Below are 144179 nucleotides of genomic sequence, written 5' to 3'. Positions count from 1 at the left end.
AATAATTATAATTGCTTATCCTAACTGTGCGACATTTTATTTTTTAAAAATATCTCGAATAAAAATGCTAAATTAAACAACTTATAAAAATTATTGAACTTATAAACAACTTATTACCAAGATTTACTCAGAAAGGAGACTAATACGAAGAAAAAGAAGACATTGAGTAACAAGACCACCGTGTAAATAAAGAGAAGTATAATTACGAAACTCACTTCCACATTGTAAAAACATTAAGTTTCAAATTTACATTATGTTTCAAATTTTAGGTGATATAGATTCAATGTTTTTGAAATATTTATCATAAAATATGAAGGAATGAATCTAGACTGTGAAATTGTAAAAATGAAAAGGAGAATAATAAATGTTATATATAAATATTGAATTGTTATTAAATTTTAAAAATATAGTTTTAAGAGTTTAAATTATTCTTTAAAAAATTTATAAACATATTTTGATTGAAAGATTAAAAAAATAATGTTTTTATTTAATATGTAAGATTTTAGGTTGATTATTCAAATTAGTGAATTATGATGAATCAACTTATTTTTCTTGACACACGAATTACAGCCTAAATATTAAAAACATAATTATTAAGTTTTTTAAAATACATTTAGACTAATTTAAATAAATCTTTAAAAAATTGATAAATACATTATCTTTTATTAAATATATAGGTTGATTATTCGAGTTTATTGTTAAATTATGATCAATAAACTGAATTTTCTTGACGCGTTAAAAACAGAAAAAATACTAAATACACTGAATTGTTAAAAATTATAAAATAATATAAATTATTCTTTAAAAATGGAAAAAATACATTATACTAAATATGTTGTTTTGGCTATTTAATTTTAATATTAAATTCTGCTCAACAAACTGCTTTTTCCTCACATATTAAATTATAGAGTAAAATATTAAATGTATATTAAAATACTGAGTTGTTAAAAAGTTTAAAGTATGTTTAATGATTTCAATTATTTTTAAATATTACTAAATATATTATTTTTATTGAATATAAGAATTTATATTTACTATTCAAATATTATATTAAAATATAGAGTAAAATATTAAATGTATATTAAAATACTGAGTTGTTAAAAAATTTAAAGTATGTTTAATAATTTCAATTATTTTTAAAATTAATAAATATATTATTTATATTGAATATAAGAATTTAGATTGACTATTCAAATTTTATATTAAATTATTACCGACACACTCTCTTTTAACACATTATAATGACAGAACCAATACTAAGGACATACTAAAATATAATTCAAAACATAATTAGAATAATTGAAATTATTCTTCAAAAATTGCACAAAGATGTTATTTTTAAGAAATATAAGATTTTAGATTAACTTTTTAAATTTAATATAAAATTTTGGGATCAAGAAGCCGAAGAATAAAATACATCAACCCTAGAAAGTTATTATAGGGGTAGCTTTTAAAATATTTTACTAAAAAATAAGAAGGAAAGGAATATAAAAAAACAACTTTTGATAAAATGTCAAAGAAAAGGTATTTTTCTAAGCACCAAGCTAACTAGACAATTAATATTAATTTATATTAAAATATTTAGACAAAACTTTTAAAATATAACTATTAATAATTAAAATATGTTGACTTTATTAAATATTTTAGACTAACTACTTAAAACTGAAATCTCAAAGAAAACATAAAGCATTTAAACTTATTGAAATCTAATTAATGTTTGGTCTCAACTGATATTAAACTGTTGAGAAAAACACTTGAAGTATCAACTTTACTATTTAAACATTGTTTTGTAGTTACTTAAACATCATCCAAGGAGATGGAATCTTCAAAAGTTTACTTGGTTTGTGTAGTATCTTTTTTATTCGTTTCTTTTGTCATGGGTGGTCGTTTCATAAACAATGAAATTAAGAGCTTTGTTTCTATAGGTCCAAACCCTACTAAATTTCTTGATCCAATCTCAACATCAGTTGTTTCAATTGTTGATCCTATTAAATATCTTTATCCAACGTCACTTGTTTCAACGGTTTTCAATGACATAAGTTTTCAAGGTGATATTAAGAGGCTTGTTCCCACATGTCCAAATTCCGCTCAATCTCCTGATCCTCCAATCAAAAGACTTGTTCCCACAGGTCCAAATCCCGCTGAGTCACCTGACCCAACACCAATCAAAAGACTTGTTCCCACAAGTCCAAATCCTACTAAATTTCTTGATCCAATCTCAACATCAGTTGTTTCAGTTGTTGATCCTACTAAATCTCTTGATCCAAGATCACTTGTTTCAATTGTTTCCAATGACGTAAGTTTTCAAGGTGATATTAAGAGACTTGTTCCCACAGGTCCAAATTCCGCTCAATCTCCTGATCCTCCAATCAAAAGACTTGTTCCCACAGGTCCAAATCTCGTTGAGTCACCTAACCCAACACCAATCAAAAGACTTGTTCCCACAGGTCCAAATCCTACTAAATTTCTTGATCCAATCTCAACATCAGTTGTTTCAATTGTTGATCCTACTAAATCTCTTGATCCAAGATCACTTGTTTCAATTGTTTCCAATGGCGTAAGTTTTCAAGGTGATATTAAGAGACTTGTTCCCACAGGTCCAAATTCTGCTCAATCTCCTGATCCTCCAATCAAAAGACTTGTTCCCACAGGTCCAAATCCCGCTGAGTCACCTGATCCAACACCATTTGTTTCCGGATCCATAAGTCGCCAAGTGGATATTAATTAAAATACTTGTTCCTATGATCACACTCAATCCCGCAACCCAACTCCAAAGTCAATTGATACTTACAACATATATTTTCGAAGATGATAATGCACTTAGCTTGGTTTGTATTTTGTGATGATTATTTTTGTTTTGTCTTGTGGAACTTTGTGTGACTAGTGTTCTTTAATATTTTTGTTTGAGGTGTTGTTCATGTTTTTGTTTCAAGTGGATGTTCTTGACGAACCTTAATAAACCAGCCATATATGTAAGAATTGGCTTTTGAGTAATATCATCACATAATTAATTACTTGAAACAAAAAAAATAACTATTATTTCCATTTTGTTTAATAATTTTTGTTACTTCAGTTTCCATAACAAACATTTAATCGGAACCATATAACTGAAAATCTATTTAAAGAATCTCAATCTAATAACTTTTGCTCGTATTTAATTTTTTTATTATATAAATTTAATTTTATTAATAAAAAATAATATTATAATCACTAAAAACTTATAACAGAATTGGTGAAAATCGAACATGCAATTTTTTTCAAAAAAAATAATTATATATATATATATTCACATTTAAGTATTGATATTAAGTAATATTATATTAAAATTATAACTAATAACAAATTATGGTAAATTGTAAAATACTGAAAATAACATTATTATATAAAAATGTTCACATCATTTGTACTTTTTAATGAAGTAACCAATTAATTAAATATATGGTCTAATAAATTGTTTAGGCTAGTATTACTAACTTTATCTTTTGTTGTTTGGAGGGACGAAAACACGAGTCACATCATGGAAGGAAAGTATAGATAATATTTATTTTGTACAAATGATTAACCTAAAGGAGGCTAAAAATAAACTATGAGTTAAAGAGCATAGATAGGAAACAATGTAATATGTATAATAGGAGCTTTATGTATTTTTTGTTGGGGTGTTGTTAAGGGATGAGCTCCTTTATGATATTTATTTTGCTGTTTAATATTGGCTTGGAGTATAGGAATTTGGTAAATGATTTTTTTTAATGTAAAAAGGTTAAGACACTGTGTCTTAATTATTTAATTTATTCATTATTGAGAAAAAAAAACTTTTAATAATTTTATTCATTAGTCATAACAAAAAAACTACAATTATTTTTAGAATAATTCTCTAAATTTATATTTATTGATAACATATTATTTTATAAATTAAATAAAAGATTAATTTAGTTTGTAAAAATTATTTAAAAACAACACCTGCATCCGCAAAGCAAACTATGAAAATTAAACAAAACAAGAAAAAACTCATTTCCTTCTGAAACCCTACTTGAAGGATGAATTTGCATGTTCTGTAGTATATTAGCTTCACCTAATCTTCAAAAACAAAGAACTTTTAAGAGATTCAAAAGGTCGCCTTTGTCATTTACCATAATCCAACTGAAGGAGGAGGAATTCATCTATCTAACCTGAAACCTCACTCTTCTCTTCATCTTTTATGTATCGTTTACATCTAAATTTGCATCCTCTTATCTTTCGTAGTTATAATAACTTTGATTTTCTTGAAATTACTTAAGTCTTGTAGTTTTATCAAAATCGAGGTTCCGTTATCAAATCCCTTTTGGTGTTATATATAATGCAGCAAAAATAAAAGGTGAAAGACTCCAAAATCACTCATGTGAAGTAATGTATAGTCTTCATAGTGAACCCTGGAAGGTTTTGGTTAGAGCAATAGCAAGAAGAACAGCACATGATTCTGATTTCATAAGGGTCATCGTGTTCTTTCACCATGCTAAAAGGGTTGCACGGAATATTGATGAAAAGTTAGATGAAGTGTCAAAATTGGCACTTTCTAAAATTTTGACGAGAAGCAATCGATGATACATGTATCTTTCAGGTTTAGAGTTTAAAGTTTAGGATGATATTAAAAAAATTAACTCTATTGGAGTGCTCCCATATAAGGTTATGAATGGTGCTGTATCATTTGTTACTGATGTTCATGGTAACGTGGTTAGTGGTCCCTTGATGGGAGTAGAGTACACACATCCTTAGTTCATGTACAACCAACTTTCCGAAGATGTTTATGACATTAGTGACATTGTTGTTATTACGAAAGACCCGGAACTATTACAAGTTGTTTCTGCTATGTTCGATGAATTTAATAAAGCTGGTGCACTTAAGGTATGTGGTTATAGGTTGACGTGTGTCTTAAGAAACTCTAGGCAAAACCAGTTATAAAAGATAGAAATCGTGTTCTTATGATCAAGAATTTGTTTGACATGCAAGGAGAAAACAAAGTTGGAGATAAACGAAAACAAAGGTGAAAGAAGAAAAGAGATTATTATTGAACTTGTGGGTTATGACTCACTTTTAACCGTTTTCTTGGCATAATTGAGAGGGTACTTGCTACAATTAATTGCAATCAAAGGGAGGTTACTTACCACAATTAATTGTAATTAAAGGGAGGTTACTTACCATTAATTATTTTTATTATTGTTGTCTCCTAGAACCAATATATATATAATAATTTCCTTCAAGCAATGTAACACACAACAAACAGCAACTCACACTTGTTTCCTCTCTCGTTTCATATACTCTCTATTTCTTCTCTTGGGTGTAAGTGTTTAACCCATATAGAGAGAATTTGTTTTAGGGCTATTTATCTATTCGTCAGAGAGGAATTCATTGTACTCCCAGTACCATTATAGTGGAAGTTTTGGCTCTCTCGCCAGTGGTTTTTTTACCTCTATTTAAAGGGGTTTTCCACCTAAAAATTCGGGTATCATTCTCATTTTTCCGGTTACTTTAATTTCTCATAATCTTTGGTTGAAAGTATCACACTTCCACACACGATATCCCTACAAAGCTGATGCTTGAAAAAACATGTCCAAAGAAACCAAAAGGACTGTTATTTATAACATAAAAAATGAAAAAACAGAAAAATGCACTCGAGCCAGAGGAGTAAGTTGCAGCAAGACGAAGAAACGACCTTTTCGCTGAGTGGAAGGACAAAGTGCTAAGCGAATCGTGAAGATAATCGAGTTCTTGATTTTCTTCTAAATTTTTAAGAGTCCGCTCAACTAGCATTAAATATTAATTGTTTTCAGGTTGGGACTAAGAGAACTATTACTTTCATCCCCAGTCGGTCTGTCCATTTTCGTCTCTTCTTTACTTCACTGAACGACTTCCTTCTCTCCTTTCATTGGCCTCCTCTCCTTTGCAAACTCTAGGTTTGGATGGTACATATTACAATCGGTGATGTGGTTGATACTCGGCCTTTGATGAGGTTTCAATCTGGAAACGCAAGGAATCAAGAGAAAGCTAGAGAAGAACCCTTATCAAAAGCGCAAGAGAACAATGGCAGGAGCGAGAGAGAGATTAAGAATCTGAGATGAAAGTAAAAAGGAATGAAAATATATTTCATTTGTGTCAGTAAGCAATTACAGTGGTGCATTTATATGAAAGAAACTTTGCCTAAACATATGGCAAAAACAGAAAAGATATAATGGGCTTATACGGGGCCAACTACCTAAGCAGAAAAGAATAACTAAAATAAATTATTTTAACAGTATCTGCAAAAGGTACTCGACGCTCAAGTGAGATATCAATATTCAGTACCCAGTGCAATAAATACGTGATGATAACGTATCTTTTTCTCAAAATTCGTAACTATTTATATTGTTATTGTGGGTCTTCTGTTATTGGGCCATAATAGGGTTTTAAATAATAATTAAGAGCGTATTACCTAATCTTTAATCATTGTTTAGTCCTGTTAACCTTTTGTTCGAGCTTAATGATGTTCTTCATCTCGGTCGGTTCAACCCGGATGTCGAGACCTTCGATGGTCGTCCGGTTCCAGCTAGTACACTTGCTCCCAGGGTTGAGAGGTGTCAACATGAAGAGTCATAAATGTGACGGTTGCACTTACCGATGCTGGATGTGACATTAGCGGAGCCGAGCTTTTGACAAGACGTTTGTCATTATTACCTTGAATTTTTTGGCGCCAATCAACGGGGACTATTAGATCAAAAGAGATCTAATGGTTGGAATGAAATAAACATTTACTATTCTTCTCTCCTCAGAACCTATAAATAGTGGTCCCCCTTCTCTCGTCCATTACCTTCTTTCTCTGACTCCCGAATCCTTACTCATCCCGGCGAGGTGTTTTCCCTTCATTCTGAGAGGTTAGTCATGTTTTCCTCTAACTCTTCTTCTTCTACTTTGTTTCCTTCTTCCTCTGGTTCGTCCCTGACCGAAACCTTGTAGGTCGATGCGCTTCAAAAGTTGCCTCCTATGACTCATGAAGCAGTGTCTCCTGTTGTGGATTCAGTAAGGGTTTACGACCCGGGTGTTGCTGCCGATCGGTCGAACCCTGCTAGGGAGTCATCCCATTATTTGAGATTTGACTGGGTTGACCCTAAAGTTACCAGGTTCTCCTCCCTGTTCAAGGATTCTTCTTTTATTTCGTCTTTTGTTCATAAAGTATGCCTTATGAAGCCTGATGCAGTTGATGGCATTCTCGCTGTTGACTTGTGTCATCCGGCCGATACTATTTGCATCAGTCGGTCACCTACCGAAACAACTTTCTTCTTTGCTTATTCTTGCCTCTTTTATGACTTGCATTTAGCTCTTCCTTTTGATGATTTCACTATGGGTGTCCTCCGGGAACTTAACATATCTCCTTCTCAACTTTACCCCAATTCTTGGGCCTCCTTGTAGGTCTTTCGATTTGTATGTGATATGTTTTGTCTTCGTCCTTCTCCTTCGAATTTTCTTCATTAATTGTGGCCTTGTTCGACCTCGAGCGCTAAAGAGTTGGAGGTGTATTATGTTTTTGATAACCTACCGAGAAGGCTCCTTACCCAAAAGTTTTTAACTATATATAAATTGTCCCAACGATGGAGCGATTTTCATGGTATGTTCACGTTGTTCTTCATCTCGGTCGATTTATATCTTTTGACTAACTTGTTTTCATTTGATACAGGTATAGGTGACCCCTCAATCTGCTAACATGTTGGTCGAGCTTCGCGCCAAGGGCAAAGGTAGTCTTGAAACAGTTGCTACGGGCAACCGTTATGTTGTCGGCATACCTAAACCTGGACTTCCTTCTGCTAAAGGGAGTAGGAAAAAGAAGAGGAAGATGACTACCTCCACCACTTCGTCACCTCACAGGACTCCGATACATCCTCCTCCCGCCTCTCCTATCCGGCTAGGATCCCTCTCTCTCTAACTGATACTGTTGCTGAGCCCCTTCCACTGCATAAGGGGATGCCCAATTCTCAAAAGGGCGTTCAGATCAGTTTGACATCGACCGAGGAGAACATGATAAGGGTCATCCCTCAACAATACTTGTTTTCAGCCGCAGTTGAGATGTAGGCCCATGCTTTGGTATTGACCAGGCTCGCCCTTGATGAGGGCAATCAACGGTCGGCAAAAGAAATTTCTCGCTTAAAGAATGAATTAGTCGAGGCATCCAGCTCTTTGACGTCGACCTTGGAAGCGGTGTTGTCCTTCGAAGGCTAGAAACACAACCTTGGAGGCCAAGAAGGCCTCGGTTGAAGCCGAGCTTGAAAATTTCCAAGAAAAAATATCTTGGGCATGTGCAGTGAGAACTTCGACCAAGTCGTTCGACAAGCCCACCTATTGTAGAATTGGCCACCTACTGGTGGTGAGTTTGATGTTAACAAAACAGTGATGGAAAGTCGGATGGTTGCCTTTGACGAGTTAGGTGTCTCCAAGGACTCGGAGCCGAGGGCCAATTGTCGTAACTTTGAATTAATGCCTTTTGTTCCCTCAAGGTCAGGGTGTGGCCTCCTCCTTTTATATCAATGAAAAGTTCAATATTTTGCATATCCTTGTTTTCACAATAAAAATAACTAAGTAATAGTAATGGAAATATGTCAACAGTATAATACAAGTCTTCGGTTGATCATAATTGCTTTTGACAAGTTTCTTTGCTTAATTGTCTTAGGTCTTTGGAGGGATTACCGGTTAAGGTAAGCATCCTTAACTGAGCCGAGTCATTAGGTCTCAGGAGGGATTATCGGTTAAGGTAAGTGTCCTTAGCTGATTCTTTAGGTCACGGGAGGGATTACCAATTAACGTAAGCATCCTTAGCAGAGGCGAGTCTCTGTTATTTATCCTATGGTTCATCATTAACTTATATTGGAGAAAAGAATAGTACTAATGAAATTCCCCCTTAGGGATAAAATGGCGGGGCGAGGAAAGAGTGCATGAATTTATTTATTTAAATGTAATAAAACCTAAGGTTTGCGACATTCAATGTCCTTGGTATAATTTTTCCTAACATTGTAGATAATATGTCCCCCCGACCACTATGTCTTGGATCCGAAAGGGGCTTTTTCAGTTGGATGAGAATTTTCCTTCGGTCTTCCTTACTTCGCTACGCATTCTCCATACAAAATCTCTTTTTTGAAAACTCCTTGGTCGAAATGCAGAGTTGTATCTAATAGCAGCTCGGAACTTGCATCCAGCTTCTCGGATTTTGCTTTTATCTCGGAGTTCATTTATATGGTCATGGACGACCGATAGGCTTTCTTGATTAAGGCTTGGATCAATACTTGTCCTTCTTAGGGATTGTTCCCCTACCTCGACTGGGATCATGGCCTCGATCCCATAGGTCAAGCTATACGGTGTCTCTTGGGTTGAGGTTTGGGGTTGCAACGATACGCCCATAAGACCTCTATTAACTCCTTTGTTCACCTCCCTTTTTCCGTGCCAGGTCGTTTCTTCAACTTGTTTAGGATGATCTTGTTCGTCGCTTTAGCTTGCCCATTAATTTAAAGGTGTCCAACCGAGCTTGTTACGTATTTGATATCGAGCCATTCGTAGAAGGTTTCTAGCCCTCAATCGATGATTTTTCGTTCATTGTCAATTATGATTGTGTGCGGGATGCTGAATCTACACACGATGCTCCTCCATACAAAGTTTTGAACTTTTTTGCCGAGAAGTTATGATTGTGAGCTTAGCTGAGAAGTCGGTCATACATTGAGATTTTATTGTGCCTCGTGGTTCATACTGGATGTCGAACTGGGATAGCTCTATCGACCACCCAATCATTCGTCTTGCAATCCGGTTTAGAAAGAATTTTAATGATAGTAGTCGGTTCTTACCACTATGGCATGATTTTGGAAGTAGGGTCTCATTCACCTTGTTGTTAGGACTAAGGTGAACATAACCTTCTCTACCATCTCCCTTTGTAAAGACATTAGTAATGTCATCTTCTCAGCTTCCGACATCCTCTTGTTTGCCATGTTCCTAGTTTACGCCATTTGATTGTCTCTTCCTTCAAATTCCCTCGGCCCTAGAGTGGGCACCAATTATTCTCGTAGGGGTTGGAACTGAGAGAACTATTACCTTCCTCCTTGGTCGGTCGGTCCACTTCCGCCACTTCTTTACTTCACTTACTGAATCAGAGATTGACTCCTCATCCTTCATCATGAAGCACAGATTGTTTTCCTCATCTTCTGTTGAAGAGCTGTTGGTTGAAGATACTTCATTTTCCTCCCATGAGATGTAAGCTCTTCTTCCCTTGTTCCTTTCAAATTTCTTGCTGGCAGATTTGTCCTTTGTTTGATTGTCTGGACAATCTGTTTTCATATGCCCTGTTTTGCCACAACCAAAGCAAGTATATTTAGAGGAATTTGAATCATTGGGTTTAGGATACCTTCTTTTCTGCTGGTTCCTATTTCTGCTTTTCTTCCTCAGGAATTTGCAGAATCTTTTTGTAAGAAGGCTGATTGTGTCATCATCTTCAGCATCTTCTTTTTCCACCTTGATCTCATCCAGTTCAGTTGCTTTCAGTGCAAGACCTTTGGGTTTTCTCTCTGTTGTTTCCTGCTCTTTGAGTCTTTTGAGCTCTAGCTCATGCTCCATTAGCTTTCCAAACAGTGCAGCAGTTCCCAGCTTTGACAGATCACGGCTTTCAGATATGGCAGTCACCTTTGGTTGCCAGCTTCTGTCGAGGCACTTCAATATCTTTATGTTGAGTTCCTCTCTGTCAAATTCTTTTCCCAAACCAGTGAGGTGATTCACAATATGGGTGAACCTTTTCTGCACATCAGCAATGCTCTCCTCGGGTTGCATTCTGAACAGTTCATATTCTTGGATGAGAGCATGTTTTCTTGAACTCTTCACATCTTTAGTACCCTCATGAGTGACTTCTAAGACTTCCCACATCTCCTTAGCTGACTTACATTGGGATATCCTGAAGAACTCATCCATTGTCAATGCAGAGGTTATGATGTTCTTGGCCACAAGATCATGTTGAGCCTTCCTCCTTTCGGTCTCATTCCATTCTGATCTTGGCTTTACCACTTCTTCATCCTTGACAACCTGCATTGGCACATAAGGTCCATGGACCACAGCTTCCGAAATTAATGCATCAATAGATTCCATGAAAATTCTCATTCTAACTTTCCAAAATGCATAATTCATTCCATTGAACATAGGTGGTCTATTAACAGCAGATCCTTCAGCAAAAAGCACATTAAACTCAGACATTATTACAAACAAACTTGATTAAAATACAAGTCCTAGCTCTTGATACCAATTGTTGGGTTTAATAGTGCCAAAGTTCAAGAGGGGGGGGGGGGGGGGGGGGGTGAATTGACCTTTTAAATCTTTCTCGCAGAAACAGTGTTTAGCACAGTTTACAGAAAATAAATCGATTTATGTGAAAATGAACAGATTTATTTTGGCACTGTTTGTGTTTGAAAAGCGTTTTATACAGCAAGGTTAATCACAAGATTATGAAGATAGATTTTCCAGATGCACACACACTGATATTAGATTTGAAAAACAGTGAAACACAAAACAGCAAACTTCAATTTCAAGCAAGTGATTAAGGTTCGATTGATAGCATGCCAATTAATTGAATAACCTTTACAATCAACCTGTTCCAGTGGCTTTTAACAAATTATAAGTGTTCTTCTTGAAATCAAACAGTTTTCCATAAATTAAGAACAGTGAATCACAGAACAGCAAGCTTCAATTTTAAGCAATTGATTAAGGTTCAATTAATAGCTTTGACAATTTCTTGAGCAACCTATCACAATCAATCTGTTCCAGTGGCTTTCAACAAATTTTATATGTTCTTATCAAAAACAAACAACTTTTCCAGAAATTAAGAACAGCATGAAACGAGCCCAGAAAAAACAGATTTATTAATGTTTGAACAGATTTATTTCTTTGTTGTTTCAAAAGTTATGCAGAAACTTAAGTGCAGAGATTAAGAGAGAATGAACACAAGGCAGTTATACTGGTTCACTCAACTGAGCTACATCCAGTCTTCACCTAAAACCAAGGTGAAATTCACTAAATCACAGTACAAACAACCACAATTCCCACTGTTCTTGAAACCTACAAGAACTTAGGTACTCTTGCTGAAAAAACCTATTTCAGCTCACACACACTCTTCAAGAAAACCTATCAAGAAGAGTGTTCAACCAAACTATTACAAGAAATGAGAAGTGAAACGACTACACCTAATTGAGGATACAAAGATCTACCTTAAACCAGTAGGCAAGATTGCTAGAACAGTAGCAGCACCTCACACCAAGCTTTTGGAACCAAACCAAGAACAAGCACTTTGTGATTTTCGAAATCTTTGAAGAACAAATGCTAATCCTTTGTAAACTCTTAATTCTCTGTTGTAAAACTTGTTTTTACAAATGTATGAACGATGTTTAAACTCATAAACAAGTTTTCATTTTATAGAAAACCAACTTATAACAGAATTTTGAAAAACAGTTAAAGTTGTTATAAAATGAACAGATTGAAAATAAAATGAACAGATTTATTTTCAAAAGCAGTTAGAGAATTTGTTAAGTGAGGAGACTTAGTCAACCATTCTGGTGCAGAGATAAAACTGAAAAACGTTTAAGCTAGATATGGCACCAGAGACAAAAAGAATCTATTCATTTACAGATGAACAGATTTATTTTTCAAAACAAAAACAGAAAAACTTAACTATTTGAAACACGGTCGTTTTGAAAGATAGAAGACTTAGTCAAAATACATGATGCACAAAATCTAATTTTCACAAGACTTAGCCAAGGCATCAGTGTAAAAATGAATCTGTTTATTTAGAAAAGAACAGATTTATTTTTATGCAGTAAACGTGTTTTTTGTAAAACATGTGAAAAACAGTTTAAGAAATCTTATGCTTGTTCTTATCACATGGCCAGTGGTTATGAGGTGAGTTACTCAGCAAAAAGCCCACTCTTAGACAACCTCTAAGCACTACCTAAGACACACTTAAAGCAAAGCAAAATACACATGAAAGTACATAGAAGTCTTCATCAAACACAATCTTGAAGGGGCAGCAACCATCTTCAACACATATGACGCCAAAGGAATGGAGTAGTTTTTAAAAAGGGTAAGTGATGACTTTTTTACGGCAAGTGCACCGCGTTGTCAGAAGTAATAATTTGTCTTTAAGGACGGATATCAAACCCACAAGGAACAATTTAATATTCAAGTAAAAGATTCGCTAAATATAAAACATCATAATAAAAGTTTGTTGGAATTTGTTGTGATGACAATGATTGATAAGAAAACCAATCATTAAGAGTTTGAACATATTACTCTTAATAGGTCTGCCTTCAAACTTTGTTGCATAATTAATTCCATATTAATTACAATTATTATATATGTTATTACCAAAGAAGCTTCAACCACTACACCAGACAAATATTTTTGTCATATTATGATTTTTATTATACTTATTATTATTATTATTAATATAATTTATATAATTACAATTATTAATATTATTAACTATTGTTAATATTGTTAATATTATAAATAATATAAATATTAATATTATTAATATCATATTATTAATATTAATAAATAATATTAATATTATTAAATACTGTGAATATTATTAATATTATAAACATTATAAATTTATTACTATTAAAAATATTATTAATATTTTAAATATTATTACTATTATTAATATTATTATTATTACTAATAATATTATTAAATTATTAATATTAATATTATCACTAATATCAATATTATTATTATTATTATAATTATTAAAAGTATTTAATACAAATATGTATGTAATGTTAACTTTACATACGGATCTAGATCCGTATATAAAAATTTGTATGTAACGTTGAGTTTACATACGGATCCAAATATGTATGTAATGCTAACTTTACATACGGATCCAGATTCGTATGTAAAATTTGTATGTAATGCTGATTTTACATACAGATATGTAAAAATCTGTATGTAACGTCACTTTACATACGTATGTAAAATCCGTATGTAATGTTCAATTTACATGTGGATTTGAATCTGTATGTAATAATCGACATGTAAATAGCAAATTTCTTGTAGTGTAGCCCTAAAGTGTCACTTTTAATTCATTTATTCTTTACTAATAAAAAAAAAAGTCATTGAACTTCACAAGTGGTGGCAGCCAACACTTTATACTAAGGTAGCTTCATCTTATAATGTTTGACAAACATGGACATAGAAATGCATTAAATATGCTCTATGTAGCATTAAATATCAATATCTTCTTATAATAACATCTCGATAATTAAAAATAGTTTTCACCTATTAGGTTAAAGAACTTTTTACTCAAAACAAAATAAAATCAAACAACTATAGAAGATAGATAATAAGATTAATAATTGGTCAAACTTTAATTTTCACTTCTCTAATCAGACACGAAAGTTAAACATGTAGACAAACGATTTCTTTAAATGTAATTTCAATACTTAACTTTTTTTCTATTAATAAACCTTTTAATTCAAAAAATAAAACATTCATACCTTCATCCATTTAAATCACGTTTACTCTTAAACAATTAACTAGATTCTTACAACCTTTCATTTAAATTAAAAATTTATTCTAAATAAAAAAGGATCTGCAATATATATTTATTATTTGTTTTTTTTAAATCGAATCTTAAATTCAGAATTTCATGGAAAACATACCCTTTCCTTTTTATTTTAATATACATTTACTGTTAATACACTTTCTTTCACTCATCGTAGCTAATTTTTTTCTTTCCATATTAATTATATTAAGAAAGTAATTAGAAAAAAATACGTTATCTTAAAATTTAAAAAATGATATATAAAAATAAATAAAATGTTATTAAAAAAGAAAATGATAAAAGAACAAAAGAAAAAATATTTTCGAATTATTTTAATAATTATAATTGCTTATCCTAACTGTGCGACATTTTATTTTTTAAAAATATCTCGAATAAAAATGCTAAATTAAACAACTTATAAAAATTATTGAACTTATAAACAACTTATTACCAAGATTTACTCAGAAAGGAGACTAATACGAAGAAAAAGAAGACATTGAGTAACAAGACCACCGTGTAAATAAAGAGAAGTATAATTACGAAACTCACTTCCACATTGTAAAAACATTAAGTTTCAAATTTACATTATGTTTCAAATTTTAGGTGATATAGATTCAATGTTTTTGAAATATTTATCATAAAATATGAAGGAATGAATCTAGACTGTGAAATTGTAAAAATGAAAAGGAGAATAATAAATGTTATATATAAATATTGAATTGTTATTAAATTTTAAAAATATAGTTTTAAGAGTTTAAATTATTCTTTAAAAAATTTATAAACATATTTTGATTGAAAGATTAAAAAAATAATGTTTTTATTTAATATGTAAGATTTTAGGTTGATTATTCAAATTAGTGAATTATGATGAATCAACTTATTTTTCTTGACACACGAATTACAGCCTAAATATTAAAAACATAATTATTAAGTTTTTTAAAATACATTTAGACTAATTTAAATAAATCTTTAAAAAATTGATAAATACATTATCTTTTATTAAATATATAGGTTGATTATTCGAGTTTATTGTTAAATTATGATCAATAAACTGAATTTTCTTGACGCGTTAAAAACAGAAAAAATACTAAATACACTGAATTGTTAAAAATTATAAAATAATATAAATTATTCTTTAAAAATGGAAAAAATACATTATACTAAATATGTTGTTTTGGCTATTTAATTTTAATATTAAATTCTGCTCAACAAACTGCTTTTTCCTCACATATTAAATTATAGAGTAAAATATTAAATGTATATTAAAATACTGAGTTGTTAAAAAGTTTAAAGTATGTTTAATGATTTCAATTATTTTTAAATATTACTAAATATATTATTTTTATTGAATATAAGAATTTATATTTACTATTCAAATATTATATTAAAATATAGAGTAAAATATTAAATGTATATTAAAATACTGAGTTGTTAAAAAATTTAAAGTATGTTTAATAATTTCAATTATTTTTAAAATTAATAAATATATTATTTATATTGAATATAAGAATTTAGATTGACTATTCAAATTTTATATTAAATTATTACCGACACACTCTCTTTTAACACATTATAATGACAGAACCAATACTAAGGACATACTAAAATATAATTCAAAACATAATTAGAATAATTGAAATTATTCTTCAAAAATTGCACAAAGATGTTATTTTTAAGAAATATAAGATTTTAGATTAACTTTTTAAATTTAATATAAAATTTTGGGATCAAGAAGCCGAAGAATAAAATACATCAACCCTAGAAAGTTATTATAGGGGTAGCTTTTAAAATATTTTACTAAAAAATAAGAAGGAAAGGAATATAAAAAAACAACTTTTGATAAAATGTCAAAGAAAAGGTATTTTTCTAAGCACCAAGCTAACTAGACAATTAATATTAATTTATATTAAAATATTTAGACAAAACTTTTAAAATATAACTATTAATAATTAAAATATGTTGACTTTATTAAATATTTTAGACTAACTACTTAAAACTGAAATCTCAAAGAAAACATAAAGCATTTAAACTTATTGAAATCTAATTAATGTTTGGTCTCAACTGATATTAAACTGTTGAGAAAAACACTTGAAGTATCAACTTTACTATTTAAACATTGTTTTGTAGTTACTTAAACATCATCCAAGGAGATGGAATCTTCAAAAGTTTACTTGGTTTGTGTAGTATCTTTTTTATTCGTTTCTTTTGTCATGGGTGGTCGTTTCATAAACAATGAAATTAAGAGCTTTGTTTCTATAGGTCCAAACCCTACTAAATTTCTTGATCCAATCTCAACATCAGTTGTTTCAATTGTTGATCCTATTAAATATCTTTATCCAACGTCACTTGTTTCAACGGTTTTCAATGACATAAGTTTTCAAGGTGATATTAAGAGGCTTGTTCCCACATGTCCAAATTCCGCTCAATCTCCTGATCCTCCAATCAAAAGACTTGTTCCCACAGGTCCAAATCCCGCTGAGTCACCTGACCCAACACCAATCAAAAGACTTGTTCCCACAAGTCCAAATCCTACTAAATTTCTTGATCCAATCTCAACATCAGTTGTTTCAGTTGTTGATCCTACTAAATCTCTTGATCCAAGATCACTTGTTTCAATTGTTTCCAATGACGTAAGTTTTCAAGGTGATATTAAGAGACTTGTTCCCACAGGTCCAAATTCCGCTCAATCTCCTGATCCTCCAATCAAAAGACTTGTTCCCACAGGTCCAAATCTCGTTGAGTCACCTAACCCAACACCAATCAAAAGACTTGTTCCCACAGGTCCAAATCCTACTAAATTTCTTGATCCAATCTCAACATCAGTTGTTTCAATTGTTGATCCTACTAAATCTCTTGATCCAAGATCACTTGTTTCAATTGTTTCCAATGGCGTAAGTTTTCAAGGTGATATTAAGAGACTTGTTCCCACAGGTCCAAATTCTGCTCAATCTCCTGATCCTCCAATCAAAAGACTTGTTCCCACAGGTCCAAATCCCGCTGAGTCACCTGACCCAACACCAATCAAAAGACTTGTTCCCACAAGTCCAAATCCTACTAAATTTCTTGATCCAATCTCAACATCAGTTGTTTCAGTTGTTGATCCTACTAAATCTCTTGATCCAAGATCACTTGTTTCAATTGTTTCCAATGACGTAAGTTTTCAAGGTGATATTAAGAGACTTGTTCCCACAGGTCCAAATTCCGCTCAATCTCCTGATCCTCCAATCAAAAGACTTGTTCCCACAGGTCCAAATCTTGTTGAGTCACCTAACCCAACACCAATCAAAAGACTTGTTCCCACAGGTCCAAATCCTACTAAATTTCTTGATCCAATCTCAACATCAGTTGTTTCAATTGTTGATCCTACTAAATCTCTTGATCCAAGATCACTTGTTTCAATTGTTTCCAATGGCGTAAGTTTTCAAGGTGATATTAAGAGACTTGTTTCCACAGGTCCAAATTCTGCTCAATCTCCTGATCCTCCAATCAAAAGACTTGTTCCCACAGGTCCAAATCCCGCTGAGTCACCTGATCCAACACCATTTGTTTCCGGTCACATAAGTCGCCAAGTGGATATTAATTAAAATACTTGTTCGTATGATCACACTCAATCCCGCAACCCAACTCCAAAGTCAATTGATACTTACAACATATATTTCCGAAGATGATAATGCACTTAGCTTGGTTTGTATTTTGTGATGATTGTTTTTGTTTTGTCTTCTGGAACTTTGTGTGACTAGTGTTCTTTAATACTTTTGTTTGAGGTGTTGTTCATGTTTTTGTTTGAAGTGGATGTTCTTGACGAACATTAATAAACCAGCCATATATGTAAGATTTGGCTTTTGAGTAATATCATCACATAATTAATTACTTGAAACAAAAAAAATAACTATTATTTCCATTTTGTTTAATAAATTTTGTTACTTCAGTTGCCATAACAAACATTTAATCGGAACCATATAACTGAAAATCTCTTTAAAGAATCTCAATCTAGTAACTTTTGCTCGTATTTAATTTTTTATTATATAAATTTAATTTTATTAATAAAAAATAATATTATAATCACTAAACACTTATAACAGAATTGGTGAAAATCGAACATGCAATTTTTTTCAAAAAAAATAATTACATATATATATATATTCACATTTAAGTATTGATATTAAGTAATATTATATTAAAATTATAACTAATAACAAATTATGATAAATTGTAAAATACTGAAAATAACATCATTATATAAAAATGTTCACATCATTTGTACTTTTAATAATTTTGAGATAGTGTGTCAGGTAGGCTGAAATTTTTTGGGTGATGTTTTTTTTATAATGGTGTTCGCTTAATAGGAGCAGGAGTGGTATTCAGTGAAGTAACCAATTAATTAAGTATATGGTATAATAAACTGTTTGGACTGGTATTACTAACTTAGTAAAGATTTTTTTTTGTAATTTGCAGGGAGAAAAACACGAGTCACATGATGGAAGGAAAATATAGATAATATTGACTTAAATGTATATTTGTATTTTGTACGAATGATTAACATAAAGGAGGATAAACTGACTTAATAAACTATGAATCTAAAGACAGCATAGATAGAAAACATGTGATATGTATAATAGGGGCTTTATCAAAAAGATGTATTTTTGTTGGGTGTTGTTAAAGGATATTTATTTTGCTGTCTAATATTGGCTTGGAGTATAGAAATTTGGTAAATAACTTTTTAATGTAAAAAGGTCAAGACACCCTAAAGTGTCTCAATTATTTAATTTATTCATTATTGAGAAAAAAAAACTCACTACAAAAAAAATCAGTATTATCTACGGATTTTTACCTAGGGATCTGAGTCCGTAGGTAAATTCAGCATTACCTACGGATATTACCTACAGATTCTAATCCGTAAGTAAATTCAGCATTACCTACCAACTATTACCCACGAATTCTAAATCTGTTGGTAAATTCAGCATTACCTACCAACTATTACCTACGAATCTTATTACCTACCAACTTTTACCTACGGATCTCTATTATTTACCAACTATTATACATATTATTAATATTAATATAATAATTTAAATAATATAAATAGTATTATATTAATAATAATAATATTTAATAATATTAAACAATATTAATAATAATGATGATATTAAATATATGAAGAATGTTATTAATTTTTATTTTATTAATTATATTAATATTGATAATCATACTTATAAATATAATAATAATCATAACATGACAACAAAACTTGACTGGTGTAATGGTTAAAGCTTCTATAGGCTTCGAGTCCCACCTGCTGGCTAATGTTGAGTTCTAACATTAATTATAATTGTCATTGCATATATAATAATTATCAATAAAATTCATAAAAATTGTCAAAAAAAAAACTGCAGTTGGTGGGTAATGCTATTTTCGTTACCTACGAACATAATATCTGTAGGTAAATTACCGACGCCAACATTACATACGGATTTTTTTCTGTGGGTAATCCGTAGGTAATGTTGATTTACCTACGGATTTTGTTCGTAGATAAATTGAATTTTTCTTGTAGTGACTTTTAATAATTTTATTCATTAGTCATAACAAAAAAAACTACAATTATTTTTAGAATAATTCTCTAAATTTATATTTATTGATAACATATTATTTTATAAATTAAATAAAAGATTAATTTAGTTTGTAAAAATTAATTGAAAACAACACCTGCATCAGCAAAGAAAACTATGAAAATTAAACAAAACAAGAAAAAACTCATTTCCTTCTGAAACCCTACTTGAAGGATGAATTTGCATGTTCTGTAGTATATTAGCTTCACCTAATCTTCAAAAACAAAGAACTTTTAAGAGATTCAAAAGGTCGCCTTTGTCATTTACCATAATCCAACTGAAGGAGGAGGAATTCATCTATCTAACATGAAACCTCACTCTTCTCTTCATCTTTTGTAGTTTTATCAAAATCGAGGTTCCGTTATCAAATCCCTTTTGGTGTTATATATAATGCAGCAAAAATAAAAGGTGAAAGACTCCAAAATCACTCATGTGAAGTAATGTATAGTCTTCATAGTGAACCCGGAAGGTTTTGGTTAGAGCAAGCACTACAAGAAAACAGCCAAATAGCTTCTAAATTTTTGCGTGGGCCATTTTCGGACGCTACTATCGTCGGTCAAAATGGCGAGAAATCCACGCAAAAATGGCAATGGACGCAAAACGGACGCACTTATGGATTTAATGTTTTTTCTTAAAACATTCCAGTTTGCGTCGGCTCAGGCCCATGCATATGAGTCCGTTACAACCCACGCAAAGCCCACGCATCTTTATATTTTAGGATTTTAAAATTATTAATTTAAATTTATTTAATGTATAACAAATATTTTAATATTTAATTCTTTATTGTATTTATTTTAAAATTATTTCTTTAATATTATAATAAATTATTTAATTTATCAAAATTTAATATAAATTAGTTAAATTAAAATTATTAAATTAATTAAGTGTTTGATTTAAAATTAATTTAGTAAAAGAAAAGATCTATTTAAATTATTTAAATGTTATATAAAATATTTTATTATTTTAAAAATTATTTATTTTAAATTTATTTTATTTATATATTGTCATAAATTCTTTTTTTTAAAATTATGATATAAATTAGTTAAATTAAATTTATTAAATTGAGGAAGTGTTTAATTTTGAAATTATTTAAATGAAGTTATCTTAAAATGTTTATAAAGATTTGAAAACATGTAGAAAAATAATAATTAATTAAAAAATAGTAAAAGAAAAGTACTCCAGTTAAGCACGAAGACGAGAAGTACCCCAGTCAAGCACCTAACAACCTTGCCCGACCGAGGGACGAAGACGAAAACTTTCAATAGTTCTCTAGGTCCTATCTAAGCAAGCTATTGATGGGAACAACAAGTACCTGTTAGTAGCAATGTCAAAACCCACATCACCACAACCAAGTAATAAGGTAGGGTGTGTTGCATATTTTTGCAAGATGCCTAGACCTTCAAACTTTGCTGAATAATTCTGCAGGAAGCTTAGGCATTCAAAAACATTGGTCTTGTTTGTTTTTAGTGTAAGATTGTAATGTTTCTAGATTTGTAAGCAATAAGGTAAAATTGTAGGTATTTGTATAAGGGTTAAGACACCCCTGAAATGTTCTTTTTAATTCATTTATTCTTTGCTTAAAAAATCATTGAATTTAACAGGTGGTGACAGCTAACACTCTATACTCAAGTAGCTAGCTTCATCTTATAATGTTTGACAAGCATGGACATAGAGATGCATTAAATATGCTCTATGTAGCATTAAATGTCAATATCTTCTTACAATAACATTTTGATAGTTAAGAATACTTTTTCCCCATTAAATTAAAAAACTTTTTACTCAAAATAAAATAAAAAACAAACACAACTATATAAAACAGATAATTAGACGGATTAAGATTTGTTTTTGTCAAACTTAAGTTTTCACTTCTCTAATTACACAAGAAAGTTAAACATGTACACAAACGACAATGATTTTTTTTAAATAAAATTTGATTACTTACTTTTTCTATTAATAAACTTTTTACTTAAAAAATAAAACATTTATACCTTCATCCATTTAAATCACGTTTACTCTTAAACAATTAACTAGATTCTTACATCCTTTTATTTAAATTAAAAAATTATTCTAAATAAAAAAGGATCTGCAATATATATTTATTTATTTTTTTAAAATCGAATCTTAAATTCAGAATTTCATGGAAAACATACCCTTTCCTTTTTATTCTAATATACATTTACATGTTATTACACTTTCTTTCACTCATCGTAGCTAATTTTTTTCTTTCCATATTAATTATATTAAGAAAGTAATTAGAAAAGAATACGTTATCTTAAAATTTTAAAAATGATATATTAAAATAAATAAAATGTTATTAAAAAAGAAAATGATAAAAGAACAAAAGAAAAAGTATTTTCGAATTATTTTAATAATTATAATTGATTATCCTAACTGTGCGACAGTTTATTTTTAAAAAATATCTCAAATAAAAATGCTAAATTAAACAACTTATAAAAATAACGTTTATTGAACTTATAAATAATGTAACCCCACCTTTTCAGATACATTCTAGAAAGGTTTTTACTAACTAATAAGGACAAGTTGGGGTCACCTGCTTTTGTTTCGTTGAGAATTGTTCGTTTCTAACACAATTATTGCATTTTAACCAATAAGAGCTTTTTATAGATTCACACTTATCAATAACCCAAAAAATTAGATGTAGAGTCACGCAATATAAAAAAAAAATGATGATTTTGGGTTTTGGATTTTGAATATTGAAACCCATTTAATCCCCTTAATTATAAAATACCTTTTATTTTATTTTTTTATATTAAGAAGGTTTTCTTTTAAATGTTAGGTTATTATATTTATTTTTTCATTTTCTTCTTCATTACTCTACCTCGCGTGAGTGAGTGTGTTGAAGATAAGAACATTTAATAATATATAAGTCAGTTTTATAAAGTTAAGTTATGTCTAGAGTTGAAATAAATATGTAGTTTCACATCTGAGTTGAAGGACCTGTGAGAAGAGATGTGTTGGAAATCCCACATCGAATATAATATATGTAAGTGCAGACCTCGTCTTTAAGTTAGTTTTACGCCTATAATAAAAACTTGATGATTTTTTTTATGAATGGATGGAATGAAACTTAAACCTAATCTCTAAACCCTATATCAAGATCATAATGACAGTTAGTTTGAAAAATGTTAGAAATTAAAGAGAAATGTAATCACATCTAACCATAATTAGATAGTGATGTAAAAATGAATAGGTTTCCTTTTTGGGTGCTTTCAACATCTATGTGGAATATAGAAATGATTGGTGTGAAGTTGTGGTGAGAGTGGTTGCAAGGTAGTGGGATGAAAGATGCAACCTAATGAGAAGAGTGCAATGGGAGAGTGTTTTAGTGAGTAGTGATGGGTGAAAGAAGAGTGAAGTGGTTGGATTGGTTTTGTTTTCTTATGGAATATTACAAATATTAGGAATCGGTTGGGTTTTGATTGCATGTCTTTTTGTTGGATGTTGATATTGCATCTCTCATATAACCATTTCTTTAATCACCACTTCAAATCATTTAAAACATTATGCTATAATATGCATTTATCTCGTTTCCAATAAAAAAAAAACTTCATAAAAAAACAATTTTACGTGGAAGATTTGGACTCTTTATATGTGGAAGGGAAAACACGAATTCTAAGTGTTTGGATTTATCAATTTTCTGTGATTTGAATGGGAGATGAATTAAAATTTAATTATTTTTACACCAATCTAAATATTGTAAGGTCGAATTGCCTAAAACATAATTGGACAATGCTTAAATTTTTTATCTAACCATTTATAAATTAAATAAACAAATTAGTTTAGTTTAATAATTAGTTATGAAGTGTTTTATAGTAACTTTTCTCGTTTTTATATAATAAGAAAATCATATTTAAATTAATTAGAAGTGAAGTAAAATAAATATGTAATTATTATTTATTATAAGAAATAATTGATATTTTCTTAAACTTAAAAAAGTAATAAATAAATAAATAACTAATCATATATTTAAATCTTATGAAAATGTGTCAAATATACAAGAATTGTGTATTTAAGATTTTTTAAAAAATATTTTTTGAAAAACATTTTTTTTAAATAATGTGTAATATACTTAAAGAGAGATTAGATGTGTAATATACTTAAGCGAGATAAATACCCTCTTTAAAAAACTTTGCTCCTTAATATAGTTACAAATAAATAACATAAAATATAAAAAGATAATAGTTTAGAGAGATTTAACAAGTTATTTTTATTGGTTCATTTAATAAACTCAAACCATATTTAGTTTTTTAACGATTTATTTAATAACTCAAATCATGTCAATTTTTTATCAACACAATTAAGGTTCCATTAGTATAAACTAACATTACAAGTTACAAGACAAATATTATTTGGACTCATCCATTTTTCGTAAACTATAAGTATTGTTTGGATATAAACACTTGTTGCTAAACTACAAGTACTGTTTGGATACAACAATTTCTAGCTAAACACAAGTATTAATTAATTAGAACACAACTACTTCTAGCTAAGCACGAGTATTGTTCAGTCAAGCACTCATGGCTAAAAGACTTTGTTTGCATTAAGGTTGTGAACTAAACATTCATAGGTTTCACTCACTAAAAGATAAATGCCTACTGATAAAGACTCTTTTTTAGATAAATATGAAAATAAACAATTTTCTTTCTCATAAATAGAAGGTTAAAGATTGGTTAAGATTGCAAGAACTTGTTCTCATATTCATCAGAAGAGTTTCTTCAATCTTTCTTCTTCACAGAGATCTTCTTTATATAAAATTGAGAAGAAAATAGTTGTTGCAAATCCTTCAAGAACCATTGTGAGGTTATATGTATTTCATCTTAAATACCGCATAAATATCTCTTCACATAAATGCTCTGATACACGACATTACTTATCAGACCTAGGGTAGGTAACTTATTTCCTCTTTAGTGTGTAAAGCATAGGGCTCATCAAAGCTTGTTGACTTTCGCAAAATTATCATTTTGCCTTTTTAAAAAACTTGTTTGCGTACAACATCTTTAAGCACATTCTTCAAAAAGATCTTATATCAACACTTCAAAGTGAGATCCTCCTACTAGAAACAAATAGAATAACATTTCTGTTGGTTATTAATTCATATTTTATTATTATTAATTCTGATTTTATTACCCTTAAACTATTTTACTGTTATTATTGCATTAATGATCACTTTACAAGCCTGTTAGTATTTTTATTTTATAGCTTAATTTTATTATATATACTATTGAAGTAAATCAAAATGTATGAGATCACCTCAACAATTTTGCAATCTTGTGCACTTACCTTTCATTAGTTTCTACAACCTTTTGTCTTTTTTTATTTTCTTCAATTAGTTCCTACAACATGCACACACAAAGTAAACATTTATAAGTCTTCGACGTGTACCAATGAATGTTGACCGTGTATCAACTTCATATAACCCAACAAAAGTTGATTAGATGAAGTATATAAGCAAAATGCTTGCGTCTGTTCGATGAAATTTGAGCCTATTTTATTTCTTGTGTGATTTACTTATATTTATAGATATTCTAGAAGAGAACTTGATTTTTTTACACTACTTGTTCTTACATATTATTGATATGATTTAGGTCTTTTGAACTATTTAATCAAATTGACCAACCCTTCCAATAATTCTAATTTGTACAACCTTTTCCATTTTATTAACCCTTTCTTAATTATTTTAGCTCATTACAAGGGTTGAAGGTGAAAATCATGAAAAGTAAATACTCATATTTTATATTTTTCAATTAAAAAATTATTGTTCCATACCCAAAAGTTATAGGAATTCAAGAAAGAAAATTATTTATACATAATTTTCTCTTTCAACTCACCTAAAGATTCCTAAAAGAATCGTGATAGAAGAACCGAACTCTATAAATATATAAATAATGCTACATTATTTGTTTATGAATAAATTTTAAACAGAACAACTCTATTTTTAAAACATTAAATAGAAAAAAAAAATTACTTATCCTAACGTGACAATACATTTTTTTTTTCTTCCTAACTAGAATAAGTTGCATTATTTTAAAGCACAAATTTAAATGATATATAACTTCCCAAAGGAGAAGTCTCCGCTTAATTGGTATTTATGTAGCACCACCAATCATGCTTTAATTTAATTCATCAAACAAATTAATCAACACATTCCATCCGTTGACTCATCGGTCTCTAAAATTTAACACTTCATAAATATAACTGAAAATAAATTTAAAAATTAAATATCAGTGTTTTTTTTAGGTTTTTTAAATTTATTATTAGTTTAAATGGCTTTCTTAATAAAGGAGAAAGAAAAAAAAAATCGTCGCCTGAGAGATTCGAACTCTCGCGGGGAAACCCCATGTACTTAGCAGGCACACGCCTTAACCACTCGGCCAAAGCGACGTCGTTGTTGATGAATCAATCAAGTTTTATTTAAAGGAAATTTGTTTATGGTGAAAGGTTGCATTAGGGAAGGTACCAAATGGAAGGAAACAAAAAAAGGGGAAAAGCGATAGAGAAACGAAGCACTAGAGTCGGTGGGGGTCCCACTTTTTTTCTCTCTCTAAATTCCTCACCCAACTCAACACCTCACACTCATTATTATTATTATTTTTACTGATTCTCTCCTCATTCATTCCCGCGGCCACCGCCACCACCCACCTCCTCCTCCTCCGATGGCGACGGCGGCGGAGCCCGAAGCGAAGACCTACTGGTGCCACGAATGCGACATGAGCGTGTCCCTCACGCTCCCTCCCTCGCCTCTCCTCTGCCCGCACTGCCACACCCACTTCCTCGAACTCATGGACTCTCCCTTCTCCCAAAACGACGCCGAATCACCGCTCTTCGACGTTCTCTTCCAGGACGCGCTCTTGCTGCTCTCCCCCAAGCCCCTTCCTACCAAACCCCGCCCTCTCCCCTCCGTCCACGTCACCCCGTCGCTCCTCTCCGCGCTCGACCCCAACGGCGTCGTTTTCTGCGCCGTCTGCAAAGACCAAATTGCCCTCGACGCCGAGGCCAAACAGTTACCCTGCAAACACCTCTACCACGCCGACTGCATCACGCCCTGGCTCGAGCTCCACGCCTCCTGCCCGCTGTGCAGGCTCCGCCTGGAGGAAGAAGCGGCGGCGGAGGAGGAGGAAGAGGAGGGTGACGGCGTGGTGACGGAGATCCGGCGGGAGCTGATCGCGAGGCTGTCGGAGTTGACGGAGGAGGATTTCTACGGGCTGAGGACCACGCTCAGCCACATTGCCTCGCGCCACGCGCTCATCGAAGAGAACGAGAACCGCCCGCAAATTGGCGAACCTCGAGGTACCCAAGCGCCTTTGCTTTAAGGTGCTCTGTCTTTTCTTTTCGTTGCCTTAGATGCATCGCATTTTTAATGCTAAAATTACACTACAATTCTGCTCTGTAATCAACTCTAGATGGGAAAAATGGGAAGAAACTTAAAAATAAAAATATAAAGAAATTCAATTTTTCTTCCTATTCTTCTCCAGTATAATTGCTTATGGAGAATGTCTCCAAACAGATCCTCTGTGTAAACTTATATTGTGATAATTGTGAATTTGATTGAAGCTCCAATTTTGGTTGGAGATGACCATTTGAGAGGGTATAGAATTTTGGTTAGGTTAATGTGTGTGTTGTTGTAAGTGTTGAAGAGCCTTATTGATGGTCAATCCTAATTGCGTGTTTCAACTGGGATCTTGAAATTTGAAGGTTGATTTTGTTGAAAGAGGGAATACGTTATGATTACTGAGTGGATATTACATAGTTCAAGATTGCTGAAACTGGAAATTTTTGGTGGTTTGTTTTGCCTAGAAGTTGTTATGAATTTCATGTTTGTAGTTGACTTGAAGTTGGTTTTTCCCCCTTCAGTTGGGCTGGGGAAGGGGAGGAGTGTCAGTAGACTATAGTCGATTCTATCTTTATATGCCAGAATGGGATTGGATCTAAGCATTTTAATTAAGAGCTTAATGAATAAATGTTTGTTATGTAAGTCTTATATATAAGCTTTTGTTTAGTTGAAAAATTGTTTGAATAAACTTCTCGTTAAGTATATGTTTAGAGACCTTGAATATGATCATGTTTAGATAAGTTTTTCCGTAAGTATTTATAGTAAAAAATTAGAATGAAAAAGAAAGCTATTATACGATACAATTTACTTAAGAATTAGTTAAAATAAACCTTTTAGAAAAAGTTAAAATCATTTAACTTCTCCTTAGTGTTGATTTTAACTTTTAGATAAGCTAATTTTAGATTATGGGATAAACTTATTTCACTTTTGCTATTTTTTTTTCTTCTAATAAGACTTCTGGAGAAATTTATTCAAACAAGTTCTAGATACGTTTAAATACTATCTTAGAAGTTACAATTAGTTTTTTGGTAAGCTATCTTGTAAAGGTTGAAATATAAGCTAAGAACAGCTTACCGAGAAATCCAAGTTAGTTTCATAAACTCTCACAAATACTTGCAAAAATGCTTACATTAAAAGACAAGTTTAAATCAGCTCAAAATAAGCATAGCAACTAATAAGTACTAATAATGCCTTGTGGGATAATTAGCTTACTCTAATGTCTTCGTCACTCAATTTTCTTGATCATACATCTTCTACTGTGAAAGAGACTCAATTGTTGCTTATAAACTAATGGTGCTGCTGTTATGATATATGATTGCAGGTATATAGTGTATTAAAATAATGTTGAAGTTGTATCACCACAGATCGTCTTATCAAGTGTAAATCTGCACCGACGATTATGTTGCTTCTTTTCTTTCCCTCCTTTTTTGGGAATCTCCAATTAGCTAGTTGTAGTGTTATAGCCAAAAATACAATAAATTGATGGAGTGCACCAGTAATGTGCACTTCTCTTCCTGTCTTCCACTATCTATGTTGGTCTTAGGAACTGAGTTTCCTTAGCCAAATTTCCCCTCCATTTTAGGCAATAAAATATCGTGTAAAATTTAGCTTTCATTTGTGTTATGTATGAATTGCTCAAGTGGATGGATCCTTCCCACTGAATATCTTCTGCTTTGGCCTTACAGTAGATGATATTTTTGCTGCCAATATTTCTGTAGTTAAGGTAAGAGATTATTGAGGGATTGAATTATTTGAGTGTGGCTGTGTTCCATGGAAAGAAAAGCCTTAAAATGCAAGTTTTGTTGTTGTGTGTAAGTTGTGTTCTGATCTATAATTAGTGAACGAATGCAGCTGGTTAATTATATCATCACCACTTAACTAAACAATTTGGTGCTTCAGATAACGGGTAAAACGGTTTTTTTTTTTAATCATAAGCAGTGAGCATAGAAAATAAGCAGTTTCAAGTATAATATCACAAACGTGAACAATACAAAAAAACTTTGGAATCTTAATTATCTTTATCAAACTACATTATGGTTGGTTTAGTTTTTATTTTTAATTTAAAAACTGAAATAATGTGATTTTTTCATAAAATGTAATTAAGATTATGCTTAAAATTACAAAATAAAATAGTTATATTACTTTACGTAATAAAAAGACTAAACAATAATAATTTAATAAAAAATATAATTTTTTTAAATACTTAACATAGACTAAGTATTGTTTGGGATGATTCAAAGGTATGTATAATTTTTACATGTCTTTATATATTTTTCTTCGAGTGAAATACTTATTTTATATACAAGTGCAAAAAGTTGATTTGGTATGTTTGGAACTTATGGGTCAACTTGTTAATGGATTTTTAAGACTTCATAAATTCAAACTATTTATTCATTGAACTTTGTTTTAAGTCTTACGTCTTCTATTGTATGGTAATCTTCTAAAAGATTATCATCTAAGAATAGTAAAAGAGAAAAAAAAATCTCACAAGTTAACTAAATTTAAACTTAAGTTTTCTTATGAAATAGTGGTTTCGTAATATTTTTCTAACAAACGGATATAAAATAAAAGAATTAATATATTAAATTAGACATTATTTATTATAACTAAAACTAAAATACCAAACATATTGAAATTAATTTTTAAAATTCAAAACTTATGCAAAAATAAATTTAGCCCATATGAATTACAGGATAAGAATATATTTTGGACAAACTTTTTTTCTTAAAACTATAAAAAAAATAGAATAAGTTTGTTTACAAATTAGAGTTAATTTATTTATAAGTTAAAATTAGTTTATACATTATTTCACATAATTTCTATAAATTCTTATGTTTTAATTTACGGAAAAAGTTATGTTATTGGATATTTGAAATTTGTTAGTAAGAAGTTTGTTAGTTGTTGAGGTGGGGGCAGGCATTGAGTGATTGAGGGAAGAATTGAGAGAGAAATTTTTTGATGAATTGCGTTTTGTGAAGAACCTATGTGTCCCACATCTAAGGATCACCCAAACACACTTCATTTCAGAACCCTTTAAAGGGTTTTCAACTTTATGATGGTAAGGCAGAGACGTACAGATTTTGCTTTTGTTGTTCCAATTTAAACGCAAGCAGATGTATAATATTTTACATTTGTCGTCAACTCGAAACGAATCTATTAATTGAAATTAGAATAATAATACTCTAATTATTTTTCAAAATTAAACTTAAAAAAAAAAACTCATTGATCATAATAGTTAATAATATTATTATTATTAGTAATAGAATATATAGAATAAACATATAAATAATTTATTTTTTAAACTGTCTCAAAGACATCTGTATTTTAAATTTATCTGCAATTATTACAAAAGATGGGTGAGAGAAAACTCACATTTTTTCCTCCAAAAAAAAAACTATAAAAAGAAAAACATACAAATAAATTTAAAAAGAGAATAGTCATACATTTGATTTTTACTGTGGGTAAAAATCTGTTAGATTAATAATTGTGATAGCATTAGCATTGAGATTTAACAATATGATTCAATGAAATAGAAAAAACATATTAAAGAAATAACAACATGAGATGGTGTCCCACAAGAACAAAGAGTAAAATCTATGTCGTCACCGATGGCTAAAGAAGCAAGGTGAGAAATTTCGTTCACTTGTAAGACAAACCAATTAAACAATTATTAACTTGTAAGAACATTGTTTAGATAGAAGCGATGAATCAGCACCTGCCATCAGAAACACCAAATTGACCAAATTTAATATATTTCTTCACAAAACGTGCTCAACTTCTCCTAATAGGTCAACATGCAAAACTCCTCATTCATTGGGGTGTTTTTTCCTTCAAATATCATACTTTTATATGGCCACTACACTCTCAACACGTTTTCTCACACGTCAATTTTCTAGATGACAACAAAAGTTCCAACGTCAAACACTTGGTCAAAACTGCATGGTGTGTTCCATACTTTTCCAAATGGTTTTTCCAACTCATTACACGCATTAAACTCTATAAAAGGACGCATCTCATTTCTCTCCATAACTCATTCATCATCAATCCCTTCATTCTTCATTCTTCACTTCAAATCAACTCATATCATATTTGGTTGCATTCAACTTCAAAAGATGGAGAGCAGCTTAGGAGACATGCTGATTAAGGTTGGTGTGTTCGTACTGGTTCAAGCTTTGGTGTACCTTATCCTTTCCAATTCATCAAACATCTTCTCCAAGAACATCAAGAGATCCAACAGCTTCAGACCTGCAAGATCTGTCAGTATTCGTAGGATGCTGGCTTTGATCTCTGATTTTCCATCTGAAGGAGAACCTTCTCCTTCTCCAAAGACTCCTAAATCACCATCTCTTCAAAGTTAAGTGATTGTCAATAGTAAGGTTTTAGGTTTTAAGGTTACAAATTGCAGAAGGTTGGGAAAATTAAGCTTATGGGGTGCCATGATTAAGGTTCAGAAACCCCAAAATCATGATCTCGTGATTGTGGTTAAGGACTTGTAGTTTGAAACCTTAAACTAGACCAAGTTGTGTGTAAATTGTTTCTGTTTCTTGTACTATTGCTGAAGTAGTCAAACACTCCAAAATTATTGCTTGTAGGCATTGAATTCTTTTGTTCATTCATTTTTTTATGATGAATTTTGTACAATATTTGTGATTGGAATATATTAATATTCATTTACTTTTACCTCTTGTTTCCATCTGAACCTCTAAAAGAAGAGAAACTTCTTAACAATTAGCATAAGCTGCATGGATAAAAGTGATTTAGATTTTTTTTTTCTTTTAATAAAAACTTATATGCAATGCCTCATTGTGATACTTTGACATCCCAATGAAATTAACACTTCAAGACTCAACAAGTCAACAACCATATAATAATTATGGTAATTATTATATGTTGAAAGTTTCAACATTATATATAAAATTATTAAATTACAATTAATTTTAAAAAAAAATAGCTACTATATTTACTAAGTTATATAAAATTATTAAATAATAATTAATTTTTAAAAAAAATAATTGTTATATTTACTAAGTTAAATAGTATCTTATACACTAAAAAAATATTATCTAAAATGACTTATATTATTAATAAAAACTATTTTGATACTATTATTTTTTTAGTTTATAAAATTTTATTCAATTTAATTTTTTATATCTAAAATTATTTTTTATTTAATAATATATATATATATTATATTCTTTTTCCTTGCACTGTCAAATATTATAAAAAAATAGAATTGTAACCGAGTAATGAAATTATAAAGTGAAAAAATAAATCAGATATGATAATTGAATTTAACATTAATATCTTAATGAACTTGAAGTGAAAATATTATTGGATATGAGAACAAAATGTCATATTAAAGAGTTTTCTGATATTCTTTAAGGGTCTTAAATATTGATTAGGAGTCAAAAAGTCAATAATATATCTTATATTTATCTAAATAAATAATTGTCACCTCATACTTTTTAAGGCATTAAGTACCTTAAACATCTATAAAACCATACCTAACACATAAAAATCAAATCACGAGCAAGTAATTGAATTTCAAAAGAAATAATAACTGATACCTCATACATCTTAAGGAATAAATAAAATTCTCCATATATATAGTTTTAGTAGAGAAAAATTTTAAAAAAAATGAAATGAAATTTTTAATAAAATAAAAACTATTTAAGTACAAGTAAAAAGTAAAATTTCAAAAAAATAATGAATTTTTTTTACAAATTAACTTATACATAAACTAATTTTTTATTTTATAGAAAAATTAATTCTAAATTTTTTGTTCTTTTTTCTATAAACATGTCCCTTAATTAATTTTCACACCCCTTATAGAACCCTTTATAGAAGAGAAAAAGAAAAAAGAAAAACTTCTAAACAAGTTAAAATTAATATGCATAAACTAATTGTAATTTTATTAACTTTATTATTTTTCCTAATAAAATCTTTATAGAAAAAAACTTATCAAAATGTAGCATGGCCATAAAGCTAAACCTATGGTACTCTTTGGACTAAACGTTATCTGAATAACTACCTTATCCAAAATTTGAAAGCTGTGATGATTTTATTTGAAAAGTTGAGATTGATGCGTACAAAACATGAAAAGAGGATATTCCATTCTTAACTAATTCCAAAACATTAAGATTATTCCATTTTGAGCCACACTTTGCAGAGACGCCAACGTGTTTATTCTATCATATAAAGTGTTGCAAATTATTTCTTTCAAGTAATAATAAAGTAAGTCAATTCAGAAAGCATAGGTTGTTTAGTAATTGAAATTACAAAATATTCATATTAATCTTTTAATTTGTACCTAAAAATCTATAAAAAAAAAAGTAGTACCTAAAATTACAACAAGCCAACATGATTCTTAATGTTTAGTAATTTTAGGAATTAAAAATGACCGATCAGTTAGTTTAGAAGATATTTAAAATGGTTTTTATCGTTTTAAAAAATAAATTGCTTGGTATACATAATTTGGGAGACTAATTTGGTATTATTATGTATCTTACAAGCAAGACTAAATTATTATTTTTGGGTAAATATACCTGTTTTATGTTCTTGTGTATTTTTAGTTTAGGATAAATAAAGTGAAATTTAATAAAATAATTGTATTATTGAGCTAATTAAATATTCCAAAAAGTATTTTATCTGTAAAAATTCTTCCTGTTTGGGTCGGGAATATCTTCTCTACTGGTTAAAATTGTTCTTCAATCTTCTAGGTGTTGACAGAAGTCTATGTTTGATTGTCGACTTCTAGTCAAAATTTGTGGTATTTGAAAAAGATTATCTGATATTGAAGTTAATGTTCAGTTTTTTAGTGATTGAATATGATAAATGTTAATAAATATGTACTTAGTATGAAATTGTTCAATTTATTTATAGAGATTGGTTGAAACGTCGTGTTTATAGACCTAGGTTAACACAATTTTTGTGATTAATTTCTATATTAGTCTGACACTAGGTACGACATTTTAGTTAATCTCTCACTTAGCTTATTTTTAAGGTACTGATTTGTATTTGTTCGCGTAATTAGCTGTTTAGGTGAGGTGTGCACACTATAGAAACATAAGTTAATGTCATAACTTTTTTTTAAAACATAATTCACCTAAAGTATATATGTAATGTTAATCTAAATATATAGTTCTTGTCATTTCGTTAGAAGAAGAAAAAGTTCACAATGATACAATTAGTGATGTTGCCCAAACTAACAAGGCAAAAAAGTAACCCTTTTAGATATAAAATCCTTTCAAAATTATCAGTATTTGTCACTCTGAGAAAGGAAAATTGTTAAGATTTGAAGTGTGTAATAGATATTTAGAAGCACTACATTATCTTTCACGAGAAAAGTTGTTTTGAGATATTAACAAATAAAAACAATTGAATTAAATCACTATGAATTGTAACATATGTTTTGTTTAACTGAATTACAGTTATATGCATCATAATCTTCTAAGTGTTCATATCTTACATAAAATTATCCATTACTGACGCATAATCAAAGTCTTACCATTTTTTTTCTATTTAAAAACAATATATACTTGGTACGAAAGACTTTGCTGGAATAAACTTAAATACAAACAACTAGTGTCCAACACACTAATTTATAAATAAGAAAATATGTAATTCTAGCAGCATTCAAATAATTATTTTAAGGAATTAATTGATCAGGAAATCAATCAGGAAATATAAAAACAAACATAAGCAAAGATATTCTATCTATCAAATATACTTAAGTTGCTTTCATATCTACAACTTGAGGATTTTAATAGGAAATACAACCTTTTATACTTGGATTATAATCAACAAGCAACATATGTACAAATTATGTGAATATTCACGTTATCAAACACAAAGGTTTTATATGTGAATATTATACAATAATACTTGTCTCCTTTTATAATATATAAAAGGAGAAGTTAATAGATGTTCATCATAAAGAAACACACAACATCTACAATGTTTATAACTGTTTATCTTGCATGTAATTTATATTTACACTATAAAAAAATCATTAAATAATAATCAATTTTAAGACAAAAAATAATTAATCACTATATTAACTAAATTATATACTAATTTAGAAACAAAAAAATTATTAGTATCTAATGTGATTTCTATTATTAATAAAATATTATAAAATAGTTTCTAAATTGGTATCTAAATTAGCTACCAAAGTTTTAGCTATTAATATTTTAGATTATAAATTAGTCTTTAAAATACTAATAGAGACTAATTTAGAATATAAGTAGTTAGTAGCTAAAACCTAGTAGCTAATAGTTAGATACCAATTTAGAAACTACTTTATAATTTTATTAATAATAGAAACTACTTTAAATACCAATAATTTTTTATTTTATAAAATGATCTATAATTTAATCAATATAGTAACTAATTATTTTGATCTTTAAAATTAATTTCTATTTAATAATTTTCTTGTAGTGTTATTTGGAGTGTGCTAAAATTCTTAATTTTTCACTTTGTGAAGTTATCCATATGAGAGGAAGTATTTATCATGTCCTCCGATTGAGAGTAAACATTTCTTCAACCATCTCATCTTGTTTGTATATAGGAATGAAAAGAAAGAATACTCGTGTTCTCAATATCAAGGGGAAATTAAAAGTGAAAATCACGAGTGGTTGATGTACTCATTTATAGTGAAAGTATTTTTATTAGTGAAGCCTCTTAAGTGTTATCTAAGGGAGAACTAGATGTAGTCTAAGTTGTAAGTGAACTAAAACTACAATGTTGATATCCTTTTTAAGTCTCTATCTATTAAACAATCTAACAATTCGTGAAAAAAAGTTGTGACTAAAATGGGTTTGTTAAGACACTATATTGGCTCTCGATGTTGGAAAGTCATAAAAATATACTCAGTCACGTGAAGAATGTAAAAAATATTGGAAAAGTTTTAAAAAAATTTAACTAGTGAATTATATTGAATTATTATTAATCTTCTAGTGGTTTGATTATTTATTTGACAAGAGAAATTCACTTTCATTCATCGAAATATATTGTGATTAATTATTTAACTAAATAGGTAAAAGCAATAGCAATACCATTAAAAAAAAAGTTGATCTTGTAAATAACTTATTAATAAAGAGTCAACAATTCAAGTTAATAACTAGCTTAGATAAACACAGAGAGTTGGTATTAAAATTGATAATTGAAGTTAGTAAATGATTTAGAAAAACATAATAAAATAGACACAGTTTATATTTGTTGATTTTTTTTTTCCTTACACACAATATTTTCCTCCCTCTTCAACTGGATACTTTTTCTAGTCCATCAAATATGTTTGCAACTTCAATATTCACCCATCTATTCGCGTACAATTCGATATCATCTATGCATTATTACTAATTTATATATTATTAATTTATTTATTTTTGTTATAATTTCCAAAATATTACCTACTACTCTTATTTATTTCCCAATTAGACAATATTAAGTTTTTATTTCACATTTATTATTTCTATATAAAAATATTTATATCCAAATATCAAAATGAAAAACATCATTTTTATCTTAAATAAGACTTGTGCGTTAAATTTTTTTTATCAAATAATCCAATAACTTTCCACGAGTGTAATTAAATATTACAAAATTTAGTTAAGTTCAATATTTAATTTTAATTTATTTTAAAATAAATTTAGTAATTAAATAATTAAATAAATATAACAAATAAATAGATAAAACTCGTGCAAAATAAATCATAGTGACACATTTCATTTCATGTACAAAATTTTTATAATGGTATGACTTACTCATATGAATAACTTTTAAAAAATATGTCGATTAAAACGTACATAACTGTATTGGAAAGAAAAATCTATATAAAAATTGTAGACATAAAATTGAGACAGTATATCTGATTGTTTTGAACTAGGATAAAGCTATGCCCAACAAAATCTTAAAATAAAACTAATAAAAAATATTTTTAACTTGTATATTTATAAATCACTAGTATCACAATTTTCCATTTTTACTTTTTTTTTTTCATTTCCTTCTGAAAAATTGGTAGTATTATTATTCTGATTGTGAAGAGCGAAAAGGGTGATGCATTGTTATTTTTTTTCGACAATAAAAAATAAATAAATAGGAATCATTTCAGAGGTGGTTCAACCTTTATACACGTGCCGGTCTAGAACCTTCAGACTTACAAAACAAGCCTAACTCAGGAGATTAACCTCATGCAAACCAAAGATTCTAAACACCAGTCGTCAGAAAAGGAAAATGAGGCTGACCTACAGTTAATAGAAACCCACAACCAGACCTTTACTTGTACCAAAGAAAAAACTTCAGAAGCATACCCACTCCTCTATTAAAAATAAGGTTATTCCTATGCTTCCACAACTCGCTCACCACTCCTACCCAAATTGTGGACCAGACGTTATTAACCGTTTCTGAGACATACTCAACCTGAAATTATCAAAATTACACTTTTTGACTCTGTAACAGCAATTCCACTATTATAGTATTTTTAACGAATAATAAAAAAAAGATAATAGTTGAAAAAATTGGAAAAAAGAATGAAATAGTTCCTTCATAAGATATAAGATATAGAAGACAAAATTGACATGGCTGAATATGAGACGCCACCGAAACCCAATGCATTGTACTTATTAACCGTGTCTGACAAAAGCTTGAACTAAGAGTCACGTGCATGGAAAGAGGGACCACCACTCCACCACCGTGGGTAGTCTTATCAGAGAAGGAAGGAACCCTTCTGCCACCGTATTATCTTTGTGATCTTCACTTCTGTCAGAGAAAGATACTCACTCTGCATTCCCTTTTCTTTTCTTCCCCAACTTATTATTCAACACTCATTACTCAATTCTAGTTTCTAAGAGATCTTTGGAAAATCTTTTTCTCTCACCTTCATCTTACATACAATACCAAAATTACTTTATAAAGTTCTTACTTTATTTTATAAAATGTAATTCAAGCTATATTAAACTTTGAAATAGTTAAGTATATAGCAGATGAAGTTACTCCACTTTGATTTCAAAGTTTTTCATTATAGGAATTTTCATCACCATAAGTTTAGTTTTTTTTAAGCTGTATATCTATCTCATTTATTAACGTATTGTCTTTGTATAAGACTTAGATAGTAGTTCTTACTGGTTTGAATAATTGTCTCGCATACTTCTTCAGTTGTTCTTTCTTCTTTTTCTTTTCGTACTCTCTGGTACTCAGTCGGGAGTAAACCTGCAAAAGGTTCTCCGATGATTAAGTAAGTACTCTGTATAACAATGCTTATTTATAGTGTTAATAGTGGGCTATTTCGTTTATGGGTTGTATCTTATACGTATCTTTAATAACACAACATTACCTGATTTATTGCATGTTTACCAAATTTGTAGCATATTACCTGATTTATCGTGTATCTCTTTATTTTCTATTAATGAAACCAATTTATCCGGTTGGTCGGCTACTAATATCGAGTGACGTGGCTAACTCGGCTCTGACGATACACATACAAAAAAGGATTTTTACGTTAGATATTTTAGACTAATTACATTAAGAGTCTGATGTAGATGCAAAAGACGTAATTTTATATTAGATACAATATCCAACTTAAAAAAATGTGTATTTATGTTGAATCATAAAGTGACCAACGTGAATAATAATAGGTAAGAGCAAAAAGGATCCAAAATTGATGTTTGCTAGCACATAGTTTGACATAAATTTTGGATATTTTTTAAAATTTAATTAAATTTATCTTCAAACCAAAATTTAAAATGCAAAAAAAAAAAAATACCAATCCACATTCACATACAATATAAGTTAACATTTTAAAAAAGTTATAAAAAACTTAATGTAACATAAAAATTAGTTAAATAATAAAATAAAGCTTACTACACTAACTATGTTGGAGAAAGAAGGTTGCACATTGTTCTCTTTGTTGGATGTCATCTTGGGACAATGGAATTCAACATTGAAGACCTAAAACATTTGAATGGGGTTATTATGAAATAGTTATAAAAGTAAAAGACAATTTAGCAAATGTTGAAATGTGTTAGTAATACATTTGTCCATGAGTTGGTAATACCTCCTCAAATGTTGACTATCTTTTAGTATATGATATAGTAGTCACATTCAGACGAATCAACTTGTCTATTACACTAAAATGAGAAATAAGTGACAAAAATTATTTTCATGAAACTTTTAAATAAAATAATTATTGTATGTATCGAAAGTTGTCTAACCTTAGGATAATTGAATTACAATGATCTTGTTATACTCCTTCCATTTAAAATATTTGTGTTAGTCATAACTCTAATCAGAGTAAAGACATATGTAAGTTGGAATACAATTATACTTGTTCACTATAATGAAAATTTTCAAATTTATCCTGGTAATACTTTTTTTCATTTCTTGGTAAGATTTTCTTTGAAATGAACAAAATCACACTATTATATAATCTTTAGGTATAATTATAATTCACTACCAATGTAACATACAAACAATTAGTTATATAATTATCATAACTTAAAATACAAGTTATAAAATCAACCCTTCAATGTATGGAGTTAAGTAAATATACTTATGTAAGTCAATCATCCTTGTTTGGAAGTATTGTTGTATTTTGAGATTTCTCAATGGATTAAGACTCAACAAATCCATCACTACAAAAGAACGTTTCAGCTATGACAATTTTAATATGGAGGTTATAAAAAATTGTCATAATTATCTGTATAATGCGACACATTAATAAGCGCCACACAAGGAACATTTCTCTTAAAATTTTAATGTGTAAAACTCACTAGATATTGAAATATGTGCAATGAGTTTATTCAAGAGATATAAACATTGTTTGAATAAAATGTGCTTGTAATTTAAATAAAAAGCAGAATAAATGATTTTGAGAATTTCATTGATAGAATTGGGATTGAAATTAATCTTTCTCACTCGTCTCTATTTTAGTAAATAAAATCATACAACATTCTTACTTATTTGATATTGATGCAACACAAAGAGTCACTCACATTGATTCCTCAAACATGAAATTATTAAGATTATCTCCTAAACATTGATCCCTCAATTATGTAGAAAACTTCTTATTGTTGAGAGAAGATGTTATAAAGTATTTGATATATTATAATTTATTCCTAGTATTAAAACACATAAAGTATTTAAATTTAGGTCAGATCATTAGAAATACTTCCCATACAATTTCAAAGATCTAAATCAAGAATAAAAATTCTAGCTTTAAGCATAAAATGAAAATAACAATATCAAATAAGAACAAAATATTATAGATAAATATCATCTCAATACATAGGAGTTTGAAGCGATTACATTCAATCCCAAAGGAAAGGAATTATTCACTCATAGTAGCCTTTACATGCACCAAAAGATTATTGAAAGCAAGAGAAGAAGATTTAGAATGTTTCTCCTTGACGGCTACCTCCTAAGGTTTCCTTCTTGTCTTTTCTCTTCGCCTTACACCCCTTTTTAACCTAATTGGGCTTGGATCAAGTGACATCTCTATTCATAGTATATCCCTTTGCTTCATCTCTCCTTAAATTTATGAAAAAAACCCAATGTTGGGATTAAATAGTTTTATTAATCTTATAACTCCAAAATATACGTCATAGCTTAATCAACAATTAAAATCAATAAATATCTAACTTTTTGCATGAAATTTCACTAAATAATGACACTTATCAGTAATACATATGTCCATGTTGAGACTCACATGACCAAATTTGTAAGACAAGCCAAAAATGTGCATAAAGCCTTCCCACCAATGAAATCTCTCTATTGTACAAAGGACATATTAGTATATACTTAACCAACACTAAGTTAATAAATATTAAAGATATATTACATTAGTATTAGCTTAATCGATGTTAACTTCATAAATAATAAAAAAAAATAAACTAGTATTGATCTTGTCGATACTAACTTAAATAATATATTATTAGTGTTAGTTAAGTTGATGATAACCTTATTGTTTTAAATATTTATTTTAGTTAATGAATTAAGCCAACACTAATATAACACTATATATAACAAATACTTTTACTTATTAAAAAAATATAAAATAGTTATCATCACCTTAAAATTAACTAAATAAACTTTATTAGCGTCAATTTAACGTTATAGTTAAGTCTATTGTAGTGAGAATGAACTTAACCTAACATATATATTTATATAACATAAAATAAATTTAAAAATATTTTTATACTTTTTAACTTTTAAAATATTAGTATTTTACGTTGTATTTGAGTCACTCCAGTCAATTTTAATAATATCGTATTTTGACTTACATTATTATTTGAAAGTTTATTTAATATATTTTTAGAGTTTTTAGATTTGAATTTTGTTATGGTTAAGTAAAATTTTTATTTTCTATCTAAATTATTTAGAATGTGAAAATTGTAAGTATTAAAATATGAAAGACTTTTATAAGAAATTTTTCATTAATAAAACTATTATCTTAATATATATATATATATATATATATATATATATATATGGGTTTCTCAAATATGAATTTTTTAACATCGAAGGGGGCTACTTAAACAGGTAACATTCTTTAACTTTAAAATTTTACAAAACTCTTATTCATGCAATTCATATTAAAATAATATTTTATTTAAATAAAAAAGTTGTTACATTCTTAAAATTTTAATGTCAAATCAAACATACTAACATCTACATGAGGTTCACCTTGTGATCGATTATTTGATCAACAGGAATCATGTTCTTAAAGTACAATTAGCCAATAATTATTTACTTTTGAAAAATAAAGCTAACACCTCAAAGTTCCAAATTGAATTTAAATGTTATATAATAGCTTAACTATTTTGCAATGATGGAGTCATGATTACCACGAACAATCATAATCATACCAGAGAAGAAGCAGTCTTCAATAGTTGTATAATATCATTCACTAAAAACGTTGTGTAGTGCAAGTCCCAGTAATATTGTGAGGTTGTTGGAACTTATATAAAAATATGGACATTTCTGAAATTTTTATTTTTATTTTTTTATAAAAAACATAAATTTATTTATTTGATAAAAATTCCTATTAAATGAATATTAGATTGGTGCCCTAATAGACAACGTAGTGATGCTTAAATTGCTCATTTAGGAGCTAAATGGATATACCTCAAGACTTACAATATAAAAAAAAAAGTCATTTGAAAATTAATTTTTAAAGGACATAAAGTGTATGATATTTGATTTTGTTTGGAAGAACTATATATAATTGAATATCTTTTGATGAATGACACTCTTCATCAAAGATCTTAGATTAGTTTTTAGTATTTTTTCGGTTTGAAGTATGGTAGTTGTAGAAACATTCTGACGTTCAAGTTTGATGTGGTTGTATGTTATAAACGTGTAACAAGGGTTAAATATTCATTATTTTCACCTTAATTAAGAGTATCAGTCTATTTATAATTTTTATCATGATCTTTTATATAAGAAAATCATTCTAGGTTCAATGTTGTTTTAATCACGTTCTTAAGAAATTGTTAAATTTTCTCCGTAATTATCTTTATTGCAGGTTTTACCTGCTAAACCGAGGGACCGATTGATTGTAATAATATTGTTTATTTAGTCGAAATACTCTAAGGTCTTGATATAGACTGTCAATCAATACAATAAAATCTATCATGGCTAAATTAGTAAAAACAAAGACTATAAGCATTAAAAATAATAAATATAAAATATTTTTAAATGGTTTTAAATGGTTTTGAGGCTATAAATTAGGAAACTGAGCTGAAATGATGAACTAAGGGATTGGATTTGGTTTAGTGATTGCTTTGACATGTGACAAAATAAGATTTATTTTAACCTTTCGATATCGGTTTTGGAATTTGAAATTTAATCGTAATTTTATTTTTGAAATATATTTCAGAAAAAGAAAATATATTTCAATAATTTTTTTATTTTAATTCTTAAATAACGTGGAAGTATTAGACCTATCATAAGAAAATGAAATTGAATGCAATAGGGCAAATAACCTATGGACATGTCTCTCATATTTGTTTGTTATAACTGTCAATGTCAATGCACAGAAACATTAAATAATGAAGAAGAAAATAACATGTGAGAGTAGGAAGAGCCATTAATGTGTTTCTCACTTTATTATTTTATTGACAATAAATTTGGTTAGATGTTATGTCCAATCTTAGTTGCCAAAAGACATCTTCAAGTAAACTTGAGAATCTGCACCTTGTTTTCTTGCAGGATATACTTCCATTATTTTTTTCCACTCTTGTTTCAACATTCAGAATCAACCACTACACTGCAACTTTCTATCAGTGTTACCAAGAAGATATGACAAAGCTACACACTTCTTCTCCAAGCTCACTATCCTCAAAGCTAGGAGTTAACAGAGACTCACATGTCATCTCAAAGTTCAAGTCAGAGATTAGGATAGTTCATATATTTGCTCCTGAAATAATTGAAATTGATGCTGCTAATTTTAGAGAGTTAGTTCAAAGACTCACAGGAAAGCCAGAAGAAGGGAGAGGTAGAAGCAACTCCAAAACTTCACTAACCAAAGATCCCATGGATTCACACCCGAAGGAGGCCTTGATCATTCAGGATGAAGAGGAGTTTCTGAGTCTGCAAAATGGGATAAGGGTAAAAGATGAACATGAAGAGGAAGAAGCTCAAGATGATCTATGGAGATCAAAGTTAAACAAGAAGTTCAGTGGCTTCCTTGATGGGTTCTCAGAATTTGATTGTCTGCTGGAAGAGTTAAGCACTACGCCTGAAGTGAATCAAGATTAAGGACAGGTTTTGATATATTGTTCTTGTCTGAATACTTGTTGTTCTGTATAAGGGTTGGAACTTCTCTGAAGTGTCTGTATAATGGTTGGAATATTCCTGAAGTCTCTTTATAAGGGTTGAGACATCTTTTAAATGTCTGTATAAGAGTTTGATCATCCTGAAGTATTTTATTTATTTATTTTTGAAAAGAAAATGAAAATGAGTCGATGAAGAACTGATGTTTCATAATTGTAGAACTGCATGTGTTGTTGATGTATTGATTTTATTTAGTCCTTTTGATGTTCAAGGATTACAGTGAATATTCATCAACACCACATGCTATTATAAAATTTTGTTGTGTGCATAATAGTTTTCTTATTGCGTCTCTTTCCGTTGGTATAGGTCTTTCACATACCAATTTTAGCTGGTTCAGCCATTTTTTTCTCTAGAATATTGTGTTTTCCTTCTTGGAATTAATCATTCCCAGTGGATCATAAGGGATATATGCACTTTTGCTGGCAAAAAATTATACCAATTGACTCCATTTGAAGCAAAATTATAATTCGAGCTTTGACAATATTGGAGTAATCAACAAGTGTCTTTGACATGCTCACAGTACAATGGAGATCTGACAGTTTTTTGTTATAACTCAGTCAAGTTAGAGAGGATGATGGAAAAAAGTATCTGTTTAATTTTAATGAAAATGTTCATCACGAATCTCTTATAACGAAGAATAAAAAAACATTCACTAGAGTAAATAATGGCTGATAAAGATATTGGAGTGAAAAAATGCGCAAAGGGCAGAGAGAGACAATTCTAAAATTGATTCACCCCCTAATACTATTGCTCCTTAAAACAACCTCATCGCATGAATTCTTTCCCAATCAGTTACTTCTTAGTTTCACTTTTTTTTTTGCCATCTACTCGTTGTCTTTATTAACCATTTTATGAAGTGACTATTTTACCCCCAATAAGATTCTTATCCACCATTTTATCAAACACTTTTATCTCGTAACATTTTATTTTATTTTATGAAGACTATTCAAATAAACAACTTTAGACTTTGAAAGCGAAAGAAATATCATTTAGACACTAATGTTGTGTTTGCTTCCACATGTGTGTTGTTTACGACGAAGGAAGAACGCGAATGATTATTGTTTGGATTTATGTGTGAGGGAGTGTGCGACGATGGAAAAGATAGTGAGTGAAGATTTTGTTTCTTCTTTCAACCGCAGATATATCCTTAAGGAAAGTCATGTAGACACAAATTGTTTTACTTCATTGTCCTCAATTGCATTCACTAAACTATGATTTTTGAAAGTAATAATCGATCATCCAATAATTTTTTTGCATGCATAATCGACTAACTAAAGGTTTTGAATACATAATTGGTAAATCAAAGATTTTGAATGCATAGTCGATTATGTAATATGTTATAAATGAGACATAATTGATTATTATAATTGATTATGTAGTATGTTATAAATGAGTTATAATCGATTATCCACTAAGACATATTTAATTATGTAGTATGTTATAAATGAGACATAATGGATTATCCTCATGATATATGTTGCATGTTGTTGGATTTGTGTTTCTTTTTTTGTGTGAAAATGATTAAAAAATCAATAATACGTGTAAATATTGAATTCATTATTATTATAAAAAACTATTATACAATTAATAATATTATTTAAATTTAATAAAAAATTATTTTCTAATTATATTTTATAAAAATATGAACATTTAAATTATTTATTTCTATCTAACAATTTAAAATTTGTACATAGATAATTTTCCATCTAAATTTTTTTACAATTATGAATATCAAAATTATATTTTTAACGTAAACACAATTATTTTAAGATAATTTTGTATTTTCTGACAAACTTACATATAGTGTATATTTTTTCCAAAGTTACTTCCTACACAATTTCAAAATTAATATTTTAATTATAAATAAATAAAATACATAAATAAATAAATATTTTTTGTTAAATTATTTTAAATGTAACTGTAAATTTGTATATGCTTAGATATTATTATTTTTTATGACAACTTTCCATGTTCTGACAATGTTAAGTAACTAATATTTTTTTTCAAAAATAATTATTCAACAATACCATAAATAATTTACAAAATTTTAATTGACTGAAATCTACACAAAAAAAACCTCATATTTCATTATTCAAATAATTTTAAAGATAAGAGTAAATTTGTAAATTTACATTTTACACCTTTTAAAAAAAAATTATTAGAGTAAGTCGGAAACTCGCCTATTATTACTACTACAAGAAAAATTATCAAATAGAAACCAAATTTAGAGATAAAAAAAAATGGTTTTAAAATTAGTTTCTAAATTAGTATCTAATTAGCTACCAAGGTTTTAACTACCAATTATTTAGATTCTAAATTTGGTAGCAAAAATTTTGGTCACTAATTAGATACCAATTTAGAAACTATTTAATAATAATAAAAACTAATTAGAAACCATTTTTTTTTAGTTTCTAAAATGGTCTCTAATTTAATCAATATAACAACTAATTATATTTTGTCTTTAAAATTGGTTTATGTTTAATGATTTTCTTGCATTCTGTTGTAGTGTAGAGGCTTGCCTCTGAAGATCTCTGCATAAGATTTGTATACAAATAACTAACCTCCTCAAAACAAATTAGATAACAAAATATTTTTATGATAGACGGTTTTATTTCTATCCAACCCGTTCATCTAATATATTTCTATTTACAAAAGGATTATATGTTATTAACGGTAGTTCTTACTCTTCTTAAAGAACTCAATTACGGTAGAGATGGCAATGCGGGCCAACTCGTCCGCACTTGGCCCGCCCCGCATAAAATATGTAGGTTGCTTTTATTGGTCTGCCCGCATGCAGTTAGCTTGTAGGCCTGTGGGCTGCTGACCCACATAAGGTATTTTTTTAAAAAGTAATAAAATATAAATTTTGAATAAATTTATTTTTTGTTTACTAAGTTATTTTTTTTCTTATTTAGATGAATTAGGTAAATGGTCTCATAGTATTATTCTCATGACACATGCATAATAAGATATGGGTAAAAAAAATTATAATGATGTTTTGAATTTTAGTGAAATTTGAATTTCAACGAAACTAATAAATTGACAAATAAAACATTTCATTAAATATATATATTTTTTAAGGTAATACATATAGACACATTATTACTATTCTAATGAAAAATAATATATATATATATAATACTATATTTAAATTTTATTATAAAAAAAAACTAAGGTCTGACTACTACATTTAATATTTGATGAGTATTAAAATCAAACTAATCTATGCATTTTAAAAAGACAAAAAAAACATTATTAAATATTAAAAAATAATATCAAATATATGGGAGTGCATAAAAAAAATTTAAAATATGCGAGTTATGTGAGCTAGCTTGCCCCGTCCCACACTTGGTCCGCATGTTGCGGATTATCTGGAGCGGGCTAGCGGGTTGAAATAGACAGTTTGTCCCACATTTTTCTTAGCAGATCGCGGGTTGATTTATCCCGCTTTGTCATCCTTAATGAGAGTCTTATGGTTTGTGCGACCATTATCTATAAGTCAACATTTTATTAATTATAAAATATGATGTTGCAAAGAGTTATTCTTCTTCTAGTTTATCATCATAACCTTGACAATTTTGTGTTGATGTTATGGACTTGCATATCTCTTTTATATGTACTAATTGATGACACTTATAACATTTAACATATGAGCTTTATAACACTTGTGTAAACGATTATTTTTCTTGTCATAGAAACTAAGTGAAACGATACTTGTATTGTTGTTTTTGTTACATTTTCTACCTGTTGAAGTTCTTGTCTTGAAAAACTCCTTTTGTAGATCTGTCTTGCCTCAAGCCTCCAATGTTCTTTGTTGTGCATGTAGTGTGTTCAACAATTTTACAAAAATGATGCTCTCTTGAGTTATCCAAGAACACAATTACGGCTTCAAATTTTTTTAACAATTCTAACATTTGAAAATTCAGTACCAAAGATTCTTATACATAATGCCAAGAAGCTGGTTGAAGTATTTAATCTTCAATGTTTGCATATCAAATCCTCTGATGAAGATTAGTGCTTGCATCCCTTTCAGCTTTTCATTTCCATTGTACTTTTGCTTCAAATATCCCAAATCTGATTGGGTGTCTTGAGTGTCATTATTTTAATTAAAAAAAAGGGATGATACTGCAATGAACAAGGTTAATCTTCTTTTGACTTTTTCTGTTTCCTCTCTTTATGGAATTTGATTTGAACAACACACTTTCAACAACTTCTTCCATTCTATCAGCCCAAAAGCATAAACCAATGGAGAAAGAGTAAAACACGACCCAAAAATCATAAGCCAATGGAGAAAGAGTTACACATGATCAGAAAATTTAAGCCCAAAGCTGCCTTATTACTGATACAACAACAGTGGATTCTACCCAAAGATATATATGTGGCTATCAATGAAGATTTATCACCCAACATGTAGTGATATTGACTATCAATGAAGATCACAGATAATACTCAATTCAGGGTGCTCTTGGCTGGGACTACTCTGGTTGCCTGCTATGCAAGTAATTTTATCTCTGTATGATACCTGAAATAGAGACAAATTATGATGTGCCTCACTAAATTGTAAAATAAATATTTTAGAGATTGAATGGAGAACATTTACAGGCAAAAAGAAAGAAAGAAGAAGAGACCTTATCCACCAATATGTATCATAGGCCTATTTGCAGTCTTTGCTATGTCAAACATGCCAGCATGTGAAGCTTTCTTCTTCTTCACCTAGAACAAAGGAAAGACAACATTAAGAAATAGTACAAGAATCTCTAACTAACTACTTGTAAGTTAGGTTTTGGGGTGTGCTGTCCCTTGCTATGCTTCTCTTATTCTTAAAGTATATCTTTTTTATTCTACCAAGTTAAATTAAAATAGCAGTGAGTGAAATTCTATTGCAGGATCATCATATTAAAAATTGATAAATTCTGGTAAAGAAATAAAAAAATTATAACACATTTGAGATTTAGCAATAATAATCAGAAAAAGTGTGTACCGCTGCTCCTATTATCTCCCCAAGTTCATGATCCTTTGCACCACATCTCAAGGGATCTCTTAAGCTAACCTGAAAAACGACCCATCTAAGAAAATCAAAAAAATATTTTGGTGAAGCTACACATTAGAAATGCTCTATATATTTTATGATATGTTTTATTGTCCCCGAGGATGTCAACATCCATACATACATCAAGCACCTTTAACTTGAACATAATAATAGTATAGATAACATCCGTAATGACCAGAATGTCTTGTAATAGGGAAAATGTTCATCAGTTTCATCATGGAATAATTTAAGAAATGATTAAGAATTCAAAAGAATGATGATAGTACATGAGTGCATCTAAAAAAAACAATTACAAGTCATCAACTAAATACAATATCAAATGAAATAGCATGTGCAAGAAGGGTCAAGGTAGTGCATGTTCAATCCCAAAATTTGTATGTGGTAGAGCCATATTTCTCCTAGTGCGTATCAAATCTTCCATTTACTAACAAATATCTAGATTCTCTACAGGAATCCACTTTCTGAAGGACACTTCTATATTCGTAAACAGATATTTAAAGTTATGCTTTTCTATTATGAGTTCATCAGATAGTTTCCCTTTTTCCCGTTATCGAGCATGTAACTAATCAAGAATTCAGAACTGACAGTAGACATCACAGTTTCAAAGTTCATATCTGATGCTGCCCATTCTTTATCCCTTTACTCTATTAAGCCACTGATGATCACTCCCAGAAGTAAACAACTCCAAGAACCATGCCCAGCAATTGAAACAGCTAACTACAAGGAATCAGACACTCTCTTTACAAAACCAGACCAGACTGCTAAAAGTTTGCATAGAAAGTCTTGATTTTACTTGCCAAAAAAAAGTATAGGCAATAAATACCAATTCCTTAATCCCGAGTGTTTCCCCCTCATCACCTAATTATCCAATTCAAGTACCCGTACATTTAGAAGACCAGCAATTAATATGATCTATGATACTCCATAAATGGAAACATAAAGGTGGTGTTTCCGTGTCAAATACTGATGCTTGTACATTCATATCAATTTTTGAAAGTAAATCATGATAATCTTTCTTCGCCGGTATTATCCATCTATATAAAATACTTTTCAACATTTGTTAACGAATCCAAAACATAGCATATCCTAAATTTCAAAAAGATTTTCCTATTCTTGTAGTTGTATGTACTCATGTCGTACTAAGCATCCAGACTTCACATATTATCATCAACTCTAAAGTAACAGATTCACCAAAAACATTGAGTATTCAAATATAAGTGACATCACAGATTTTAGCCCAATTACCATCACCAGATTTAGGGAACAAGCATAATATACTGAACTTTGACGATTTTGAATATAACTTACCTCGGCAGGGCCGAATAAACAGACTTTAAAGTTCCCATCAGCAAGTAGTCGCAATCTATTGCAACCAGCACAAAAATGCTCAGTCATTGATGTGATAAACGAAACTCTACCTTCATGCCCATCTATTGTGAAATTCTTGGCTGTATCTGTAGGGTGATCCTGAACTCTTTTTAAGCTTGGAAACTGTTTCACCTGTTTGGTAATGATGATTATAAAGGGTATCTAGTATAAGAGAACAACAAAATGTAGTATGAAAGTTAGGTCTCCAGTCTGAATTCTACCTTACCACTGTATCCAACATTTCTGAGTAGGGTACAAGTTTCTTGACATTCCAAACATTTCCATCAAAAGGCATGAACTCTATAAAGCGAATATCAATTGGCTTTTCACGGGTCAACTCAACAAAGTCACAGATTTCATCATCATTGAATCCACGCATTACAACACAATTGACCTGAAAGGCAAGAGAAACATAAAAGATACCTTAAAATGCATCCATCAGTGACTTGAAATTTACCAGAGGGTAGGCACCCTTGTTGTAAAAATCATTTGATTAACTTAATGAATTTGGACAAAAAGGAAGCTGTTCATGGGGAGGTGATCAATGAGAAACACTTGCAAAAAGTAATGATATGCAACCAAGAAATACCTTAACTGGATTAAATCCGAGGTCTATGGCAGCATTAATTGAATTCATTACTTTTTCATGCCCTTTGCGTCTGGTCAAAAACTCAAACTTTGCAGGTACCAAAGTGTCTAAACTAATGTTGACAGAAGTAAGCCCACAATCTTTCAGCTTTGGAAGTTTTCTCGTTAGAGCAATACCATTGGTAGTCATAGACAATGTTCTCAGTCCCTTCAAGTTTGATAATTCCAAACATATATCTTCAATATCCTTTCTAACAGTTGGTTCCCCACCCGTCAGACGTATTTTAGTTACCCCGGAGCTTACAAACAGATTTGCCAACCGCAGAATCTCAGTACCTGTTAAAAGTTGAGGGCTAGGAGTGAGTTCCACACCTTCTGCAGGCATACAATACTGACACCTTAAATTGCACCTCTCTGTTAAAGATATTCTCAAGTATGTGTGAAGCCTTCCAAATGAATCTACCAACATATCAGAGATGGAATGATCCTTTGGCAGATCTTCAGATACCGAAGCAAAAGATGAAGTAGCCAAAGCTCTTGTTGCATATTCATTCAAGTGTCCACCGAACAAAGCTTGACGAGTACTACTGGCAGCACAGTACGAACCCACATCACAATTCAACTGCTTCAAGAAAATTTGTGTCACAAGCCAGCCACATTTTCATAAACAAAATTTGAACACACATTAGCTCCACCAAACCCCAGATTAACTAAATTCTTACACAACAACAAAAAACCATCTGGGTATCAATATTTAATCCTTCAAGTACGCATACCGTAAAAACTCAATTTATATTGAAACGGCACAAACTAAGTGATTGATTTTGCATTTTTCTTGGTAGAACCGGGGGATTACAAGTTTATTACTGAATTTGGACATACATCAGAACCGCCACACTCCAGATTAACACACAGCATGAATCTAGATTTAATCAGTACTCTTCTGCATGTAAATGGGTATTACTATATTTAATCACTGAAGTGAGCATATTATTAAAAAAAAAACTGAATTGAAGTACAGTGATGAATTTTTCCATGATCCTCATAGAACAGGGGAATCATAAGTTTATACCTGAAATTGAACATGGCATGGACGATTCAGTTAACTTCATGTGTGTGTCACAAAACATCAATTTTTTCAATCCATCACAACCAACTTGATTGAGCAGTTACATCACCAAAAGAATAAGCTAAAACAAACTGAAAGAGAGAGAGAGAGGGGGGTCTCACCGGAAAGGAATTTGATAGGTTAAACCCAATTGGGCTGTGAAAGAATTTTGATAAGTGGCGCCTCATGGTTGACGCTGAAACGATGAATTTGGACAAAATAATGAGTTGGGGATTGGAAAAGTTTTTACTTTATTTAAATTTTTTTCTGGGACAGCAAAGACTGGTAACATATGTATCTATAGAAGGGAAGAGAGAGTTTTGAGATGTGGTGGTGTTGGTTGTGAAGGGTGAGGTGACAGACAATGAGACAGAGATACCCGAGAGTGCAAAGTGCCGAGACACCATTGTAATATATTATATTCTATCCACACACGATTAAAATATATTTTTCTAAAGGCCATATGGCCCCAACACATTTTTCCCAAGGATTAGTTGGTTCCAGTTTTAAATATCCACCACCGATTATCTTTTCCAGATTTTTTAACGTATAATTTTTGTTTTTTAGTTTAAATTTTAGATTACTAAGTTATTTGTGTAGTATGAAAATGATTTGAATAGATGTTATGTTAAAATTTGAGTTTATATTTCATGGAAGTAATCATAGTAGACATCATTTCACACAAATTAACATTCCAAATATTTTTATATTATAAGTGTAGAGAATGTTTAAAGTTTGAATTAGGGATAAAAATTAATTTTGTATTATAGTTGAAGAATGAAAAAGGATATTTATATTAATTTCTATATGTAAGAAGTATTTTGTAAGATATTAGTGAGAACAGATGATGTTAATGATTTTGTCTTATGAGGAACGAAGTTTAGTCTAAATTTGACTATTTGTTTAACATGATTTTTTTTTAGTTTTTAGGAACTAAAAATATATTTAACTTTAATTTTTTTTTAATGAGTGGTGTTTAACTCTATTAAACGTTATGAATTATTTATTTAATATTATTAATGTTGTTATTAATATGATTGTTTAACTCTATTAAGTTATGAATTATTTATTTAATATTATTAATGTTGTTATTAATATGGTTAATGTTTTTATTAATATGATTAATTTTTTTATTAATATGGTTAATATTTTTTATTAATATGGTCCTTAGGAGTAAATTTATTACTTCTGACATGATACACTTGCCGTAAAATAGTCATCAGAAGACTGGGGACAAGTTGAGTTAAACCAAATGCAACTCAACAACAAAGCAAGGTACACTTTAATTTGTGCGTTATCTAAAAATAAATATAAAAAGATTTGCAAGTTAAAGTTAGCCAATGAGATATGAGACTCCTTGATGAAAATACATTTAGTTAAGAAAATTGTAACTCTCATGCCACAATTCAAGTCTTTCACCATGATGGATGGTGAGACTATGAATGACATGTTTGGAAGAATGAAAGTTCTTTTAAATGGTCTATAAACTCTTAGATATAGCTTCTCTAAGGCTTAGATCAACCTAAACTTGTTGGAAAACATGCCAAAGGTGTGGGAACCTAAAACAGTGGTCATTGCAGGGGCTCATGATCTAAAAAAGCTAATGTGGGATTGGCTTCTAGGAATATTGAGAGTGAATGAGATGCATCTCCAAGATCATGAGTAGAAGAAAGTATCAACATCATCTGACCAAGGTCTTCACGCAAAGTCAACCTCCAAACAGACCCAACTCAAACAAAATGAAACTGGAGCTTAGAAAGCTCTAGAGGAGGAAGACAATACTTCTGAAGTTGAGTATGACAACTCAACTGATGAGGAAATATCAAGGATGATAAGAAGGTTTAAGCGAAGGCTTAAACAAAGTGATAAAGGTAGTGGAAAGATCTACCAAAAAGAAAAACAATGAGAAAACTAACTATGCTTCTAGTAATTAATGTCCAATATGTGTTTTCCAAAATAAGAGCATAGAAATTTGAAACACCAAGCTAAATTGATCATGATTTGTAAATATCAAGTTTACAATACTTATTCTTCAAGAAACTGAATCTCATGGAAATCGTCCAAGGCCTACTGCTATAGAAAAAGTCCTAAGTCAAGCAAAGTAAATATGCCTTATTATCTTCTTGTATATTAATGACTTGAAGCCCCCATCATTCTTTTGGAGACGGATATACTTCCAATTAATTATTAACTAAGTCATGCTTATTAATGTCACCTGTTTTTTGTCCATCTATCAAAATCCTTAAGGGCAACCGACCACCTATTAATTTGAATTTGTAACCAAGAATACCAACTATAGTCATATTTACTAATTGAATTCAACCCATTATGCTAAGCATTTTACCTTTCCAAAAGGTCAATTTAAGTCTGACTTTATCTGCCAAAGGTTGTAGGTAATTAAATCTAAGAGTTTCAGAACAAATGGTTACACCTAAATATATGAAGGGTAAAAAACCTTTACCAAAACCCAACTGGACATAATTCTTCTATTGAAAGCAAGTGTAAAATTGACTTCTCGTAAGATTAAGCCATTGCTCATAATGCAAGCCATTACTTAGAATGCAACTCATAATCATGTAAAAATTGCATAAGATTTATAAGGTTTCAATTATTAACCTTGCAAAAGATAAAAACATCATCAACATACGTAACATGGGAAGGAGCATTATTACCCTTTGGACTAGCCATGCAAAACACCTTATTGCATTGGATGAGCTATTGAATATTTGTGTTTAAAACCTCTTTAGCCAAGCAAAAAAGGAGATGGGAGATAGGGTCCCCCTATTTGAATTTAAAGAAGACATAACTCAAATGGATTGGAAAGACCGAATGTAGAATATAAACAATCCAATTACAAAAGGTAGAATGAAAACTAAATTGGTGAAAGACTTTGATCAAGAAATTCTAATTAATAGTGTCAAAGGTTTTTTTATGTCAATTTTTATAGCCAAATTACCTTCATGAACTTGTTTAGGTAGAATGTGTATTGATTTAGAAGTAATAAAAATACGATATTTAATCTGAAACTTGTTTAGGTAGAATGTGTATTAATTTAGAAGTAATACAAATACGATCTTTAATCCGGTAACTCCTGACAAAACCATTTTGATAAATTGAAATATTACATTTAGCAATGACCCCAAGTTTTTTAGTGGAAATTTTAAAAATAATCTTAAATTTAAAGTTAACCACAACAATAAATATAAAGTCTTCAAATTATCATCACATCTAAGTTTAAGAATAAGAGAGATCACACTAGCATTATGCTATGATGAATCTAGTTCTCAAGTAAAAAAATATTGTGTACCCTAAACTTTGATACAAAATTGGATTTTGTTCCTCACTGAAATTGTAGTTACTAAATCTTTGCACTTTGAAAAGTCATGTATGACATCCTCATAAGCAAATGACATTAACAATGTTGTCATGTGGCAAACAAAGTTCCACATCAACAAAAAGTTTGACTTTGTTTATTTCTTCTAATCAACATGACTTTTTATCATATCAAAGTTAAAATATTAAAAACATATTTAACTCTAAGTTTTTTAATTATCCATATTTAACTCTAATAAACTATGAATTGTTTATTTAGTAATATTATTATTATTTTAATGTTATTATTATTATCATTATTAATAATAATAACAATATTATTATTATGTTGTTTTTATTATCAATAATGATAATAATATTAATATTAATAATAATGATAATAATAACAATGATAATAATATTAACAATTTTAGTAATAATATTAATATTAATAATAACATTAATAATACTAATAAAAAAATTAATCATATTAATAAAAACATTAACCATATTAATAACAACATTAATAATATTAAATAAATAATTCATAACTTAATAGAGTTAAACAATCATATTAATAACAACATTAATAATATTAAATAAATAATTCATAACTTTTAATAGAGTTAAACACCACTCATTAAAAAAAATTAAAATTAAATATATTTTTAGTTCCTAAAAACTAAAAAAAAATCATGTTAAACAAATAGTCAAATTTAGACTAAACTTCGTTCCTCATAAGACAGAATCATTAACGTCATCTGTTCTCACTAATGTCTTACAAAATACTTCTTACACATAGAAATTAATATAAATATCCTTTTTCATTCTTCAACTATAATACAAAATTAATTTTCATCCCTAATCCAAACTTTAAACATTCTTCAAATTTTGTTTATGAAAATGTGGCTGGCTTGTGACACAAATTTTCTTGAAGCAGTTGAATTGTGATGTGGGTTCGTACTGTGCTGCCAGTAGTACTCGTCAAGCTTTGTTCGGTGGACACTTGAATGAATATGCAACAAGAGCTTTGGCTACTTCATCTTTTGCTTCGGTATCTGAAGATCTGCCAAAGGATCATTCCATCTCTGATATGTTGGTAGATTCATTTGGAAGGCTTCACACATACTTGAGAATATCTTTAACAGAGAGGTGCAATTTAAGGTGTCAGTATTGTATGCCTGCAGAAGGTGTGGAACTCACTCCTAGCCCTCAACTTTTAACAGGTACTGAGATTCTGCGGTTGGCAAATCTGTTTGTAAGCTCCGGGGTAACTAAAATACGTCTGACGGGTGGGGAACCAACTGTTAGAAAGGATATTGAAGATATATGTTTGGAATTATCAAACTTGAAGGGACTGAGAACATTGTCTATGACTACCAATGGTATTGCTCTAACGAGAAAACTTCCAAAGCTGAAAGATTGTGGGCTTACTTCTGTCAACATTAGTTTAGACACTTTGGTACCTGCAAAGTTTGAGTTTTTGACCAGACGCAAAGGGCATGAAAAAGTAATGAATTCAATTAATGCTGCCATAGACCTCGGATTTAATCCAGTTAAGGTATTTCTTGGTTGCATATCATTACTTTTTGCAAGTGTTTCTCATTGATCACCTCCCCATGAACAGCTTCCTTTTTGTCCAAATTCATTAAGTTAATCAAATGATTTTTACAACAAGGGTGCCTACCCTCTGGTAAATTTCAAGTCACTGATGGATGCATTTTAAGGTATCTTTTATGTTTCTCTTGCCTTTCAGGTCAATTGTGTTGTAATGCGTGGATTCAATGATGATGAAATCTGTGACTTTGTTGAGTTGACCCGTGAAAAGCCAATTGATATTCGCTTTATAGAGTTCATGCCTTTTGATGGAAATGTTTGGAATGTCAAGAAACTTGTACCCTACTCAGAAATGTTGGATACAGTGGTAAGGTAGAATTCAGACTGGAGACCTAACTTTCATACTACATTTTGTTGTTCTCTTATACTAGATACCCTTTATAATCATCATTACCAAACAGGTGAAACAGTTTCCAAGCTTAAAAAGAGTTCAGGATCACCCTACAGATACAGCCAAGAATTTCACAATAGATGGGCATGAAGGTAGAGTTTCGTTTATCACATCAATGACTGAGCATTTTTGTGCTGGTTGCAATAGATTGCGACTACTTGCTGATGGGAACTTTAAAGTCTGTTTATTCGGCCCTGCCGAGGTAAGTTATATTCAAAATCGTCAAAGTTCAGTATATTATGCTTGTTCCCTAAATCTGGTGATGGTAATTGGGCTAAAATCTGTGATGTCACTTATATTTGAATACTCAATGTTTTTGGTGAATCTGTTACTTTAGAGTTGATGATAATATGTGAAGTCTGGATGCTTAGTACGACATGAGTACATACAACTACAAGAATAGGAAAATCTTTTTGAAATTTAGGATATGCTATGTTTTGGATTCGTTAACAAATGTTGAAAAGTATTTTATATAGATGGATAATACCGGCGAAGAAAGATTATCATGATTTACTTTCAAAAATTGATATGAATGTACAAGCATCAGTATTTGACACGGAAACACCACCTTTATGTTTCCATTTATGGAGTATCATAGATCATATTAATTGCAGGTCTTCTAAATGTACGGGTACTTGAATTGGATAATTAGGTGATGAGGGGGAAACACTCGGGATTAAGGAATTGGTATTTATGGCCTATACTTTTTTTTGGCAAAGTAAAATCAAGACTTTCTATGCAAACTTTTAGCAGTCTGGTCTGGTTTTGTAAAGAGAGTGTCTGATTCCTTGTAGTTAGCTGTTTCAATTGTTGGGCATGGTTCTTGGAGTTGTTTACTTCTGGGAGTGATCATCAGTGGCTTAATAGAGTAAAGGGATAAAGAATGGGCAGCATCAGATATGAACTTTGAAACTGTGATGTCTACTGTCAGTTCTGAATTCTTGATTAGTTACATGCTCGATAATGGGAAAAAGGGAAACTATCTGATGAACTCATAATAGAAAAACATAACTCTAAATATCTGTTTACGAATATAGAAGTGCCCTGCAGAAAGTGGATTCCTGTAGCGAATCTAGATATTTGTTAGATATTTGTTAGTAAATGGAAAATTTGATACGCACTAGGAGAAATATGGCTCTACCACATACAAATTTTGGGATTGAACATGCACTACCTTGCCCCTTCTTGCACATGCTATTTCATTTGATATTGTATTTAGTTGATGACTTGTAATTGTTTTTTTTAGATGCACTAATGTACTATCATCATTCTTTTGATTTCTTAATCATTTCTTAAATTATTCCATGATGAAACTGATGAGCATTTTCCCTATTACAAGACATTCTGGTCATTACGGATGTTATCTATACTATTATTATGTTCAAGTTAAAGGTGCTTGATGTATGTATGGATGTTGACATCGGTCGGGGACAATAAAACATATCATAAAATATATAGAGCATTTCTAATGTGTAGCTTCACCAAAAGATTTTTTTGATTTTCTTAGATGGGTCGTGTTTCAGGTTAGCTTAAGAGATCCCTTGAGATGTGGTGCAAAGGATCATGAACTTGGGGAGATAATAGGAGCAGCGGTACACACTTTTTCTGATTATTATGGCTAAATCTCAAATGTGTTATAATTTTTTTATTTCTTTACCAGAATTTATCACTTTTTAATATGATGATCCTGCAATAGAATTTCACTCACTGCTATTTTAATTTAACTTGGTAGAATAAAAAAGATATACTTTAGGAATAAGAGAAGCATAGCAAGGGACAACACCCCACAACCTAACTTACAAGTAGTTAGTTAGAGATTCTTGTACTATTTCTTAATGGTGTCTTTCCTTTGTTCTAGGTGAAGAAGAAGAAAGCTTCACATGCTGGCATGTTTGACATAGCAAAGACTGCAAATAGGCCTATGATACATATTGGTGGATAAGGTCTCTTCTTCTTTCTTTCTTTTTGCCTGTAAATGTTCTCCATTCAATCTCTAAAATATTTATTTTACAATTTAGTGAGGCACATCATAATTTGTCTCTATTTCAGGTATCATACAGAGATAAAATTACTTATCATTATCTCTCACAAACAATATACCAACCAAAAATACAATATAGACACGACACGACAAAACTATCACACACTTCAATGAGAAGAGACACACACTTGAATGAGAGGCAGACCCGAAAATTAACAATAAACCCTGAGATTTACAGACTAATGCATCCAACATATGACAGTATCACCACAGAAGCTTAAAATTGCAGACAAACCTGATACTCTGGAACCAGTTCTTTCAACTCGGAATAAAGATCCTGCAAAACAGAAAAATAACCCACAAAAAATAAAAGTCAAACAAAGTCCAAAATTCATAACCAACTTCACGCTATAATAAACAACAATTAGTCTCAGGTATCCTTCATTTCCAAAGTCCAACAGAGAGATACTATACAAGAATACCCAATTCCAAACTTCACCACAATAACAGTATTAGCAGCACCCTCCTCAGATAAAACATAGAATCTAACACTGTTCAGAATAAACTAACTTTTCATCAAGCACCAACAACACAGTGATAATAATAGAGAAAGAAATTACAGTGTTACTGGAGCTTGGAGTTTGGAGCCATCTAACTGAATTCGCGAGATTAGATTGCTGACCCTGTCATTCCATTGCAAAAATAGAAAACAGCAACTCGCATAAGCAACAATCAAACACAAACAATGCTGTAAACAAAATAGTTAGTTACTGCTTTCTCAGTTACCACGCGAAACCGAAGCCGAGAAAGCGCAGAAACGCTTCTGAAGAACGCCATTTGCACTAGCGCAACAACAACCTGTACCAGCTCTTCAGTGTTAGCAACGCATAAACACTAAAAAGCATTCATAAAAAATGGGATGAAGAAAAAGCTACAAGGTGAGGGATCGTGAATCGGAACAGTTGAAGACGTTGAATAGTGAAAGAAAAAGGAAATGGAAAAGAAGTAGTTAGGGTTTGAATCGGAAGAAGAGCGCACCGGTAAAAAGTCAAAGAGAAAGGGAAGAAAGATCGCAGATCCAGAAAATTTGCGAACAGAATTGGTCTTTATAAAGACATTAATGCAATGAAGGGTGGTTTCTGAATGTAATATAAAGTGGTGCTGCGCTTGGCTCTTCCAAATGTTTTGGTATTAGTCAATGGTGATCACGACCAAGGCCAACATTTGTTCTTTTTTTTAATCATTTAATATTTTTTATTTAAATCATTAACTAATATTTTTTTTTATCTACATAGGTAAGTAAAAAGAGAAAACAAGATATTATCAATTTAAATAACATCTAGTTTTTTAAATAGAATAATAAAAAGAGAAGTCTCTTCAATTTTCAAATTCTTTTAATCTCTTTAATTTATTTGTATTATTATAACAACTTGATGTTTTTATTATATGGTGACGTAGTGGTGATAGATGAAGTAATAAAACTACAGTAATCTATATGTAAAGAAATATTTTATTATAATAATTTTTTATATAATTTTTTTAATTTTATTTTTATTTAATATATCTTATTTTATTATTACAAGTATTCTACATTCATATGAATTACTTAAAAAATAAAATTAATTCTTAATTTTTTAAATTAATATTAATATACAGTTTTTATATGCAAATTAATTCTCTCATTTTTTTTCTTAATTCCTTATTTTAAGGTAACAACAGGAAGAAAGAGATAATATAACATCAAGTAAATCATAACCTCAAAACTACCAATGAAAGAAGAGAAAAAGTTTGAAGAATAAGAGAGACTTAAACTAGAGAAGAAAAAAAAAAGGTTGTTTAATCAATTCATCATTTTTCTTTTACATGTTAATTTTTGCTTTTTAATTTCAACTATCATCATGAAAATTGAGTAAAAGAAGAAAATGTGAATACATCGACACTCTATGTAGCACAGACACTGACACAGACACTGATACGACACGGACACGGAGATACGTAAAATCTCTAAAATTAGGACACGGGGACATGGATCTATATATTATATAATTATGAATTATATAAATTAACAATAAACATTTATGTGCACAAGTATGTTTCAGATTATTTTTTGGAGCAGAAAGATGTTTTTTCATGACTGGTTCACAAAAATTTGTTTCTTATTTTTATAATCATAATAACAATTTATACAATAAAGTTTGAATTTTTAGAAAAGTAATGTAATTTTCTTTTTTAAAATTATGTTAAAACCGTACTAGAACTGTCAGAAATCAAACAAATACTTTGTAAATTGAACCTTCACGAATACGTGTTCTATAGGTGAGGAGTGTCCGAGCTTCATAGCCAACATTCTATGTTTCCACTAGTACATATATAATTTAGTTTTAGAAAACTTTATGTTTCAATTTATAATATACTTAAATTAAAATTTTATAATTGATTATTTTGGTACTTAGTTTTAAAAAGATATTAACTAGTGAAGGTAAAAACTAATTATATATTAAAAACTATTAATCATTTAAGTTTATATTTTGAAAAAACTTGTCAAAAAAATGTGGCTGCAGTTTGTTTCTAGTTCTTACTTAGACCTCAATTTTCCTATTGAATAACATTATTAAAATGTTGGTAGTTTTAGAATTTAGAATTTTATTACGATTTTATGTTTTGAAAACTATCTTAAAAAAATAATATTTTTTAAATTACTTTTAAAATCGATTCCTAAATTCTGGAAGACTAGCGTAACTGGATTTGTTTTCTCTTTCATGTACTTGTTACACTTTTGAAATTGACTAAGACATCTAATCTTTTAAATGTATGACATATATCAATTTATTTTTTAAAAGAATAAAAAAACTAATTTAGTTTTTAAATATATAAAAATTTAAATAAGTTCTTCATATTATAGCTTAATGACAAAATAGTATTTAGTTTACAGTCAATTTCGAACTAAAATAAATATTTTTTCCCTTTTGAAAACTAAATAAGTTTTTAATATTATACATAAATATTTAATTTTCTGTCAAATTAATATTTTAAAAAATAACTAAATAGTTTCACAAAACTTAATAGGAAAACATATTACATCAATTTTAAATTTGGCTAAAAAAAGAGCCAGTTGATCTTTGTTTTGCGTATCAATTTTTTTAAAATTATGTACATGAAATTTTGATGTAATAAATATTTATTTATATTTTATTACATTGTTAGATTGAATCTTTTAATTAATTATAAATTATTTTTAGATTTATCTTTTAATTTTTAAATTATTTTTGTGATATAATAACGAATGTGTTTTTTTTCATTACATAATGACATATTTACTATAAAACTAACAAACTAAAACCAAAATGTTTGAGGTATCTAATACGAAAAAATTATTAAATACTTTAGGTTAAATTTTCAATCATAAAGTTTTAATGTTACTATGGTTGTTTAAATATTATATTCTGTCGTTAAAAAGTGAGAACAAAATTTGGCCATTCTTTATTAGCAGCATCTGATTCGTTGGTATATTGGTTCTCAATTTCGCTTATTGTGGCTTTACACTTTGCCATTCTTTTTATGAAAATAAATAAAAAGTAAAATAAAAATTAACAAAAGGTTATTTTGATTATGAAAATATACAAAAGAGTGAAAAATTAGATATGTCAACTATGTCAATGTTAGATCTTAAAACTATAAAAGAAAATTTAAAAACCAACAAAAGAGTGAAAATTCAATCCGTCAACTATGTCAATGTACAATGTCACACTCGAGTAATTTATTAAATAATAAAGGAATTAAATTAATGTTAAATATTTGAATTCAAAAAATTAAATTAATTAATTGAACATTTTGGTAGACTAATTTAAATATTCTCTAATAATTTCGTATCAATGATTACACTATTTTCTATTTAAAGAGTATATTTAGATTTAACTCAATTACACAAAATTGAAAATCTCATTATCACACATATATTACTTGATGAACTAAATTATTGTCTATTTATAATAGTGATGTTTGCGAAAGGTTTTTAAATTTATTAAAATCACAGTTCAACCCTTTTTTTTTGTATTTTTGATGTTTTCACAATGCAATTTGGTGGTTGCAACTTATGTTGTTAGAATAAAGTTAGATATAACTTTATGATGTAAAATCTAAACTTAATTGTTAAATTGATTATTAGAGAAAGAGATGTGATGAATAACGTAATGATGCTTTGTAAGTCATATGGACATAAAGTTTTTTTTTTACTCTTTATTATTATTTATTTGTATTTGCATTTATCATTATTACTATTCAACATTATCATGTCTTTGAGGTTAAACTTCAGGTGAATGTTAGTATTTGTTGGATTTGTAATTTGCGAGGTTGGAAAGTCATGCATATATAAATTGTTCATTTGATAATATTCGAATGAGGGAAGATGTATAATAATGGCAATAAAGAACAAGGATTTTTTAAATTCAAAAGCAAAATAGAAATGAAAGCTTAATTATGTTTTAATTTAAGTTTCTTAATTTTTATTATTTATATTTTTTAAACAATTGATGGATTTCTTAATCTTTTGATTATTTATAATTTTTATTTTATTTATAAAATTTTGTTATGCATCACTACTAGATCTTAGCATTGTAACTATGCAGGCACCTCAAGGCTGAACCATTATATGTCATCACATGCAATACCATAAAAGAGAAAAATAAGATATAAAAAATATAGGGGACCAAATCAAACATATCAAACATAAAATAATATTCTCCAATGATACAACCTATCGAAATCTAAAGTCCTAGAAGATATACCTATCACACATCTATTTCCTTCTCTAGAGATATTAGAAACTTTGAATTCAAAGGTCTTGCACTCTTTAATGCATTTAATCCATCTTCCCTTAAGAGACCAATGAACAAGTTGAATGTTGGAGAAGACTTAACAAACTAAAGAAGAATCACACTTGAACCAAATGTGTATGAATCCATGAGCTAGAGAAATATCAGACCATGTAGTATCTTGCTGCCTTTGCTTCATCTTATAAGAAAAAAAGCTTAATCAGACAGTATGAACATAGTCTTTAAGCTAACATTCTTCTTAAATATCTTATAGGTTTATCTATGTTTGCAGAGAATGTCTTCATCTCACAAGAAGATCACAAAAGCTCGTATCAACATCATACATATCTTGAAGATGAATCTAAAGTTGCTTTGTGCCAACATGCTTTTTGACACTTCTTATGTCAATCCTAGAAGGCTATTTCGTACAATCTCTTACCTATGTCTACCTAGTCGCACTAGTTTTTCAGACATTGCTTAGCATTCAATGTTGTTGGAAACACATTTAATGTTTCTCATCATTTGAACGCAGACAAATGATAGAAGAAAGAATATTATCTTTGAACACCCTCACAACGACTATAAAAGATGTGCAATGGATTTTTCTCCTCTCAAGCTCTATATATAGAATATTATTTTGAAGAAGGAAGATTGACAACGATAATAACAACGATGAAAAGTCTTGCTACAAGAACATGCACAAGATCTTAAGCTTCCAAGTTTAATAGTTGTGTTCACTAGCAAGAATACTTAGTTTTACCTAAGAATGGTGGAGTTCAAAAGAATACTCGATTTTAGCAAAGAGTGGTTGAGTTTCAAATGATACTTAGAGTTCTTATCCAAGAGTGATTGTGGTCCAAACAATACTCAAGATTTTTAGCCATAAATGATAAAGTGTATAATAAAACTTGGGTTATTTAGCCAAGAGTGGCCGAGGATAAAATAATACTCATTTTTTTACTTTGCAGCATTAGTTTGCTTAATGAAACGTGACCAGTTTGTCAAAAACTAGATGTAATATGCGTTCTCAGACGAATTAGTGTAAAAACACTGTGTAAATCTTTCTTGTCCCTTATCTCTTTAGATGCATGTTATTTATCTACAACTAATTTTAGAAGGGGAGTCTTTGCAAAAGAATATTTTGGAAGACCTTTTAGACAATGAAATGTTAAATTTGAAGTGGCATTTGACACATTCCATTAGACACAATCTTTGTAAAAAACCATTAACAAATCACTTGTTATACAAAATTATCGTTTGACTATGTATTATCATATGATATTTACAAAAAGTTTCAAAAAAAAAAATTAAAAATACAATTCAACCCTTTGTTCTTGTGTTTTACCTATTTTTCACAGTTGGTATTAAAACTCAATCTCTAAAGGTTTTAGTGCCTCCACATGTCTAAAAGGAAGATCCAACGACATGGCAAGGATGAAAAAGCAATTAATTGCAAAGGGAACATCTCTCTCTAGGTCGTTAGTGTTTCTAGGAGAAGATGACCCATATTGGAAGGACAAGATGGAGGTGTACAACAATTCCATGAACTATTGGTTATGGTCCATCATAACCATATTAATTCATATCGATTTCTCACATACAAAATTATTAAGAGAGTCTCCTAAATATCGATTCCTCACATATTTATAAAGCTCCTTATCATTACGAATAAATGTTATAAAGCAATTAACATTTCAAATCTATTCCTAGCATTCAAATATGTTAAGTATTATCATGTAGGTTAGATTCTTAGAAATACTTTCCAGTCAAATCTAAGGATCAAAATCATGAATAATTCAAGTTTTGAGAATAAAATGATAATATCAATCATCAATCAAGAACAAAAATATTATAGATAAATATCACCTAAATACATAAGAGTTTGAACAAATAACTCTCAATCCCAAAGGGAAGAATTAGCCACTCATGTTGTCCATTACAAGGATGGAAAGCAAGAAAAGAATATCCAAAATGTTTCTCCTTGATGGCTACCTCCTCTAGGGTTTTCTATCTCTTTCTATTCTCCAAAAAAAATTCTAGGGTTCATATTTAACCTAGTTAGGTTTGGGATAAGTGACTTCGCACTTAGGTGAGTTATTACTTGCTTTGGCGAGTTTAACGAGAAAAAGTCCAACTTCTCTAGAGTGAACTCGTCTGGGCGAGTTTTGAATGTTTCAACTTTCCCTTTCCATCTTGTTTATTCTCTTTTAGCCCTTTCATCTCTATTTTCCCATAGAATCATGAAATTAACACAATTTTGGGAATAAATTGTTCTTATTTATATTAAAATCACAAAATATGTAAAAAAAGTTTAAATCCATAAATTAGGGGTTGAATTATAGTTATTTTATCAATAAACATCTATAAGCACTACAAAAAAAAGTGTATATTGTGACGGTTATTTTCGTATAAACTGGCGGTTATAACCGCCACAATATACGCTTGTGGCGGTTTCCCAAACCGTCATAGAACTGGCCGCCACAAAGTTTAATGTGGCGGTTTTACTCTACCCGCCGCAACACCCGTCACTTTAAACATAGTGTAAATAGTGACAGTTTTTATATGTAAGTAGTGTCAGTTATAACTGTCGCAATTTACATTCATTGAAGAAGATTCTGACACTATAATATACGTAAGTAGTGTTAGTTATGACTGTCGCAATTTACATTCATTAAATAAGATTCTGGCGTCATAATATACATAAGTAGTGACGTTTTTAACTGACGTAATTTTAATTCTGAATAAATAAAATTTAACCACCACATTTTTATAATTTTTTTATAAGCTGTTTTATACAATTATAAAATTTAACTACCACTTTTTCATAATAAAATAAAATATTGTATAAAGTTATAATCATCTATTCATTTCATTAAAATTAAAACACACATAATAATGTTCAAAAGTTTATATGTAATTGAAAATTAAAACACATAAAAAGTTCATACATCCCTAATTAAGTTTAAAATTAAAACACACATCCCTAATCAGTTTTGCTTCCAGCACTTGATCCTATTACATGATTAGGTGATGGAGCACCATCTTCATAATTGATACCTGAAATAAATAATTTTTAGTTAATGAATTTGTATGTTTATAATTATCAAATAAAAGACACCAATAAATATTTAAATATATTAATAGCTCATAGTATACAAATAGTTAAAACAATCCAGATTTACAATTCACCAATTTCAACTTACAAAGAAAAATCAAATAGCAATTTTAACATAATTGTAGATGGTAAGACAGTACCTAAATGAATAATGACATGCACACTTGTATATTCTTAACCTATAATTTTTATTAATGTGAAACAAAATTCATATTTTCACTTAAAATTTCAATTTACAAATAGGCACTAAATAGTAATTTATGTGCAATAAAAACGTGGACCCTACATGTATTATTTCAAGATTGAGTGTCGCATCAAATCATCATAGACTGAAATGGAATTGTTCTAAACCAAAAAAAAACAAATGGCCCCATAAGTATTAAATTTGGCAAATATATAGAGAAAAATGAAAACCAATTCGACGGTGGACTCACTCACACCAAGAAATAACCATGCAACAATTCTAAATCGTGAATAATTGACTTCAGTCACAATGCCAAGGAGATTATTCTTTAAATTATATTATAATAGAAATTACAATAAAAAAAAGAGAAAAACAATGAAACATTAATCTTGTAACTTAAACCTTGAGTAACACAAAATCAATTTATAAAATAAAATTTTATAATATATTATTATTTTATCATATTTTAATTGACTTAAGATTTTTACACTTTATCCTACTGAAAATATAACCTCTATGTAAAAAAGAAAAATAAATGATAGAGAGTGATAAGATAAGTTTAAGAAAAGTTGTGATTACATCTTAAGGTATATAGTGTACCGTTTATTTCTTTTTGTTTGATTATTCATCTTCGTCTTTGTATGCTACTGCTAAAGCTGAAATATTGCATGCTAATGTACTTGAAAAGTAGAAATATTTTTTAATGCTTTTAACATCTTAAATATTAAGAAAATTATTAAAATTGTTCCAAGAGTTTAATTTTGTCCCTCTTTAACATTTTTTAGAGTTATAGTACAAGCCCTTCATTATAAAAAAGTAGATGAAATAAAATTAATGAAACTGCTCATACAAGCAGCAAGATAGAGAAAAGTAAGTAACTTGGCTTTGAAGTGTAGAAGCAGACTGCATGTATATATCATCAACATCATCCATTCCATAGCTAACGGTTCATCTCCAATTCCCTTTTCACCTCTCTCAAGTTCTTCCAATAAATCTCAAACTCCTAGAAACTGCGTGCATAGAGCAGAAATTTAAAAGAGGAGTAAAATTATAAATCTACATTCTAGAACAAAATATTTTTAATCAAAGATAAACACAATCAATGATTAGTAATAAATTACATTTACAAGTTGGAAAAACGGATAACGTGCAAATCAATTCAATAACATTAAGTTGCAATCCACAATTCTACAGTATATGTTTGTCACTTCTGAATATCTCAGTTCACACATCTATAATTGATAAAAGGAGAATGAGTGCAGCAAGATACAATTAATATAGAGAGAATATGCTCCGTCGAAGCCATGCCCACACCACTCTTTGTTGTGCCATAGGCAGCTCCCATACCTTCCTCTATCATTTCAAACAACTCTTAGTAAGATAAATCAGAGAATGAAGAGCTAACAAAAATTCTCACAATCCCTCTTTCTATGTTTAAATACACAACTATTCAAGCTCTTCTGCCAAGCAATTTCAAGAATCAAAACAGAGTGAAGAAATTTCAACAAACTAATTTTGTCCATCGAAACCCAAACAAAGCAATGAATAACCAAAAACTATCCAGTATCAACATCAACCTATATCTATGAGAAACTAAATCTACGATTTGAAGTTACGCAATTGAATCCAACAAAACAATTGAACCACATAAACTACAAAAAAACAACTGAATCAACCAATCATAACATATATTGTTTACCTTTTTTCTCTTTCATGCAAGGATCAAATTAAGCATAGAACAACAAAAGTTCCTAAAAAATTGAAACTCGAAAGACATCATGTAACTATTCCAAACACAAATCTAATTGAGAAGTTAGGGATTGAATTACAAGAGAAGATGAGTGCAACTGCGGCTCCAATAAATTTAAACCCTCTCTGCAGTCCCTCGACGACGCCGATCCTGATGACCTCCTCCGCTACTTCGACAAGCCTAACATCCCTCTCAACAAACAAAAGCGTCTCGCCAACATTATCGTCGACGCCGTCCTCGATAGCGTCCATCGCCACCACCCACCGCAAAACCCTCCAGAAGGTCCGATGCAGATCTCCACCTACATCAAAATCAACGCATTAGAAATGAGACAGTTTGAGCGGGCTTTGATCGTTGTCGACAACAGGAGCTTTGTGAAGTATTTGGAAGGGTTCATTGCTCCATCTTATGACCGGAACCAGCATCACGCAACGATGAAGGAGTTCTGCCCTCTATAAACTAGCGTTGGAATAGGGTTTCAAAGGGTTTTAGAAAATTTTAGAGGATAGAACGAGAATTTGGAAAATCAAAATTTTAAATAAGCGGGGGAAATGAAAATGGAGGGAAATAAAGTAAATAGAATGGAGGGAATAAAAATGAAAAATCAAAACATTGTATATTTTATAAAATGACAGTTTTAAATGTCATATTTTGAATATGAAATATGACGGTTATTTAAGTGTCGTATTATATTGATAATTATGACAGTTTTTAATAACCGTCATATTAAAACTGTCGTTATTTATATGATTTTTTGTAGTGAAGTGTCTGCCTTTTAATATAAAATATTACTGAAATATGAAACTTATCATCTTCCTCTAAACATTCATCTTTGTATCTCTTTTGGTTATGATGGACCACAACCAATAGTTCATGGACTTGTTGTACACTTCCATCTTGTCCTTCCAATAGGGGTCATCTTCTCCTATAAACACTAATGACCTAGAGAAAGATGTTCATTTTGCAATTAATTGCTTTTTCATCCTTGCCATTTCGTTGGATCTTCCTTTTAGACGCACCGAGGCACTAAAACCTTTAGAGGTTGAGTTTTGATACCAATTGTGAAAAATAGGTAAAACACAAGAACATAGGGTTGAATTGTATTTTAAAAACTTTTTGAAACTTTTTTTAAATATAACTTGATAATACATAGTCAAACGATAACTTTGTATGACAAGTGATTTGTTAATGGTTTTTTTACAAAGATTGTGTCTAATGGAATGCGCCAAACGCCACTTCAAATTTAACAGTTCATTGTCTAAAAGCTCTTCCAAAATATTCTTTTACAAAGACTCCCCTTCTAAATTAGTTGCAGATAAATAACATGCATCTAAAGAGATAAGAAACAAGAAGGATTTACACAGTGTTTTTACACTAATTTGTCTGAGAACGCATATTACATTTAGTTTTTGACAAACTGGTCACGTTTCATTAAGCAAACTAATGTTGCGAAGTAAAAAAAATGAGTATTATTTTATCCTCAGCCACTCTTGGCTAAATAACCCAAGTATTATTTCACACTCTATCACTTATGGCTAAAAATCTTGAGTATTGTTTGGACCACAATCACTCTTGGATAAGAACTCTAAGTATTATTTGAAACCCAACCACTCTTTGCTAAAATCAAGTATTCTTTTGAACTCAACCATTCTTAGGTAAAACTAAGTATCCTTGCTAGTGAACACAACTATTAAACTTGGAAGCTTAAGATCTTGTGCGTGTTTTTGTAGCAAGACTTTTCGTCGTTGTTATTATCGTTGTCAATCTTCCTTCTTCAAAATGATATTCTATATATAGAGCTTGAGAGGAAAAAACTCATTGCACATCTTTTATAGTCGTTGTGAGGGTGTTCAGAGATAATATTCTTTCTTCTATCATTTGTCCACATTCAAATGATGAGAAGCATTAAATGTGTTTCCAACAACATTGAATGTTAAGCAACGTCTAAAAAACTAGTGCGACTAGGTAGACATAGGTAAGAGATCATACAAAATAGCCTTCTAGGGTTGACATAAGAAGTGTTAAAATGCATGTTGGCATGGAGCAACTTTAGATGCATCTTCAAGATATTTATAATGTTGATATGAGCTTTTGTGATCTTTTTGTGAGATGAAGACATTCTTTGCAAACATAGATAAACCTATAGGATTTTTAAGAAGAATGTTAGCTTAAAGACCACGTTCATACTGTCTGATTAAGCTTTTTTTCTTATCAGATGAAGCAAAGGCAACAAGTTACTACGTGGTCTAATAAATGAAGCACTTTCATCTTATATGATTTGATGCTTAACAAGAAGCTTGCCTATGGCCGTCGAAACATATCATGTTTTGAACTTTTTTATTCAAGCATTTAATCAAAATATTTGATTTTTACTCTGACATTATTCTTATTATTGATATTTCTCTAGCTCATGGATTCAGACACATTTGGTTAAAGTGTGATTCTTCCTTAGTTTGTTAAGTCGTCTCCAACATTCAACTTGTTCATTGGTTTCTTAAGGGAATATGGATTAAATGCATTAAAGAGTGCAAGACCTTTGAATTCAAAGTTTCTAATATCTCTCGAGAAGGAAATTGATGGTTGATATCTTTGGTAATTTAGGTATTCAAAATGGACTTGAATTCTTTTGGTTTGATGATTTACATCTTACTTTGAGGCTAAACATATTCCATGATAGGTGTATCTTACAGGACTTTAGATTTCGATAGGTTGTATCATTGGAGAATGTTATTTTATGTCTGACATGTGTTTGGTTTGGTCCCCTATATTTTTTGTATCTTATTTTTGGTATTGCATGTGATGACATATAATGGTTGAGACTTGGGGTGCTTGCATAGTTACAATGCTAAGATCTAATAGTGATGCCTAACATAATTTATAAACAAAATAAAAATTATAAATAATCAAAAGATTAAGAAATCCATCAATTGTTTAAAAAATATAAATAATAAAAATTAAGAAACTTAAATTAAAACATAATTAAACTTTCATTTCTATTTTGCTATTGAATTTAAAAAATCCTTGTTCTTTATTGCCACCATTATACGTCTTCCCTCATTCGAATATCATTGTACCAGTCAGTACTGGACGAGACAAGGATCGACGATCAAGGTAAAATAACAACATAAAGTGCGCAATAAATAACTATTTTTACTAGTTGTTACCGCTAGCATTGAATAGGTAACGGTTGCCATTAGTAGCTATGAAGTGTCATTAGTAAGAATCATTAGCATTAAATGAGTCAAGGAGAATATCCCCAACAGCAACCGAGGAAGGACACACTTGTATAAAGGGGGAAAGTAAGTTTTCATATCCCACTATAACACACTTGAAATAGAACACTGACTTGAACTGCAATCGAAGTACCCCTAGTCGATCGAGCGTCAACAATAATAAAGAAAGGAGATTGAAGTAAGGATACAAACACATCAACCACTCACCAACAAGCATAAGTACTATCTGGGCCTCTCAGAGTACTCACAGGTGTTGGGAAAAACGGGTAATTTCCCCACTAAAACAGAACCCTAACAGAGCTACCCGACAAATAATATTGAATAAACAGAGCGGAATAATAAAAGAGATAAAGAGGAAAAAACACACCAGAAAATTGTTAACGGAGTTCGGCCAATTTATCCTAATCTCCGAGCACAGCAAAAACAGCTCACTTTTATTATTATGGGAGAAGATATTACAAATTGGGATATATAACAGTGAAGGAGGAGCGTTTAATTTATAACCCTCAAACCTCCTTCCCAAACAATGAACCCATCGATGTGGGACTTGGGATTACGCCAAAATCAACAAATCTCCACCTTGGCTTAATTTCAAGTCCCACCTAAAACAAATCTTCTCAAAATATAACAAAAACAAACTTTGCAGTGCTTCAAATTTGCGCCTCCGGGCGCCAACTTTAAATGTGCAAGATATTAACCAAGTCTAAACAGTGTTCAAACTTGGTCCTTGTAACCACCTTGGTGAGCATATCTGCAGGATTCTCCGTAGTATGAATCTTCTGGAGAACAACCTCCTCTTCTTCGAGAATCTCACGCACAAAGTGATAAAGAACATCAATGTGCTTCGTCCGTGCATGAAAGACTTGATTCTTTGCTAAATGAATAGCACTCTGACAGTCAGAATATAACTCAAGTTGTTTCTGACCAACTCCCAAGTCTTTAAGCAACTCATGAAGCCAAATTGCTTCCTTCACAGCCTCTGTAATCGCCATATACTCTGCCTCTGTCGTAGACAAAGCCATCGTAGACTGCAAGGTAGACTTCCAACTGACTGGCGCTTTTGCTAAAGTGAACAAATAGTCAGTTGTAGACCGTCGCTTATCCAAATCACCTGCATAATTAGAATCACAATATCCAACTATGCATTGACCAAGTGATTCATCTTGCTCAAATGTCAATCCAACATCTAAGGTATTTTAGAGGTACCGTAGAATCCATCTCACAGCTTGCTAATGACCCTTGCCCGGATCATGCATGTACCTGCTAACAACACTCACAGCCTGTGAAATATCTGGTCTCGTACACACCATTGCATACATCAAGCTTCCAACTGCATTTGCATATGGGACTTTCGCCATGTATTCTCGTTCTTCATCAGTTGTCGGAGATAAACGACTACTCAATTTCAAATGAGGAGCAAGTGGGGTACTTACAGGTTTTGTATCTTCGTGTATACCAAAACGTTGTAGTACCTTCTGCAAATACTGCTTCTGTGACAGCCAAAGTTTTCCCCTCTCTCTGTCCCTGTTTATCTCCATGCCGAGAATCTTCTTGGCTTCCCCCAAATCCTTCATCTCGAACTCTTTACTCAACTGAGCCTTTAACCTGTCAATCTCAACTTGGCTCTTTGTTGCTATCAGCATATCATCAACATATAAGAGTAAGTAAATGTAGGAACCATCTTCAAGTTTGCGCAAATACACACAGTAACCATATTTGCTGCTCTTGTACTTCTGATCCTTCATGAACTTATCAAATCGTTTGTACCACTGTCTCGGAGATTGTTTCAGTCCGTACAACGATTTGCTAAGTTTACAAACCCAATCTTCTTGACCAACAACCTTGTATCATTCTGGTTGAGTCATATAGATTTCCTCCTTCAAATCACCGTGTAGGAACGCGCTCTTTACATCAAGTTGAGCTAGCTCCAAATTCAACTGTGCTACCAAGGCCAACAAAATTCGAATGGAGGAATGTTTAACAACTGGAGAAAATACCTCATTATAATCAATTCCCTCCCTCTGAGCAAAGCCTTTAGCAACCAACCTTGCCTTGTAGCGAACATCTTCTTTATTAGGAAATCCTTCTTTCTTTGCAAATACCCATTTGCACCCAATTGCCTTCTTACCTTTTGGTAATTGTGCCAGCTTCCACGTCTTGTTCTTCTTCAAAGACTGTATCTCCTCTTCCATCGCACCTGCCCAATTACCACTCTCTGAACTCAGAATGGCTTCTGGGTAAGTGGATGGAATGTCATCAACAACTGGAAGGGCATAGGCAACCATATCCATGAAACGAGCAGGCTTCTGAATATCTCGTCTCTGTCTTCTAACTGCAATTGGCGCTGATTGCTGTTGAGATTCTTAGGTAGGAACCTCTTCCTCATCTGACTCTTCTTCTGCCATAGGAGAGTCACTTGTGATATTTCGTGTTGGGATCACCACTGTCGGCTCAAACTCCACCTGCTTCTGGGCACACTCCACCTGTTGTGGAGTACTATCAGCTCCTTCTGGATTTACCTTCTTTAACATGGCAGATTCATCAAAGGTAACATCTCTGCTGATAATCGTCTTCTTTGCCTCAAGACACCACAAACGATATCCCTTCACTCCAGGACTAAAGCCCATGAAAAGAGCCTTCTTTGCCCGTGGATCCAACTTTGATTCAATTACATGATAATATGCAATAGAACCAAAAACATGCAAAGAATCATAATCAGTTGCAGGTTTTCCAGACCATACCTCTAACGGGGTTTTGCCATCTATAGCAGATGATGGCAAACGATTGACGAGATGTTGAGCGTATGTCACAGCCTCAGCCCAAAACTCTCTGTCTAACTCAGCATTAGACAACATACAACGAACTTTCTCCACAAGTGTCTTGTTCATACGCTCCGACACCCCATTCTGCTGTGGTGTTTTTCTAACAGTGAAGTGCCGAACTATGCCACAATCTTGACATACCTTTAGGAACGGATCACTTTTGTATTCTCCTCCATTGTCTGTTCGAAGAACCTTAATCTTCCTTCCTGTCTGGTTTTCAACTTGAACTTTCCACTTAAGGAAAATTTCAAGAACATCATTTTTGTTCTTCATAGTAAACACCCAAACTCTCCTGGAAAAATCATCCACAAAAGTGACAAAATAATGCCTACCTCCGATTGACGAAGTCTTGGCAGGTCCCCACACATCTGAATGCACATAATCCAGAATACCCTTGGTATTGTGAATTGCAGTGCCAAACTTCACTCTTCGTTGTTTTCCCATAACACAATGCTCACAAAATTCAAGTTTGCAAGCCTTCGTACCTTTCAACAATCCCTGCTTGGTAAGAATTTGCAAGGATTTCTCTCCAGCATGTCCCAACCTCATATGCCACAACTTTGTTGCCTCAGCATCCTTCTTAGAGCTAGAAGTTGTTGTCGCTACTGTCCCCACCACTGTACTACCTTGATAGTAATACATATTGTTCTTCCTCACACCTTTCAACATCACCAGTGCTCTTGAAGTTGCTTTAAGAATTTCATCTCGCATCGTCACAACTAAGCCTTTAGATTCTAAAGCCCCCAATGAGATGAGATTCTTCTTCAACTTTGGCACGTACCGTACATCCCGCAAAATTCGGGTGGATCCATCATGATTTCGCAGCTTGATTGAACCTATCCCAGCTGTCTTACATGGATTATCATTACCCATGTAAACAACCCCGCCATCAAGTTCTTGAAATTCAAAGAACCAATCCCGAATGGGACACATATGATAGGTACAACCTGAATCCAATATCCACTCATCTGGATACGATGATGCTGAAAGCGAGACAATTAAAGAGATATCTGATTCCACATCACTTTTGCATTCTGCAACATTTGCATCTTGTGGAGCCTTCCCTTTCTTCTGCAGTTTTGGACAGTCTTTCTTCCAGTGTCCTTTCTCATGACAGAAAGCACACTCATCTTTGGCAACGGCTCGACTTTTAGACTTAGACCTCCCTCTTCTCCCATTTGTTTGGCTTTGCTGACGACCTCTTGCCACCAATTCTTCTTCTGATGTCGTTGATTTGGTTTTCATCTTATCCTGCTTTCTCAATTCATGGCTATATAAAGCAGAACAAACAGCATCTAACGACACATTCTCCTTCCCGTGAAGGAGCGTAGTCTCCAAATGTTCAAATTCATCAGGAAGAGATGATAACAACATCAAAGCCAAATGCTCATCCTCAAACTTCACATCTAAATTCAACAGGTCTGCTACTAATTGATTAAACATAGTGATGTGTGCATTCATAATAGTACCTTGTTGGTAGTCAAATTGGAACAACCTTTTCTTCATCAGGAGCTTGTTCTGACCACTCTTCTTCAGAAACTTGTCCTCCAATGCCTTCCACAGTTTATGTGCAGAAGTCTCGTTTTTTACAGCATACTTCTGCTCTCTGGACAGGCAGGATCGAATAGTTCCGCATGCCAACCGGTTGATGATGCTCCAATCTTTCTCCTCTACCTCTTTTGGTTTCTCTCCTTCAATAGCAATATCAAGACCCTGCTGAAAAAGAGAGTCCAAGACCTCTCCTTGCCACATGCCAAAATGTCTAGTGCCATCAAATATTTCCACCGCCAATTTCAAAGTGGACACCGGGAACCTCGACCATGATGACGAGGAGCCCGACACTCTGGATACATCCTTCGCTACTTCTTCTTGATTTGCCATTACAAACTCAAAATATAATATTCAATATTACAAATAATTTCAAACAACCCAAGGCGAACCTTCGACTCTTGATATCACTTGTTGGAAAAAACGAATAATTTTCCCACTAAAACAGAACCCTAACAGAGCTATCCGACAAATAATATTGAATAAACAGAGCGGAATAATAAAAGAGATAAAGAGGAAAAAACACACCAGAAAATTGTTAACGGAGTTCGGCCAATTTAGCCTAATCTCCGAGCACAGCAAAAACAACTCACTTTTATTATTATGGGAGAAGATATTACAAATTGGGATATATAACAGTGAAGGAGAAGCGTTTAATTTATAACCCTCAAACCTCCTTCCCAAACAATGAACCCACCGATGTGGGACTTGAGATTACGCCAAAATCAACAACAGGTACATCAAGTACATATGTGTGATAATGAGATTTTCAATTTTATGTAATTGAGTTAAATCTAAATATTTTCTTTAAATAGAAAATAATGTAATCATTTATACAAAATTAGATTATATTTAAATTAGTCTACCAAAATGTTCAATTAATTAATTTAAATTTTTAAATTCAAATGTTTAACATAATTTAATTCCTTTATAATTTAATAAATTACTCGAGTGTGACATTGTACATTGACATAGTTGACGGATTGAATTTTCACTCTTTTGTTGGTTTTTAATTTTTTCTTTTATAGTTTTAAGATCTAGCATTGACATAGTTGACAGATCTAATTTTTCACTCTTTTGTATATTTTCATAATAAAAAATAACCTTTTATTAAATTTTATTTTACTTTTTATTTATTTTCATAAAAAGAAGGGCAAAGTGTAAATCCACAGTAAGCAAAATTGAGAACCAATATACAAACGAATCAGATGCTGCTGACAGCCTAATAAAGAATGACCAAATTTTGTTCTCACTTTTTAACGACCGAATATAATATTTAAACAACCATAGTAACATTAAAACTTTATGATTGAAAATTTAACCTAAAGTATTCAATACTTTTTTCGTATTAGATACCTCATACATTTTGGTTTTAGTTTGTTAGTTTTATCGTAAATATCTCATTACGTAATGAAAAAAACACATTCGTTATTATATCACAAAAATAATTTAAAAATTAAAAGAAAAATCTAAAAATAATTTATAATTAATTAAAAGATCCAATCTAGCAATGTATTTATTGCATCAAATTCTCATGTACATAATTTTAAAAAAATTGATACGCAAAACAAAGATCAACTGGCTCTTTTTTTAGCCAAATTTAAAATTGATGTATTATGTTTTCCTATTAAGTTTTATGAAACTATTTAGTTATTTTTTAAAGATTAATTCGACAGAAAATTAAATATTTATTTATAATATTAAAAACTTATTTAGTTTTCAAAAGAAAAAATAAATTATTTTAGTTCGAAATTGACTGTAAACTAAATATTATTTTGTCATTAAGCTATAATATGAAAAACTTATTTAAATTTTTATATATTTAAAAACTTAATTAGTTATTTTATTCTTTTAAAAAATAAATTGACATATGTCATACATTTAAAAGATTAGATGTCTTAATCAATTTCAAAAGTGTAACAAGTACATAGAAGAGAAAACAAACTCAGTTACGCTAGTCTTCCAGAATTTAGGAATCGATATTAAAAGTAATTTAAAAATTTATTTTTTTAAGATAGTTTTCAAAACATAAAATCGTAATAAAATTATAAACTCTAAAATTACCAACATTTTAATAATGTTATTCAATAGAATTGGGTTTAAAACAAAATAAAAAAAATTGTATTATTTTTTATTAATTTCAAGGCACGTGTCTTTGAGGAGCCAACCATTTTAGACAGGTCAAAAACAAAACCCTTGAACAGCTTCGTATGACCTAACTAACCTTCTTATATTACTTGCCATCTTTTTGGAACTTTCAGTAAAATTGAGGTCTAAGTAAGAACTAGAAACAAACTGCAGCCACATTTTTTTGACAAGTTTTTAAAAAATATAAACTTAAATAATTAATAGTTTTTAATATATAATTAGTTTTTATCTTGACTAATTAATATCTTTTCAAAACTAAGTACCAAATTAATCAATTATAAAATTTTAATTTAAGTATATTATAAATGGGTATTCGTAATTTTTTTTCTTTTACTCAACTTTTACGATGATAAAAATTTAACATACATACCAAAATAATTTTGGATGAGTCAAAATTAAAAAACAAAAATTAACATGTAAAAAGAAAATTGATAAATTAATTAAACAACCTCTTTTCTTCTTCTCTGATTTAAGTCTTTCTTCTTCTTCAAACAAAGTTAGGAGGTGAGAGTATGAAATGACAAAATATTTCAGTATATTAATAAAATGAGATATATTAAATAATAGTAAAATTAGAATTTTTTTTTATAAAAAACAATTATAATAAGAAATCACTTTATATTTATATATATATATAAGTATAGATTAAGTAAGTTTTATTACTTCATCTATCACCACTACGTCACCATATAATAAAAACATCAAATTGTTATAATAGTACAAATAAATTAAGAGAATAAAAGAATTTGAAAATTGGAGAGACTTCTCTTTTTATTATTCTATTTAAAAAACTAGATGTTATTTAATTTGATAATATCTTGTTTTCTCTTTTTACTTACTTATGGAGATAAAAAAAATATTAGTTAATGATTTAAATAAAAAAATATTAAATGGTTAAAAAAAGAACAAATGTTGGCCTTGGTCGTGATCATCATTGACTAATACCAAAAAATTTGGAAGAGCCAATTTTCGCGCAGCACCACTTTATATTACATTCAGAAACCACGCTTCATTGCATAAATGTCTTTATAAAGACCAATTCTGTTCGCAAATTTTCTGGATCTGCGATCTTTCTTCCCTTTCTCTTTGACTTTTTACCGGTACGCTCTTCTTCCGATTCAAACCCTAACTACTTCTTTTCCATTTCCTTTTTCTTTCACTATTCAACGTCGCCAACTGTTCCGATTCACGATCCCTCACCTTGTAGCTTTTTCTTCATCCCATTTTTTATGAATGATTTTTAGTGTTTATGCGTTCCTAACACTGAAGAGCTGGTGCAGGTTGTTGTTGCGCTACTGCAAATGGCGTTCTTCAGAAGCGTTTCTGCGCTTTCTCGGCTTCGGTCTCGCGTGGTAACTGAGAAAGCAGTAACTGACTATTTTGTTTACTGCATTCTTTGTGTTTGATTGTTGCTTATGCGAGTTGCTGTTTTTTATTTTTGCAATGGAATGACAGGGTCAGCAATCTAATCTCGCGAATTCAGTTAGATGGCTTCAAACTCCAAGCTCCAGTAACACTGTAATTTCTTTCTCTATTATTATCACTGTGTTGTTGGTGCTTGATGAAAAGTTAGTTTATTCTGAGCAGTGTTAGATTCTGTGTTTTATCTGAGGAGGGTGCTGCTAATACTGTTATTGTGGTGAAGTTTGGAATTGGGTATTCTAGTATAGTATCTCTTTGTTGGACTTTGGAAATGAAGGATACCTGAGACTAATTGTTGTTTATTATAGCGTGAAGTTGGTTATGAATTTTGGACTTTGTTTGACTTTTCTTTTTTGTGGGTTATTTTTCTCTTTTGCAGGATCTTTATTCCGAGTTGAAAGAACTGGTTCCGGAGTATCAGGTTTGTCTGCAATTTTAAGCTTCCGTGGTGACACTGTCATATGTTGGATGCATTAGTTTGTAATCCATATTTCTCAGGGTTTATTGTTAATTTTCGGGTCTGCCTCTCATTCAAGTGTGTGTGTCTCTTGTCATTGAAGTGTGTGATAGTTTTGTCGTGTCGTGTCTATATTGTATTTTTGGTTGGTATATTGGTGGGTGAGAGATAATGTGAATTCATTTTTTGTTTGTGTTCAGCTTTCAATGCACAATTTTGTTGCAGTGATTGTGCTTTGCATGTGCTTTCAATGCCTTACCTGTTTTGTAATTCTCAGTTGTTTGTAATTCTCAGTTGTGATTGATTTCATAAACTATGTTTCCTTCGTTTCATTGTTTCTTCATGTTAGCTTGTAACATGCAAAACATTAGTTAATTCTTATAAAAGAATGTTATTATCTCTTTCTACCTTTAATCTATACATCAAAACCTGGTTGCAGGAACGGGTTAAGAAACTGAAGAAAGATCATGGAAGTGTTGAGTTGGGAAAAATAACTGTTGATATGGTAATTGTATTATCCTTTTGGAGATATATATCTTTTATAGTTACTAGTGGCATTGAAAACTGTCCTTTCTTCTGTCAATAAGCTTGTGATTTAACTTATTTTTTTAGCACCATTTGTCACTATTTAAAGGTACTTGGTGGAATGAGAGGAATGACAGCTTTAGTATGGCTTGGGTCAGCTGTTGACCCAGATGAGGTATATATGTAAATTAAATCAGCCTTCACTCTTCAGATGTTTGTGAATTATTAAAGTGATAATCTCTTGCTTATGACTAATTTAATCAATTTGTAAAATGTTTGTAGCATTTTTTTGTTAATGTTTTACTGTTTATCAAAGGGTTCTCTGAGAGCAGCGTGTTATATCTTACAGGGTATTCGCTTTAGAGGCATGTCAATTCCCGAATGCCAGAAAAAGCTTCCAGGTGCTTTTCCTGGCGGGGAGCCTTTGCCCGAGGCTGTACTGTGGCTTCTATTGACGGGAAAGGTATGCAACAGTTTTAGAAAATCAAATTGAATTAATTATTTTGGATTTTGCTTAGCTGTGGCATAATATAGCACAATCCTTATATGAAGGTGTTTTAGTATCTGCACTCAGTTCGTATTTTGTTGTATAATCTTTGATTAATTCCCTTTGTCACAGATACCAAACAAAGAGCAAGTTGACTCATTATCCCAGGAATTGCGAAGTCGTGCAACTATCCCAGGTTCTGTTTCTTTTTGTTGTTATACCGTTGTTATAATTACCTTGAAGCTATGTGTTACTCATTGTGGTATAATGGTCTTTCTCGATTAGGTGAATTGACGGAACATAAATTGTACCTGATAATATGTTCAGGATCATAGATATGATTATAACTTGTAGTCTCTCATGGTAGCTTGTGTGTTGTTTAGAACCATGACTGCAAAGGAACCTTATGACTTGCTTGTCAATTGTCCCTTTTTTCATATGCATGGTTCTTGTTTGTGGAATTGTACATCTGTAACTGCTTGTTACTTAAAATATTTGGATATGCTTTGTTGCATTTTGTCTTGGTTGTGAACATTCAGTCTTTGTTCTTGCTCTTGTTCAAATGTCACTCACAGTGTGTCTAGAAGTTTTTAACATAAAATTTGCTAGCTTGTTTCTGTTGTTTATGAGTCTGTGTTCATTCTTGTACTTATTATTAGTTTTTATTGCAGATTATGCTTATAAGGCAATTGATGCATTACCTGTTTCTGCTCATCCAATGACTCAATTCACAACTGGTGTCATGGCACTTCAGGTTGAGCCACAGATTCTTTCATGATCTTTCTATTTATATAGTTTTCTCTCTGTTCTTTTTAGCTGTAACTTTTCTTCTGTAATTGGTTAATCAATCTGACTTATTTGCTAATACTTTAATAATATCAAGACTGAGTAAAGAATTTGAAAACTAAGATTCATTAGGAAGACAATGGATCAATTTTAGCTCAGAAAAGCATAAAATGGGATGGAAATCAGTTGATAACTGTAAGCAATATTTGACTGGAAATTCTTGATTAACACGTCTAACATGTGCTTATCCAAGGTTCAATCTGAGCTGCTATAATCTTCAATGAACCATATGTTGTTGCTTGCTCTTTCGTTCTTATCCCTCTTGTTGGAGATCTCATGTTAACTAAATATATGACCAAATTATAGTATATAAGTAAGTGCAAACCTTATCCTGTAAACCAATTTTGTAAGGTTAAGTTAGACCTAATCCACTTTCTAAGATAGTATTAGAGTCTATCTCAGTAAAGTTTGTTGGGGTCGTGTCACCCTTTATAGGACTGTTATCTAACGAACTACCAATATTTAGTCTTATGCTCAAGATGTTCAGTCATTAATGTAAAGATATATGTTGTGAGTTAGACCTGAATGCACTTTTGAAGACCTCTCATCTAAGCGGATATAATGTGGAGGAATGCTAGTGCTATATGTTTGTTTCGCAAAAGCATAAGTAATCGAAAGAGTATCATAAAATATTGGGTTGTGGTATGTCTTCAGAATATAATCAAATCATTTTTGGTTGATTTATGCAGCTAGTTTTTGTGCCATAGTTTCTTAATATTAGCATTTGTTGGTATTTTTTTGCAGAGTATTATATTATATCTATAATACAGTATAGATAGAGAATTAACTAGGCTACAAATGTACAAGAAGAAAATTTTAAATATGTTTTCTTTGTAAGAGAAATATATAGTTACCTAGTTTTACATTGTTTCCCCCTCTCTATTTCGATTTCCTATGATTACTATATTTTTTTTTCTACTTTTAGTGTGTTAGGATCAATGTTGTCAATGCTTGAGTATAGTTGTAAACTTGCATGTTGTTGTGTGTTTTGGTGACCAAGCGAGCAAACTCGGTGAGTGACATGGAGATTTTGCTAAATAAATTGGAGGATCGGGGGTCATGTCAATTCTGAATGTAGGCTTGGTTAAAAATTCAAGTCATGTTTGGGCTTTTCCGGGTTGGGTTCATTGACCCAGCCTAAAAGTTAAGAACACTCCATTTGCCCAAGGGTTCAGAAACATGAATGATAACCATTTTGCCATCTTTGCAATTATGACCCGTATGAGCTACATTGCTCTCCCATTGCCATTGTTGGCTGTTGTCGACCCTTTTATCACAGTCTCTAACCCTCCCATCCATATCACCATCATTGATACTTGCTTGACCATTGCCATCCCCAACCTTTGAGCTTGCATAGCAACATTGCTGGGTTTTGATAGTTGTTGGAAAGTGTTATGATTTGATATTTCCTTATGATGATTTGTTCTATTATTTTTTAATATCTTGTTATGCATTATGAATTTATTAGTTATTGTGAGTCATTCATGACTTATGAACATGTTTTGAGATGGTTATGTATTGGATCTTAGTATTCATGATTTATTATGAATTATTTTTCTTGCCTATATCATTTTTAATGACTTATATGACTAACAATATAATTTTCTTATGTGCTTATGAGTTGAGTTCCGATCCTTGAGTTACTATCTTTTATCCTCCTTTTGATCCTCCTGTTTGACAATATTGGTTAGGATTGCTTTTGAAAAAATAGATTATTTCAAAAATCAATTATAGATATAATTGACTACTGGCATGATCGACAGTATGAAACAAGTTTTATTTTTGGGTATATTGGGTGAAAAGTTGATTTAAGATGATCTAAATTTTGTTTTAACTGTGTTAGAAAATTTTATACTAAAATAAAAAAATGGGTATGAATTGTTGGCTTTGTATTTAAATTAATCAATTGTTATGAATACAATGGGAAAACAACAGTTAACTAAAAAATAAACTATTAGCATTAATCATAAGCTCCAAAACTGTGTATAAAGCTATTTCCTTTGTTGAGATTATTATCTAATATACCGAACACATTCGAATAGTAACACCAAAAACTTTTTCCGTCAATCAGATAGCAATCTTTGAAAGGATTTTAATTTAAAAATGTTCTCAAATATCCATCTAGATTTAGACTCTTCTCAAAATAAAAAGGAAGATGAAAACAGGTTTGGTTGACAATATGTTGTCTCTAAGGAAGGATCGTGGTGCTTGGGGATCTATTTACATTTGAACTTAACAAAATTCCAAACCACTATAATAAAGTGGTAACAGCAGTGTATGTTTCAATGTGCTGGAATAATGCCTACACTTAATGAGAAGAATTTCCGGATGTTGGGAAATCTGAATCAAGAAGCAGCCAGGCTTCGAGTCTGAAAGTGATTTACACCCCAGTTGTATGGAACCCATATTCCTTTCTTTGAAAGTGGTCTGCAACCTTTAACATCTAAGTCTATAACTACAATGCTCAATAAAATATTAATAATCAGACAATCAATACCTTGTTTCATCAATCCAGAAAGCATGGATCTGTTAAACTAGGGAATGCAAATCCTGTGTCTGGGACATTATGGGTTTTCCTGAGGACATTCCTCTTTGGTCACCGTGAGAGCTCTATCTGTTCGTTGCTAAGCTTATTACTCTCACACTTTACAAGTTTAAGAAGCTCCTAATCTCTTTTTTCTGATACTTGTTTCTCTTCACCTTTTCTTGTAAATAGAAACAAAGGATTCACAATCAATTCATTACATTTTTCAGGTGCAGAGTGAGTTTCAAAAGGCATATGGGAGTGGGATAGCTAAGGCAAGGTAAAATTCTAAACGGTGTTTGTTTTATTTCCAACATTATATGTTACTCTAGCTGTTTCACTGCTTGGATTTAGGTATTGGGAGCCAACTTATGAGGATACCATGAATTTGATTGCACGTTTGCCAGCCATTGCTGCTTATATTTATCGACGGTATGTAAAGCATATCCATCCTAATCAAAATTACACTTAATATTCTATGGGATGCTTATTATGTTATATACACACGCACACAAAAGAAGAACAATGAGAGATATCATTATATCATATATTATGACATTGATCAAAACTGATAGGTTTCTACTGGCGTCTGACATTTGAATTAACTTGTTATTCTATTTTAAAGGATATTCAAGGATGGTAAAATCATACCGATGGATGATTCTTTGGATTATGGTGCAAATTATGCCCATATGTTAGGGTTTGATGATCCAGAAATGCTGGAGTTTATGAGGCTTTATATTTCCATCCACAGGTAATTACAGCAACCCCAGTTATTGCTAATGATGTCACATACTTTGATCGTTACAAGTTGTATAATTCTCTTGTAATTATTGGAAACCCCAGTATCTAATGTTTGATTTATTTTTCCCAAAATTTTGTTTGCAGTGATCACGAGGGTGGAAATGTTAGCTCACACACAGCCCACCTAGTAAGTTACTTCCTTTAATCAAAAGCTCTTTCTATCCTGTACTAATTTTGCTTTATAAAATACTAATAAAATGTATTTTTAATATGCATCGTTTGTACTTTGGTAAATGCCTGTGTTTTTATTATATTTATTGTTTTAATGTACTGTACTGTGTTTACCCCTCAGGTTTCTAGTCCTCTATCAGATCCTTACCTTGCATTTGCGGCTGCTTTGAATGGTTTAGCTGGTCCCCTGCATGGTTTGGCCAATCAGGTTATTTTGTTATTTGGTTTTCCCTTTTTATCAGTTTTCTGTTTATCTGATATAAAAATTTCTATATTTCATCTTTCTGTTCAGCAATCATGTTTGGTTATAATTTTTGCTCGTAATAATACCTACATTTTTACCATTTTTTGTAACCCTTCTGCTTTACTACTATACTCTGTTCTGTTCACTTCAGTCAGATTTATGCAAATACGTATATGTATAGTTTTGTTTACTTCTATTATGATGCTACAGGAAGTTCTCCGATGGATCAGGTCAATAGTTGCAGAGTTTGGAACTCCCAACATAAGTACAGAGCAATTGGCTGACTACATAAATAAAACATTGAGTAAAGGCCAGGTAATGTCATAACTGAGAGGAATCTAGATGCTGAATTATGATTTTTTTTTACTTTTAACTTCAGTGTTTTGCTTAATTATGATTTTGTCTAAACTTTTTAAGTAATGAAAATTGTTATGGAAGAGCTGTGGATACGAATTACATTTCAAAAAATGAAAAGAAAATCAATTGGATAAAGCATGCCACTGTGTCCAATGCGTTATGTTCAAAATCTTTTCTTCCTGAGGAAAATGAAATGTTGGCTGGAGGGCATTATGGTTCTTCAGTTCCCTTTATGCATCTGGACATGCACACACCCAGCCACAATTTTTCTTTTTACAATGCAAGCCTTCCATAACGGGAAGTTTCTACTTGAAAATTTAACAGGTTTTTGTAGATTTTCAAAATAAAGAAATGATATATGTAATAAACATATTATGCTTTATTATAATGTAAGTTTTTTGTATGTGGTAATATGTATATCTTTGCACCAAATAATTTAGAGATAATACCACCATCTGCTTCTAGGATAATATGGTATAGGCTTTGGCTTTTGACTTTTGGATCTTCAGGTTGTGCCTGGATATGGGCATGGGGTTTTGCGCCAGACAGATCCAAGATACACGTGCCAGAGGGAGTTTGCTTTGAAGCATTTGCCTAATGATCCACTTTTCCAGTTGGTAATCACTTTTTTCCTAATTCCAGATTGTGTTGGCTTTGGAGTTCTTTTTTGCTACACAACGAACCCTCTATTCTTGTGATTTAATTTCTTTATGATCTAATGCGACTGTGACCCTTTCAGGTGTCTAAAATAAAAGAGGTTGTGCCTCCAATTCTGACAAAGTTAGGCAAGGTAATGTTTATGTTTTCATTTTTCAATATACGTTTTATGAAATTATTTATTCTCAACTTCATTTAGTCTTTGAATAGTTTCATTAGATGCAAGTATTGATTTTTTCCAGGGTATTCAGTTACTATTTTTTTACTCACAATCGCATGAATTTAAATCTGATCCTTTACATTCTATGTTGGATCTGTTTGCTTTATATTTTGTCACATGTTGTTTTCAATTAGAGTCCCACATTTAATTTGATACACGTTGAACTGATTAATAAATGTACTCATTACACTCTTTGCTATTAGTGGGAATTTATTGGTATGGTTGAACTTTTTCATTGGTGTAGGTTAAAAATCCATGGCCTAATGTTGATGCTCACAGTGGAGTGCTACTGAACTACTATGGTCTAACTGAGGAAAAGTATGGTCTTTTCGCCTTTTCGACTTGAAATAGTTTTCATTTTGAAATTAATTGATGAATGCTGAATCTAATGACCTGTGACATTGTTGTGGACAGCTATTATACTGTTCTATTTGGTGTATCGAGGAGCTTTGGAGTTGGCCCTCAGGTCTGTCGTCCCCCATTGTTTCCTGCTTTAACATTTATGTTTTTGTTACCTTGGGTTAAGGTTTCGCTTTTGGTGGATTTCAGTTGATATGGGACCGGGCTCTGGGAATGCCACTTGAAAGGCCAAAGAGTGTCACACTGGAGAAGCTCGAGCAATTGTGCGCCAAATCATCCTGAAATTTAAAGCACCGTTTCTCTGTTAATAATGGCTAAAACACACTGCGGTACACGTGTGTTGAGTTAAAAAGTTTGGTATGATTGTAATGAGCAATATTCATTGCCCTCCTCCATCGTTTCTATTTTAGAAGATTTTTGTATTTAGGGTTTAGGGTGGATTTCACCCTCAAAAGTTGTCTTTCCACATTTTTTAATGAACTGCAATAATTATTAGGTTTGAATGAGCATATATAAAGAATAAAGGCATTTTGTTAGGGTTATCCCGTTGTATTCTTTCTAAATTGGAACGACGCTTTTGACAAATGATCGACTGCACTTGTATACTTTGAGCCTTACCTATAGATGAGTGTAACTTTCTCGTATGAAAATAAAATAAAAATGTTAGCACTTTATCCTTTCAATACACTTTTTGATACTTTTATTGGCTGAAATTCATAAAAAGTCTTGTCGAAGGAGTTTTGTATTCTCAAATTAGCGGGATGCATTTGCTTATGAATTGTCCACTCATTCATGCTCATTAGGTTTATTGTATAGGAATTATGAGATTAGAATTATGTGAATTAGTTTGATGAGTGTTTTATAATATCAATGTCAACGATTAATTTTGTTAAATTATTAACTAATACACGTTTTTTACACATTATATTTTATGTGTATCCATTGTAAAGAAGTTGAATTTAAATAAATGCTGCCGATTATGATACTAGCGAACTGAAACTATGAGCATATATGGTTTAAAAAATTGAAAATAAAATATCTTTAAGATTTGACTTAGTATTATTTATGTAGAGTTTATAAATTTCATTTTCTTGTTCTTTCTACATTACCATATCAAATTAACATAAGACTAAGGATCCTAATTTTATTCATTCAAATATTACCGCGTGGTTTTATGCGTATAGTATGATGTTTTCTTCGTTTTATTAATTAACTAATACATTAACTTACTATTTTGTTATAAATCCACTATTATCCGTGTAATTGAGACTAGAGTTGCTAAAATGAGTTAGATGTTAATTTTTTGGTAGCAAATTCTTAATACAAGTATTTTAGAAGATATTCATATATATATATATATATATTTCTGGATGAATGTCATAGTAATATGGATCCATGTGTGATCCTTATGTGTGATCCTTATGCATGTGTATACAGATTTTATGAAAAGGACTAAGGATTGCATGTGATTATGTGGTTCAATGTTAAATTACATAAACTTAGGATTGTGGTGTCTTATAGATAATTTTGGTAGCTTACTCTTCTGTTGGTGGTCGCTAGCAATGTGATAACATGTTATAAGTGTACACGATACACAAGTAGATTCTACAAACTCTAGAGTTGTGTCTATAGATAACTTTGGTAGCTTACTCTTGTGTTGGTAGTTAGCAATGTGATAACTTATTATAAGTGTACACGATACTCAAGTAGATTCTATAAACTCTAGAGTTCTGTCTAGAAAGACGTAAAAACAAGATTTGGATACCAATCTAGAATGCTACTCAAACTATCTTTTGAGTTGAACTTATAACATGTATATTTTAAAAATATTATAACATCATCCATTAATTAAATCTTTTAAATATTATAATTCTACCATTTTAATTTTTTACCCATCATCCATTAATTTTAGATGAGTGAATTTCAATTGATAGAAAGAATAAAATTGTTATTCATGATTACTATTACAGAGGAGGTGGGGTAGGTTGAATGAGTGACAATCAAACTTTTATTATTGAAGACAGTCAAATTTCTTTTAGATAGTTTTAATGTGAGAGAAAAAATTTTATTTTGATAAAAAGAATACAATTTCAAACAACTTATTTGAATACAAATTTATTTATTATCTTAAATAAATAATATATATATATATATATATATATAATATTTTGCATGATATAACAATTGTCTATGACAAAGATTAGATGGATAAAATTATAATTAAATTCTCATACTTATTATGCTATCAAAAAGAAAGATTTTATATAATAGAATATAAAATATTTTTACCTTTGCTATAAATAAAACTACTGTACATCATAGATTGTCATATAAAAAAAAGTAATAAATATATTCACTAAAAGATTACAAAAACTAAAAAAAGAAAGTCAATTACCTTTTTTTCTTACAATCTCTCCGTCGAAAATAATATTCTTTATATATACTATTTTTAACATCTAATAATTCAATTTTACTAATTTCTTATTTTTATAAACATAATTTTTTAATAGAAAAGATAATAACTTTTAAACTAAATAATTTTCTTAAAAATTTATACCAAATAGTTTCTACTATAAAAGATAAGTTTAAGTTAAAAAAAAGTTATCAATCAATTTCTTATATATAAAAATACTATTAATGCATTCAACTTAAAAAATCCTATTAAAACACTGATTAACTGCTAACTCAGAATTGAAACAGAAGATAAATGTGAGAATATTTATTGAAGAATTTGATGGTCCTTGTTTGTTTAGAGTGTTGAGTGTTTGTGAGAGTGAGAGAGTGAAATGGCGTATCTCAGATTCTTACACGCACCACTGCCACAGCCTCAGCTCACACTAGGGTTTCCTTCGCCACCTCAATTTCTCTCCATTGCTCCACCTCTCAATTTCTCTCTCTCCTCTTCTTCCTTCAGGTTCACACTTTTTCATCAATTTTTTATCTCTTCATTCTTAATTTTTACATCTCAGTTCTGTATTTTTCTGCACATTTTTCTTTGCATTTGCTCGGTTTCTGTTTTAAATTGCTCTCCGCTTTCTACTGATTGTGTTTTTCTTTTTTAAATTTCAATATTTATATGGCGGTGGAAACTATTGTTTGGTTTTGCAGTGTGCTCAACTAACAGAGTTGTTGGTTTTAATCGTTGTGATAAAATCTTGCTTGCTCTTTTTTTATTTTTCGTTTAAGTTTTTTAGAGAACTTAGATGCAGTTTTTTAGTCTGTTCTTTGGTCAGAAATGGAGTTTTATTTCGATGTCCTACGTTGATCATTAAGCAAACATTGTTATGAAGTTAGTGAGATAGAACTTCGACTTTGATAAGAGAACGTTACCGAAAGCCACTTTAGGAACTACATGTAAGTTTTGCCTGAATGTATTGTTTTTTTTTTCAATTAAAATTAAAGTTTTACCTCGATAATTTACATTGATCTTTAATTTAAACCATTAATATATGCAACTTAACTAGAAGAAACTTCAATTTTGATTGGAGAACCATACCAAAAGCAGATATGCAATTGCATCAAAATTATGTTTAAAACTTTGTACTTTGGCTATGAAAAAATTTGGGGCTGTCACTAAATAAATAAGTGGAGGCTTGGATTCTTGATTCTTCAATTTTCATTGGACAAATTGTACCATCTTGGACTTTGCTTTGTTTAATGGTTCTTATTTTAATCCTTTTCTTCTTTTTTAATAAAATCTCCTGTTTGTTAAACAAAACAACTGAGTAGATACATATTTATAGTTGAAGAAGGAATTGGGCTAAACTGTTTTCGTACTAGTTGTAAGTTATTTTCAGAAACCATCCAGAGGGTTTAGTAAAATAAGCCAAAAAATTTCATAAGCACTTCCAAACCCGTGCCCGAGTTTTCATAAATAAATCTGAAAAAGTTAAGCTGTATGTAAGTAAATAAATCTGAAAAAGTTAAGCTGTATGTAAGTATTTCCTACAGAGACCGTAGCTGCGTATGTTAGGATATGTTTGGATGAAGGAGTTTGGAGGGGGAGGGAGGAGGGGCTTAGTTTTGATTTCTAAATTCAGAGAATGATAAAAGTATTTATAAAAAAATGAACAAAGAATGATTTGAAGGTTACTTGTTAAAAAAAATGAAAAATTTACCAAAAATGAAACAACTCTCTCCTCTCCCATTATATCATGTTACTTGAATGAATGACAGTGCGTGTATTCTAACATTGTTGTAATAATTGCATCCTTTTTAATAAAAAATGTTTTTTCTTATTTGTGTAGTAATATATCCTCAGAGACTGTATTATTTTCTGGTTTTTATTGTATTCAGGTGCAAAGTTTTTAGGAGATTGAAAGTGAATCAAAGGGTGTTGACTGTTTTCGCAACAAACCCCAACTCTGTAGATGGGAAATCACCCAAAGAAGGATCAGAGGTAAATAAAACTAGCAATGCTGCTCAGGGACCTCCTCTCCTTACTATTTTGGCTGGACTTTTTGTCCTTTTCGTAGTTTGTTGGAGCATTTGGTCCATCATAGCGTGGCTGATAAGTTTGATAGTTACTGCTCCTGCTCCGAAATAAATTTGATTATAATGTTTGTGTTTGTATTTTAAGCCACTGCTTTAGTCCTTATGAATTTGTCTTTGTTTCTTTCTACTATTTTCCACTTAATAGAATTTGAGTGCTAAACATGCTAAAGTGAGCCAAGAGCTGGTAAAGGGAAGAAACAGAATTGGCAACTCCTAATGGTGTATTGTCAACCATCTTTTAGTTATGGATTCCATTGGGGCTGTGACTTCGGTATATATTTTGAAGAACTGTAGTTGCTTATTCTTTTGGTTACTTGTCTGCATATATTTTAGAAAACAGTAGATCTATTGGGTCAGATTCTGATATTTCTAATTCAGTCTTTTAAAAAAGTTTAGGGGCTCATATACTTGTTTTTTTTTTATTTCCTACTACTATTTTTTAATTGCAAAATTACCACTTTCCTTTTTAAAGATTTGTATAGAAAAATAGAGTAAACAAAAAAAAAATTACACAAATATTTGAAGACTGAAAATAAGTTGAAAACAATGTGACAACTTTATAATTAAGAAATAAAAACACACAGAAGTAAATATTCCCTTTGAAAACTAATGAACTAAACCAAAATCATATGCTTAGTTAGACATTGATGTTTCTGGTTTTTCTACAAAACACAATTTTTGAGTCTGATGTCATCATCTAAATTTGTATATTGTGTAGTGTTCAACCCCTATGATCCACATCTCTTTAGAGTAGCATAAGAAACCTGAAATGTTTAGATAGGAGTTGACAATATAAGGTCATTATTTCAGAATAAAAAAGACTTGTTTTCAATGCTTATAGCATCCTTCTTTAGGAAAATCAGAGAACACAAGTTGAAAATGAACATATTGATTGAACACAAGAGCTGAGATAAGAGTCTTGTCTTGAAGACAACTCTACAAAACGGTGAAAACAATGAAGAAGAACTTGATGAACATATCGACTCAGAAAATTTGACTTTGCTTGTAAAAAAATTTGGATGGTTTCTGAAGAAAAAAAATGAGAAACTATCTTCAAAGAAAGTATATGAATAAAAAATTTGATTTTAATTCACCAAATTTTCTTGATTACTTGTGGAAAGCAAGGACACATCATGATTAAATGTTCAAATAATCAAAACAAGGATAAAATAATGTGAGAAAAATTAGAAAGGAGGCAAAGTCAGAAAAGTCTATATAACTTGACAAGATAATGATGAGTCTTCATAAAGTATTTTATCGAGATGAAGAAGTGAATATTTGTTTGATGGGAGGACATGATTTTTTAAGTAATGTAAATTCAATTAACTTTGAAAATGATGCTAGTTATGAAATGCATGAAGAAACAAATAGGTTGACTATGTTTCATATTGGAAGAAATGAATAATTGGCATCAAAATATTGAATGCTGCAAAAATTGATTTTGAGAGTCTTGAAATCATTTACAAAAATTCATCTTGTAATTGTGTCGAAACAACTTCCCGATCATTAGGAAATGTGAAAATTATAAGTCTTGCAAAATAAAATACCATATCTAATAAAGTAAAAAACTATTTTTTTTTATCAAGTAAAAAACTTCAAAAGAAGTATAACTTTATTTTCACCAAGGCACTCATTTTTTTATAATAACATTTATTCTTTATGTCTCCATCCAAAATAAATCGCCATCTCGTTTTATCTTTTACCTTAACTCAGAATTTGTTACTTAACCCTATAAAAGAAAGTCTAGAAAGTAAGTGAAATTTTATTAGCTATGAAATCTACAACTTTTAATATTTTCTAACATACCCATCAGATAGATCCGAATATGATTCACGTGTTTTTTTTTTCTGTTTTATAAAATTATTGACCACTCATTCATTTTGGAATATACATTTCTCGGTGTAAAAAATACACTTCAAAATGAAAAGGCTAAAGAGTTGGATTCTTATTGCTTCTCTTTTAATTATTCAATTCAATTTCAGAGGCATTGGAACCACTTCTAATAAAATTCGTCATCTTTGCCTCTATTGTCCCATCCATTTTTGTTCTTTCGTAATGAATTTGGAAAATTCAACCTCACAAAATATACAGATACGTGGTACAATCCCCTCAATCATTTTGCCTTCTTTCATTATTGTAAAAAATAATGAAATAAATATTTTACATTAAGCTGTCACCACTGATAACTTTACCAACACCAAAATTAGTGTCAACATTTTACTTCAAACACGCTCTTAAACTAACTTTAATAGGATAAACCACTTTCAAAATAAGTTTATTTTGAGAATAAAAATTAGAAAAATAATTAAAACATTATGATGATCAGTCATTACAATAATACAATTATTGCAAAAATAACATGGTACAATAGTTGAAGCAAGATACATGTATAAAACTTTGCAAAACTTAAGAAATGCATAAATCTATAACACTATCATAGCCATTATATATATAATTTATAAAACATAAGAAACATTATAAGATAAAATATGTATTCTCTTTCAATTTTTATAATTTGTAAGTAAGTTTTTCCTCCTTTTGTTTTTTCCTTTCATTGTATATGTCTTCATTTATATTTTTAAAAACAAATAACTCTGCCAAAGTGTGCAATCTGAAAGTCAAATGATTTTGGCATTATGCAATTTAAAATTTTATGTTAAAAAATTATTGCACAATTCAAAAATATCTTTTAAAGAGAAAGTGGAGATTTTTGTATTTATGAGTGCAGAAGAAAAATATGGAGGTTGAAACAATCCCCAGAAGAAAGAAAGAGTAGAAATCCCTTTTTTTGGAGGAAAAAGACTATTCCAATTAGAATAGTAATAAAAAAAAAGATCTTAATAGCTTCTTGACACATAAACTTCAGTACTCCTAACTCTTAACCAAAAATGGTTATAACAGGAAAAGAAATAGGTTAAATGAAAAGAGAAGCAATGAATAGTCACAAAAATGAAGAGCTCCATGTATCACTGAATCTTTCCGGGAAGATGGTCTAAAATATAATGTCCAATACGGCCAGTACGGAAAAGATTAAGCAACTTCTCAGCTACCTTGTCATGAGCATCTTCACATTTAGCTGAAACATGGAAAACTTCCTGCAAGGCAGTAAACTGCCTATCAATGAGTGCAAGCATTTCATCTTCACAGTTTATATCGCCTTCGAAAGATGAAATTGTTTCATAAAGTGTCCGTCGAACATCCTGCACTATGCAGTCCTGGGAAACCAAAAGTTAAAATGCATGTAATGGTAAACTTTTTGAGAGAAATGACAGATCATATGACATTTTGTTTTAACCAGTCTTTATCAATCAAATGAACAATGGGAAACGAAGAAGATAAATTAACAAATGGAACTTTGTCATCCAAATCGAAATTTCAATTTCTGGTGTCAAACTTTAAATCCTCATGCTGATTATTCACTTGCTCCAGTAGCGTACAAGCCAACTTCCAAAGAAATGCAAAGCTTTTGGCTCCTTTATTAGTTCCCAAATTTTTGCATATTTAACTTGGAACAATTTGGGTTCAATTCTATGATGGATTTCCCTTTCATCATTCTTATGCTCGGCTGTTTATTTTTAAGGGATTACAACTTTCTATTGTTTTAATCATACAGTAGAAAACATTATATGAGCATTAAGATAATACACAATAAATTACAGATACCTGTGTGTGATCTGTCGGGATTTGGCTTTTCTGCTTCATATCGGAGCTAGTCAACTGTTCTGTTGTGCCTTTAAGGAATGATCTATCATCATCCTTTATAGATAGTTTTGCCCATTTCTTGTATTGGTCACTAGAGTTGTGTATAGCTAGAAAATATTGAGCAACTTCTTTTCTCCTGATTAAACAATCCGCAACTGCTCCTGGATAAAGATTGAAATGAAGGTATGAGCGAGAACAACAGGAGAATATCTAAAAGTTACAAAAGCTAACCTAACCATAAATAACAAATTTCCCTTAATTGAAATTCTTTTTGTTCTTAGTTCGCTTGGAAGTTATGATGTACTTATGAAATGAAAATTACTCTACACTAGTTTGGTATAACAAAAGATATGTAGGATGATGCAAAGTTGGGGGAGTGCATTGTGTAGAAACGGAAGAAAATATCAAGGCAAGAAACGGAGCAGAAAGAAAATCAATTAAACATACCTGTTAAAATTAATTTAGATAAAACAGCAACATTAGGAACCTTGGGAGATAAAATAGCTGGAGAGTCAAACACATAGATATTGGGATGGCTACCAATCTGAATGGAAAGCAGAAGTTTCAAAAGTGAGAAAAGCACAAAAGATGTACTAATTCATGTATGAGTGAACAAGAAGCAAAACAAGGAAGGAAGTATGGAGATCATACTAGCATAGATAGGCCAACAAAGTGCACAATATGGACATCAACCTTCTCTAAACATTTAAATACACGACTATTTTCTTCAACTAGAAATTTATCACTTCTAAACTGTTTTCTGAGGTGCAAGTCATCTTATTAACCATGCCAAAAAGCTTCTTCTTTTACTTTCTAAGTATATTCTTAAAAGTATACAGCAGTTGGCTATAAATAATTTACATGTTGGAATACGTAAGATGCATATATGGAGTAAGTCTGTACACCAAAAACCTATCAAGAGTTAAAATTAAGAGTTTTGGTATCCTTCAGCACGACACAGAAAAGTTATAAACTGATAGTCCACATTATGGAAAATTATATAATATATAAAGAAAACAAAGGGCTAACCTTAAAACTTCGAATGTCTTTAGTCTCTCCTGGCTCAGGACTCACAGTTGCATGCTTTAACTTTCCTTTTTCTATAAAATAAAACAGAAAATTTGTGAATAGATATATAAATATATCCACTGGTGTTTCTCACGAGTTGAGCATGTCATTTAGCCTGTTCTACTAGAATTGTAATAATAATTTGAATACCTGATGCACTGATTCTCCCCACTTGATGCAAGGCATTGATAAGTGCCGACTTACCAATATTTGGAATCCCAATTAACATTACTGTAGCAGTATAATCATTGTAACATTGATCATCTCTCCTCAATTCACTCACTTGGCGTTGTATAAGGCTTAGAAGCTACATAAAAGCAAAAATCCTTATTAGTAATTTAGTTCATGAACAATTATAAAATAAGTATTTATTACAAAATAATAATAAAAATAACAATAATAATAAATTAAAAAAAGAGTCTATATAACAATGCAGATAATTGTATTTGTATTCCGTTGCAGAGCATACATTTTTTGTCTCATTTTACCAGTTAAAACGTAGGAACTAGGAGCTCCAATACCAAATATAAAAACTCACTAAGTCAAAATAAAAAGTCCAAGAGGAATATCTAATAGATAGATTGTGCTTACTGCTTAAAAGAGAAGAAAGGTCAAGAGGAGCAGCAGCAATACAGTACAAACGTTTCAGAATCTCTAACTGATATGTTCTGCTTGCTTACTGCTTAAAGATTTAAACAATTTCTCAGTACTATTCATGTGTGCTAGAGACTAAACTACAGATGCATCTTACAGAAATTTATTCAAATCAATTTAAACATGATTGTACACAACAACAGTAAGATTCAAAATTAGAAACTTGGTTCCATGTGCTTTAACATTTTATAAACAACACCAAAACACCATAATAAATAAGACCATTCATTCATGAGGCTATTTGGAAGAATGCAGAAAAAGGGAACAAATACCTGTCTGATGTTCTCCTTGTTATGAGCATTGACTCCACAAGATACGCAGTTCCTTTCCCTAAAATATTCCATCCATGCCTATTCACAAAACATTTATTAAAAAAACAAAATCATTAATTAACAAATCTAAAAGGAATACAATTTCACTAATCCCTCCAAATGATTATTTGAGTGAGTTTGGTTAAACTCCACAAATCAAATTGTTAGAATAGTTTATCAATTTAATTACTAATTTGGTTAGCAAGTTAGCCTACATGGCGTTATTGATTACTCTAGTTACCTTAACTCCCTCGACAGCTTCTCTGTAGAAGCACATTCGCACACAACTTTTCTCATTTAATTTAATTTTCTTTTATCACAACTTTCAATTTTCTCTGCTACCATGTTTTGCAACGAAATACACTGAAAACCAATTCCAGAAGACGAATGCTGAGGTACTCTGACAGTCCTATCTTATTTAGATATTTATTCTTATAAATTAATGTTTCAATTTTAACCATACATGTTTTGCTTTAATTTCAACAGCATGTAACATAAATGTGAAAATTTAGAAATGTTGAACACATTAGACCAAAATGCAAAGACTAAAAACACATATTCCCTCAAACTTCCACGGTTACATACAGATGGAAAGACAGCGGAATTTCCACAAACCTTCAAAACAGTTAAAGAAAATAAAAAAGCTCGAAAAGAAGCCCTACCTTCACATTCGATGCCCCCGCAAGATCCATTTTGTTGAGCGCTATGATTTTTTTCTGCGAAAGTGGATAGTTTCTGAGTATCTCGCATTCGGAGGACAAGGGAATCTGAAAAACGAAAAGAATAGTAGAGCGTGTTAATGAGTTGAAGAAAACGAATAATGATTCGTTAAAATGCGTAACAAACAGACCCTTGCATCTCTGACTTCGACGACGAGATTCACCAACGGAATTCTCTCCGCGATTGCGCGAGAAGCAGCAGCCATAAAAGAATCTCGCCATGCTCCCTTGCTTCTCAGAACTTCCTTTACCGCTGTGCCAATTCGTGTGCCCAAACGCGTCGCTACCATGCTCGCAGAGTTTGTTTGGCGGAGAAGATGAACTGAAAATCCAGTTAATTTTAAAAAACAGTTGAAAAAGAGGGAATGTTTCTTCAAATTTCAAGAGAAAAATATTGTAAAAAATATGAAAGGGAGTGTTGCTAAAAAAATAAATATAAATATAAGTAATAAAAATGTAATATAATTTTTGTATTTGGTTTTTTTCCACATTTTAATATAATTAAATAATAAAATAAAAAATCTATCTACTTTTCTATTAAATACAAAATTTAAAATATTCTCTAAATTTTTTATTTATTTTATCCTTACTTCATATTTTATTTTATTAATTTATTTTGGTTATCTATATCTATATATATATAAAGGAGATTCTCCATTATAACTGTTTTTGTTTGTATAAATTTATTTTTCTATTTTATCTTTATATTAATATTTTATTTTATTATTTTATTTTGGTTATTTTATAATTACTTAAATTTAAAACTAAAAAAATAGTTAATATTAAATATTAAATTTGAAAAATATGTGTACTACATTTATTATTTTTAATTACTCTCCTTAAATTTATTTAATAAACAGTTTTTATAATTTTTCAGTATACATAAATCATTTATCTTTCTTCCCACTTCCCCCTTACTCTCCTTTCCTTCCCAACGTACCTACTTTCCACACCATTTTTACCATACTCCCATATTTTATGAAAAACTGAAATATTATAAAAAAATATAATAAAATTAATAAGAGAAAATTGAGGAGAGGAATAAAAATTAAGAATAAATTGATAGTATCTTTTTCATGTTTTATTAATAGTTATAAATTTACAATTTTTATTGTGTTGTAATATGTGAGTTTTTAAAAACAAAAAATCAATAAAAAAGATAAAAAAATACAGTTAACTAAAATATTAAAAAATTATTTAATTTGATTAAAATTTATATTTAATCAAAATAAAACTAAATTGAATAATTGGTAAGTATTACTACTCTATTAGCTATGTTTTGCTAAAATTTATGTGTTTTACATGTGTTCGTATTTATTAAAATAAACTTAAATTTATATGTGTGAATAATAATATTATTTATTCAATTCTAATATTAAACATAATTATATATAAATAAATAAAATATATATATTCGCGAAAACGTCTGTGTTCCGTAGTATTAATAATATATATATATATATATTATATTATGTAGTTGATCCCTTAATTATTCATTTATATTAACCTTGATTATATACATTCTACTGTATAAAGATTTGCTTGGACAAAATATATTGATATTTTTACTTAAATAAAATACATATATACTTTCAAATAAAATAAGTATTACACGCTTCTGCATATTCATAATTTTACTAACAATTAATTGAAAAATATGAAAATAATACATTTAAATATATATATAATTCTTTAATAATAATTTTAAAAACTTAAGTGAGAGTTATTTTTAAGAAAGAAAAGTATTTAATTATTTAAAAATAAATAGAAATTATAATAAGGTATTTTTTTATTTATGAGGATTTAGGTTTCCTTTAACTACTTTTATTCTTACCATTTTTCTCTTTATTCTATTAAACTTAATTGAATATCTAAAAAAATATATACATCACCTACACAATAATAAAAATTACCTATAATAAAATTATAAAAAATATATTTTTTATAAAATAAATGATTTAATAATACTTTTGAATTAGATAAAGTATAGAGATAGAAAAGTAGAGAGAAGATATAATAAGATTTTGAATTAGATAAAATATAGAGATAGAAAAGTAGGGAGAAGATATAATAAGATTTTGAATTAGATAAAATATAGAGATAGAAAAGTAGAGAGAAGAGATAATAAGATTTTGAATTAGATAAAGTATAGAGAAGAGATAATAAGATTTTGAATTAGATAAAGTATAGAGATAGAAAAGTAGAGAGAAGAACAAAAATGAGAGTAGGGTGGGGTTGCACGGGATAGGGTTACATTTCAACAACAAAGACTTTCATCATCGAAAATTAGAAAAAGAGTAAAATATAATGTTTGGATCTTTTCTAGGGAATAACCGATGTGAAATCTTAACTATATTGATATTTCTACCATGAAATTTCTTTACTTAAAAGTATAAAATTTTAACTAACTTTATCTCATAAGAAAATTTTTCTTTTACTTACACTTAAACTATCCACAATTTTTCTATATTCTATAAATAGAAACATCTCATAAAAACTTATTCATAAACAAATTTCTAATATCACTTGTGTTATTCGAGTTAAGTTTAAAGAGTAAGAGATACATATAACCTTTATAATATTTTTAAATTCCACCTTTTTCTAATGATAAAAAATAGAAATTATTATTATAATAATAGTAATAATAATTAAAATGAAAAGTATTATTGAATAATTTATTTTATAAAAAATAATGAAAAATATATTTTTTATAATTTTATTATAGATAATTTTTATTATTGTGTAGGTGATGTATATTTTTTTTAGATATTTAATTAAGTTTAACAGAGGTAAGAATAAAGTAGTTAAAAGAAACCTAAATCCTAATAAATAAAAAATACCTTATTATAATTTCTATTTATTTTTAAATAATTAAATATTTATTTTTTCTTCAAAATAACTCTCACATAATTTTTTAAAATTATTATTAAAGAATTATATATATATTTAAATGTATTATTTTCATATTTTTCAATTAATTGTATTGTACAGGATGTTCTACGGACACTTTATGAAACCATTTCATCTTTGCCATATAAATTGTGAAGATGAGATGCTTGCAGTGTTTACTGCCTTGCAGGAAGTTTTCCATAGTTAAATGTGAAGAAGATGCTCATGACAAGATAGCTGGGAAGTTGCTTAATCTTTTCCGTATTGGACATTATATTTTAGACCATCTTCCCGGAAAGATTCAGTGATACATGGAGTTCCATGAGGATCATGAAGTATTCGTATCACTGAATCTTTCCGGGAAGATGGTCTAAAATATAATGTCCAATACGGCCAGTACAGAAAAGATTAAGCAACTTCTCAGCTATACCTTGAGCATCTTCTTCACATTTAACTGAAACATGGACAACTTCCTGCAAGGCAGTAAACTGCCTATGAATGAGGGCAAGCTTTTCATCTTCACAATTTATATCACCTACGAAAGATGAAATTGTTTCATAAAATGTCCGTCGAACATCCTGTACAATACAATTAATTGAAAAATATGAAAATAATACATTTAAATATATATATATATATATATAAAATTCTTTAATAATAATTTAAAAAATTATGTGAGAGTTATTTTTAAGAAAAAAAGTATTTAATTATTTAAAAATAAATAGAAATTATAATAAGGTATTTTTTTTATTAGGATTTAGGTTTCTTTTAACTACTTTATTCTTATCTCTGTTGAACTTAATTAAATATCTAAAAAAAATATATACATCACCTACACATTACTAAAAATTACCTATAATAAAATTATAAAAAATATATTTTTCATTATTTTTTATAAAATAAATTATTCAATAATACTTTTCATTTTAATTATTATTACTATTATTATAATAATAATTTCTATTTTTTATCATAAGAAAAAGGTGGAATTTGAAAATATTATAAAGGTTATATGAATCTTTTTCTCTTTAAACTTAACTCGAATATTAGAAATTTGTTTATGAAGAAGTTTTTATGAGATGTTTCTATTTATGTTAGAATATAGAAAAATTGTGGATAGTCTAAGTGCAAGTAAAAGAAAATTTTTCTTATGAGATAAAGTTAGTTAAAATTTTTTAAGTAAAGAAATTTCATGGTAGAAATATCAATATAGTCTAAGTATTGTAAGATTTCACAACTGTGATTCCACCTAGAAAATGGAAGAAAAGATACAAACATCATATTTTACACTTTTTCTTGTTAAGCTAATTTTCGATGATGAAAGTCTTTGTTGTTGGGATGTAACCCTATCCCGTGCAACCCCACCCGTTCTCTCATTTTTGTTCTTCTCTCTACTTTTCTATCTCTATACTTTATCTAATTCAAAATCTTATTATCTCTTCTCTCTACTTTTCTATCTCTATACTTATCTAATTCAAAATCTTATTATCTCTTCTCTCTACTTTATCTAATTCAAAAGTATTATTAAATCATTTATTTTATAAAAAATAATGAAAAATATATTTTTTATAATTTTATTATTGTGTAGGTGATGTATATTTTTTTTTAGATATTTCATTAAGTTTAACAGAGGTAAGAATAAAGTAGTTAAAAGAAACCTAAATCCTAATAAATAAAAAATACCTTATTATAATTTCTATTTATTTTTAAATAATTAAATACTTTTCTTTCTTGAAAATAACTCTCACATAATTTTTTAAAATTATTATTAAAGAATTATATATATATTTAAATGTATTATTTTCATATTTTTTAATTAATTGTATTGTACAGGATGTTAGACAGACACTTTATGAAACAATTTCATCTTTTGAAGGTGATATAAATTGTGAAGATGAAATGCTTGCACTCATTGATAGGCAGTTTACTGCGAAGTTTTCCATGTTTCAGTGTGAAGAAGATGTTCTTGACAAGGTAGCTGGGAAGTTGCTTAATCTTTTCCGTACTGGCCGTATTGGACATTATATTTTAGACCATCTCCCCGGAAAGATTCAGTGATACATGGAGCATTTCATCTTCACAATTTATATCGTCTTCGAAAGATGAAATTGTTTCATAAAATGTCCGTCGAACATCCTGTACAATACAATTAATTGAAAAATATGAAAATAATACATTTAAATATATATATATATATATAATTCTTTAATAATAATTTAAAAAAATTATGTGAGAGTTATTTTTAAGAAAGAAAAGTATTTAATTATTTAAAAATAAATAGAAATTATAATAAGATATTTTTTATTTATTAGGATTTAGGTTTCTTTTAACTACTTTATTCTTACCTCTATTAAACTTAATTAAATATCTAAAAAAATATATACATCACCTACACAATAATAAAAATTACCTATAATAAAATTATAAAAAATATATTTTTCATTATTTTTTATAAAATAAATTATTCAGTAATACTTTTCATTTTAATTATTATTACTATTATTATAATAATAATTTCTATTTTTTATCATAAGAAAAAGGTGGAATTTGAAAATATTATAAAGGTTCTTTCCCTTTAAACTTAACTCCAATAACACAAGTGATATTAGAAATTTGTTTATGAAGAAGTTTTTATGAGGTGTTTCTATTTATGTTAGAATATAGAAAAATTGTGGATAGTCTAAGTGCAAGTAAACAAAATTTTTCTTATGAGATAAAGTTAGTTAAAATTTTATATTTTTAAGTAAAGAAATTTCATGGTAGAAATATCAATATAGTCTAAGTATTGTAAGATTTCATTCCACCTAGAAAATGGAAGAAAAGATACAAACATCATATTTTACTCTTTTTCTTGGTAAGCTAATTTTCGATGATGAAAGTCTTTGTTGTTGGGATGTAACCCTATCCCGTGCAACCCCACCCCACCCGTACTCTCATTTTTGTTCTTCTCTCTCTTCTCTCTACTTTTCTATCTATATACTTTATCTAATTCAAAATTTTATGACACCCTACAATAGTCGATGAGTCATGGATCATTTCTACCCGATCAAATTTTCAAACAAAGTAAGTCCATATTTACCTCAAAGATTCTCTATTATCCTCATTTCCTTATGATTTTTTCATCAATTTCGGTGGGATTAGTTAAGAAAAGTGATAATCTCAACTTGGTTAACCTCATATTAAGGTCCACTTCAGGGCATGTGGGTCTCCTTCACTTGACTATTTAGGTTAGTTTATCCCACTACACAAGAAGCGTAGCGCTTGCTCATGTGGACCCCGTGGCAGCCCCGGGTCTTCCAATTGTCCTTCAACGAAGTGGATTGGGGAATTGCTGCGATTCTTCCTGAATAGCCTGGATTCTCCCGTCGAGAAATTTGGTTATGTTTAGATTTTAACCATCGAGAAATTTGGTTATGTTTAGATTTTAACCAGTTAAATTGCTTGAATTGGAATTTTCTTTGGAATAAGGAATTTCATGTAAATAAAACTAATTATGTTTTTGGTAGAATCTTAGCACAAATAATTTGGGTTAGAGAGTGATGTGGTTACATTTCTTGATGTTCTGTGTGAGGTTGTATGTTGTGAACATGTTTTTAATGTTTGAGTTTGAAATGAGATTTGTGTAGTTGAAATTTGTTGTGTGTTATCGTCTTTGCGTTAGATTATTGCATTTGATACTTGTATTTATTGAATTGGTTTTGGAAACAACTTTAAAATGAGATTGTGTGGTTGTAGAGGTTTATTTTATGATATTTTCAATTAAGTGAGCCAATTCTTGCTCAAGCGAAAATAGATTTGTCCTTAAACTTGTTTTTAGCTATGTTTTCACTCAAGCGAAAAGCAAAGAATTTCGCTCAAGTGAAAACAACACAAAAATATCAACTCTCTCGGTCAAATTTTTGCTCAAGCGAGTTCATTCTTACTCTATCTAGGAAAATCTTCTTTCTTTCTTTACTTTTCTTTTTGTCTCTCCAATGAATTAGATTATGTGTGGATGTTTTTATAAATGTGAAGTCAATATTAGTTTGTATATTCAATTGGTTTGTGAAAATTTCAAATGATATGTATTGTACAAAAGAGATTAAATAATGGAATTCATATGAATTTGAGATCATACATTTGAAATATATGTGAGTCAGTCTATATTAAATATTGACACTTATGTTGTAACATAGATTATTTGTATCATTAATGATATAAGTTAAAATTTACCTGTATTAAAATCTAAGATATCAAGTGATGAAAAATAAAGAGATTTGTATCATTAATGATATAAGTTAAAATTTACCTGTATTAAAATCTAAGATATCAAGTGGTACACTATAATATATGCAAATGCATAACCTACAACCTATATTGTATTACCATTATTCTTGAATGCAATTGTAAATATAAGTATTGAATTTGATGAAATGTTAAGTTTATAAAATGAGAGAATGGCAATTGTTTCCTTCACTTGCCATGATTCCAAACAACAAGAACAGAAAGATGATCAGAGCTCAGAATACACAACCCAACTACTTCCGGCGGCTGCCCTGACCCCCTTCTCCTTCATCTCCCTTCTCACCCTCTGCGCCTCCTCCATCCTCCCCACACTCGCATACATCTTCCCTAACAGCACAAAATTACCAGCATTCCCCGGCTCCACCTCCGCCAACGCCCGCGCCGCAACCTCCGCCAGCCGCAACTCCCCAAAATTCCTACAAGCCCCAAGCAGCGCCCCCCACGCCTTCGCCGTCACCTCCACCGGCATCCCCCGAATCACCGCATACGCCTCCTGCAACCTCCCCGCTCTTCCCAAAACATCCACCAAACACGAGTAATGATCACTCCCCGGCTCCACACCATACTCCCCCCGCATCCTCGCAAAAAACCGCAGCGCCTCATCCGCTAAGCCAGCATGACTGCACGCCTTCAAAACCCCGAGAAACGCAATACCGTCAGGCCGCACGCCGGCGGCCTTCATCTGCCGGAAAATCTCCAGCGCAGTCTCCGCCTGGCCGTGGAAAGCGCAGGTCGAAATCAAACTGCTCCACGCAACAACGTCCTTGTCCTCGTCCCTCATCGTCGAAAACATCAAACTGGAACAGCGAAGAGAACCGCATCTTCCGTAGGCTTCGACCATCGCGCTGCTGAATTGGTGGTGCGGGTGGATGGAGTTCCTGACAGCGTAACCGTGGATCTCTTTGATTAGGTTAAGCGCGGCGAGGTTGACGCAGGCGGGGAGGAGGGATAAAAGTGTAATTAGGCGCGGTTTGAGGTTGTGGAGGCGCATTTGGCGATAGAAGGAGATGGATTGGAGGGGGTGGGAGGGGGCGAGGGCGGAGATGATGGGGTTGAAGGTGGAGTCGGTGGGGGCAGTGTCGAGGGAGTGGAAGAGGCGGAGGGCGAGGGAGAGGTTGTTATTGTGGGCGTGGAGGGAGATGATGGAGTTCCAGACGACGACGTTTCGGTGTGGGTGGGGGGTTTGGAGGAAGAGGTGGTGGGCGAGTGGAAGGGAGAGGCGGGAGCCGTAGAGGTGGAGAAGGGCGGAGGCGACGAAGGGGTTGGAGAGGAAGGAGGACTTGGCGGCGTGGGCGTGGAGGGAGGTGGCGAGTAGGGGGAGGTTGAGGGCGGTGCAGGACTTGAGGGTGAGAGAGAGGAGGTGGGGGTCGAGTGGGAGGAAGAGGGCGGAGTGAAGGTGGTGGAAGAGAGAGATGGCGAGGTCGTGCCGGGAGTTGGACACGTGGGAGGACATGAGTTTGGTGTGGTGGAGTAAGAGGTGGTGGGTGCCGGAGCACGACACCATCTTTCACTGTCTATCACCACCTAAGGGCTTCGATTTCTCCTATGGGAGAAGAGACTCCACCTGGGTTGAGAATTTTTTTGATGGATGGTACAATTTTAACTTCATTTTATGCTACAAATTTATTCAATTCAAATTTTGTTAAATAATAAAGTTAGGATAAAAATTATTTCACCTTTACAGATAGAGAGAAGGGCACCAGTTCATCTAAACTAGTACAGTTGTTAGAACAATGACTGAGACTGTAATAACATTCATAGACATACAATATAACAAAACATTCATAGAGATACAGGATAACAAAACACTAGTCTGCATTCAAAAGCTTGAGCATACCTGAAGCCGAGAAAAGGAACTTTCCCCAGGAATGAGAAGAAAGGCAAGCAAGGGGGAATAGCGATAAGTGGTTCTCTTATAAGGGGAATCACCCACAGCCATCAAAGCAGCAGCAGCAGCATCAGAAAGGACAAGACAACCTCCATATGAGCATAAAAACTCCAAAAATGGCAGAGAATACAAGCAGTGAACGAATATTTAAGGATGTCATTGCTGAAAGTTAACAACAAAACAAACATCAGAAGAAGAACTAGTCAGCTTCAGAACCACAATTACCTCAATAAAGCATTACTACTCTGAATTCAATTTCTTCCATAATCTAGTCTTGTTTGTATTATAAATAAAAACTATAAATAAGAATACACTACTTAGATAGCAAGCTCTCTCACTCTCCCCACCACTCTCTCAAAATGACATTTTCAATATTATCTATAAATTAAATTTCATTACTTTGTTTAAAGAAAATGTCAATAAATAAAAATAACATTGCATTGCGCAGATTAAACTTCTAACAATAATGCAAAAAACTGCACTCAATTAAATCCAATTTGGAGCTATTCTGCAGCACAATAAAAAAAGAGCCCTAATAACCAAAATCACAATTCAACCCTAATTCCACACCTCCCAAGGCACCACCGGACCACCGTCGACCTGCAACCCGCGACCACCGCACGAACCGCAACCTGCAACCACCGCACGAACCGCCACCACCGCACACACGAAACTGGATTGCCGCACCACCTAGAAGAAGCTGCGCTAAAATGGATTTTGTCGTTCTTATCAGTAGCAGATTTTAAGGTTTATTTGAAGGGGTTTTTAGCATCCATTAATATTTGTGTTGTCCGATTTGGAGGACGAACAGGACATACGAGGTTGTTCTTTTTTTCTTGTTTAAAAGATGCCAACTTTGATTTCAACTAGGTTTCTTTTGCTTGTTGGGGAGTCACTCCACTTGAGAAGGGCTTTGGCCACTTCTAGGTCTGTTTTATTGCACACTAGTGTGAAGTGTATGAGCCAGGTGGAACCTAATCATGCTTCCCTCACCCTCTCTAGCATAGGTTTCCAAACTAAAACTGAAGCTGGGAATAGAAGCACATCTAATAAGGTTAAGCCATTTGGTTCACCCTCTGAGAATCTCAAGAGCAAAGGAAAGCCCTTTGGCATTAATGAGAAGAAGAAGAAAGTAGTTAGGGTTGTAGAAAAACAGCAAATAGAGTTTGCCCCTTTTGCTGCAAAGTCATTTCCAGAACTTGGCCTCCCACATGTGTTGATTGAGAGACTAGAGAAGGAGGGTTTTACTGTTCCGACTGAAGTTCAGTCTGCTGCAGTTCCCACCATTTTAAACAACCGCGATGTCATAATTCAGTCTTACACGGGTTCAGGGAAGACACTAGCTTATCTGCTTCCTATTCTCTCGGTTGTTGGACCGCTGAGGGGGAAAGGTGATGATGATGGTGATGAGAATGGGAAGAACTTGGGAATTGAAGCAGTGATTGTTGCTCCTTCTAGAGAGCTTGGAATGCAGATAGTGAGGGAGTTTGAGAAGGTGCTAGGAATGGATAAGAAGAGAGCGGTTCAGCAGCTTGTGGGGGGTGCCAACCGAACCAGGCAGGAAGAAGCTCTCAAGAAAAATAAACCTGCAATTGTTGTTGGCACACCTGGTAGGATAGCAGAGCTAAGTGCATCTGGGAAACTTCGCACTCATGGATGTCGATATTTGGTATTAGATGAAGTTGATGAACTCTTGTCGTTCAATTTCCGGGAAGACATGCACCGGATATTGGAGCATGTAGGGAGGAAATCAAGTGCAGACCCAAACTCAAATGCTGGAAAGAGTGAGCGTCAGTTAATCATGGTTTCTGCAACTGTGCCCTTTTCTGTTGTAAGGGCAGCTAGAAGCTGGGGTTGTGACCCTCTTCTTGTCCAAGCTAAGAAAATTGTCCCGCTTGAAACGGTCTCTCCCTCTGAACCTGTCAGTTTATCCCGGTCTTCTTTGCCCAATTCGGCTGTGCCATCTCAAGCAGCGGTAGAGAGTCTGCCTCCTGCGCTGAAACACTATTACTGTGTAACAAGGTTGCAGCACAAAGTTGATGTGTTGAGAAGGTGTATTCATGCACTGGATGCCAAATTTGTGATAGCTTTCATGAACCACACTAAACAGCTAAAGGATGTTGTCTTCAAGCTGGAGGCCCGTGGGATGAAAGCTGTGGAGTTACATGGGGATCTAGGGAAGCTTGCGAGGTCAACAACCCTGAAGAAATTCAAGAACGGTGAGGTGAGAGTTCTGGTGACAAATGAATTGTCAGCAAGGGGCTTGGATGTGGCAGAATGTGATCTTGTGGTTAATCTCGACTTACCAACAGATTCAATTCATTATGCGCACCGGGCTGGCCGAACTGGTCGGCTTGGTAGGAATGGTACAGTGCTAACCATATGTGAAGAGCCAGAAGTGTTTGTTGTGAAGAAGTTGAAGAAGCAGCTGGGAATACCAATTACATCCTGTGATTTTTCAGAGGGGAAACTACTTGTCACTGAAGAAGAGGAAACAGTTAGCACTTCTAGCAGTTGATGTGTTATATTTGACTACTTATTTAGTCTAGTCAACGATTCAGTTTCCATGTTCCATGTTTAATTCTTCATATTCTATTGTACTTAATGACAACTTATACATGAGTGCACATTAAAATCTTCCTGGTATTTTTACATTTGATGTTGAGTAGACTGATAAGTGATAAGGTTAGCTGATATTTGTTTCACATAACCACTTATTGATTCAATTAGTTACCACTCTACTGGATATTGAGTTTTTGCCTTAATTTTTATGAACAACTTAGACACGGATCACTTTGGAAAACATGATTTCTATGAAATCAGTTCTTTTTCTTTCCAGTTTTTATGAATGAAAAACATTTTCAGTCTCAGAATTACTCCTCTGGTGAGCAGAAGATAAGTGATGAGAATAGCAAGAACAAAAGAGGAGAATTATGGTGTATAATAAGGTGTCAGCAGTTATGCGATTTAGGCTCTTAGCTGAGCCAGCTTTTTTTTGCCAGTCCATTGGTAAACTTTAATTGGATTACTGTTCATCCGATTTAAGCATGTTTATATTTTTTATTTTTAATATTTATTAAAATAAAAATAACTTCGAAGGAATGGAACTGTAACCATAGAAAATAATATGAACTTTACCTATGCCAGTGTAAATTTTATTTTGTTTTGCCAGAAATTGAATTTGGAGCAGTGTAATTTTAAGGAATGTCTCATAGTAGATCAAATTCAACTGAGGTCAATTTAAGTCCATCTTTTATTTTTAATAGAAGAAGAAATGCTTAGGATATAGATCAGATATTGGATAAGCATGAGATAAATATTAATGGACATAATCATAATTAGAGGATTGAAAACTTTATATTTGTCCATTTTTAATTATTTAATTTTTATGACTCGAATAATTTAACTTCTATAATATTTGTACGAGTTTACGAGTCAAGTCTATGAAGCTCTCACGAGTTTACGTCGACTCTTGAGCTTGACAATCTTGGTTTTGTGCAATTCTCATTTGTTTTTCATCCTTGGTTGAAAGGTAGAACATTTACTTTTGGATCAATTTTCAATGGGTTCTTCTAAATGGGTTTGCTTCACTCTGCAGTTGCACTGTGAATGTGATTGTCCACAGTTTTCTGGTTTCTCTTTGGCTGAATTTCGCTCATCTCTGAAGAAACATGGCTGCCAATTTCTGGACATCATCTCATTAGTATGTTTTCTTTTTTTTATGTCTTTCTTCAATCTCTATCATACATGTATTTATTCCCCTTATGCCACAGCACTGTTTTGTTCTCTAACCTTTTGCTTCTGGCTATTGCTTATGATTATCATTCTTTTACTTGTTGATGTGGTGTCCAGTTCTGAATTTGTAGTTGCTGCTGTCATCCTTAGTTTTGTGTGCCAGGGATTGGTTTCAGACGGAATTTCTTATGATGCTTTTATGGATTTTTTTGGCATCCTCTTGTATATAAAATATTCTGAAAGATGAATAATTAGAGTTATCGTTATTGATATCCTTCCTTGACTATAGAGGTGTTTAATTTTTGTTATTTATCTGTGCTGTATTTCGTATATTGGTTTGATCTTTCTGGCTTAAACATCTGTGCTTAGTCTGCAATGCATGAAGGGGAGAAAAAGGAATTGCCACACTTCTTGAGGCCAAAAGCCCCATGGACAAACAGAATATGAAGTATATGTATCGTGTTGATTCTTTTCCTAGTTTTGTTTAGTTTGCCTGCATTTTGATTCTCCAATAAGCAAGACACGACCTTCAAGATTGTATGAGATGGGATGTACAACAGTTTTGAATGCATAATTAACATAAGAAGTTCTAAAATAAACTGAAAATTAGGATAAGTCAGCCATTATGTCATTACTAAACCTCCCATCTTCTCTTTCTGATCAAGGTGATATATCTATAGATGTCTGGCTTGTTTGTGATGTAGGTTTATGCATGTACTTTATACACCCACTTTCTAGAGATTCTGCAGAACCATGACTTAGGAAATAGAAATCCATAACCACTCCTAATTCCTATGCTGCATATCTATAGTTAATTAATTTACTATGTCCTGGGTGGATTTCTTTTCTAATGTATCCGTTTAGTATGCATTTATTTATGTTTATTGAAAGTTACTTTTTTATGCAGAATTGGCATATATACGATATTTATCCATGGAATACATTTGTTTGATCAATTTTTGATGGAACAGACTAGACTTTTAGTGATGATCATTTACATTTGAAAAGGAAATATACCACCCATATTCCCATAAGTAATGAAGCTTGCTTGCCTTTTGCCATTCATAAGTATATATGAACATGTAGAAGAGCTCTATTAGAATTTAGGAGTCTACTCAACCAATGGTGATACCACTTTAGAATCACAATGGGAATGCAAATGAAATTATTTTGTGTTAAGTTCAAAACTTTAACAACTTTTGCCATTTATTTTGTGTTAAATTCCATAACCATTTCTAATATGTTGGTTGATCTTTCAGGGTTATGGCCGCAGCAGTTACATACATGAGGCGTGTTTATACCAAGTATGTGTTGTGAACTTGTAAACTTCAGTAGTGTATGGAAAAGTTTGTCCTGAAATGGTTGGAACTTCCTGTCTTTCTTTTAGATTGGGGATAGCTTGCATGTTATGTAGTATTTGTGATGCTTGGACTCAGTAATTTGAAGTTTACTGCAGTATATTTCATAAATTTTTTTCCTTTTGATGTCAGGATTTATCATAGATGCAGATTTTTTTTGGTTTTGATTAAATCTAATGTCCATATCAGTACTACTATTTAGATTAGTGTTATGCAATTATGTTAGAAAAACCAATAACCGTCTCATTCTGGGATCTGCTGGCTTCAACTGCCTCATCAATTGCGGTAAAATTTATGGTGAAGTTTCCAAGATATGCCACTAACTTTTGAATTTTCCAGAGCAACCGTGCACTTAATTTTTTTTTTTCCAAATGTAACTTATAAGCAGACAACTGCTATGTATGTCACTAAGTAGTAGTATGTGCTTAATACCCTCACTAAGTGTCAACTGTTGACAATCTTCAGTTTTTGTCATTTTAAGGAAGAGTATGGCAGAATATGATCCACGTTTGGTACTCCAACATGCTTGTACCTGGCATCAAAAGCAGAAGAAAACACAGTGCAAGCATGGCTTCTTGTATTTTACATAAAAAAATTGTGTAAGATGTTAACCTATTATTTTATTTTTCTTCATGTTGACTTCTGAACGTAAAGTGAGTAATTTGTTTTCAAAGTTGTCTTGATACTAGATTTCCTTTCTATGCTGAAACCGCAGATTTTTTATGCTGATGCTGATGAGAAGTATAGATATAAATCAAGGACATACTTGAAATGGAAATGAAGATTTTAGATGCTCTTAATTATTACCTGGTTGTATACCACCCATACCGTGAGTGTTTGATAATGATCTCTTTGTTCAATTTTTGTACACAGGAGTGTGGAAATTATGGAAAAAACAATTATTTTGTTCATACTTTTCTGGCCAGAAAGCTTGCAATTTTAAGGGTGTTGTCCACACAGCTTTCACTAATCTAATCACAGAAAAGAGAAACTGAAGACAGTATAAAAACTGAATCACCTAGTTTAGGAAACAAAATTGTTTAAAACAATTTATATGCATTCATTGTTCCTTCTGTTCTCAGTCTTCACATTTCCCTTCTGACAGAAAGTCAAACAAATACCCAATAATGAACATTTTGGCAAATTAAGTCCTGTCAAGTTAAAAATTGGTGACAGAAGAACTGGTCTGATATTCGTGTCATTTAGATTATATTCATTTATGATTTCTCATTGTCATTATATTGATAATTCTCCAGGTTGCAGGTTTGAGTGATCTGACTCAGCTAACTTGAATAAAAGTTAATTATAATACATAATTAGTTTTTTTTAAGGATAGCTAAGATATAAAAAAAATAAAAAAAGAGAAAGTTGAATTTTAGAGAAAAAAATATTAGAGTAGTGGTGATGAGGGTGAATGTAAGAAAGAGCACTCCTAATTGCTGAAACTGAAGCTGGAGATAGAAGCACGTCTAATAAGGTTAAGTATTACGAAGTGGACTTTAAGCTTAACTCAACTCCATAAAACCAGTTTATGAGGTTAAGGTTTGCACCCACTTATATACAATGAAATATTTTTATCTCTAGTCGATGTGGGATCTCCAACATTAAGTCATTTGGTTCACCTCTGAGAATCTCAAGAGCAAAGGAAAGCCCTTTGGCATTCTTTTATATGATTTTTTTTTTTTTTTTAACTCAGTGCATGTGTTAAAGAATCTAATTTTTTGTATTTTTCTTTTACAATTTTTATTAAAAAACTTCTTACAAATGTTTAAATTAATTAGCAAATTGGTATATATCTAAAACAATATATAATTAAAATTTATAAGCATATACAATAAAGTATTCTTTTTAATATATATAAAAATTATTTTTTATTTATTCTTAATTATATTTTAACATAGTAACCTATCTTTTTATGGTATGTAAAATAAAACACAATTTTTTTTCTAAATAACTAATCTTAATATCTTCAGTGACACAAAAATTATAGAGTAAAAAAATAAAATAAACTGAAAATGACCTTTCTTTCTAGAGTAGTTTAAATAAAACACAAATTTTCTGAATAACTAATCTTAATATCACAGACTTTAAAGTTATAGTGTAAACAAAAATTAAAATCAAATAATAAGGGTAAGTAATAAACACAATCTATTAAGCATATGTAGCAAACTTTTAGTTGGTATGTTTTTCCCTTAGTTGTTGGAGCTAACTGGGAATAACAATATAAACCTTTTTGTTGTCAATCTTTGATGTGGATATTTACCAATGTTAATGTGGTTTTAAGGTTATTTATTATTTATGTTAATTTATAATATGTAAATATTTAGGAAAAGTGATGATGAATTTCATATATATATATATATATATATATATATATATATATATATACACACACACACACGTCCCCAAACAAGTTTATAATATGATTATTGAACAAGCTTTTGGAAGATATGATACCTTCCCAAACAAGCTTCCAACTAAACCAATTGTTTTACTCTCTCTTCTTCTTCCTCCTAAGAGTGCAGTGACAATGACGACAACAGTGATAATGTCATTTATGTCTTAGTTCTAATTAAAAAAGAAAAATTAACTTGACCTTATGGTACGAGCAAAAATAGTGAAAACAGATAAAAAAAAATAGTATTCACTGCCACGTGATTTCATAAAATCATATAATTTTTCCATGAAGAAAATTTGACTAAGCACATAGAAAAATAACTTCACTTGGTTATGCTTATGCTGGAAGAATTAGAGAAATCAGAATCTAAGTCAAGATTATGAGGATCAACTTCTCATGGGAAATTGCACCAAAGATCTATCATGTAACAAACAAAAATGGACTCCTCATGCTCAACACCTATCCCCTTGTAGAATGCCCCAAAACCCAAAATGTAAAAACTTCCTTTCTTCTATCTTTTCCCAATTTCAATATTTGACTGAAACGCCTATAAGAATATATTAAAACACTGGTTTTTAGTGCTTCGAACAATAGTCTGTACTTAAAGGCAAGAAAGTAGGAAGCTATTGAAACTTTTCGGCATCTGGTTGGAGGGTGTTTTCTCCAGTAGCTGCTGTGAAATTGCGTCTTTCCTCAGAGGTAGCAGTGATAACTGGCATCCACACATCAGCTGTATCACTCAAGAGTGACTGCACCTGTGGATCTGAAGCCATTGATGTTGATATCATCTCATCAAGATCATCTAATCTTGCTGATAATTTGTCCAACTCCTTGGCAATTTCAAACTATGTAGGTAAGGAATAAAACAAAAAATGAGAACGTTATTTCATTTTGGTTGAGATTATGTATTTCTTCTGTTCATAAAACTTGAAGTACTAACTAACCCTTATTTATACTAATCATAATCCAAACCAATTAAGAAATAAAACATCATAAGAAAAGAATTATGATAACTACAACGAGAAAATAAGAAAATTAATTAAGAGGATAATCTAAGATATGATAAAAAAAAATTCACATTCTAATCCATTTCAACAGGAATAAGAGAACTCTACATTGATTAATGGCTAAACTATAAAGTGAAAACCACCTCGTTAAGGTGCTGAGTTGACTTTGAAGGAACTTTTTTAACTTCTAATCCAAGGGTTTCAATTTTACAACGGAGCTCAACTTCTTCTTGATTCGTCAGTTCTTCCACCTACACAGTTTACCATAAAAAATGCATGAGTATATTATATAACCACCACTATTAAGATATATTGCATTGGAAGTTAAACTGTGGATGGAATCCAGAGAAGCAGCATGTATGTGTAATAATCTTCAATTTATGCACTATAATGACTAATAATAAGTGATTTAGAAGTTAGCAATTTGTAGAAGCAACGACCATAGATATTAAAATCACGAGTCATCAAGGTGGAAAAAGTAGACTGCTAATCTTTTTATGTTTACAAGAACATTGGAATCAAGTTAAATCTAATTATAAGAAACAGGGGATTGAGATCATAATTAAATGAAATATAGATCTCATAATACTATACTGATACTCTTCTCCACCAGAAAACACTATAATACAAGAAATTCAGTTCATTACACTGTAAATGTTTATGTGAAATTCACAGTACAGATTCTTAATGGAGAAATCCACAACTCCATAACAGAAAGGCCATATATATTTTCTTTTTGTGTACAGTATCCTCACTTGAGAGTCACAGGTAAATATCCTAGAAACGGCCTCTTCCATGCAAGGGAAAGGATGTGTATTGCTTACATCTGGCGCTCTCTAGGCCTCACTAGGTTGGAACCTCATGAATGTGGTTGCCCTTATAATTTTGATACAGTATCTCAAATTTGAACAGTTGAAAAGAGCATCAGAAGTGCCAGTTGAAAGTGTTGATCACATGGACAATAATCCACTAATTAGAGGCTCTCAAGTAGATCAAGAAAGACTTTAAGTGAAACCATTAAAAAAAATTAAATATACGATCTTAATGATTTTATTTTTGACAGAACACAATGGTGTTGTTTGATCCATGTGGGCAACCCTGTCCAACAGAACGAGGTTTTGGTAGTCATTGTACAATATCCTCACTAATGCTCCTTCACCTCCAAACTTTGAAAACAAACAATTACTTTTATCAATGATCAATCAATAACTTGGTCCAAACACAATATTAAAGGTAGATATGAATACATTTTTGTTTCCCTTGCATTACTATTATCCCAAAATCATTCATAATTGTAACATGGACAAATGAGATACAAGGCTGACATGATGGTAAAAGTGGACGGAAATGAGGGATAGGTCAGACAGTGGTTGCACGGTCAAATTTTTGGATGCTTGAGTCACGCAGCCATCACAGATACAATGAAAGCTAAGAAACACAAGAACTCATGCAGCTAGAAGAAGGATGATCAAAGAAACCATTCTCAAAAGGGCCAGGACGGTGTCTGATGAAAATTGATGTGCAACTTCATGCTTGTTATCCTTTTAACTCATAAATACCAATCCAATTTTTGTTTGATTTTTTAATAAGACTCTTTAAAGTTTTGATATGATGATATCTTACTACTTCTCACCAAGAACAATTGACTGACCAATTATTCATTAACACTCGCATTTATCATACAAATTCAGATCATGACATGTCATAATAACTGGAAAATTGCTTTTATCTCCCCAATTCACAGATTTTAAGCACAAAGAAACATATAAAATTACAAAGAATGAGTACTTTGGCTCTAGAACGATTCTGTCCCCCATCTTCAAGGAATTACACAGACCACAACAGATAAAAAGGATTAGTGATCTAGCCTACCACACTGTTGCAGTAACCCATTACTTTCCAAGAGAAACAACAATTTCTCACGAGTCACTAGGAGTAAGACTAAGCAAATATAGAGGAAAACCCACCGCTGATACAATTACATTCACGATAACAAGGATTAATCACAATTCCCGAACCTCAAAAGGCATGATGAAAAAACTTGTAAAAACAAAGGGAGCACAATCCAGAATGTAAAATTCAACTGAATTGAAGCATGAAACCAGAAAAAAAAAAATAGCAACAGAAACGCAATTGACGGATCTCAGAATCATAAGATTGTAAAAAGTGTTACCCAGATGGAAAAACTCCATAAAAATGTAAAATTGAAGGTTAATTCGAAATTGGAACAAGATATTGAGAAGCGAATAAGAAATTGAGAGGAAAAGATGAACCTGGTGGAGGAGATTGGCGAGAAGCTGAAAGAGCTGAGCGTCGGGTTTGCCTTCCTCTGCCATGGGATTTGTCTAAAACCGCTTTGATTAGTGTTGTTGCTGACGCCTTCAAACACGCTCTCTCGCTTTCTCTCTCTCTTTCTCTTGTTTTTAACAGAGAGAAAAAAAGAGAAAGAGAAAAAGAGAGAGAGAAAGGGAAAGAGACAAGAGACAGGAGAAAGGGGAGACTGTACCAAATACCGATTCAGCGGAAAGAACAGTCTCGTGCGACACAAAAATTCAATCTCTAAATTTGAAAAACCTGGATCAGATATTCACGGTTAATTAGTTTTTATTTTTTATAATTTTATTATACGCAATTTTAAATAATGCATGAATTGTGAGGTGATATAATGTTTAATAAATCAAAACTATTTAGCATGTTTATTCTTTCTCAGGTGTTTAGAACTAGAAAACGATTGTCTTGTTTCTCTTTTCAGTTAGTCGTGGTTACCCTTGGTTTCCCGCTTCGTCTTTCTCCTCTCAATCGTCTTGTCTCATAGATTGGGATGGTACCTGCAGAAGACACTCTAAAACTCAAGTCAGTTAGGATGTCGATACTCGATTGTCAGAGTACTGTAGATAATGACGTACTTGATTCTTGAAATCTGTGCTATTTATATTATTTGGTGAGCCAGATTAGGAGGTTAATCCATGTTTAGGATTGTGTTAAACAGTTTTTAATTATGGATTAACCTTGCTAACTTGATCAACCGATGGCTCGTTGTCATGGGTCGATCGATTATGTGTCTTCACATGACCTTCTCCTCGTGGTCGAGTTCCTGTCCAACTCACCAGGTCGTTTGGTCGTGCCAATACAATTCTTAAATTCAACTCTTAAAATAAAATTCAACTACGATAATGAAGACATAAGGTTCTAATTTAATAGAACAATTAATGGGTGAGTTAATTTTTATTTGAACTGTGTGTATTAAGAAATAAATTAAATAAACAGTTCAAATTTACTAATTATATTAATCATGAACAAGCGAGAATCTTTTTATAGTTGGACTGGTGATTCAATTGATTAAAATACTAATTTGAGATTCGGTAGTTTAATTATAGTTGAATTGATATTAATAAAATAATTATAGTTAAAATATCACGTAACATGTTATTAAATTTTGTAATATTAATATCTAAAATAAGATATTATTTTCTCTTTGCATTATCTTAATATTTAAAATAAATACAAATCTAAATTAATTTTATTATAATATTTATGTTTAATTCATCTAAATGGGGTTTTTTTTACTGCAGTGGGGCTTTTTTTTGCTTTTTTACCAAAATGGGATCCATTTCAAAAAAATTACAAAAATAGAGCAAGTCGTGCCAACTTGGCATGACTTCATATGCAGAAGTCGTGTCAAATTGACACGACTTTAACATGTCAACCTGAATCTGCCACGTCAACTTGAAGTCGTGCCAATTTGACACGACTTTATCCACGTCATTTTTTTATATCGAGTAGTGAGTTATGTAATATTTAAAATTAATTTGTTACATAATTGATTAAGGGTGTTAGTTTTAAGTAATCAAAAAATTAGATAATCGTGTATGGATCATGATTGACGGTAACGTAATATATTTATTTGAGAAGTGTTATTGTATTTGAAAAATAAATAGAGAATTATTTTTGTGGATGATTCAATTCCAAATAAACTAAAAAGATGTTCATATTATAGAACTAAATGTCACAATAGAAACAATTGTCTGCACAGACAAGTTTAATAATAAAAATCAATTCCAAGTTTGATTACTAATTTCCTAATTTTCTTTACCTATATATTTATTCTTTCATAAAAAATTTATTTATCAATTTAATTTCAAGTATTACATAACTTATAATTAAATAATTATAATATATATTTATTTAAAAAAAATTAAAAAAATATGACGTGGACAAAGTCGTACCAAATTGGCACGACTTCAAGTTGACGTGTCAAAGTCGTGCCAATTTGGCACGACTTTTGCATATGAAGTCGTGTCATTTTTATAAATTTTTTTAAACGGATCCCATTTTAATAAAAAAGAAAAAAATAGCCCCACAATGATAAAAGGTCTAAATGGGTTGTTCTTTGTCTTTCAAACCATTATCATATGTGATGTGACTCTTTGTTTTTCTTTGTAAATTTATTAGGCCAAATAAGTGTTTAGTAGTTCTATACATGTTCTTGTGTTTGTGTACATGTTAAGATCAAACTTTTCTATCCATTCTTACAACATGTTATCGAATCTAGTTATGAAATGGGTATAAATTTGAGGTTTGATTGGTCTAGTTTTGAGTCTATAGCTTTGTTCTTATATTTTTTTAGAGTTTAAAAGTGTTAAAATCTTTTTAGAAATTTTCTTAGAAGGACATGTTTTAGGATTGATTCGAAACTATACAAACATTTGGATTCAAAATGTTGTAATTCCTAAAATTTAGTTGATTTTCAATTAGACTTTGGTGGTTCAGGAGTTAAAATCCAAAAAACAACCAGTCAAGCACAATTAGAAACTAAATTGTCAAAGACCATACATGCCAAAAGGGAAAAAAGAAACAAAAAGTTTTTAAAAGTGTTAAAAACAATGGTGTTTCAATTTGCTTTGCTTGTCTTATAATCTTGTACACAAATTTCCAATTGAATATATCCTTAGGGATTGTCAAATTGAATCACCTCTTTCTTAGTGTATATTTTGTCTCTAAAATTTTATTTGTTTTGATTGATTTTCTTTATTATTTTAAAATGATTCTTTTGGTAATACTAGTTTAGTTTTACTCATTTTGTGTGTTTTCTTCTAGCTTCTTTTTTCTTTATTTTGAGTCATACATCTCATAATATCTCCTATTTGGTTTAGTTTTATTTTCTTTTTTCTAGTTTGTCTTTTCAATTAACTTTTGTCTTTTAGTTTAGTCTCTTTTAAAATTCTCATAAGTGCTTTTTAATTTAGTCTCTTTTAAAATTCTCATAAGTGTTTGGTGATTTGTTCCTATGTCACTTGACTATGTGTTGACATGATTTGATATCCTTGAAAAACTTATCATATTTTTTTTATACCTTTTAAGCGTTTGAGTGAACCCACCAACCTTGTGAATTTTGTGTTGTTTTGAGTGAAAAATCCTAAACAATTGAGTGAAAAATCTTAGGATAGTGGTGATGAATTTTTACTCTAACCCCATATATTTATATTTTCTTTCTTTATATTTTCTACATGATGAGCTTTTATAAGGTGGATGGATCTCAAAGAGGCGTTGGAGAAACAAAAACTCATGGAAGAAGATAGAATGCTTGCGACATTACCATGGTTCCAAGTAGAAAACAAGAACAATTTGTAAATGAAAAGAGAAAATTGATTAAGACCGTGAAAGGTTAAGAATGCACTACTTTTAAATGAATTTCATATGGACAAGTGCAATGAGGATTCATCACTTGAAGAAATTCTTCAAGATAAGAGTTTCACACCTCTAATACGCTCAAAGAAGCTTACAAATCAATTTTATTTCATTCATTCAAATGTAAGTTTTATAAAAGAGTTTAACCTTGTTTATCTTCATATATTTCCTATTTTTATAGTTTTGAATCACTACAAATTGATGTGTCTTAGATAAAACATAAATTGGACCCACCGAAAATAATATATAACACTATCTTATATTAGACTGTCTTTAACTCTTAGACCGTCTAATGCTTCTTCAGCTCTTTGACCATCTAACATTTTTTATCATCGAATTTGATGGTTCTAATCCTTCAAGCTTAGCTCTTTCCAATTTTCATGATCCAAATATTTTCATTAAATTTCCATAGGTTAAAGATCATCTTGCAAATATTCTTACAAAAATGATAGACAATTAATCAAACGAATTATGCAACATTTTAGCTTAAAAATACATTTTTTACACTAGATTTATTACAACTCTAATTTTTTTTATAAAAAATTCAAATCTATACTAAAAAAAAAACACATAAATGATAGGCAATTAATCAAATGATTTATACAACATTTTAGCTTAAAAATACATTTTTTACACTAGATTTATTACAACTCTAATTTTTTTTATAAAAAATTCAAATCTATACTAAAAAAAAGCACATGATCGAATTAGAGAAAGTAAACGACAAGAACTAAATATTGAACCCTACAATATTTCATTTCATACCAATAACACCATGTTACTAAACAAATATGGAAACCCTATAAAAAAAATAATATAGAGATTGGAAAATGAATTGTGAAATAAGACTTGTCATCTAAAATTAAATAAGCACAACAGAAAAATTAAACCCAGTGAGAAATATTTTTTTTTATTCAAATCAAGATTTTATTCACAAGCTTGCTCAAAGAAGACTATAAAAAAGTTTTCGTCTCAATTTAGATTCTCTCTGTGAGGATGAATTGATTTTAGAATTAGTTTTAATTTTGTGTGTTTTACTTTTGAAATGAGAGAATTATATAAAATCCAATGTGACAATTTTAATGGATTAAAAAGTTAAAATCGAACCTTCGAAAAATCAATCAAAACTTTAATAGATTAAATTACGTTTTTTTAATCTATTAATTTCACTTACTATAATAAAATTAATTTATTAACTCGTTATTTTAACATATTAAAAAAATATTCAATACATAAATTGAGGTTAAGTGATTTTAATTCATAAAAAAATTATTTTAACATATTAAAAGAAAAAGAAGTAAATTTCTTATAATTTTAAGTGATTCAAATATATTCAAATGATAATTTAATGAATTGAAATGTTTTCTACGTATTCAAGACCGTCCAAGAATATTTTAAAATATTAAAAATACATTTTAATCAATTAAAAATTATCTATCACTATAAAAAGTAATTGCAATGTAGAATCAAATAAAGTAAGAGAAAACATACATTAGTATCTTAAAACACTCAAATCAATCTAAATCACTTCTAAGTTTTGGATCATTGCAAATCTTCAGGGAATCCTTGAATTAACACTTGAACCATAATTCCAACAAATTTTTCTATTTGATATCATATAGTACAAGTTCCACCAATAAGTTTCTTAGAATATCAAATGATAAAGGTGTTCTTAGAATTTTTTTTAAAAACTTTATTATAAATTATGAAAGTTAGTGTTTTTATTGGTTTGTGTAAGGAAGCAAATAGTGGAATAATTTAGACACGAATAATAACAAAGACAAGAAAAATATTGAATATTTTTCATGTAAATGAAAAAGGAGAAGAATATTGGGGATAACATTTGGAAGTAAAAATCAAAACTCACATATTAAATAAATAATTTCAAGAAACGGTGAAAAATGTAATTATATATAGTTGTCAAAAAATATAATCACACGGATTTAAAAATATATATCTGATAGAATCTAATGATATATAAGTATATTGTCTTGTTATACTTTAAGTAAATATAAAAATAATTTTATAAGAAATTTTCAAAAGATTTTATTCTACTTTAAATAAATATCCCCCATATTACAAAATTATTTATCTTATAACTTTATAGATTTTACTTCAATTATGAATTCTTATTAAAAGTTTACACTTTTATAATTTTTATTTATATTTCAATTCCTTACAATTTAATCTTTTTATTAAAATATTATATTTTATTATTAAGGCTTAAGAATTTACATACGATATCATTTTTATTTTTGAGAACTTCAGTATATCAAATTTTGTATGGTCCAATAGCAATTTTTTTAGAATACTTAGTGTTGGAGATCCCATATGGAGAGGAAAATTCATTGTATATAAATGAGTGTAAATTTCAACTTTATGAAGCGGTTTTAAAGGGTTGAGTTAAACTTAAAGTTCACTTTATAATATGATATCAGAATTATTTTTAACCTATCGTAACGAGTATTTGTTGAATTTATGGGAGATGTGAGGAGCAACATCTCCTTTTTGTTTGTGGATTCTATAAAACATACCTCTGCGGGCTCACACCAGAAAAGGGTGATGATGATGTAGAATTCTGGGAAAATGTAGAACAAAAAAAGTATGGTTAATGTGCAAGTGTATCACAGTACTGACACACTAAAGTCCTACATATAATATCTAATTTAATTAATATATAATTAATTATTTTTAGTTTAAAATTAATTTTTATTTAATAACTTTTTTATAATTTATTTATTTGTCTATATTAAGGAAATAATAATTATAAAATTATATGCAATTATTGTATGCAATATTTGACGATATTGTACAAATTATATGCAATTAATTTAATAATTATAGAATCTCATGATTAGTATCCTACCTAATTAGATTGTAATTTGGGAGAGAGAAACTCCCTATATATTTCCTATACATGACTGATGTAATATACACATAAGAGAATAAGAAACATCTTTTCTTCTTACCATTTTTTTATCATTTTCTTATATGGTATCAGAGCACCGATCTTGGTGCCCTGACAGCCTCTCCATTTTTATCCCCTAAATAAAAAATCATGTCTGGCAAAGAAGGCATCGTAACGAGTCCGATAGAAACCTCGTACAACACTTCAGTGCCGAACAAATTCAACAATTGGCAAGGGCTATTTACTCGCTCAACAATAACGGTAAAAGTGACACGTTTGTTAGCTCTGCAGGTCTGCTTGCCCATAACTCCTCTTCTAATTCTGCTTTTACGAAACCATGGATTTTGGATAGCGGAGCAACCCATCACATTGCATCTGATTCACAATTTTTCACACACACTTCATCATCATTTATTTCAAATGTTAATCTGCCCACAGGCTCAACTGCGCCCATCTCATCTACAGGCACAATTAAATTCAATGACAAAATCACTCTCAAAGATGTTCTTTGTGTTCCTTCTTTTAATTTAAATCTCATGTCCATTAGTAAGATAACCAGTTCACTAAATTGTTGTGTCGTTTTTACTCCACATGGTTGCGTTTTACAGGACTTGGCTACAGGGAGGATGATTGGCTCGGGTAAACAACACGCAGGCTTATACTACATGTCCCCTCTTCCAAACCAAGCCCACGCATCTCAAATATCGACCGATCCTGATTTATGGCATAAGCGCCTTGGACATCCTTCTCCAGCGTGTCTACAACTTGTATCTTCCCTACTACCTATCCCTATCAGTAAAAATCTCATTCCCATTCATAATCATTGTAGTATTTGTCCCAAAGCTAAACAGACAAGGCTACCCTTTCCTTTAAGCACAATAAAATCTCATTCTCCATTTAATCTATTGCATTGTGACATTTGGGGTCCTCATAAAACCCCAACTCATTTTGGAAAACGTTTTTTTCTCACTATAGTCGATGACTATACTAGATGTACTTGGCTATTTCTTATGAATCACAAATCTGAAACCCAACATCTCTTAGAGTCATTCATTACATTTGCACAAAATCAATTTCAGGCATCTATTAAAACCATCCGCGTTGACAACGGACTGGAATTTATTTCAATGTATGATTTTTTTCTCAAAAAAGGTATTGAATGTCAACGCACTTGCGTTTACACTCCTCAACAAAATGGGGTAGTAGAACGCAAACATAGACATGTTTTAAACACAGCACGAGCCCTCCTATTTCAGTCCAATTTACCATTAGAATTTTGGGGAGAATGCGTTTTAACCGCCACATATATCATTAATCGCTTGCCATCACCTTTACTAAAAAATAAATCACCTTTTGAGCTACTATATAATCAACCACCTTCACTTTCTCACCTAAAAACTTTTGGTTGCCTTTGTTACGCAACTGTTGTTTCACCTAAGCAAAAATTTGATCCGCGTGCCCGACAATGCATCTTCATTGGTTATCCTCACAGTCAAAAAGCATACAAATTATTTGATATAGATGCAGGCACTTTTTTTACAAGTCGGGATGTCATCTTCCATGAAAGTGTTTTCCCATTCTGCCAACAGTCACAGACACAATCCTCACCTCCATTACAAGGTATTTTGCCCACTATTGACATTGACTTACCCACTCCTGTCCAACATTCACTCGATCAACCTTCTTCTCTTACTCATCACAATGCACCTGAACCTCCATCAAACCAACCTTTTTCTCCTACTCGTCACAATACACCTGAACCTCCATCAAACCTACCCTCTTCTCCTACTCGTCACAATGCACCTGAACCTCCATCAAACCAACCTTCTTCTCCTACTCGTCATAATACACCTGAACCTCCAGTAGACCAACCTTCTTCTCCCATGCCAAGAAGTTTAACACCCATTACCAAACCTTCTCCAACCGACCTTCCTGTTCGACGATCCAGTCGCACATCAACCCAACCTTCCTGGCTTCAAGACTACGTAACGGGATCCCAAGCCAATCATTCGACCACTGCCCAAGACCGACAGAATGGAACCAGGTATCCTATGCATCATTTTCTTTCTAATTCACGATTTTCTTCTACACATAGTGCATATCTTGCTAACATCACAGCCACCAAAGAACCTCACACTTATGCTCAAGCTATCCTTGATCCAAATTGGCAAAAAGCAATGGACGAAGAGCTTTCCGCCTTGCAGCTAAATCAAACGTGGACCTTGACATCGTTACCCGCTGGACAGAAACCCATCGGATGCAAATGGGTTTATAAAATAAAGTACAACTCAGATGGTAGCGTCGACAGATATAAGGCGCGCCTTGTCGCAAAGGGGTACACTCAGATTGAAGGTGTCGACTATTCTGAAACTTTTTCACCAACAGCAAAATTAACAACTTTGAGGTGTCTCCTCACCATTGCAGCAGCCAGAAATTGGTTTACTCACCAGCTAGATGTGCAAAATGCCTTCTTACATGGCACATTGCATGAAATTATTTACATGGACTTGCCACCCGGACATCATCGACAGGGGGAGAACATTGTATGTCGACTCAACAAATCCCTTTATGGTCTCAAACAAGCATCTCGAACATGGTTTTCAACATTTTCTCATGTGATTAAATCTGTAGGATTTCAACAGTCCAAGACAGATTACTCTCTATTCACAAGACAAAATAACTCATCATTTACTGCCCTTTTGATTTATGTGGATGATATTCTTCTGACAGGAAATGATTTGACAGAAATTCAGCGTGTTAAAGATTATTTATTACAACAATTTCGCATTAAAGATCTTGGAGACCTAAAATATTTTCTAGGGATTGAATTTTCCCGTTCCAAAGCTGGTATTTACATGTCCCAAAGAAAATATGCGCTTGATATTTTGCAGGATACGGGACTCACAGGTGCTCGTCCAGACAAATTTCCAATGGAACAATACCTAAAACTCACACCAGACGATGGAGAGTTATTAAAGGATCCAGTCAAATACAGGCGACTCGTGGGACGATTGATATACCTCACGGTTACTCGGCCTGACATAGCATTTTCGGTTCGGACCCTAAGTCAATATATACAGGATCCACGGAAACCTCATTGGGATGCCGCAATTCGAGTCCTAAAGTACATCAAAGGATCACCAGGACAAGGATTGTTATTGCCATCCGAAAACAATCTGACATTGACAGCTTATTGCGACTCAGACTGGGGAGGTTGTCAGACAACTCGGAGATCAGTATCTGGATATTGCATTTTTCTTGGTTCATCTATTATCTCATGGAAGTCAAAAAAACAGACAAACGTATCAAGATCATCAGCGGAAGCAGAATACCGCGCAATGGCCAATACTTGTTTGGAGATAGTTTGGTTGCGATATCTGTTGCAGGATTTAAAGGTGTCATGTAACTTGCCAGTTCAACTTTTCTGTGACAATCAAGCGGCATTACATATAGCAGCAAACCCAGTATTTCATGAACGCACAAAACACATTGAGATAGACTGCCACATTGTGCGAGAAAAATTACAAGCTGGGATAATCAGTCCTTCATATGTACCGACACAGTATCAGCTCGCAGATATTTTTACGAAGGCATTGGGCAAGGAACGATTTTTGACGCTACGACACAAGTTGGGGGTTCTTGATCTTCACCTACCAACTTGAGGGGAGTATTAAGGAAATAATAATTATAAAATTATATGCAATTATTGTATGCAATATTTGACGATATTGTACCAATTATATGCAATTAATTTAATAATTATAGAATCTCATGATTAGTATCCTACCTAATTAGATTGTAATTTGGGAGAGAGAAACTCCCTATATATTTCCTATACATGACTGATGTAATATACACATAAGAGAATAAGAAACATCTTTTCTTCTTACCATTTTTTTATCATTTTCTTATAGTCTAACTCATTATTCAAATATAGTTTATGTGGAGTGTGGACAATTTTTTTTTTTTTAAATTAGGAGTCAAATGATTTACAATATCTAAAATCTGTTATTATACACTTCCACATCAACCATCTTTATTCTTCTACATTTTTTCCGAGAATTTTATATCATGATCACCCTTTTCCACAGAGGTATATTATACATTGCTGGAATCTGGAAAGAAAAAGAAGATGCCACTGCTAGTGCTGCTTCTGCTGACATCTCCAATGAAAAAACATATTCCTTTAAATACTTACCATTGATTAATATTCAATATTGAGATGATATTTGTACCCACTTATATACTATGCACCGAGAGTAACAACTCGTACGTGGGACAACATATTATGAATGACTCGAAATGGTTAACAAATACTCGCTAAGATTGGTTCGAAATGGCTTTGATACCATGTTAGGAAGTGAACTTTAAGCCTAATTCAATCCCATAAAACCGGCTCAATGAGACGAGGTTTGCACTCACTTATATATCATAAAAGATTTTAATCTCTAGTTGATGTGTGGGATTTACAACACAATGTGTCATTTGATATATGTTTTAAATCCGTGATTATCTTTTTTGACAACTATAAATGCAGCTCCATTGTCTTCGAATTTTGTGTGCCTCTTGAGAAGAAAGCAAATATGGCATACTCTCAAGTTCAGAAAGTGGAAGCTAATGTGCATATCATGGCTTCTGCTGAAGAGTTCCATGATGTTTTATGCAGCAAGACGCATCATATTACCAACATGTCACCTCAAAAAATAAAATCTGTTGAAATTCTCAAAGGTGAATGGGGCACTGAGGGATCCATCATCTCCTGGAGCTATGTTCTTGGTATGGCAATTTTTATTTTTTATTTTGACTTTAAAGTTTTATCCTCAAGATTCTTCACGTTTTTCATTTACACAAAAATATTCAGTAATTTTTTTTGTCTTTATTATGAAGTTCATTGGAAATTTTGGGATATTTGAGTGAATGTTTGGGGACAATTTTCTAGAAATTTGTTTTGGATTCCAAAACATCAAACTTGAACTTATGAAAAGACAGTGAAACTGTGTATTGCCAAACAAACACTCCATTAATGTGCTTGTAACTTCGCCCTCCATATTTCTTATTTGCTTAAATCAGACTACTCTCAAAGTGTTCTCATAAGTGTTGGACAAGTTTATGACTATACTATCACTACAAGAAAATCATGAAATAGAAATCAATTTTTAGAGACTAAAATAATTAGTTGCAATAGTAACTAAATTAGAGACCATTTTAGAAACTAAACAAAAAAATTGGTTTCTAAATTAGTTTCTATTATTGTTGAATAGTTTCTAAATTGGTATCTAATTAGCAACCAAAGTTTTAGAAACCAAATTTAGAAACTAAATAATTGGTATGAGATAAAATAAACATCTCTGTGTTTTTTTTTTTTTTTTGGATTACAGATGGGAAAGCTAGTGTGTCTAATAACGTGGTTGAAGGCATAGACAAGGAAAACCATAAAGTAAACTTCAAGGTTATAGATGGTGACATATTGAAGCATTACAAGAGCTGCAAGTTTATAGTGCAAGCTACTCCAATGGAAAAGGGAAGTGTTGTGAATTGGGTTGCAGAATATGAGAAACAAAATGCCAACACTCCTAACCCTCACAACTTATTGGAATTGGCAACTGAGATGACCAAAGAAATTGGTGCTTACCTTACTCAACACACCATATAAATGAATGCCAATAATATCTGTCTTGTGCTATTTGCTATTAAGAAATAAAAATTTGATGTCTTATGCGTGGCTTAACATAATGCCATCAATTACAAAGCTTAAAAGCTTAATAAGTTGCATCAACCATGACTATAGGGGAGAGTTGGGTACCTACTTATGGTCAAGTTGTGTGGTGTGTATGATTGTGTCTTTGTAACCTATGGTTTTAAATTGTTGATTATGAAATTATGTTTCATATTTTTCTTTCTTTTATGGATGACTATTTTTATGTAAGTCCAAGATTCTCTAGTGACCAAGATTGTCACAATACAACCAACAATTAAAAATCTATGTAAAATAAATTATTTCACATACTAATAAAAATTAACTTTCTATAGTTAATAAAAAAACTCATATATTAAATAAAATAAACTATTTTACATACTAAAAAAACTTTGTACAACCAATGAAAAATACATCTTGACTTAAGACTTAATTTACCATACTCTTTGATTAATATTTTAATTCAAATTTTCTTACCTATTTTAAATCCTAATAACAAGTGTTATTATTGAGAGTCAATTTCCAAAAATTATTACTCATATACTATAAGAAAATTATTAAATAACAACCAAATTTAAAGACAAAACATAATTAGTCATATATTTAGAGACTAAAAATTATTCGTATCTAAAGTGGTTTCTATTATTAATGAAAAATTACAAGATGGTTTCTAAATTGATATCTAAATTAGCTACCAAAGTTTTAACTACTAAATTTCATATTCTAAATTAGTCTCTAAAATACTAATAGAGATTAATTTAAAGTATAAAGTAGTAAGAAGTTAAAACCTTGATAGTTAATGGTTAGATACTAATTTATAAACTATTTTTATTAATAATAAAAAATATATTGAATATCAATAATTTTTTTAGTTTATAAACAAGTTTTTAATTTAGTTAAATAGTAACTAATTATTTTGATCTTTAAAATTAATTTTTATTTAATAGTTTTTTTTTAATGATAAGTTGATTAAACCACAATTTAATAGTGAAATTGGTAAAGAAAATTAACTACCATCACGTTTAAAGTAATATTTAGAAGTATAAGAATTTGCATTCTCTCTTTCACATGTACTAAAAAACTGAATTATTTACAAAAAAACACTACACTGACTTTTATATTTATTTAATTGTAAAATTCGAATTGCTCTAAATAGTACTTCGAACTAAATTGAACTATATCCCGTGGAATTATAAAATATACTTATAAATAGAATATCTATTGATAATAGTTTAAACAATTAATATACTTGAAACAATTTAGAATAGTTCAAAATTTAGTTGCATTTACTCAAATCAAAAGTTTAATTCATTTAAATTATTATACAATTCGGTAAATTTTACATTAACTTTTTTTTTTTTTTTTTGCAATTGCCTATGGCATATGGGGAACAATGCAAGATATGAACTTAGTTCTCCAAAATTCAACATTACGAAATCAAGCTATGTAATACTTCACAACGTTTAACAAATTTCTTAAAACCTGTAGATTGGAAACCTCCCAAGTCAATAAAAAACTTTTGACACTAATGTTTATGATTAATCTATTTAGCCCAAATAGAAAACATTAACATTTTCTAATTAATAGTTTGGAAATCTTATGCAATAAAATTATTCTTATCCAAATACACTATTATTATTTTTTTAATATTAAGTTGAATACAAAGTTTCCCAAAACCTAGGTACATAGGGATTTTGACTATGATGGGATTATTTTTTTTTTGTTTTTTACCAAAATGAGGTCAGTTTAAAAAAAATTACAAATTTAGGCAAGTTGTGCCAATTCGGCACGACTTCATATGCACAATTCGTCCAAATTAGATATGACTCTGTCATGTCATACTGAAGTCGTGTCAAGTTGGCACGGCTTCTGCCCTATCATATTGAAGTTGTGTCAAGTTGGCACGACTTCTGCCACGTCATGTTTATTTATTTATTTTTTAAAATTTTATTGTTTATATATTAGGTACTAAGTTATGTAATGTTAAAAATTATTTTGATACATAATTTTCTAAGAGTGTTAGTTTTAAGGAACAAAAAATTGGATAATCGTGTATGGATAATCAGCTTATTCAAACTTTGAGCCATTAACTCTTGAGGACATTGCCGCCGGACATGGTTTCCCACTAGCCAAAAAGTTTATTTTGATATTTAATGTCTCATGTATGCAAATTTTTTGATATTTTGACATTTAATGGCATCAGAAATTATCCATATACGATTATCCAATTTTTTGTTCCTTAAAACTGACACTCTTAGAAAGTTATGTATCAAATTAATTTTTAACATTACATAACTTACTACCCAATATATAAATAATAAAATTTAAAATAAAAAATAAAAAATATGACGTATGACAGAACATAAGTTGTGCTAAGTTGACACGACTTACCTAAATTTGTAATTTTTTTTAAACAGACCCCATTTTGATAAAAATAAAAAAAATAAAAAAAACCATCATGGTCAAAAACCCTAAATTATAACATCCAAGTGATTACACCAATATAATTAAAAAACTAAAGTCTAATTTGTTTGTACTTATACACATCTAACCCAAGTATGATCATAATTATTTTTTTGTCTATTCTTATTTGCACAAACATGGTGGTTTGAAAATACTTCAACCTCTCTTTAGTAAAGGAAAAGAATTGTGCTAACTTCTGAATAGAAAATTGTTGTTGATAAAATATATATAAAAGTAAGTTTACGAAAGAAGAAACATTACGTGGGGAGTGATCTTTTTGTTTTCTCACTCATCTGCATATGCCTAACATCACTCAGATTGGCTTTGCTTTTGTGTTGTTAAGGAAAAGTCCTAATTTGGCACGCTTTCTATGGTTTCTACCAAAACATTAACATCACATAAATCAAATCCAAAGTTCCTTTATCTCCTCTTCTCCAAAGTTACAATTTTTCCAAAAGCTTTACCTTAGTCACATCCACAATATTCCTTAGCATAGAAGTAAAACAATAGTAATCCCTAAAAAAAATTTATAAAATAAAAATCAATTTTAAATTAGAAATCATTTTAGAGATTAAAATATTATTAATTTCTAAATTAGTTTATATTATTGTTAAATAATTTCTAAATAAGGTTTTAACTACCAATTGTTTAGATTCTAAAATAAAATTTGGTAACAAAAACATTGACAGCTAATTAGATATTAATTTAAAAATAATTTAATAATAATAGAAACTAATTTAGAAACAAATTTTATTAAGTTTCTAAATTGATCTCTAATTTAATCACTATAGCAACTAATTATTTTTTATCTTTAAAATTAATTTTTATTTAATAATTTTCTTAGAATCTCACTAAGCAAATTTTCTCTATTATTAACTTGGAGTCTCTACTTACAAAATATACTTACAAAAATACTCAACACTAATCAATTATATATAAATATTACTGCTTAGTCTTCTAAATAAATATATATATATATATATATATATATATATTACTTTATAGTGAAATACGTATTTAAGTATGTAATTCTATCTCTTCTTTTTATAATATATTAAAAAAAATATTAAAGACAAAAGACAAGTGAAATAGTTGTGCATGTGATAATTTAAATTGTGCAATTATTCTTTGTATTCCTTTTTACTATACATACATAAGATGATTATCATATTCAACAAAAAAAATATTATCTTAAAATACATATGAAATATATACAAAAAGAAAATGAGGAAATATTTATTATATATTATTTAAATAAGTTATAATTTAGCATTAATTTTTATTTTTCTGATCAGCTTATTTTTTATAAATATTTGTTTTGATTGGTATCTATGGAGTGTTGGGATAACATTTTTTTTGCTCTCCATTTAATAAAAGTAATAAAGTAAAAAATATTTTGTTTAAATCAAAATTCAGAACAATGATATGAGATATATTATATATAGTAATGCAAGTAATCAACTTTTTTGTGAAAAAAAAATCACAGTTGAGTACAAATTCTAGAAAAGAAATCTGTACTTTAATTAAAATCATTATTATTTTAACAATTATTATGGATTAATGCCATAAATGAGTACATAATTGTCTTTAATATGTTAAATATATTAATAAGGAGAAGAAAATATTATAATATACTTGCTGACACACATTTAACATTTCAGAGAGATTATTAATTAAGATGGAGGAGTACATAATTTCATTTACTATTTTAGAATAAGTATATATATATATATATTATATTATATATATAGATATAGATATAGATATAGATAGAGAAAGGGACAAGAGTCTAAGGAGATACCTGATGTTGTGATCCCTCTGCCTGAAACAAAAATTGGTGGAAAATTTGTTTGTTTTGAGAATTATTATGTAAGGTTGAAAATAATGCAAAATAATAGCCAAGTCATAGTGTCTTCATTGTGGCTTGTCGTTTTGGAAAAACAAAGAAAGACCAGAATATGAACATGCATGTATGAGGACGATGAAAACTTGCACACTGCTACCATAATAATTAATTATTAAACCTGAACTCGAATCAAAGTCGAAGGTGGTGTGATGGTGATGGTTACTTACACTGTCTTTGTCTTCTTTCTTTTCCACTGAACCCATTATTATGCAGATGTGCTTCAACCTCATTCATCCATCTGCCTAACCTTTCACAATGATATTCCCTGTTACCTCCATTTTTTCTGTTTTTCACCATCAATCAATTACTTCACTGTATATTATAAGAATTCATTTTTTGTTTCTGTTATATTGTTAGTTAATTCAAAGTTATGGTAAATATGAACTTTAAATTGAATATTGCAAAAGTTAATAGTAATAATTTATGATTAAATAGTATTGTAAAATATTTTTATACTTGAATATTATATATATATATATATATAGAGAGAGAGAGAGAGAGAGAATCTATTTTTATGATTTAAAAATAATTTTAAAATTTATTTAAACTTTTGTTTATAGTGTGCGTGTGTGTTGAAGACGATATGATAGCACATTAGTACTAAATATTAAACTAAATATATGAGTAATTCATTATATATATTATAATTCATAAAAAATTTCTTGATTTATTTGAGATAATTTAGAAAACAAATTAATTTCTTTTGAGTTTAAACATTATCACTATTAAATAAAAGTGAAATGAAAAAATTATTTGATTTCAAGCTTATTAATTTTCTCCCACTCGAGAATTGATGAACATATAAAAAAAGTCTATCCAAATTTTGTTAATAAAAATTTTGATAGCAATTTAACTTACGTTTTTTTATATCTAAGATCAAGATTTTGACTGAACTTGTAAGTTAGACAAACTCATTTAGAAGAGTCTATTCGAATTTATTCAAAGTTTTTTTAAAGTAATTTATTATTTTTTAAACTTATTTCAAAACGTTTATTGCCAAGCTAATAAATAAATAAAATTTATTGATGAAAATATTATTAAATTATTTTTTTATTGACTCCAAGTCGAATTTAATAAGTAACGACTCTGACAGAATTAAAAAGTGTCGAACAAAAGAAGCCGAAAGGCAGAAGCAGGTGAAATTTAAACCCCTCTTTAATTGAAAAGGTAGCCTAATTAATATAATCTAATGGAACTCTAATGTCCTATTAGGTACACACGAAATAAATAAAATGAGAGTAAAAAATAGTAAAATAATTCGACAACAAATAAAAATTAAAGATATTTGATTAATACAATTTTTTTTTTAAAATAGTATGAAAAGTCTTATCTGTTTTAAATTATTCTTCCTTTAAATATCCTTAAATAAATAATTCAAGTTATTTTTATTTGAAGTATTATTTTAATCCTAAAATAAACAAATCATAAGTATTAATCAGAAGTCTCATGAAATCTCTCTACAAGCAGTTATAAGAATAAGATAAATAAAATAAAATAAACTATTTACTACAAGAAAAAATATTTTAATGTGAATTTATTTTTACATTATTTAAGGTTAAAACTTCTATTGAGTCATTTATTTAGGATTGTAGTTTCTCCCACTAACATATATACTTTTTAATATATATTTTCAAGTACATTTATTTTTTAACTTGTACTTTAAAATACAATAGTTATGTTATTCACACCAATTACTTATGTGAATGTATTTTGAAGTACAATTGTAATTGAAATATGTTATTTTTAGATGGATATGTTTCCAACACAATTTGTTAAGTATCTTTGGTTTTCACATCATAACTCCACTTTCTCATTCCTTCCATTCATAACATACTGAACAGAAATATGACAACAACCTCAAATACTTATTGCTTGAACTAAAAATTACATAAAGTCATTTAACATTACATTACCAAAAACTTCACAACTTCATTACGCTTAATACAACATATGTCATGGAAATTTTAACAACACTGACAACATAATAATGTTAATTACAACAAGTAAACACAACACCACTAATAATAACTAAATTTATTTTCTGGACTCCTTGACACATTTCTCTAGATTATATATATTGTTCCTTTGTCTTACAATAATTACATCTCTTTAATCACCAACCTCTTGAATGCATAATTTGAAGATATTGCAACCCAACACTATTGCCACTCTGTTTTTTAATAAAACCATAAAACTAAACAAATCAATAGTTGGAAAGAAGAAATGTAGGTTTAACAAAACAAAGTTCCATAACTCAAACTTTATACTTAGGACAACCCCAAAATCATTTATCAGCATTCTTAACAGTTGTAGTTGTTCTCAATATAGAAAAATCTCTACAATGGCAAATAGGTGCAAAGAAGCAACTTTTACTCCCACCACCACTAATTTTGCAAATCTCATCCATTATGACAATAAGATGATGAAGATTTGTACCCAAACATTGATGATTAGTGAAACAAGAACACACTCAAAATAAGGGAAGAAGATGACCTAGACAACTATATAAAAGGGACAAACCTCAACCTAGCGATTTTTCCACTATATATGTATCAAGTCATCACTCACTTAACGCTGTTAAAGACAATCTAATAGAAGAGATCAATTTAACTCATTTTAAACATATTTGGGACCCCATTGAACAACTTCAAAACTGAAGAACAAAATTTACTTTTGATCCTTAATATAAGAAAAAAAATACAATTAAGTCTATATTTTTCTTTTATGTTTGTTATTTTTAGTTGCACATTGAAGTACAAAAAATGGTTAGACTTTATTGTGATATTGATGAGTAACATTCATAGTCACTAACCCTTTCAAGTACATTGAAGTACAAAAGATGGTTAGACTTTATTATGATATTGATGAGTGAGATTCATAGTCACTAACAAGGTTATCAAACTCCAGGTTTAACCCGTAAACCCTTACCGTAAACCCGAACTAGACTCGGTCAAATTCGATGAACTCGGTGCAAACTCACGAGTTGGAGACTAAGTGAACGAGTTATGAAGAAATGCCCAAAATAACCCACTTTTCCTTAGTGTCAAGAATTTTAGGGTTCGTTCCAACCTGTATTGGATTTGCTGCATTCACGTTTCACTTGGGTTCATCGTCATCACCTCGTCGTTGTCTCATTATTGTCCAGTTGTGCTTTGTCATCTCGCATCTCCCAAGAATCGCATCGCATTGCTTTGCCTTCCCTTGTTGTCGCCTCTCCTTCCCTCGTCTTCGCCTTCGTCTGGCCGCTGCCATCGCGTTCTACCTTCATTTTCATGTAGCCTTTAGTTTGCAAGTTTGATTTTGCAATTGGAGTTCGGTTGTGGGTTTCACGATTATGGTTGTAGGTTTTACGATTAAGGTTGTGGGTTTCGTGATTGAGGTTGGTTGGGTTGGGTGAATCTTAAATTGAAAATGGAATATTTAGGTTGATTTCTTTTAAAGTTATTTTTTATTTTGGGTTGATTTTTTTTTTATTTTGAGTGGCTAAAATAAGATTGACATAAATTGTTTTTTTATTGTTATGTTTCGGAAAATTCAAGTTATAAGATCCGGTTCAAATGATGGTAATGGTAGTACATCTTCATCACTTCCACACCACCATCTAGAAGTAAAAATACTAGGAAAAATATATAAAATATTGGATGGAATTATAAAACTAATATTTTAGGAAATGAAAAAAAAGTGAAATATTTGTTTATTGTATGAATGGATTTATTAATTTTAATATTGTGAAATTGGTATGATGAGTATTTATTTTTTTATCAAATTTTTATATAAAATAGACTCTTACGAGTCTACGAATCAAATTTACAAGTCAAATTTATAGATATATCACAAGTCTACTTAAACTCTCTGGTCTAATAATCTTGGTCACTACCATAACTTTTCATCATTTGATTTTCAGATTTTCCTAATTTATTTAATTCATTCTACACATTAATAAAACAATATCTCCGAAAAAATTTGACTATTTCTCTGTCTTAAACATGTTGTTACACATAAAAATATTCACTCTTTTTCATAGTTTTATTCTATGTGTTAACATTCACAATCTACCACTAAAGAAATAAACTAACAACAATAATACATAAAAACAAAACGTTAGTCGATCTCATTAGAGATGAAAAGTCTCCAAGTCAATGATTGTTAATTAAAGATGCAGGAAATTGATAAAGTATGCACCATACTTTCGTTGTCCAACTTTTAATTATACAATATCAAATCTGAACTTTCATGTGTGCCAAAATAATAATAGTAAAATATAAGGACAAGTTCCTAATAAAAAAGTAGAGTGATTCATGACTAAAGATGAAATACTACTATATTTTAGAGGACAGGGAAAAGCACTATAATTTAGAGGTGGAAGGTAGCACATGAAGCTTTAAAGCTACATAATAAAGATAAGGAAAAAAGAATTAAAAAGAGAATCCATTCAACACATTTATAAAAGATGAATTGCCACAAACCAAAAGGACACCCATTCTACAAGTTATATTGACTTGTATGATAAAATCACTGTCCAAATCACATTAAAATATGACAATAACTTTCATGTTTTTTTCTTTCAAGAGGATAATGATCAAGGGCTTAAACTTTTTCCTCCCCTTTTATCCTATCTATTGAAAGCACAACAATAACATAAAAATAAACCAACAACTACAAATTAAATACCACTATATGTTGACAATTTAAAATCTTTCATACAAACATCTAATCTACAAATCATTATATATAGGAAAAAAAAACTTTGATGACAAAAGTTGTATTTAGAAGTGTTAAAATATGTATTCAATTACTATGCATAAAAATTAAAATTAATTTCATATTTAAAGGCACAAACTTTTAAATTTTTAGATTTAAAATTATCTTTTATTTTTTAAAATTATCTTGAAATATTCAAATATGGGACCACAATGAGACTAAAACTCATAGACTTTTGGAATATGGGGCGAATTAATTGATTGTATTTTTACTACTTGACTCATAGATTGGATCATGATATAATTTACTTTTACACAACTAATTGTATTATATAAAAACATTTATAAGAAGTATATTGAAAAATGATATGGATAATATTATTTTTTAAATAACCTAATGAAAATGGTTGTAGAAATCAAATATATGCAATTAATAATAGCTCCCCGACACCTTTTAGATTTTCTTTTCCTTGTTTTAAGCAAGGTGTTTTGTTTTGGAAGAAGAAACCACACAGAAGCTCAGTGATGACGTGGCCTTCGTTGATTGGAAGAACATTACCCGCTAAAGAGCACTGACTTTAAACAACCATCATGCAGATGATGCCACCAATCCTCGGTTAGCATTGGTCTCTCTCTTTGTTCATTCATTTGTGAGTTGTTGATTGCACTCACTCACCCTTTCATTCCAACAACTACTGCTGCACTTTCACTTTCTCTGTCTTTCTCACACTCTCTAACTCCCATGTAAGTTTCTTAACTGGTTTTTCCTTTTCACTTTCTTGTAAAGGCTTTGTTTTTTATTTATTTTACTGTCACTTGGACTGGTGCTGATTGCAGACACCCCCTGTTTTATCTTTTGAAAAATATTACCATGACAATTAAGAGGTGAATTTGATCCTCCTAGTCACACTCCCTTGCACATGCTTAGTTGTTCACAACATGATTCGTGTAAAAGTTGATCCTTTTTGCAGTCCTGCATGATGGGTTGTTCTGAGATTGTGGGGACTGAAAGAAAGTTTATTGCTTGATTTGTGTGTCTTGCAGAAACCAAGATATCACTGCCTCTGCGGCAGAGTTTCATCCATGGCCTTTTGAGGTGTGTTTATTGGCGCTTTCTTGCAATTGGGATTTTGTTTTTTCTTTCAAGTTCTGAATTTGGAAAGCTGGTTTCACTTCTGTTTAGTACTAATCATAGCAATCGTGGTTTTGGGGAATTTTCCTTCCCTGGTAATTCCCTATTCCAATTCGTTTGCATGTAGTTCATGTGGGGTTTCATGGATATTCAACTTTTCAGGGCAAATAGAATAGAATTTTCACTTTGTGATCGATCATAAGAATAGTATAATCACATCCATCGTTGTCTTTTATGCTCCCTCCAATCTTAATATCTCATACACAGAGGACCAGTGAGAGAGAAGGGGTAGTGAGGAAAGAATTTTTTTGATCTCTGACTGTGGCAAATGACCAAACATCATGTGTTTGCGTTTCCAATTATTGAAAAGTGATTATTATAACAGAATTATGAAGGGTCAGTTTTCTGATTTGATTTGCCATCATTTCCTATAATTGTGATCAATACTTTTTTCCTGAAGGTATTTGCTATGTACTTCAATGATTCACTTCTTTACTTCTTACAGGAGTGATAACATCTAAAAGTGAAATATATTGATAAATTGAGGTCTCAAGATGTCTTATAGAAGGGGGTCTGATCAGCCTCCGCAAAGGAAGATACTACGATCTCAGACTGCTGGGAATTTAGGAGCGGACCCAATCTTGGACAGTGAAGTGGTGCCTTCCTCACTTGTTGAGATAGCTCCCATCCTCCGTGTTGCTAATGAAGTAGAGGCTAGCAATAAAAGAGTTGCTTATCTCTGTAAGTTTCTGTACGAGTTGCGCATATGAACCATGTAATGTGTATGTTATTTGGCAAGTTTGGTTGGATAACTACATGATAAGTTCTTGTTCTGTAAGGGTGTGCAAAAGTTGAAGTCTAATATTGTTTAGAACCTTAAGTTTATAAGAAAATGGATAACATGGCGCTAATCTCATTGAAAAGGAAAACAAATGTGGTTGTAAGCTCTCATCGATGAATTTGACTTACCAGATTCCTGGTTTGATGGGGAAATGTTTGAGGGTTGTTGTAAAAAACGATTTTCTGTATTTTGGGATGGGAAATTCCTCAGTAAGTTCCAAACCAGTCTTTGCATGAATGCTTAAGTTTATTTGCAAAATACTATAGCGCATTATGTTTCTCTTCCTTAAAATTTTTTGCTTGGACAAAACTTTAATGATTGGTAATTTCTGGTATTCAAAACTATTTGATATCTGAGCTTCGTTGCTTCTTTCCTCTATAGTGGTTAAGTCATCAGTTAAATGCTTTTCATATAGCTAATAATTTTTCAGTTCTTTTAATTATTGTACGTTTACTTCTTTTGTATCCAAAACTAATATGTTGCAATTTTTCCTTCTTTTATTATGTTTGCCTTGTTACCCTTCTCTTTTGATTATTCTTTTTGGATATACGCTAGTCTCATAGGATGATACAGCCATGAGATGGTTTCTGAATTTTGATGTGAATGTTGTTTATCTAATGCTCATGTCTTTATTATCATTAGGTCGGTTTTATGCCTTTGAACTAGCTCACAGACTAGATCCCCAATCTAGTGGACGTGGTGTTCGCCAATTCAAAACTGCTCTTCTTCAGCGTCTAGAGAAGGTGGACTTTTGATTTCATTTGTTAAGAATTTGTACATTCTTTTCTTTGCTTAATATTTTCAAACCGTTCAGGATCATTCCTACCTTGACTAATTAATGCCACAATTAAGAGATATGAAAAGGCTTGTTTAATGATTTATAGTTTGAGTATATTAATGGACAGGTAAAAAACCAAAAACAAATGCTTCCTATGTTAGAGTAGAATATATTGATATTCAGTTCTTTGGAAATTTGAAGATATGAAAGTGCTCTTCCATCAAATTACAGGAAAATGTCACAACATATGAGGGAAGAAAAAAGAGTGATGCTCGTGAAATGCAGACTTTTTATAGGCAGTACTACCAAAAGTATATTGAAGCGTTACAAAATGCTGCTGATAAGGACCGGTGAGTTTACAACATAATTGAATCAATAATTTGGTCATTGACCTGATTTTATATTATACAATTATCTGAGTTATACTAATATCTCTTAATCTATTTTATTTTTTAATTTTAAAAGAAAAATAGTGTAATTAACTTCATTTGATTCCCCAGTGCTCAGCTGACAAAAGCATATCAAACGGCTGCTGTTTTATTTGAGGTATTGAAGGCAGTTAATCGAACTGAAGATGTTCCAGTATCTGAAGAGGTAAAACTACTTTGTCTATTAGTTAATAAATAAGGTTTACATATAAAGAGAACAATGTGTTGATTCTTCGCTGATTGTTTTATTTTGATTATTACATTCTGTTTTTGTATTCAATTGCAGATTATGCAAGCTCATACTAAGGTTGAGGAACAGAAGCAATTATATTCCCCTTATAATATTTTGCCACTTGATCCAGAGAGTGGAAAAGAGGCTATAATGAAATATCATGAGGTCTGTTCTCTGTAGCTATGTTTTAGACCCCTTTTCATTTGAGTTAATGTCTGATACGTAAGGTTCGAAGAGGTAAAACCATGTAGTAGAACTTGGAAACTCCTGTTTAAGCTAATGAAAAAAACTATAAAAAGGCTGTAGAATCGCTGAAGCTGATTTCCTAGAAACATCAAGTCTTTTAGTGGGTTAGCATTGCATGTGTTACAAACACAGAAAGAAAAAATCTTCAATATTGGGTAATGAAACAATATATGGTGAATAATTTTCTCATCCCTTTTCATGTCAG

At 30.6% G+C, this 144179-nt stretch overlaps 14 protein-coding genes, 2 long non-coding RNA genes and 1 other non-coding gene across 28 annotated transcripts in view; 11 read left to right on the top strand and 6 right to left on the bottom strand.

Annotated features, from left to right (window-relative positions):
- Window positions 1–1823: 1823 nt before the first annotated feature.
- LOC137836155 (uncharacterized) lies at window positions 1824–2728 on the top strand. The gene has a single exon (XM_090302346.1). It carries the CDS (start codon window positions 1877–1879, stop codon window positions 2726–2728), a length of 852 nt encoding a protein of 283 aa, XP_090158472.1. The 5' UTR covers window positions 1824–1876.
- A 23761-nt stretch (window positions 2729–26489) lies between these two features.
- Window positions 26490–26571, bottom strand: TRNAS-GCU (transfer RNA serine (anticodon GCU)). The gene has a single exon. It is a non-coding gene; the product is annotated as a tRNA-Ser (tRNA).
- A 60-nt stretch (window positions 26572–26631) lies between these two features.
- Window positions 26632–29335, top strand: LOC137834926 (uncharacterized). 2 transcript variants are annotated; one of them, XM_068643169.2, is made up of 2 exons: window positions 26632–27477; window positions 28842–29335. In XM_068643169.2, exons 1-2 carry the CDS (start codon window positions 26844–26846, stop codon window positions 28847–28849), a joined length of 642 nt encoding a protein of 213 aa, XP_068499270.1. In that variant the 5' UTR covers window positions 26632–26843; the 3' UTR covers window positions 28850–29335. The 2 variants fall into 2 exon arrangements, with proteins under 2 accessions (XP_068499270.1, XP_090158185.1); XM_090302059.1 differs by having other exon boundaries at window positions 26748–27501.
- Window positions 29336–31535: 2200 nt separating this feature from the next.
- On the top strand, window positions 31536–32200 carry LOC137834922 (uncharacterized). The gene has a single exon (XM_068643165.2). The coding sequence runs from the start codon at window positions 31633–31635 to the stop codon at window positions 31876–31878; it is 246 nt and encodes an 81-aa protein (XP_068499266.1). The 5' UTR covers window positions 31536–31632; the 3' UTR covers window positions 31879–32200.
- An 11484-nt stretch (window positions 32201–43684) lies between these two features.
- On the top strand, window positions 43685–44437 carry LOC137836220 (VQ motif-containing protein 17). The gene has a single exon (XM_068645063.2). The coding sequence runs from the start codon at window positions 43817–43819 to the stop codon at window positions 44273–44275; it is 459 nt and encodes a 152-aa protein (XP_068501164.2). The 5' UTR covers window positions 43685–43816; the 3' UTR covers window positions 44276–44437.
- Window positions 44438–48607: 4170 nt separating this feature from the next.
- Window positions 48608–52850, bottom strand: CNX2 (cofactor of nitrate reductase and xanthine dehydrogenase 2). 6 transcript variants are annotated; one of them, XR_016520812.1, is made up of 7 exons: window positions 52587–52850; window positions 51358–51981; window positions 50990–51162; window positions 50709–50900; window positions 49332–49400; window positions 48979–49063; window positions 48608–48872 (listed from the first exon to the last, which is right to left on the bottom strand). XR_016520812.1 is itself a non-coding variant. In XM_068643164.2 (7 exons), exons 2-6 carry the CDS (start codon window positions 51823–51825, stop codon window positions 48980–48982), a joined length of 981 nt encoding a protein of 326 aa, XP_068499265.1. In that variant the 5' UTR covers window positions 51826–51978; window positions 52429–52850; the 3' UTR covers window positions 48608–48872; window position 48979. The 6 variants fall into 6 exon arrangements, 3 of the variants coding, with proteins under 3 accessions (XP_068499265.1, XP_068499262.1, XP_068499263.1); XR_016520813.1 differs by having other exon boundaries at window positions 51358–51978; XR_016520814.1 differs by having other exon boundaries at window positions 51358–51978; window positions 52429–52656.
- A 3830-nt stretch (window positions 52851–56680) lies between these two features.
- Window positions 56681–59834, top strand: LOC137834924 (GTP 3',8-cyclase; the record flags this gene model as incomplete). Its single annotated transcript, XM_090302345.1, has 5 exons — window positions 56681–57337; window positions 57533–57700; window positions 57795–57986; window positions 59308–59376; window positions 59643–59834. Coding segments are annotated over 5 exons (1170 nt in total), but the record flags the coding sequence as incomplete, so codon positions are not given.
- Window positions 59835–60059: 225 nt separating this feature from the next.
- On the bottom strand, window positions 60060–60982 carry LOC137834925 (uncharacterized). Its single transcript, XR_011084982.2, has 4 exons — window positions 60804–60982; window positions 60552–60623; window positions 60386–60448; window positions 60060–60102 (listed from the first exon to the last, which is right to left on the bottom strand). It is a non-coding gene; the product is annotated as an uncharacterized LOC137834925 (long non-coding RNA).
- A 19308-nt stretch (window positions 60983–80290) lies between these two features.
- On the top strand, window positions 80291–89035 carry ATCS (Citrate synthase family protein). Its single transcript, XM_068643167.2, has 20 exons — window positions 80291–80476; window positions 80657–80728; window positions 80832–80894; window positions 81178–81219; window positions 81695–81760; window positions 81890–81955; window positions 82130–82243; window positions 82400–82463; window positions 82939–83021; window positions 85868–85917; window positions 85992–86069; window positions 86263–86391; window positions 86526–86568; window positions 86734–86820; window positions 87067–87171; window positions 87723–87830; window positions 87953–88003; window positions 88335–88408; window positions 88505–88556; window positions 88640–89035. The coding sequence occupies exons 2-20, from the start codon at window positions 80678–80680 to the stop codon at window positions 88730–88732; spliced, it is 1419 nt and encodes a 472-aa protein (XP_068499268.1). The 5' UTR covers window positions 80291–80476; window positions 80657–80677; the 3' UTR covers window positions 88733–89035.
- A 2157-nt stretch (window positions 89036–91192) lies between these two features.
- On the top strand, window positions 91193–93245 carry LOC150027433 (uncharacterized). Its single transcript, XM_090302669.1, has 2 exons — window positions 91193–91364; window positions 92747–93245. Exons 1-2 carry the CDS (start codon window positions 91237–91239, stop codon window positions 92994–92996), a joined length of 378 nt encoding a protein of 125 aa, XP_090158795.1. The 5' UTR covers window positions 91193–91236; the 3' UTR covers window positions 92997–93245.
- A 2637-nt stretch (window positions 93246–95882) lies between these two features.
- Window positions 95883–108545, bottom strand: LOC137834919 (P-loop containing nucleoside triphosphate hydrolases superfamily protein). The gene is made up of 9 exons (XM_068643159.2): window positions 108409–108545; window positions 99530–99720; window positions 99342–99446; window positions 98641–98718; window positions 97865–98021; window positions 97676–97746; window positions 97094–97190; window positions 96608–96807; window positions 95883–96159 (listed from the first exon to the last, which is right to left on the bottom strand). The coding sequence occupies exons 2-9, from the start codon at window positions 99686–99688 to the stop codon at window positions 95911–95913; spliced, it is 1116 nt and encodes a 371-aa protein (XP_068499260.1). The 5' UTR covers window positions 99689–99720; window positions 108409–108545; the 3' UTR covers window positions 95883–95910.
- LOC137834918 (Tetratricopeptide repeat (TPR)-like superfamily protein) lies at window positions 106609–108075 on the bottom strand. Its single transcript, XM_068643158.2, has one exon. It carries the CDS (start codon window positions 108073–108075, stop codon window positions 106780–106782), a length of 1296 nt encoding a protein of 431 aa, XP_068499259.1. The 3' UTR covers window positions 106609–106779.
- A 761-nt stretch (window positions 108546–109306) lies between the features above and the next one.
- Window positions 109307–111110, top strand: LOC137834917 (DEAD-box ATP-dependent RNA helicase 47B). The gene has a single exon (XM_068643157.2). It carries the CDS (start codon window positions 109307–109309, stop codon window positions 110975–110977), a length of 1671 nt encoding a protein of 556 aa, XP_068499258.1. The 3' UTR covers window positions 110978–111110.
- Window positions 111111–111875: 765 nt separating this feature from the next.
- Window positions 111876–114411, top strand: LOC137834916 (uncharacterized). Its single transcript, XR_016521111.1, has 4 exons — window positions 111876–111991; window positions 112058–112162; window positions 113454–113498; window positions 114034–114411. It is a non-coding gene; the product is annotated as an uncharacterized LOC137834916 (long non-coding RNA).
- A 1906-nt stretch (window positions 114412–116317) lies between these two features.
- LOC137834915 (ecotropic viral integration site protein) lies at window positions 116318–119702 on the bottom strand. Its single transcript, XM_068643156.2, has 3 exons — window positions 119231–119702; window positions 117101–117208; window positions 116318–116795 (listed from the first exon to the last, which is right to left on the bottom strand). Exons 1-3 carry the CDS (start codon window positions 119291–119293, stop codon window positions 116574–116576), a joined length of 393 nt encoding a protein of 130 aa, XP_068499257.1. The 5' UTR covers window positions 119294–119702; the 3' UTR covers window positions 116318–116573.
- A 10422-nt stretch (window positions 119703–130124) lies between these two features.
- LOC137834914 (MLP-like protein 43) lies at window positions 130125–131435 on the top strand. Its single transcript, XM_068643155.2, has 2 exons — window positions 130125–130329; window positions 130932–131435. The coding sequence occupies exons 1-2, from the start codon at window positions 130137–130139 to the stop codon at window positions 131204–131206; spliced, it is 468 nt and encodes a 155-aa protein (XP_068499256.1). The 5' UTR covers window positions 130125–130136; the 3' UTR covers window positions 131207–131435.
- A 9363-nt stretch (window positions 131436–140798) lies between these two features.
- LOC137834913 (callose synthase 2) overlaps window positions 140799–144179 on the top strand; it is a 22779-nt gene continuing 19398 nt past the window's right edge. Inside the window, exons 1-8 of one of the 6 annotated variants that reach the window (XM_090302753.1) lie at window positions 140930–141061; window positions 141155–141202; window positions 141289–141413; window positions 141955–142190; window positions 142933–143033; window positions 143300–143418; window positions 143569–143662; window positions 143783–143893. In XM_090302753.1, coding sequence (XP_090158879.1) covers window positions 142004–142190; window positions 142933–143033; window positions 143300–143418; window positions 143569–143662; window positions 143783–143893 — 612 coding nt within the window. In that variant the 5' untranslated portion in view covers window positions 140930–141061; window positions 141155–141202; window positions 141289–141413; window positions 141955–142003. Of the gene's footprint in view, window positions 141062–141154; window positions 141203–141225; window positions 141414–141716; window positions 141846–141954; window positions 142191–142932; window positions 143034–143299; window positions 143419–143568; window positions 143663–143782; window positions 143894–144179 lie in introns of those variants that run through there. The other 5 variants (XM_090302754.1, XM_068643150.2, XM_068643151.2 and 2 more) reach the window with 5 other exon arrangements.

The sequence above is a fragment of the Phaseolus vulgaris genome, chromosome 5 (assembly GCF_051622355.1).
Source record: "Phaseolus vulgaris cultivar YP4 chromosome 5, ASM5162235v1, whole genome shotgun sequence".
Taxonomy (NCBI): Eukaryota; Viridiplantae; Streptophyta; class Magnoliopsida; order Fabales; family Fabaceae; genus Phaseolus; species Phaseolus vulgaris.
This window is presented reverse-complemented; position numbering and strand designations above follow the sequence as displayed.

Excerpts from the sequence above, each read along its gene's own strand:
- ATCS (XM_068643167.2), top strand. The coding sequence starts at position 80,678 with ATGGCGTTCTTCAGAAGCGTTTCTGCGCTTTCTCGGCTTCGGTCTCGC. Across the intron at positions 86,392-86,525 it reads CTTTATATTTCCATCCACAG|TGATCACGAGGGTGGAAATG; the intron begins GTAATTACAGCA and ends TTTTGTTTGCAG. Across the intron at positions 87,172-87,722 it reads AAACATTGAGTAAAGGCCAG|GTTGTGCCTGGATATGGGCA; the intron begins GTAATGTCATAA and ends TTGGATCTTCAG.
- LOC137834917 (XM_068643157.2), top strand. The coding sequence starts at position 109,307 with ATGCCAACTTTGATTTCAACTAGGTTTCTTTTGCTTGTTGGGGAGTCA.
- LOC137836220 (XM_068645063.2), top strand. The coding sequence starts at position 43,817 with ATGACAAAGCTACACACTTCTTCTCCAAGCTCACTATCCTCAAAGCTA.
- LOC137834915 (XM_068643156.2), bottom strand. The coding sequence starts at position 119,293 with ATGGCAGAGGAAGGCAAACCCGACGCTCAGCTCTTTCAGCTTCTCGCC. Across the intron at positions 117,209-119,230 it reads TCGCCAATCTCCTCCACCAG|GTGGAAGAACTGACGAATCA; the intron begins GTTCATCTTTTC and ends TAAACTGTGTAG. Across the intron at positions 116,796-117,100 it reads CAACTCAGCACCTTAACGAG|TTTGAAATTGCCAAGGAGTT; the intron begins GTGGTTTTCACT and ends TTACCTACATAG.
- LOC137834914 (XM_068643155.2), top strand. The coding sequence starts at position 130,137 with ATGGCATACTCTCAAGTTCAGAAAGTGGAAGCTAATGTGCATATCATG. Across the intron at positions 130,330-130,931 it reads CTCCTGGAGCTATGTTCTTG|ATGGGAAAGCTAGTGTGTCT; the intron begins GTATGGCAATTT and ends TTTGGATTACAG.
- CNX2 (XM_068643161.2), bottom strand. The coding sequence starts at position 52,652 with ATGAGGCGCCACTTATCAAAATTCTTTCACAGCCCAATTGGGTTTAAC. Across the intron at positions 51,163-51,357 it reads TCGGATTTAATCCAGTTAAG|GTCAATTGTGTTGTAATGCG; the intron begins GTATTTCTTGGT and ends CTTGCCTTTCAG. Across the intron at positions 49,064-49,331 it reads GGGAGATAATAGGAGCAGCG|GTGAAGAAGAAGAAAGCTTC; the intron begins GTACACACTTTT and ends CCTTTGTTCTAG.
- LOC137834919 (XM_068643159.2), bottom strand. The coding sequence starts at position 99,688 with ATGGTAGCGACGCGTTTGGGCACACGAATTGGCACAGCGGTAAAGGAA. Across the intron at positions 97,747-97,864 it reads GGGGAGAATCAGTGCATCAG|AAAAAGGAAAGTTAAAGCAT; the intron begins GTATTCAAATTA and ends TTTATTTTATAG. Across the intron at positions 96,808-97,093 it reads ATCTAAATTAATTTTAACAG|GAGCAGTTGCGGATTGTTTA; the intron begins GTATGTTTAATT and ends ATCTTTATCCAG.
- LOC137834926 (XM_090302059.1), top strand. The coding sequence starts at position 26,844 with ATGGCGACGGCGGCGGAGCCCGAAGCGAAGACCTACTGGTGCCACGAA.
- LOC150027433 (XM_090302669.1), top strand. The coding sequence starts at position 91,237 with ATGGCGTATCTCAGATTCTTACACGCACCACTGCCACAGCCTCAGCTC. Across the intron at positions 91,365-92,746 it reads CTCTCCTCTTCTTCCTTCAG|GTGCAAAGTTTTTAGGAGAT; the intron begins GTTCACACTTTT and ends TATTGTATTCAG.
- LOC137836155 (XM_090302346.1), top strand. The coding sequence starts at position 1,877 with ATGGGTGGTCGTTTCATAAACAATGAAATTAAGAGCTTTGTTTCTATA.
- LOC137834918 (XM_068643158.2), bottom strand. The coding sequence starts at position 108,075 with ATGGTGTCGTGCTCCGGCACCCACCACCTCTTACTCCACCACACCAAA.
- LOC137834922 (XM_068643165.2), top strand. The coding sequence starts at position 31,633 with ATGGAGAGCAGCTTAGGAGACATGCTGATTAAGGTTGGTGTGTTCGTA.